The 129,327-nt window shown below is 52.1% G+C and overlaps 1 protein-coding gene across 5 annotated transcripts; it reads left to right on the top strand.

The window, feature by feature from the left end:
• Nucleotides 1-44,054: 44,054 nt before the first annotated feature.
• PAX2 (paired box 2) lies at nt 44,055-121,270 on the top strand. Of its 5 annotated transcripts, none has more exons than XM_007101555.3 (11): nt 44,090-44,132; nt 47,687-47,855; nt 48,603-48,800; nt 75,010-75,095; nt 76,618-76,737; nt 82,328-82,396; nt 101,575-101,750; nt 104,194-104,320; nt 118,188-118,289; nt 120,561-120,647; nt 121,149-121,270. In XM_007101555.3, exons 1-11 carry the CDS (start codon nt 44,090-44,092, stop codon nt 121,268-121,270), a joined length of 1,299 nt encoding a protein of 432 aa, XP_007101617.1. The 5 variants fall into 5 exon arrangements, with proteins under 5 accessions (XP_054937027.1, XP_007101621.1, XP_007101617.1 ...); XM_007101556.2 differs by having other exon boundaries at nt 121,130-121,236; XM_055081052.1 differs by lacking the exon at nt 82,328-82,396 and having other exon boundaries at nt 44,055-44,132; nt 47,690-47,855; nt 121,130-121,236.
• The last annotated feature ends 8,057 nt before the right edge of the window (nt 121,271-129,327 follow it).

Genomic DNA, 129,327 nt, shown 5'->3' on the forward strand with positions numbered 1-129,327 from the left:
AGAGGCCAGTGAAGGGAGGGAGGCCCTGCAGGATGAGAGGCCGCCTGGAGGAGAACTAAGGCTTTCCAGCCAATCTCCAGCATCAACCATCAGACATGTCAGTGAGGCCAACTTAGATGCTGTGATCCCAGCTGAGTTTCCAGATGAATGCAGCTGCAAGAGTGAACACAGCCAGCACCATGGAGAACCTCCCATCATGGAAAAAAATATTTTTTTAAATCATTGTTGTTTATAGCCACTAAGATCTGGAGTGGTTTGTCATATAGCAATAGATAGCTGAAACAAATAAGGTGTGTACTTCTGTTTCCTTATTTTACGAATGAGAAAAATGAGGCAGAGAGGGGTTAAATAAATCACCTAGGATTAAGCCACTAATGAGTGACAAAGCCAAGGCTTGAGATGAGGCACTCTGGCTCCAGAGACCACACGAATAACCACTAGGGTGTGATAAGCTGGAAAAGGGCCCCTCAAAGGAGTCCTCATCCTAATCCCTGGAACCTGTGAACATGTTACCTTACAGGGTAAAAGGGCCTTTACAGATGTGATTATGTTATTGGTTTTGCGATCAGGAGATTATCCTGGATTATCTGGGTGGGCCCAGTGTAATCACAAGGGCCCTCATAAGAGGGAGGCAACAGGGTCAAAGTCAGAGAGAAAGGTGAGGGGAGGCAAGCGCATGAACCAAGGAATGAGGACAGCCTTTAGAAGCTGGAAAAGGCAAGGAAGGAGACTCTCCCCTAGAGCATCCAGGAGGAACCAGCTCTGTCAACACCTTGACATTAGCCCAGTGAGACCCAATTTGGACTTCTGACCTCCAGAACTGTAAGATAATAAAATGTGTTGTTTTAAGCCACTAAGTAGCATAGGAAACTAGTACAGGGGGCCTCTCCTATTTTAAGGGAGCTGGAACCCTCCCATAGGCTCCAGCCAGACCAGTCTCCTTATGGTCCCCTGTCATGTTTCATGCTTCTGTTCTTCTCTGGTTCTTGACTATCTCTTTTCTCCCCATCTATTTAATTCATTTTTACCCACTTCTTCCAGGAAGTCTTCTCTGACCATCCTGGATCACACTGTTCTGTCCTAACTCTATAGCACTTGATGTTTTGCACTTCTCACTCAGCACTAATATCAGTGCTAGTGTGTTGGCGAGCAGCCCAGTGACATTTTTACGAGTGTGAGTCATTGAGTCTGAGGACATAAGGCTGGAGAGGCCTTTAGAGAGTCTATCCCTTCATTTTATGGATGATGAAACTGAGACCCGAGGAAGGGAAGAAAGTCACTTATCCAAAGTCACATAGCCAGGGTTTAAAGACAGTCTTCTGACTTCAAATTCATAAGCTCATTCATTCAGCAAGTACTTATCAAGCCCTCATTATGGGCCCAGCACTGAGCTAGGTGCTGGGAATCACTGACAGTCATAAGCAGATAAGGTCTCTGCTCTCACAGGGGCCTCCGATTTGTGAGAGAGATAAACATTTATGCAATAATCACACAGATATATAATCACTCACCACGATAAGTGCTAGGAAAGAAAGTTCCATAAAGTGAGCTGTGGAAGCGCAAAATACAGGGAACTATTTTAAACTGGAAAACCAGGGAAAGCTTCTCTGAAGAGGCAACCATCGAGCAGGGATGTGAATAATGGTGAGTAGAGTTAACTAAGGTCTTGCTAGGGGTAGAGGGAAGGAGAAAAGTGTTTTAGGCTGAAGAAATGGTGTGTGCAAAGGCCCTGGGTCAGGAGGGAGCAGAACAAGGGGGAAAAGAAGGCCAGGATGGCTGGAGAGTAAGAGTGACAGGGAGAGAGAGCTGAGGCTAGAGGAGTCCATAGGGTGAGACCATAAGGACCCAAGAGGCTACGGTGAGGTTTTGATCTTAATCCCAATGGCAATGGGAAGCCATAGGAAGATTTTAAGCAGAGCAGTGACATGATCAAATTCACATGATATTTGAATTTTATGGTGTTTTTCCCCTGCCAGGGCCTTCCCTTATCTTTATAGACATGTTAGAGATCATCATTACAAGGAGTTTTATGCCACTCTCTATTCCACTCCGTGCCTAACCTTGTACGAAGCAGGTGCTCCATAAATATGTGTTGATTAACGTCTCAGCAGCATGTGACACTGTGGATCATTCCCTCCCCCTTGAAGTGTTTGTTCTCAGGCTTCTGTGCTGCTGCATGCTCCGGCTTCTCTCAATCCTCTGACCACTCCACCTTCACACCATCCCATTTTAAGCATTTCTCACTGTTTCATCTTCATCCTCTTTCTTCTTTGTCCACACTCTCCCCCTTGGTCAGCCTGTGCCTCCCACAGTATCGATCTCTTCCTTTTGAGCAGAATTTAAGTTGCACGAGGGCTGGGACTTTGTCTGTCCTGTCACTGTTGCATCCTCAGGGCTTGGCACAGTGCCTGGCACCCAGAAAATTATTTGATGGGGGTATATACTGTACGATTCTCTTAATATGAAGCTCAAGAGCTGGCAGAATGAATCTATGGTGATTAACGTCAGAACAGTGGTTGCCTGTGGGGAGATAGTGACTGGGAAGGAGCACAAGGGAACTCATAGGGGCTAGAAATCTTGATCTGAGTGGTGGTAGCACATGTATCTGCATACGTAAAAGCTCACTGAGCTGTAAGCTTAGGATTAATGTTCTTTATTGTATGTGTGGTATAGCTCAATAAAAAGTGAAAAATTGTTAATACCACCACTCTCCTGAGAGGGAATTCCTAATTTCTAACTGCTTTGTGTGTCCACCTAGATGTCCACCTCATGATCTTCCCCAGCCCCCCAAATCAGCTCTCCTCCTGATTCCCATTCCTAGTGCTGTCAGCACTATGCTCCCAATTATTTAGTTTCCAAACCTCAGAGCCATCTTGTCCCCACACCACCCCTTCTTCTATTCTGCCTCACCCAGCTTTCCAAGACACATAAACACAAGTGGTCCCATGGTTATACAGAATTTTAAAATGCCCCCATGACTTTCACCCACTGGTGTTACTCCTGTGTTTACATTATAGAGCAAAAGGGAGATTAAGTGTGGGGGGGGATGCTAATCTAATCACAGAGCTCTTTAAACTCAGAGAACTTTCTCTGGCTACTGGCAGAAGAGGAAGTCAGAGCTATTCAAAGCACAAGAACGATGCACTATTGCTGCCTTTGAAGATGGAGGGGATACATGCTAGGACTGGTGAGTGTTTTAGGAACTAAGAGTGAGTCCCAGCTAACAGCCAGTAAGAAAATAGGAACCTAAGTCCTACAACCACAAGGAACTGAATTCTGCCAACATGAATGAGCATGGAAGCAGATTCTTTCCCAGAGCCTCCAGATAAGAACCCAGACTAGCTGACTAGCCTTGTCAGAGCCCAAAAAGGAAACCAATCCAGCCCACTCAGACTTTGACAAATAGAACTATGAGATCTTAAAATGGTTGTCTTTTTAAGCCACTAAGTTTGCAGTAAATTGCTACAGCAGCAATAGAGAACTAATACCTATCTTAAATCCCATCTATTCACAGCAGCATTTGTTGTCCGTCCCTTCCTTCCCATTACTTTGGTGCCACTATGGCTCAGACTCTCTGACCTCACTGCTGCCCGACTGAAATATTAATCTCTGGGCCTCTCTCCCCAACCCATCCATCCAACACACTGCCACCGGATTCCCAAGTCACAACCCTGATCACATCCTTCTTTTGCTCAAAAAGCTTCCACGACAGTGTAGCTTGTTGGTTACACTCTGAAAACCAGAATGCAGGGTATAAAGCCCAGCTCTGCCTCTAAGTAGCAGGTAATCCAGATCAAATTGCTTAACTTCATCCATAACTTGGGAGTGAGGGCACCATCCTCACAGGGTAGTTGAAAGGATTAAATGAGATATGCATGCGAAAAATAGTTATGCATGGCCCAGCAAAGGTAGGCACTCCACTCTATGAATCAAAGACTATCCAAGACTCCAGGTGGCCAACTGATTAAACTTTTCATCTTGGCCTTACATTCACACCCCATAGGTTACATACACACACATACACACAATCTCTCCAGCCTTTTCTCCCACTCCTCTTCCGTTAGTCTCATCCTTTCCCCTCCATCTTCATCACCACTCCCCTCCATCACATTATCACCTTCTATTCTGAGTGGTCTCCTCATATTCACAGACCTCCATTCTCTGCAGTCAGCAGGGACTGCTGAAAACACAAGCCTGACCATTTCACTTGTAGGTTTAAATCCTTCCATGGCTCCTCATTGCTCTCAATATAAAGTCTAAAATTCTTCCCACAACTGGGAAGGCCCTGGACAGCCTGGCCTGCCAACATCTCCAGGCCCCTTCCCTTGCTTTCTGTACCTGTCCCTCATACTCACCAGGCTCCTGCTAACCCTGGGCCACCCACCTCTTGCTGTTCCCTCTTTCTGGAACACTCTTCTCTTCCCTCTTTGCCTAGTTGGCACCTATTTGTCCTTCCAATCCACAATTCAGTGGGAACTTCCTCTACAAAGCCTTCCCTGACCTCTCTGGTGAGTCCAAACCTCTCTAGTAGAAGCTGCAAAGGTCTGCTCTTTTGCAGACCTTCTCGTTAAAAAAAAAAAAAAAAAAAAAAAAAAAAGAGGTAACATAGCCCTTCACTGTACTTATTTCCACGCCACAAGGACTCGGGCTATTTCTGTTTCTGATCACCATCATGTCCAAAGAGCAGAGCAGAGTGCCCAGTCCAGAATCTGGCCTCAGTAAATGCATGTTAAAGGAATGAATGAAAGAAACGAGTACAATCTGCTCAACTGGATTGCTTTTCCCACAGATGCTTTCTCGTCTCCACGCCTCTGCTCACTCATGTCACTACACTTGATATGCTTGCTTGCCAACTCTGTTTCCTATAAATCCAACCCACCCCTGGCAGACTCTGCCAAGTAATCTTGCCCAACATGTGAGCCTGCATTGGCTTCCACCTCCATTCCTCCCCCTGTCCCACCACAAGCATCTAAGTTTGTATGACTTCTTTCTAATTGTGAAAATAATGTGTGCACATTGTAGACCATTTAGATAATGTAGATAATGCAGAAAATATAAAAGAAAAAAACTAAAAACATTTCAAATACCACTCCCCATGATAATTGCTACTTTTATTATAGAGTATGTCCATTCTTTTCCCATACATAATCATGGAAAATGTTTAAACCTCACACAAATCAATCTCATTTTTTAAAAAAAGTTCAGACAAGTTCAAAAACTTGCTCAAGATCACACAGAAATGGTAAAAACAGAACCAAGATGAGGAGACCAGCCTCCAGCCTCCCCTTGCTCTCACCATCCCTTCCAGCCCGTCCCCCTCTCCATCTCCTCCTACTCCTCTTATATCAGAGCTTACTCCCTTGAAACCCAAAGCCAAACTCCCTCTGACACCGTCCCTTTAATCCAGCAATTCCACTTGAAGGATAGTCACTTTGTACAGTGGTAGAAGACCAGTGACAAACTAAATGTACATCAATACTGGTTTAACAAGTAACAGTACATCTTCACAATGGGACACTAGGCTGTTGTTCTAAAGAACAGGGGAGATCTTCATGTAGTACTCTGGAATAATCTCTAAAATAATTTGTTAAATTAAAAAACTAAGATGTGGAACAATGTGTATAGTTTGCTATCATTTGTGAATGTAGAAGATATTTCTACACTGTGTATGTACAACATTTCCACACACAAAAACGACACCAGTAGTTACTTCTGGAAAGGAGAATATAGGAATTGAAAGGTAAGCAGGGACATAATTTTTGCCTTATATCCATGTATAATGTTTATCTTTTTACCATACCCATGCCTTTAGTAAGTAAAAAAACAAAAACAAAAACAAAATTTTCCAGACTTTTTCTGATCTTCCCCCGAGCCCATCTTCACTCTATTATGTGAAGGTGCGTGTGTACCTCCTAGGGACACAGGTGTGCCCTGCTCCCCTCTTCTGATGGGGACCTCCCAAATGAGGCTCATGCATGGACCATTTTCAGAGATGGAAGACCTTTTCTCTTCCACCAGAAGAGCAGGAATCTGCAGTCACTTGAAGGCCAAGGACTTTCATTCTAGCCCTGGCTCTGCCATTCACTAGCTGTGTAACCTTGGACAAGCCATTGGACCTCTCCGAGAGTAAGTTCTGTCTCCTCTCCTCTATTAGCCAGGTGAAGAGTTCTCCATCAGCCCCCTAACTTCCAGATTTTCAAACCGTCTGTCCCTTCTGCCTATAGAATACTGCTCCCTTCCCTGTCTTGGTAGCTCCTACCCATCCTTCAAGACTCAGCTTTCATATCACCCCTAGAGGAAAACCTCCCTAATCTCTTAGTCAAGGAGATTAAACATTGTCACAAGCCCCATCACACTTGGTCAGCATGACTTGTTCAGTGTTTCCCTTCTCAGTGAGAGTACAAGCTCCCTGAGGACAGGAACCATGCTGTGCTTATCACACCTAGCACAGTGCCTGCCACGTGGTTTGGGCTCAGTAAATATTTGCTCTGAGAGTAAATGGACATTGCCCTTGTCCAGACCCTCCACCCCCACCGTCATCCTACGTCCTGATAAGACTTTAGCAGCCTTCCCAACCACTCCAGGAAGAGGGGTGTCAATGGGGAACAGGCCACCCCATTGCCATCCTTCCCCTAAAGCCTCTCCGCCCACCTAGGGCATCAGAGCCTGAGCTCTTCTCCACCAGCACATCCACAGCCTCCTGTAGGAACAAACTCCTGTAGGATCCAGCCTGTTTAGGCCTATCCTCCAGGGCAGGGCCCCATCTAGGCCAAGGCAAGGGCCCAGACCCATTCCCTGCCCCCAGCCCAGCCGGAGAACGCGGTGGCCCGGCCCAGCCGGGCGGGCCCAGCCCATCAATCGTGCTCCCAAGGGTACAAACCAATTTCTCTTGCTTTTCAGAGCCCGTCTCCCTGGCGGAGCCTGGAGGAGCCTTCAATCGCATTAATCCCAGCCTGGCTGCGGTGACGAAGACGGATTTCTCCACCAAACGATCCATTTGTATCTCTCGTGCACTCACTTGGTTTTTTTTCTGTGCGGATGTTCAAAATATCATGAAAAAGGCGTTAGTCGGCTAGCTGTGGCGTAGCGAAATAATAGAGTGATCTGGCAATGCGCTCCTGACCTTGCAGGACAGCTAATCCATCCGCACATCTATCTTAATTATTCCCGGTTACAAAAGAGAAACTCCACCATCCATTCATTCCAGGCTGGCAATTCCATTTTCCACCCCCACTCACGCCCCATCCTTTCTCCACCATTCCCCTAGCCATATAGGCCCACTCACCAGTGCTACAACAGACTCTCCCCATGGCAGCCCAGTCTAGCCAGACCTGAGCCCAGCCGGTGGCAGCCCAGCCCCTAGCCCGCTGCTCCATGAGATCAGAAGAGAGGCACTCTGGCTCCCTTCCCCAGAACTCTGACACCCCTCCATTGGAGGAAGGCTAGCTACCAACGGGATTAAGGCACAGCCAGGACACACACACACACACACACACACACACACACACACACACACAGATACCCTCACAAAGGCAGCCAAAGACTCAATCTCATCCAGACTCTGATATTCAGGCCACCTCTCACACAGACACCAGCAGACAAGCCCACCCCCTCCCCACCCCACCCCAGGCCATTTTAGCTCTCCTGCTACCCTGGCACAGACGCTGGGACAGATGCTAGGATGGGCATTTTGACTAAGGGCAAGCTCCATAGAGGATGTCTTGGTCTGTCTGTCTCCCACCCCCAAAGCCAAAGACCCCACCCACTATATCATCTCAGTCTACTCATTACAATGCAATACAACCTGGGCTGCTGGAGGAGCAAGGTGTAGTATGAGAGAGGAAGAAAGCAAAAGGGGAGGAGTGAGGAGAAAGAGTTTGAGCAGAGATCCTGCAAGTGGGACAGAAAGGAAGAAGGGAAGGGAGTTTGGGGTGGTGTCATGAGAAGGTCATTGAAATGGTATGTGGTTTGTGTAACACAATTTGAGCTAATGGTACCAGATTCACTTTGGGGATGCCTGCACCAGTCTCTAAAGCCCTTTCTAATTCTACTCCTTAATGTACAATTTTCAGATCCCTCATTCTGATGATTTTAATGCAATCAGCAAAACTAGGCATGTAATTGTCTTGGCTCTGTGTTTGGCTATGGTAGCTCCTGGGAACCCTGGCTCCCAGTTCCCAGGCCCTCCTCCGCCAGTCCTTCCCTCCCTTCCCTTTCACCCCTCCCTTCAGCTTCAGTCAACAAGTCCTACTGAGACTTCTTCAGCTCTCAGGGCTGTGAGAGAAACAGAAGGAGGAGTTTCAGTTCCTGGCCTCGTGAAGCCCAGATCAGACTGAGGGAAGGCCACAGGGCATCTAGGCCAGAACCGGGCAATGGGGACTGTCTGCTGGCCCAGCCTGGCTAGATTGGTGGGGTTAGAGGAGGAAGGCTTCCTGGAATAGCTCCGTGGGCTCTCCCTCCCCTTCCCAGAAGCAGCAGGCAGCCTGGGCTGGGCCTGGGGGGCGGTGTGCAGGGGAAGGACCATTTGTCCTGAGACAATGGCAGAGAAGGGGTCTCCAAGCGCTGGTGAGAGCCAATTTGTAGTGGTGACGGCCGAGGTTGCTCCAAAGGCTGGGAACAGCTGGAGCTCTGGGTGACTGATGGCTGGGCCCAGGAGAGGGGCCATTGGTCTGGCAGACACAAAGGGCCCGATGGTGCGCGGGTGGGGCCCGTCAAAATCATTAAGTGCCGAAGATGGGAGCCCCAGACTTCAGATGGGACCAGTGAGTCGGGGGAAAGAGGTCAGGAGCCTGCCCCTCCCTCCCTGCAGCCCCTCCTCCACCCTTCATCCCTGCTTTGGAAACTCAGCCACCCACACCTCCATTATCATCTTATTTGCATAGACACCCCACCCCCAGCCTTCCAGGTCCCTGGTCTTACTCCATTGAGAGTCCAGGTTCCAGTCCTATTTGAGCAGCTCTGGCTCTGGGGCCAACCTGGGCCTGGCTGAGCCTCCCCATCCTCTTTGGAGGACTCGCCCACCCTCAGGCACTGCATTCGCCAGCCAGTGGCCTCATCCCCTTCTCAGGGAACATGACATCCTTAATTCGACGCCAGGAAAGACCTCCCTCCATTCCAAAGGGAAGAAACCGAGGCCCTGGGTGGTGACTTCTCTCGCTTCTCCCTCCACGTGGGAAATGCTTCCCCCACTCGACCTTCCCCAAGGGGGAGGGAGGGGCAGTGACACTCGAGAAACCCGTCCCCTCCCCATCCTCCAGCCCCGTCCCCGCTCTGCGGCGCTCCCGGCAGGGGAGGGAAGCAGTGACCCGGCCAGGTGGTGATGATGCGGCCGGCCGCGCTGGTCACTCTTGGCCGCTCCCCGCGCGCAGCCCGACCCCCCTCGCATGGGTCACGGCGCCGGCAAAACTCCCTGACACAGAAACGCCTCGGGGCCTGCGCGTGTCGGGAACAATCCTCCGCCTGATGGGAAGCGACAGCCCGGCTCCGCCTCCCTCCGCTCCCTTCCCTCCCGCGGCTCCTCCCCTGCGCCTCGCTCACCCGCCCGCTGCGGGCCCAGCAGGTGCCCCCGGCCCCCTCACCCCAGCCAGACAAGTTGTCACCCAGCCCTCCCGTGCGTCCTGGGGTGGGGAAAAGGGAGGAGGAGCAGCGTCTCCCTCGCTGCGGCCTCAGACCCGGGGTGAGGGGAATGGGGACCAGAGGGGCCCGGAAGAGGCACATGGCAGGGGCCAAGCAGGCAGTCGAACAGTTTGCATTTGCACGCCCCCGCTTCTGCTTTCACCGTGTTCACATAAAGACTGGAAAGAAATATACCAACTTGTAGAGGGGGTCTCCCTGGGTGTAAATTGACAGGTGGGTTTTCCTTTCTTTTTCCTTATCTATGTCTCCTGAGTTTCCTTTGTCTTTGTCTTTGTCTGTGTGTGTTTGCAATAAATATATCATGTGTGTGTGACACTCTCCCCCCAGGGGTATAACAGCCACACCAGGGCAGAGGGGTTTTTGGAGCGAAGCTCTGTCCCAGACCCCAGGCCCTGGCACTGATTCAGCCACAGGGAGGGAGGCTAGTGCACTCTGGAAGGGCTGTGGGTGAATGACCCCTCACTGGGGGATCCTGCCCCTCCTCCCACTTTCCCTGCAGAGGCTGAGGGTATGTGGGGAGGGGGGCTGGCTGCGGGAGACAGGCCCAGATCTACAAAAGGAGTCTCTCAGCATTTCCTCACACGTGGACACTCAGGGACACTCAGGGGTACGCTGACATGCTGGCACACACCCACACACACTCACACATGCATTCACACACGTATAAACGTATCCTTGCAGTCATGGCCACACACCCAAGAATGCACTCACGCACAGGTAGGCGCTCACAGGAGCACTTGTGGACCTGCTGTACTCACACACTCAGCCTGCCCCCGCAGTCCCTGCCGAACACCACCCAGTCCTGGCCTCCTGCTCACATCCTTCCTCCAGCTCAGACCCTTCAGGGACTGAAGGCCTCGTTCACTTCAAACGCCCTCATTCATCCTTCTCCAGCTGTTTTGCTGCTTACCTCAGCCCAACCTTCTCCCCACCATCGGGCTCTCCTCTCCCTCTCCCCACCATCGGGCTCTCCTCTCCCTCTCCCCACCATCGGGCTCTCCTCTCCCTCTCCCCACCATCGGGCTCTCCTCTCCCTCTCCCCTAAGCTCTTACTTCTTGGCGCTGAGTTGCAAGGCCCCTCCTGCCTTCCACCTATGCAATGATGACCTGCCCAGCCCCACCACAGAGCCTTCCTCCTCCTCCACTCCTACTCCTCCCACCTCACTCCTACCCATCCTTTGTGGCCTAGCCTGGGGTCCAGATTCCCCGGAAGCCTCCCCTCCTGAAGACTGGCTCCACCTGGGACTCCTATCCCCTGACTTTACCCCTCACTCAGGTGACATTCCTTTTGCGCCTTCACCTTTGATTCTCTCTTCATGGTTGTGAATCCTGTGAGCTCCTACAAAACAGGGGCAGATCCTGACTTCATCTTGCATTCCCCTTACCCCACACACCTGCCTAGCAGTCCCTCAGCCGTATTCCTTGATGAACGAATGAATGAGTTAAAGGATGTGTGTGAACATGGCTTGTCTTGGTGTTGAGTGTGACCGTGTGTGAATGAAGAGGAGGTGGGAGCCGAGGCGGCTACATGGGGTAAGTGCCACTGCCTGGTCCCTCTGCTTAAGTACGAACAACCACTGCACTCCTCCCAACTACCCTACCTGGGAAGTGTCCATTTTATAAAGAATCAGAGGCTCAGAGGGGTTACATTATTTCTAAAGGTCACAAGGCTGGGAGTGGCAGACTCTAAGGCCAAGGATACTAGCTGCGCCTACCTCCTTCCTCATGGCCCAGGCTAGTGCAGTGGCAGGGGGTGAAGCTGCTTTCTGATAACCATGATGCCCCCCCCAACCTCTCCAGAATGAGGGGGCCTCTGGTCCCCTCTCCACCATGGGCCCTAAGTCTACCTCCTTCTTCCCAAGCCCTTTCTTCGGTCCTAATTCCCCTTTCTGCCCTCTCTGTTATATAATCTCTGCCCAAGATAACCATCTCCTCAGTGTTCCCTGAACACACTTCCAGGAGCAAGAAAACAAGGACTACAGTCTTGGTTCCATCCCTGACTAGCTTGTGGCCTTGAGCAAATCACTAGTCACAAATTTACTCTGGCTTGGGTCTCCCCGATTGTGTGGAGTGGGATGGGGCTTGTGTAGGTGCTGTCTCAGGTTCCCTGCAGTGTCCGCAATCTGGGCTCCAGTCCCTGGGGACAGGAGGGCAAGAACCAGCCAGCATCTTACCCACCCTGGTCCACCCCCAGGCCCCCAGAGGGGTTTGGGCTGAAAGAAGGCTGGAAAATGCTGTGAATTAATTACCATCAGACCTCCGGCCGCTGTTCATCTCTGTAAACAAATATTTTAATATGCAGTAATTAATTACATCTGCCACACCGACACTCCTCTCATTCATCCTTCTTCAGCTTTTCTTCTGCTCACCCTGAACCAACCTCCTCCTCCCAGCTGGGGCCTGAGAACCCAGGCAGGGCCCCTCCCACCATCTCCCCAGCCTCCTCCCCCCACCACCGGATGCAGGTGCTCACATCTGCCCTCCTACTCTGCAGCTTTTGTTCCTTTTTCTATTTCTCTAACACCTGTCTGTCTTTCTGACAGCCCTTTGTCTCTAGCTCTCTCTGCCTGGATTTCCCTCCACAACAAAGTTTAATGCCAGGGACACATTCTGGGAGAGAGAGGGAAATGAGGAAGCCAGAGAGAGGAAAATGAGGAAGTCAGTGGATCCGCCCTAGGTGCCTCTGCACATGAGCACACATTTCAAATCCCTGGGGGTCCAGGACCAGGCTGATTTACAGGGATTATCCAAAAGCCAAAACAGACCCTGTTCCAGAGGTAGCCCTACCGGCCCTAAGAGCTCCTAAGGGTCTTCCTGTCCCTGTCTCTTCTGTCTCACTCCCAGCCTCCATAGCAGCTCAGTGTGAAAAACAGAGAGGACACATCCACCCAGCTGAGCAATTACTCTTCATAATTACTTTTCACCGTCTCCAAGGGCCAGGAGTACCACCACTGGATCCACCTTCGGCGCCCCAGCCCTCCTCGGCCTGCCTACCTCCCAGGGGTAGACAGCCAGGTACGGTGGGAGTGTGGGCGGTGCCCCCAACCCGTGGTAGGGAGCGTACCCCATTTCAGGGAGGTTCATTCTGCCCTGCCTGGAGTCTGGGTGGGAGCCCGGGAACCAACACTGGATCAGAGGCGAGAACCCCAGATGAGAATGAGACGAGGCGGGCCAGCTGCCCAGGGCTCGGAGCGACAGGAAGGGTGGGAAGAGGACCGAAGGTCCGAGAGGTTCGGCCCAGGCGGCCCGCCCCTGGGGACCCGGGAGCGGAGTGGGCGGGGTAGGGCGGGCGCCAGCAGGCGTGGCGCGGGGAACCGAGCAGAATGAAATGCAGATGCAAAACGTGCTCGTCAGAGTTTCCTCTCTCTCCCCATCTGCCAAAGCCGAGATTTTAATCTTTAATCCATGAGCAATCAGCGAGCAGCGGCGAATGGCACATTACAGATGTTTTACTGTCGCCGGCGCTCTCAGCTTCCGCGCTCCGCACAGGCGCGCGGGGCGCCCCCGCCCCTCTTCGCCTTGCCAGCTCACACCCCTCCCCCTCCCCCTCCGGCCCCTCTTCCCCTCCCCCTCCCCCCCAGGTCGTGGTTTAAAGATATTCCCTCACCTGCCTGCTCCTGGTCCGAGGTGGAGCTGGGAACGGGATGCAAGGCCGTTAACCCTTGCTAGCGGAGCTGGGGCTCCGCTGGTGACGCAGGGGCACTGGCGGGGAGGGGGCAGCCTTCAGTATTGCGTTGAGACGAAATCCCCGCCAGGTCCAAACTGGGGGCGCGAGGAGCGGGGCATCGAGTGCCCTGCTCGCTGAGCTGTCCCACCTCCAGTCCCATTCCCCGACCCCACCTCCGGGGCCGCTCGCGGCTTCTGCGATTAGCGCTCCAGATGTTCGGCTGCGCTGGGGCTATTTCCAGATGTAGGGCATCTCTGTTTTCACGTGTGGGACCATGCTCCCCTCTGCATGATGAGGAAGGAGAGTACCTCGTGGTCCGATCTGGGAGTCCCTAGGGAAATCTGACGGGGTGGCTTCTTGAAGACCAGCTGAAAAAACCTCATATCGGTTGGGGGAGCAGTGCCCTCTGTCAAATGGGAGTAGGAGTCTCTCCCGCTTCTTGGGAGCTTGAGCTGGAGGAGGAAGATGAGAAGCTCTGGAGTCCTTATCCAGCCCCGAGGCCAATTTGCTCCCGCCAGCTTCTAAAGGATCACCGAAAGCCACAGGAATGTGACTCTGCCTCCAGCTCAGAAATCCTTAGCAGTGATCCCAGTTTGCAAGTTGTGCGATTATTTGATTAATATCTGTGACTTCCAGTAGCCATAGGTTCCATGAGGCCGAGGACTGTGTTTTTGCTTATTGTGTTCCCTCAGTCTAGCACTGGGCCTCAGTAGGTGCTCACAGTGGATGCACAATACATATTTGCTGACTGAACGAAGGCATTCATGTGGTCTGCTGTAGTCTTGGATAATATTTTCTTGTGCCATTATCATTGAAGACAGGGCCTTCACCCCATGCTCCTAAGCATGCACACACAATCCCCCTCTGTGGAGACTCTTCCCAAACTGCAGGCCCTGTCTTTCTAGAAAACAGCCCATTTTTTCCCCTACCTCCATGGCGGGTCTTTCCCATTAGATAGAAGAGGACCCCAGGGCAAGATATGTCTGACACTAAGCTAGGGCTTCTTTGGCCAGCTGCCTTCTCTCCCCAGGCCCCAGAAGCTAGGACCCTCTGACTTAGCCTTCCCGTGACTCTTGGACATCCTCTCCCTGCCCCCAGCTGACCCCTTCTGCCTGCATGACCAGAGACACCGTAACCCTCTCTGATATTCCTGTTCCCTAGTGGTTCCAAACATACCCCCAATCCCAACACACCCCCAACCTAGTCCAAAGCCCTGTTTCACTAAGCACGGTCCATCCCATCACCGAATCTCCCCACTCTCCATCCCAAATGGCTTCTGGTCTCCTGAGAAGAAAAAAGGGAAGGATGTGGAGACTGGAAATGCAGAGGATAAAGAGGTGGAAAAGAGAAAAGCCTGCGAGGAAACCTAGACGACTGGAAGAAGAGGGGCAGAGAAGGAAGGGCACAGAGAATGGAAGAAGAGCGCCTTAGAAATAGAGGACAGAGGCAGACGTAAAGGCAGAAGAGGCAGAAACAGTGATTGGCAGAAGCAGCCGAAGAGGCCCAGACGGACAGACAGAATGAGGGATAGAAAAGAGCGAGGGTGCGCTGGGGCCTGAAGAGTGGAGACTCGCACTCCGGAGCCGGAGCAGCAGCGTCGGGGAGGGAGATACCAAGGGGCGAGGGTCTGGGATGGGGCGAACCGCCGCGAGCCCCGTCCTGCCCTAGCCGGGCGCCGCCTATCGGAGCCGCCCCGGGCCTAGGCCGCAGGGCCCACAGGCGGGCAGCCCTGAGAGGCGGCGGCGAGGGAAGCCGGAGTGAGAGGCAGCCGAGCCGCATGTGTGTTTTTATTATTATTATTTCTGATTAAAGAGGAATTCATCTCGTATCTGCCTCCTGCCAGGGGCCGAGGCGCCGCCATTGGGGTTAACGGTGCGGAAGAATACAAAAAAATTTCATTGAGGAGGATTATAAAAGTTACTAGCTGGAACATTAACAGAAGAGTAACTTGTAAAAAATGCAATATTACAATATTCACAAGGACGGCAGAGCGTGGTAAAGCTATAAAATTCAACATTAAAATCTTCCACAGCCTAGATAACCTAGTTAACAAACATGGTATTGGAACTACTTTTCTGTTGGGGCTGAGGCTAGGAGCCGGGGGCTGAGGCATAGGAGCCGGGGGCTGATCACACCTCGGCAGCCGCGGGAGGGGGCGGGGCGGCCTTGGGATAGCCCCGCCCTTTCCCAGCCTCAGCCTCCTCCCCAGGAAAATGGGAATAACAGCCCCCATCAAGTGCTGGGGAGTGCCTAAGGAAGCACCTCAAAACGTCTGATGGGGCTGTACACTTGTGAGGTTATTTTTGTGTGTGAAGTGCTAATTAAAGCAGACAATTCACCATGGATTTAGTCATGCTGAATACGACATACATTTCTGTAACTGCAAGATGTGCATATAAAATATATTAAATAAAATATATTAAGAAAGGATTGTACGTGTGCGTGAATGTATTCCAGGTGGGCTATGTGTGCACGTGCAGGATGTGTGTACCCAGGGCCTCTGTAGATAATGTATGCATGGTGTGTAAATGTGTATGTAGGTAGGGTATGCAGAACATAGAGCTTTGGGGTTCAGAGTGTGTGTGTTCATAATACATGTATATGCCTAGTGAGACTCTATGTACCTGCATAGAATCTATGTGCAGGTAAGATATGTGTCTAGACAGGATAGGTATTTGCTGAGTATACGTGAGTGCATGGTGTATTCATGTATGGGATATGTATGCTATCACAGGCACATAAAGTGTCTTTTTGCAAGACGTGTTTTAAAGAAGATATATGTTTGATTGGTTCGGTGGGCATGCATATGCAAGGTATATATATCACAGGGCATTATGTGGTTGTGAACACAGGGTGTTTGTGTGTGCAAATAGCATAGAAAGTAGGCTCTGTATGGGATAGTATGCATAAATGCATACTATATATGTGTATGTGTATATGTGTGCAGTATGAGTGCATGTGAGCAGAGGGGATGTCTGTGAATGTGTGTGTCCAGGTATTTTTTGTATATTCAAGTATCTATAGAGTGTATGTAGGTGAGCAGAGTATGTATATGTGAAGGACATGTGCATGTGTATGTTACATGTGTGTGAAAAATACATAGACATTATGTGAGATGTCTGAGTATGTGAAGTGTCTGTGGATGTCACAGAGCATCTGCTTCTATTAGGCCCCCAAATACTTGTAGTGTGGTGGTTAAGAACACAGGCTTTGGAGACAGTCTCTTTGGGATTGAATTATGGCTTTGTCATGTACTAAGTATACGACCTTGGGCAAACTTAACTTCCAGTTGCCTTAGCTTCCCCATCTGCAGAATGGTAATAGTGATATCACCTACTTCACAGAGTTGCTATTGGGATTAGATGAGTTAATACTCGCTGTGGTAGGAAGAATAATGGCTGCCCCCTCCCAATTCTAATCCCCCAAACTTATGATTATGTTACCTTACATGGCAAAAGAGATTTTGAAGATGTGATCATGTTAAGGATCTTGACATGAGAAGATTATCCTGGATGATTGGAGTATGCCCAATGTCATCACAAGGGTCCTTATAAGAGGGAAGCAGGAGTATCAGTCAAAGAAGATGTGAGGACAGAAGGAGAGATCAGAGTGATGTGGCCATGAGCTAAGGAATGTGGGTGACTTCTAGAAACTGGAAAAGGTAGGGAAACTATTTCTCCCCTAGAGCCTCCAGAAGGAACACAGCCTGCTGATCCATTTTAGACTTTGAACTCAAGAAATGTAAGCTAATAAATGTGTTGTGTTAAGCCACTAAATCTGTGGTAATTTGTTCCAGCAGCAATAGGAAACTAACACGCTTGTAAAAGTATGTACAGAAGTGCCAAGTACATAGCATGTATATTATAAGTATTTGTTAAATAAATTCCTTGGAGGCAATGCTTGAGGCCCTAGGCAAGGCCTAGTTTCTCAGTTGCCAGATTTGCCATCCACATCTAAGGCTGCCTCTGGCTACCCTGGATCCTCCAAGATTCTGGATCCTGCCAGAGCCTGTGTTTTGCCATCATAACCATGGACACAACTTGGGGGGTGGAGGGAACGCTCCTTCAATACCTGCCTGCTTCTTCTTCCTTTATCATGCACTGTGGGTGGAGCTAGCTAGCACATGCATTTAGGCCTGTGGCTGAGGGGATTCAGGGGACAGGTTGAGAATCTTCAGACCTTCCCATTCACTTGCTCTCTGGACCAATCTCGGTAGGACAGGGTTGTTGTGGGGGAAGGGAAATTGGGGTGGGAAGCCGGTGCCTGAAGAGCCAGTGGAGTAAATACATGATCTTGTGCACAGAGAGCTACACTAGATCTCTGGTCACACTTGGCCACAATTTTAGCCATACAACTCAAGCCACCAATGGGGGGAGTTCTTGCTCAAAGGACATGGCTCTTCCCTTAGCTCTCTGCTTCTTTTGCTGTCTTCCTCCAGCTTGGGGCCCCTGGGGAATGATCCTCCCATGGTTCCCAGATGGGCACAGGAACTCTCGAGACATTGCCACGAGATGATGGAATAAGTGGATTAATTTGTACCACAATATACTTTTCATTCTTACAAGTATGTGCATGTGTGTGTGTGTGTGTGATGTGTGACCCTCAGTTTCCTCATCCACACAAAGGGAATAGTAATCCTTTCCTGCCTTCCTCACTGGATGTTAAGAGACTTGAAAGAGAACGTGCTCTACAATCACTTGGTATTGTCAGCGCCTGGGCCCTGGAGCCAGACACACATTTACCTGGAGAGAAGAGGCAACTCTAGCCACTCTTGGGCACGGGGCAGTGCCAAGGTATAAGTGGGAAGGGCAAGTCACAAGGAACCTGAAGGACCATTGCTAGCAGTTAGATATCCATTTCTTCTCACCACAGAAGATAACAGAGGAAGTCTGTCCCCCGAGGACACCTGCTTCAGGGCTGTGCAGATGTGTTTAAGCAAACAAATGTGTCCATAGCTCCACACTGTAGGGGTCAGTGTACACTCATGGCAGGCCCCAGGGAGATGTGACAGAGCTTTCTGGGGATGAGCCCACCCAGGGTACAAAAATAGGATGGGGAGTTCTCTTTGTGCACTGAGATAGTTAAGCACCGAACTCTGGAGTTAGAATACCCAGGCAGGGAGCTCAGCTCCACCACTTCTGGCCAGTGTAACTCTGGGAGCTTAGTTAACCTCACTGCCTCAGCTTCCTCATCTACAAAATGGAATAATAATGATGTCTAATTCATAAGGTTGTTGTGACGATTAAATGAGACATGAAATATTTATCACAGTGCCTGGCATCTAACAAGTTCCCAATAAACACTGTTGTTGACAGCGATGATGTTATTGGCGTCGTCATTCCTCCCCTCTTCTTGGAGGAGGTGGTGTGGTGTTGTGGCCTGTGAGCCAGAGGGACCTGGTTAGAATCGAAACTCCACTGCTAACCAGTTATATAAACTTCACCAGCTGTGCAACTTTAAGCCTCAGCTTCTTCATCTGTATAATAGGGTTAGTAATATCTACCTCAAAGGGACACCCCATGAGGATCAGAGTTTATAAATAAGTGGCCCAAAAGCCATAGCTGGCCTTTAGCTAGGTTTGCTCAGCCTACACTGTAAATACATAGCTCATGCAGTTAATGAAAAAGTGAAAACATGCCAAAGGGTACACAGGGAAATATAAGTCTTCCTTCCACCCCTGCCCTCTTCCTTGAGGCAACTACTATTTCCAGTTTTTGCATATCTTTCCAGAGCTAGTCTGTACAGGAACAATGTGTGCATGTATATATGTGTGCCTCTTTTTCTTTCAATAAATGGTAACTTATACATTGTTCCATGCCTTATTTTTTTACTTGGTTCACATTGGAGATCTCTCCTTATCTATATATGAAGACTCACTTCATTCTTGGTTAAGGCTGTGTAGTATTCCATTGAACAGATGTACCATATGTCATTTAACCAGGTTCCTAATAGTGGACATTTAGATTACTTCTAATCTGCAAACAAAACTGCAATGACTATCCTTACACATTCATCATTTGGTCATTTTCCTGGTCATGTGCTTTTTTTTAAAAATTTTAGATAGTTTCCAATGAATTTCAAAGAAAAAACAAGATTCCTCATTACTCTTAAAAACTCAGACAACTAGCCATCACTGGCCCCCACTTTTGCATGACAATCCTATCCTTTAGAGAGAACTTTGCCCTCTCCAGTTGCCCCAGAACCCCCCTCCCTGCTGTCTTCCCAGCCATTTCTGCCCCACAGGCATCTGTGTTTAGGAACCCCTGGTAAGACTCATGATACGGCGTATGGAAATAGTGTCTGGTAGCCGAGAAATGCTATTGTTACTCTTTCATGGGGAATTACTCCTCTATAGTGTTTTTGAATGGGCCTGTCTTAGGAGCACAGGTTCTTACATTCACACATGTGTGGGTGGGTGGCCTTCTTGTTGCATGTGTGGAACTGGTGGTTCATACAGGAAGAGGAGCCATGCTCAGAGGCTCCTTGCTCACACTCGCCGGCCTTCCACAGCTCCAGAAGGAGGGAGGAAGTTCCTTCACATAGATCCTGTTTCATTTAACGAAATGAAGACTAACGTGCCTGTGAGACCTGTGCTGGCCAGTACAGTAGCCATTCGCCACATTTAAATTAAATAATTAAATAAAATGAAAGTTAATTTTTTTTTTTTTTTTGGCTGCACCTTGTGGCTTGTGGGATCTTAGTTCCCCAACCAGGGATCGAACCGGGGCCCTCTGCCGTGAAAGTGCGGAGTCCTAACTACTGGACCACCAGGGAATTTCCTGAATAAATAAATGAAATTTAAAATCAGCTCCTCAGTCACATTTGCCACACTTCAAATGTTCAACTGCCACATCTGGCTAGTGGCCACCATATGGAACATTTGCACTATCACAGAAAGTTCTGTTGGACAGCACTGCTCTAGACTGTAATCTCCATGGAGGCAGGGGCTGAGTATCTCTTGTCCACAATTGTGATCCCATGCCAAGCTCAGAGCTGACACAGAGAAGGCACTCAGTAATGGTTGTTGAATTAATGACTGAGGAATGAATGAATCAACCAACCAATGACCCACAGGGGATACAGCCACAGGCTTCTCCACAGCACCCCACTGAGGCAGGTTTTTGAGAGGAAACTGAGGATGCTCTAGGTCACAGGGGGCTCAATGTAATGCTGGAGCCTGGCTGTTTCCAGGTAGGCCAGCAGGGTCACCCCCAGGACTGAGGCCTAGAAAGGAAGCAGTCACCCATGGATGGTTATTTGAGTCAGAAACCTGTGTTCTAAACATTCCTGCTGTCACTTTTGTTGAGGTCTCCGTCCTTAGAATCTAAATAAAAGCCCCTTCTGAAATGCCCCAGTGTCTGTGGGCCTGAACTGGGGAGATCTCATTAACGCCTTGGGGTCGGGGCAGAGCACTTCCAGTAGCTAGATGGGGCAGCTGAGTCCTCCCCCACCCAAGCCAGAAGGTATTCCAGAGGCTGTGGTGCCTGATCTGTTCCTGCCTAAACCTCCAGTGTACATATGTGCTGAGAGAGAGGAGGGAGAACACAGGAGCTGAGAACCTGGGTAAGAGGACAGGAGAGGACAATGTGTACACCTGTGTGTTTAGAATGTGTGTGAATTCCTGCACTTATGTGTGTCTGTATGTATTGGGAGCCATGAGTGTGGTAGGGAGCTGTGTATGTATTGGGGGGCTGTGTGTAGAATGAGGGGGGCTTTATGTACAGAGAGATCAGCTACATGAGTATGGTTAGGAGGCTGTGTGTGGAGTGTGTATTGAGGGCTATGTGTTGGGGGCTGTTTGTGGTGTGTGGTAGGGGCCTTGCGTGTATTAGGGGGTGTATGTGTGGTGTGTATGTGGTGGGGGGATGAGTGTATTGGGGGCCGTGTGTGTGGTGTGAGGGGGCTGTGTGTATTGGGAGGGCTGTGTGTGTGCATGTGTGCGGTGTGTGTAGTGTGTGTGGCTGTGTATGGGTTGTGGGTTGTGCGGGTATTTGTACTGTGTGATGGGCATGGGCATGTCTCTCCTGTAGCCCTGCTTCGCTTCCTCACGCTCCTGGATGTGGGCCCGAGTTGACCCCTGGAATCAACCTGGGGAGCCCCACTGTGAAACACCTCCTCCATCCATGAGGGGAGGCTTCAGCTGTTGTCACAAACAGCCTTTCCTGCCTCTTGGTTCTGGCAGGGCAATGGGGATGCTGGGTGGGGAGAAAGCAAAGACCCAGAGAGACAGACAGAAGTGGAGACAGAGAGAAAGATAGGAAGAGAAGGAAGACCTGACCAGGTCCCGGAGACCCGGTGGGAGACACGGGGTGGATGGGGGGGGCGGGGAGAGCCTAAGTGAGCTGGGGGGAGGGGAAAAGCAGAGAGACAGTGGTCAAAGGCCAGAGCGAGAGATGAGAGGGAGAAGAGAGAGAGAGAGGGATGAGAGAGAGATTGATGCGGAGTGGGGAGAAAAGAGCGGTGGGGGAAAGCAGAGACACTGGATCAAAGGCCAGAGACGGGGCCCGCGTTGTGCGGGAAGAGAGAGAGAGAGGGATGAGAGAGAGATTGATGCGGAGTGGGGAGAAAAGAGCGGTGGGGGAAAGCAGAGACACTGGATCAAAGGCCAGAGACGGGGCCCGCTTTGTGCGGGGGAGGGGGAAGAAGGGGCGAGGGGAGGGGGCCCGGCGGGGGAATTGCCAGGCGGGCGCTCGGGCGCTGTGAGCCGCATGGCTCCCCGGGGAGACGGCAGACACTTGGCGGAGATGTTACTCCGGAGTTGGAGACGATGATAAATATGATAATTTGTATAAAATCTGAATGGGTCTTGTTTTCAGGGAGAATGCCTCGGATGATGAATGGGTCCGGCTCTCGGATAGATGGCTGATAAAAAGTGTATTGGATTGTTGAGAGCGATTTTAATTCTCATTCTCTACCTGCAGATGCCGCGGCCGCCGCGCTCGGCCTCCTCCTCCCTCCTGCTCAGGCACGGGGCGGCCGGCGGCCCGGCCGGCCTCGGCGGCTCAGGAGGCTTCTGAAATGACTCTAATTACAGAGTTATTAATTTTAAGAGGAGGGTGAGCAGGGGGTTTATGATTATTAATCGAGTGCCGGCTCTCGGCGGGCGGGGCGGGGCGGGGCGGGCCGCGGGCAAGCGCGCTCTGAGAGCGGAGGACGGGCAGGTCCCGGGGCAGCTCCAAGCCCGGAGGGCTACGCGGCGGCGGCGGCGGCCAGGCCCACCTCGCACACCGGCTGGGGCTTCAGAGGATTCTGAGCGCAGTCCGCACCGCTCATCTCCACCCCCAATCCGACCAGCGGTCCAACCTCTAGCCCTGGCCCGTGCGCCTGCGCAGCCGAGCGCCCGGCTCTCCGCCGGGGAGACAAGTGGGTCCGCCGCCCCAGGCCCACGAGGCACGGCTCTGCCGCAGGAAGCGCACCCTCCCGGCTCCCAGCTCCCACAGGTGTCGAGGAGTGCCCGTGAACCCCAAGCCTGTGACTGACGCAGTGAGGGCTCCTTTAAAGACATATGATAACAATAGCATTTATGGGAGACCCTACGTGTGCCAGGAGCTGTGCTGGGTGCTTTAATGCTTTAATTTCCCCGTGCAGAATGGATGAGTCTCCCCACTTCTCAGAGGAGGAAACTAAGACTTAGAGAGTAATTTGTCCATGCACCCCTCCCCTCCCCAGACAACTTCCCTAGACCAAGGGTGGGGAAGGAGGAAGGGGGCAGCAAGAGAGAAAGTTCCTCTCTCTAATTCATATCCGTCCAGTCACCTTCATCCCTAGTGTCTGCTCTAAGTGATTTGGCATATTGCCTAATACATTGTCCATCTTGGAGGAAGATGTTCAAAAGACTAGGCTGCAAACTGGGAAGGCAGACACCTAAAAGAAGTCTATAAATGGTTGTGCTCCACGGGTGCTGGCACTTTGGGAATAATATCTGCCTGACCACCGAGACTATTTTAAAGAACTCACAGGTCATTTAGAAGAGGCCATTTGGTGTATTAGGTGGGGAATTGGTTAAATTCCAGTAAAAAATGAGACCCCTCCAAACAAAAGGCCCAGACCCCTCCTCCCCATACACACAACATTCATTTCTGCCTCACTCTTCCTAGATGGGTTAAAGATAGTTTCCACATACCTGAATCATTCCAGAGCTTCTTCAACTTTCATCTTTTGGCAAAGATAACTCCTGCCCTAAGAGGGAAAAGACAGACCTCTGTGGGCCTAGGGAAAGGAGAGACTGTAGGGTGGTTCCAGCATATAGGAGAGGGCGGTTCTCTGGCCACAGTGAGGTCATTTCTGAGGTGCCTGTCACAGGGCCTGTTGTGTGGACCCAGAGGAGCCAGTAGAGAGGATGGGCTCATGAGTAGGACCCTCCATACTCCTCTGTAGTTCTCAGGGCACCTTGATGGGGAGCCATATGGGACAACCCAAGTCAGGCCTGTGACGGGAGGGCATCAGGTTCAGTCCAGGGAATTCTTGTCTGTGGCTGGTGTTGAGGATCAGGATCCACAGCGGCCCAATCAGAGGCTGAGCCCAGCTGGGGTGAAGCATGGAGGAGAGCCCCGCACCCCATATTGAGGCTGAAGGCCTGAAAGCTGGAAAAGACTGAGGGCCCATGGGAAGGGACAAGGCCTGGTTGGAAAACTCTTAAGGTGGGGCTCCCAGCTTTCTGCAAGGCTGGTTGAGGGTTGGTGAACTTGCAGCCTCACAGAATTGGCTGGCCTGGTCACAGAAGCCAACTGTGAGTTTCCAGATTCAGAGGCCCTGAGCAGAGAAGAAGGAAGAGCATAGAGATGGTGAAAGGGGACTGGTGTGAGGATCTGGAAGAGAAAGGGGAGAAAGCCTTCTGGGTTTCACCAGCTGGATGCCCTGAAGGAATCCTCTCAGACCCATTCAACCTCTGAGCCACAACTAGTGTCTCTTTTCCCTCTGACTCCCCTCTGGGCACCAGGAATATTTAGCATAGCATGTGCTTAGGAGTGTAGGTTATGGAGGCAGTATCTGGGTACAGATACTACATTTGCCACCTACTCGCTGTGTGATTGTGGACACGTGACTAAAACTCTCTGTGCCTCAGTTTCCTCATCTTTAAAATGAGGTTAGTAATAAATAGTAGTCAGAATGAATGAAATTAATATATGTGAAGCATGTAAAACAATGCCTGACATGCAGTAAGCCCTCAGACATGTTAGTTGTTTTTATTATTAACCTTGCTCCAATGGGGCACCTGGCCTTCCCTCTGGATCAACAACTTCCCCGGAGTTATCTTTATATTACTGCTCTTTCTACCCCTGACACCCTCTGACTCTACAGGAGACAATGCTCAATGAGTGCATGCAGAGACATCTGGGCCTAGGGTGGGCATCTATGTATCAGTGGTTACTATACCCCATATTTAATACCACCCAATAATTCCATAAGGCAAAATTCTTATCCTTGTTTTATACATGTGGACACTTAGGCACAGGGAGTTCAAGGGATGTGCCCAAGATCACAAAACTGGTATGTTTCGGAACTGAGAAAGGGGGGTGGGTCTACCTCAGGACCACCTGGCTCCATTTTTCACTCTTGGGTGCTGCCTTCTTTGTCTTGGGGTTAGTGAGAAATTTTCCTCTTCTGTAGTGTGCATGAGGCTGCGGTAAGGGTACATGAGATGAGGAGAAAAGAGTTGCCTCCAGACATGATACATGGGGTTTCCACTTCTGTAATTGCTAATGAGGAAGAGTTTGCAAGGGGAGGGGAGGGGTCAGAGTTGAGACTGAAGTTACCCAGAGATCTAAACAGACCTTAATTTATCATCTCACCCCACAGCACACACACACACACACACACCCGCACGCACACGCACACACACACGCGCGCACACGCACACACACACACACACACAAACACACCTCCAATCTGTGCCTGAATCCTGACCATCCTGCCTCCATCTCTCACATCTACCCTCTCTTCTCTACCTCTCCTAGACGTTTTTCTTCCGAGACCTCTTCTCTTCTATGGCTGAGACTGTTTTCCCAGTTTCTGCTGCTCTCTCTACCTCCAGCTCACTGTCTACACTTGCAGAGTGGTCTTTCCCCTCCAAATCAGATCTTTTCTCTTCCTTGCTTAAAATCCTCCAATGACATCCCATGGCCTAAAGGAGAAAATCAAAACTCCTTAGCAAAAGTGCTCCTTGATCTAGGCCCTGCCTACCTCCCAGCATTATTCCCCTTGCCTCAACTCTCACATCCATGTTGGCCTCACAGAATCCTTTGCAGTTTCCCAACTAGGTGGGTTGCTGCCCCCTCCCCATGCCCTTGCTCCTCATCTCCTTCTGCCTGGGAATATTTCGCCCAGTTATCCCTGCATCTAGTGTACATTTCATCATCTTTCAAGACCTCATCCTCTTTATGAAGCATTCTCTGACACTCCCTGGGTCTCAATCACCCTTCCAGTCCATATCTTGACACTTTCTGGAGTTTCTTGGCAAAGCTTTCTCTTTGCCACCAGGTAATATCCTCCTTAAAAGCGGGGCCAGTGTCAGATATACCTCTATAACTGTAATAGGGAAGAACAAATCTGACTCCATATTAAATCTGTTTCTTTTACTTCAACCTTTGTATTCTACTGCTTTTGCTTTGAGTTAAGAATGTTGCCTATAGCCTGAAATATACAGGATAGTGCATTCTCAAGGCTCTGCTCTTTAAGAGTATAACACTTTTCCATTAATATGGAGATTGTTAAAGTTGCAGAACAGAGAATAACGCCTTTCTTGTTGGAGGCTTACAGGGAACTGAGGTACATGGAGAGCTGCAAGAAGAAAGGATTCCAACACCAAGAAATTTGCAACAACCAGCCACGCCTCTCCCTCACCTGGCCTTTAAAAATGCTTTGCTGAAACCCTTTGGGGAGTTCAGGGTTTAGGGGGTGGGGTATGAGTCACCCTTTCTCCTTGCATGGCCCTGCAATAAACCTTTCTCTGCTCCAAACTCCAACGTTTCGGTGTTGTTTGGCCTCGCTGTGTGTTGGGCCCATGAACTTTGGTTAGGTAACATAACCCCAGTGTCCATCACAGAGCAGGCCCAGGCGTACTGACTGACTGACCAGTGCCCTCTCACCTGAGCCAGCTTGGTCACTGCCTCCCTGCCTTCTGCAGCCCAAAGGATTCTGGTCTAGGTATCAGTTTCTCCTGTCTCTGTGCAAAAGTAGGAATTGCCTGAGTTGCCCCTTTTCTTCCTGTAGGTATTTTACCCCCCACTCCTCTAGTCCAGCTCTGTGGCTCACCAGGCCAGACAAGGCAGGAGGGAGGGGTAGAAGCCGGGAGGAAGAGCAAAGTGGGTTGGGCCACATTGACCCAGAAGTCCCAAAAGTTGGAAATTTTCCAGGCTCTTGTCATCCCAGGGTCTGCCTGGTGGGCAGGAAAGCCTTCCTCTCCTCAACCTTGGTCCCACAGGCACAGAGGCCTTTTGGGGTCTCAGTCTCCAGCCCAGCATCCTGGGTACGCCAGAGCACGGGGGCTTGAAATGAGTGAGACCTGGGAGGGAGAGCTCCCACCTTTGTACACGCACAGACCTCGTCAGACCCAAGGGGTGATGCCCCTTAACACCCTTGCTCTGCCTTTCCCTCCAGTCCGCATTTCCACTTTTCATTTCTCTCTGCTTCTCTTCTGCACGGCTCCTGTCCCCTCCCCCGCTTCTTTATCTTCTTCCTCTCCTCCTCCCCACCCTCTGGCCTGCGCAGTCCAGTGCCGCGCCTGGCCCCTAGAGCGAGCCGAACCTGCGCCGCGCCTCTCGGTCACCGCGGGGAGGCGGTTCAGGAAATGCGCCCTCCGCTGGCGTCGGGTCGCGGTTCTTGCTGAGTTACTTTTTTCTCGCAGCTGTGCCCCAGTGCGCCCGCCTGGGCGCTAGGAATCTGTAAGCGAGGGATGTTCTCCGAGACCCTGCTGAAGGGGGGGCGGGGGATGTGGTTCTAGCTACCGGAAAGCTGGGGGCTCTGCGCTAATCAGCCAAAGCCTGTCCTCCCCGGGTTCTTGCTTCCCTTCGCGCTGGGGCAGGAAGTTCCAGGGGACCAGTGCGCGCCCAAGAAAGAGCCGTGCGCCTTTTATTTACCCATCCCCTCCCCGCCATGGATCCAGGATGACATCCCACACAAAAAGTCCATTGCTCCCAGGGGCAGATACTCCTGTGCGCTTCGCGCCCTGGAACTTCCACTTGGGAGTCTGGTTCTGCGCCGACACGGCCTAGAGCGCGGAGTGCGCAGACTGCGCTCCTCGCCCGGGCCTCCCGGGCCTTCCGCCCTTGAGCTTGAGCCCTGGCCGCCGCGGGGCGCGCTTCCACTGCTGAGCCTCGCAGGGGAGTTTTTGTAGATCAACAAAAGAGTTTGCTCTTTTGAGTTTCTTTTATTTTCTTTATTCTTTTGCCCCCTCCTTCTTAGTCTCCCTCCTTGCTCTTCTTTCTTCCCTAACTTCCCTTTTCCCTTTCTTTTCGTTCGCTTTTCTTTCTCACTGTCTCTGACCCGCTTCTCTCCGTCTTTTTCTGTATCTCCCGCTTCTATTCTGGCCCCCTCTCCGCCTCTGAGTCCCTGTCTTTCTTTGGGCCTCCCTTCCCGGACCCTTCGCTGCCCCTGCGCTAGGGTTGCGCCATCTTCCTGCATCATTTTTCCTGACTCGGCCGCCTCTTTCTCACTTTTTCTTTCTCCCGGCGGCCCCAGTCTGGCGGGCTCGGGTCCGGCTCCCCCGCTGCCGCCGTAGTGATTTATTCGCCTCACCCGGCGGAATCAGGTGCTGAACTGCGCCCCGGAACGAGGGAACAGATTTCTCCCAGGAAGGGTTTTGTGAACTAAACGATGCTAATTACGGGGTGGGGGACGCGCCGCCCGAGGAGAGGAGGCGCTCAGGGCCCAGCGCGCCGGGCGAGGGGAGAGGCCGGGGCCCGGCCGCAGCCCTCCCAGGCCGCCTCCCCTGAGCTTCTTGTCCCAGCATTCGCCTTTCCCTGGGAACTTTCCCGTCTGAGTTAACTATTAACCGCCGGCGAGAGGCAATTTTCTTCGGAATTTCAGCGATTTCCTTTTCGCGGTGGAGGCAGATTAACATGCAAATGGTGAGATGCTCGGCTTGAGTCTGCGCGCGGGTGAGGATGCCTCTGCCCCTCCAAGCAGTGTCCTTCGCGACGGCGGAAAACTACAGCGGAGCCACCCCACTCCCCCGCCTGTGCCCGGGCACGAAGCCGTGACCGAGCCACTGCCCGGCCGGTGCCCGGGGTGAAGGTGGAAAAAGCCGAGCGGCTTGTGCTTGGGGGCGGGGTTGAGGGGGGAGCTTAACCGGGCACGGCCACCCGAGGATCCCGCGACCAACACAGCCTGGTCCCTACTCGGAGCCCAGCACGCGGGGACGCACTTGGAGGGGTTGGCAAACTCGGGGGAAAGCCCTTTCCCGCCTGCAGAACTTCCAGACTGTCCCTCCGTGCCTCCCCCTTTGCCACTGCCGAGCACCCCCAACACACACACCCCCTGCTCTGGCTTGTGATCGCTGCAAACTTTGTCAAACTTCAGCCGCTGGGCACAGACTCCTCGTCTTTTCCTCCTTTCCTCTTGCCCGTCCGGCTCTTCTTGAAGCAGGACAGGAGGGATTTCTGGGCTTCCGGACTTGGGCGAGGACAGTTTGGGAAAGTCCAGGCCTCGCCTGGATGGGACGTTAGCCCCTGACCGCCCGCCAGGCCGCCGGACACCCAACGCGCTCGACGGCGGAAGGCTGGTGATCGCCGCGGCCAGGCTTCGCGAGGCTTGGCAGGGCCCTGGCGGATAGCCCCGCCGCTACCCGGGCCGGGCCTTCCGGGGCGCCGGGCCCGGCCCCTCACTACTGCGGGCCGCGCTGGGCTTGGAGGCCCCAGTTCAGGGCTGCCTGCCGCTCGCCGAGCCGTCCTCTGCACTCTCAGCCTTTCTAGCTTACTTCCCTCCAGCCCTCGCCCCGGGTTAGCTCCCCGCCCCCCTCCGCCCCGCCTCGCCGGCTCCATCTCTGGCCAGGCTGCCTCTGTCTCTCCCTATCTCTCTGTCTCTGTCTCTCTTGTTTGTTTCATCGCGGGGACACTGATTGCGCCTTATGAAGTTCTAACTGGTTTTGTGTCAGGAAGATCTTTCTCGCTGCTACCCAGCCTGGCGTGACGGATTAAACATCAACTAGTTAAATAAAAATTAATATCAACTGCCTCCTAACTTCTAATGTCATGTTGTTTATAACTAATGAACTGATTAGGGGATAAACACATCACGGAGACATTCAGCTCTCCTGCCTGGGCTCCGCAGCTGCCCTGTGCCCACTCCCCAGCACTGCCCGCCAGCTGCCAGGCCAGGATGAGGGCGGGGGCTGGAGGGGCTGCCAGCTCCCGGGGCCTTGCTCCTCTGCCTACCTTGCACTCTTTCTCTCTTTCTTTCTCTTTCCCTTCCTCTGTACATTTCTTTTTCTCAGTCCCTCTTCTTTTTCCCCTTCTTTCTTTCTTCTTCCTTCTTTCTTTCTCCCTTGCATTCTTCTCTGTCCTCTGCTTCTATGCAAAGAACAGCCCATCAGACTGACTCCGTGTTGTGTGTGTGTGTCCGTCTGTCTGTCTCTCTCTCTCTCTGATAGTCTGGCCCCCCCAACCCCCCTTTCTCTATGGGAGTCCCTACCTCTCTCTTCCCACTTCTCCACCCTCATTTGCATTCATTCCTCCCCATAGCACAAAGTGTAATGACTAAAAGCATCCTTGTGACTGGGCTTCTGACCTGCTACAAAGCAGGAGGCTACAACCTCTCCCTCAGCACTTTGTGAAAGACTGACACCCCTTCCCCAGTTATTTAGGGGAAAGGGGAGGGAGCTAGAATAAGTGAGGTTGTGTTCTCTATTTCTCCTCTATTCAATCTGGAAGGGGATGGAGAAAATAAAAGTGATTTTTAAAACTTTCACCTCTCCTCTTGTCCCAGGAGCAATTAATACAGGTTCGAGTGCTAAATTTAATTTTCAAGGAAAGAAAAACTACTCTGGTGTCCTTCCTCCAGGGGCTTCAGAGCCCTCTTCACACACATCCACCTTGCCAGCCAGCCCCAGCCTGACCTGAGTGGCCTCCTGCAGGGCCCTTTTCCTAAAGATACTTAAACCAAATCACAATTGTCATCATGACAACAATAAGGCAGGAAAGCGAGTAATCACAGACCTGGCCCCGGTGATTTTTTTTTCCCCTAGGAAGCCACAACATTTTAACTTGGTTTGCCCTGGACCGCAGGGTCTGACAAGACAATAACAACAGAAAAACCTTTTAAAACCAATTTAGCACACGTGAAAATGTAATTCTAATGAAGAATCAATAGGCTGGCGGATCATTTTTCCTGGGACTCCTTGGAGAACCTGAGAGAGACTTTCAATCAATGGGGCGGGCAATAAGCAGAAGGGCTCTGAGAGGCAGTGTGGGACAAGGGTGAGGTCTGGGAGACAAAGAGAAGCCCGGACTAAGGGAGGAGGCTGGAGGGAGGCTGAGGTGCAGGGCCTGCCCTTTGACTGGCATCACTTTGCAGGTTTCCAGAGTCCCCAAGGCTCCGAAAGTATCAGAGCCAAGAGCTAAGAAAGCTCCTTCCTCCTCTTGGTCCCACTGGTATTCGACAGGCTGCTTAGCACAATGGCCTCAGCTGCCTTCCCCTGGGCCTAGGCCCCAGCCCTGGCACTGCCCCAACCCTGGGCCCTGTGTTCAGGTAACTGTGACAAGCTGGCTCAGGAGCAGCAGGGACACTGAGCTGAGTCTGTGAGTGTCCCCAGTTCAAAACACCTGGTTCCCCAGTGCATGCCTCCCTGCTATGTGTGTGTGTGGAATGCTGGGTCTCAACTCCTGTTTCTGAAAACACAGGAACAAGAGCAATGAATATGTCTGTGGTCGCACTTCACATTTTATCAATCACTTCCACCCAAGTTTCTCAAGAGAAACCTGTGAGAAGGGCAAGGATTATAACCACTATTTTAAAGCAGTGGTAACAAAGGCACAAAGAGCCCTGAAGTGGAGGTGTGACTCAGCAGGTCATGGCCCATGCGTGTGGTTCTGAGTAGGTGACAGAGAGGCTAACTATGTGTGTGAACGTCTCACGTGGTGTGTGTAATGGAATAACCACATGAGAATGTGGTGTGTGTATGTGTGTGTGTGTGTGTGACTAGAGTTTCATTTATGCACATTGCTCTCCCATCCTTGTCCTTCGGAATGGTATTCTGTGTATAACAAAAAGCAAAAACTTCTCTTTTTACTTTTAAGTTTCTGTACTCTTACATTGGAAAATATTGTTTGATTTTTAAAAAGAAGTAAAAAAAGCAAAGAAACACGAGCAAAGTCTGATGTTTTAAATCACATATTGGTAAGACAATAATTTGGCCATGATTTCCCTGAAAGAGTAGAGACTCATGTTCCTGTGGGAAGATTGTTAAAATTTAAGTTGGGGAAGGGAATTTCCTGGCAGTCCAGTGGTTAGGACTCCAAGCTTTCACTGCCGAGGGCTCTGGTTCACTCCCTGGTCGGGGAACTAAGATCCTGCAAGATGCACGTTGCCAAAAAGAAATAATTTAAGCTGAGGAACCATGATAAGGGTTTTACCTCTGGGCGCCTGTGCCTCTCCAGTCCTGAGGCGCACAATTTATCTGAAGGAACTTCAGCTGAAGTGTCTGAGACTCCCAGTGAAGAGCTTCCATTCCTAACCTAAGCTGGCTCAGTAGGTCCTGTGGACCTGGGCGTTGACCCTTGCTTTGGTGCCTTTCTGCCTGAGGCCTGGAGGTGTATGTGCAGGAGATGGGGCCAGCCACAGACCCCTGCCTGCACACGGGCTTACCCAGTACTTTCCTTGACAGCCTCTCAGTGTTACTCAGCATGTGGGAGCAAGGGTGCATGAGAGTGGGAGGCCCAAAGCAAGTGAGTGCGAGTGTAAAGTGGGGCAGCTGAGAAAGGGGAACGTGGGGGGTAGAAGTGGGAGCAGTTGTGCTTGAGAGGTGTGTGAGTGTGTAAGAAGGAGGAGTACAAGAAGGTGTGTATGAGCAAAGGGGTGTATGAGAGGTTTGAGGGAGAACTTGTGACAAAGGTGTGAGAGGTGTAAATTCCAGATTGGGAGAGCACGACGTGGGACAAAGCTCAAGTGAGCCTTTGATCAGCGATGAAAGCGTGAGTGTGCTTGGAGGAGGTGTGAATCTAAGGGTCCAAGAGACTTGGACTGAGAGGACCAGAATATTGTGGAATGGTGTGGTTCAAATGGGTGGGCCTCTCAGCATGGCCAGAGCCGGTGAGGGGTCTGGTAATTCTCCCTTTCCTCAGGGCCTGTGTCATCTCCTTAAGGCAAGGAAGCCAGGACTTTTTCCTTTTATTCTGAATTTTTAGAAAAGGAAAGAAGGAAGGAAGGAAGGGAGGAAGGGAGGGAGGGAGGGAAAGAAAAGAAAAGGAGAGAATTTGGAGCAGGAAAGGCTTGTGAGGGATTTAGTAAGCAGTTCCACAATGTATCGGCAACAGGGAATGACTATGTTGCCCAGGAAAGTTGGGGTGCGTCTGTAGGAATCTTGGAAACATGGGCTGAGATCCGGGCGTGTATGTCAGGCTGTGGAGCAAGTGCTGGTGGAGAAAGTAGCAGGGGGCGAGCGCTGAGAGTCGTGGGGAAGGGGAACGCACAAAGTTGGGGAGAGCATGAGAGTGAAGACGCCCCTGCTTGTGAAGCTGTCGACTGACGGGGGCGAGTGACAGCGAGGAAGAGGGGGTGGGGTGAGAGGGTGCGCCGGCGTCTAAGCTGGGGATTCGGTCTCTGGGTGCCTGCGGCAGCGCGGCGGCAACGCGGCGGCGGCTTGCCTGCGGCGGGCTCGGGGCCAGGGTGCGTGTGCGCGCGTGTGCGCGGGGCGGAGAGCCCGGTGCTCCTGGACGCGTGGCTGTGCCTCAGCGCTGCCGGCTCGGTGAGCGCGGGCGCGAGCGGAACGCACAGCCGAGGCGGCGGGCAGCCCGGGTTATCTGAGCCGCTCGGTCTTGGGTGACTGCGCCCAGATCTCGAGGCGGCGGCGGCAAAGGCGAGACGCGCTGTCGGGCCGCGGAGGAGCCGAGAAGCGAAACCCAGGCCCAGACTGCAGCGGCGGGGAGTAAAGCATGGAACAGCTCTCGGGCCGGGCAGGTAAGAGCGAGGAGGACCCTTCGGCGCCACAGGCAAGGGGGGTGCGGGTGACCGAGAGGCATGGGAGCGGCCAAGTCGAGGGACCCCATTCCTCTTTCTTTCTGTGCTTGCCTGGCGGCGGGGCTGGGGACTGGGGCTCTATGGCCTCTTCCCACCGCTGAGGCCTCCGGGCCTTCCGTCCCAGTGTCCTCTGAATCAACTAAAAACTTTCCACCCAGAAAACGTGAGTTTTACAACTTCTCTTGGTCACTTTGCAGAACCTGGGCTTTGCTCTCTGTTGTGCGTTTAGGACTTTATCTTTCCACTTTCCTTCAGTGTAAAAATATTTTGCCTGAATTCCTCCAAGTTGGGAGCACTGGGAAGGCCTTAGTTTCTAGTGGGGATGGAGTGTGGATGCGTGTGCATGTGTGCTAGTGGGTGGGGACAGGCTGTGTGCACAAGTCTGTGTGCACATGTGTGAGGGCCTTGTGTATTTGAGTATGAACCAAAGTGTAAGCACTGGTGTAGATAATGCAAGTGGAGAGAAGGCTGCTCCCCAAATAAACGACTCAAGGGAGGCCTAGGGCAAGAGGAGGGATGGCAGGCCCCAGGGGACCCGAGTGGGGAGGAGAATCTGAAGCTGCTAAGGGAGTGGAGGGCTCCTCTCTCTCTTTTTTTCCCCTCCACCCCTTCCTCAGGCCTGACAACTCCACTCCATCTGCCCACTAGGTGTCCTGGTGTAGCACAGGGGTGGGAAGCCAGGACCCAAGTTTAGTTTTGGATTGCTGGGGAGGGAGAGAGTTGGATCAGGTTTCCAAGAGTTTTTCAAATAATACCACAGAGGTCAAGGACTAACTCCAGGCCCCTTTTGCCTCACTCCTTCTCCAAATAGCCTTCCTCCTCTCCCTCCTCCCCACATCCCCTACCAGCTCAGGCTCTAGTTCTTTCAACTGATAATCCAGTTTCCACCCTCAGCACTGCCCTTCCTGTAGCTTCTTGGCCTAGTCCCTCGGCTGCCTCCATTCCGCCTTGGGGGCCTTGTCCTCACTGGGGAATCTGGGCCTCCAGGAGTGTCAACTGTCACCTCCTGGGCTTTTAGGGAACTGGGCCACCCCTCCGCATCAGAGGTTTAAGTAGGGAGATCAATAGCAAACAGTTGTAATGATCTAATTAATTATGGCAAAATTAAAAGCGAGTACAAAATCAATCTCTGATGGTGTTGAAGATGGAATTCAATTGAGAGCCCATCTGTGCACCCCCTCGACCGTATAAATATGCAGCCCAAGGACAGACCTAATGGCTGGGCCTTCCTGGGAACCTCTTTCTCCCTTTCTTCCTCTCCTGCACAGGGCTTCTCTCTCCCTCACTCTGCCTGAATCTATTTATTTTGACTCCGGCCGCCTCCTGACCCCACCCCTCCTTCCTTCCCTGTCCTGTCTGCTCAGGCTCCCGACACTCCCACTTTGCCATTTTTCCTCTTGGAAGGCGGCTCTCACTGCTTCGCAGGCCTGAGGTGTGTGAACCCTGTTCCCAGTCCCTGCAAATCTCCCGGAAGACGCAGCCAGGCCCTCTCCCCAGCGCCTCGGGAAAGAGAAGGAAGAGCGGTGGGGGCATCCTTGAGCACCTGTCCGGGCTCTCATCCCAAGTTTCCTGGCGCTCGGGATACTCCACAAGAGACGAGGGCGCTTACCCAGGGGCGCCTGCGCCTACCTGCGTCTGCCCGGGAAGCTGCTCTCCCGGCGCGCTTGGCCGGGCGGCCGGGAAGAGCAGCTGCGCACTGCACTCCGTTTCCCTTCCCTCCTTTCCCCGCTTTTGCGGGGCTCAAACTCCCGCCAGCCCAGTCGGGGCTTGGGGAAGTGTGGGGAGGAGCTGTGGAACTGGGCAGGGCTGGGTCTGAGAGAAGGAAACCTCCGTTCCCTTCCAAGCCGCCTTCTATCTTTTTTCACGGCCCCCCTCCGGCGCCTCGGCCCTCACCTCTTTCTTATACACTTCTGGCCGGGGCACAGCTCCCCCGGGGACCCTGCGTGCCCCAGAGGGCCCCTGCGCCCCTTTTATACCCATCCAGCTGGTTCAAAATGACAATGACACGCAGGCGCGAGCGACCGTGCGTGCCTCGCGGACGCCCTGGTGCAACCTCCGCAGCCGGGTTTGCGAAGGATGCGGGTTTTATTTAGTCTCGCTGAGCCCGTTCGGGAACAGCGAAGACCAGGAAAAAGCGAGGGAAAGGGTAAGAGAAGAGAATCGGCTACCAGGTCAGTTTTGGTCTTTGGCCATCGACGCCTCTACTCCCAGCACCATAAAAATAAGCCCTTTATTTGATGACCTTCCTTTTACTCCACTGGCCTATCCCAGCTGGCTCTCTGCTTCCCTGTCGCTGGTCCCCTGCCTCTCCCTCCTGGGGCCCTGGGCCCACACTGAGTTCCCAGGGATCTTTATGCCTTCGGAGACCCTCCCTATTCCCTTGTCCTGCCGCCGGGTCCTCAGGGCCTGGGGGAGACACAGCCCTACGCCTCCCCGCCCTCTTATGCCAGGCCTCCTCACCCCGTTATTAATTGCTGTGTTGACCTGCAGGATTGATTGGCGGCCCCGCTGGAAGAGGCTGCGGAGGCCTTGGCCTCGGTGCAGCCTCGGCAGAGGGGAGGGGGAGGTGCGGATATGGGTCCTGAACTCCTGTCTCAGCCCCGCCTGGGACACAGCTGTTTGCCTAGACACTCACTTCACCCCGCTCACACACACCTTTACACACCCTCACAAGACTCACACACACGATCCCTTCACCAAGAGGCGTTCAGCCCCCAAGGAGACACATCAGAAATTCTCCTTAATCCATTTAGAAATTGAAAGAGACTTCCTCCCTCCATCATTCATTCTCTTCACTATATTCGTTATCCGCGGGTCTAGACCTCACGACCGGCCTGTTCAGAGAGAGCAGAGCGAACTACTGGGAACTGAGCTTTTTTTCTGTCCGAGATTTACTTTGCATCTCCCCCCCACCCCCAGGAACAGTTGCAGAAAGTTAAGAAATAATCCTGGATGCGGGTAACCCTTAAAGTCTCAAACCAAAGCACTTTTTCCAGAAAGAGCCCGTGCCCTGCCTCCTGAGAGATTCGGTTAAGCCCTTTTGTTTCAAGTTCGGGGGATGGACGGCTCTGGACCGCGGAAAGTGGAGGGCGGAGGCTTGCAGCAGCGTGGGGCAGGGGTCTAACCCAAAAGCGAAGGTCCTCCCCTCCCCTCCACTCCCCCTCTTCCCTAAACCTTGTCGCGTGCGCGCACACACAGACACAGACACGGCCCCAGAGCCACAGCAACACCCCTCTGCCCGGCTCTCAGGCCACAGGCCCTCCGGCCAGCAACCCAAGCGATAGTGAGCCCCCGGGACGTCCCGGCTCCAGGCCGAGGTGGGCGGAGGCGGCAGGAGTAGACGAACCTCGGCCGCTCCCCAGAGAGACCCCTTTTCCTTGGTTCTTTCCCTGTCTCATCAGCCCCTCTCGACAACCCCCCCGTATCCTCTCTCCCCTCCCCCCCCCCCGTGATCCCCTCTCCCCTCCGCTCCGGTCCTTTGTCTCCGGCCAATTCGCGGCGCCGAACAGCCTGGCCCCCGCCTGGGCGGCCCTGCCCCTCGCTTCCCTGTTTGGCTGGCGGGGCTCCCTCTGCCTTCCTTACCCGCTCCCGGCTCTGGCGCGTTCTCCGCCTGCTCCTCACGTCCGCACAGCAGCTGGGAGAGGAGGCAGGGAGGGCGGGCGCGCCGCGGACGGATCCGAGAGAGCAGATTTGGTGCTTGCTCGCAACTCCGGGAAAACTCAGCCCGCCCCCTACAACTATTCCTCAGCGACGCAGAGCCGCTCGCCCTCTACCGCGTTTGGCCCTTTCCTTTCCTTGTACAGTGGCGGTGGCTATTTCGCTTCCCCTGGTCTGCCCAGCATCTGAAGTTGCGCTCCCCCTGCCCTGCACTCCGTTCCGTTTGGGCTGCCCCATGCTACCGTCTGCCCCCTTCCTCCGCAGCCCCCTTCTTCGCCGTGGCGGTGGAGGGTAGCGCTGGGGACGTTGGAGGCCCGCCGGCACTGTCTCCCTTCACCGGCCAGGTCAGGCTCAGGGCTCAGGGCCTCGCCAAGAGAGTTAATCATTACTCGCATGGACCCTCAGCCTCACTGGGACTCTCTCACCCTTGGGGAGGAAGGGAGGGGGCAGTTAGCCAGGTGGGGACCTCGGCTTGTCCTAAACCAGCCTCTTCGGTCCTTCCAGAGACAAGTGCCTTCTCCGGTCCCACAGCGCCTTTCGCATCCCTTTCTTTTCCTCCTCTCTCCCCTCTTCCACACCTCCCCTTGGTCAGGCCTCTCCCCACCATCTCATCTGCTCTCTGGCTTTGGCAGGTTGACTGCAGGTCCTGGGAGGACCGACTGCAGGTCCTGGGAGGACCAACTTTCTTTGTTTGGAACCAAACTGGACGGGATTTCCTTCCCCAAGTCTCCACCAACGGGCCAGCTCCTCCCAACGGTTTTGGCCTACTGGCCCAAAGGCGACCCGCCTGAGGCCACAATTAACCCGGGTGTCGCAGGGGGCGTGGTGGTATTTAACCGATTCTCTAGCAGTTGAGGTGGTGCAGCGGGACGAGGGGTGCAAGAAGTGGGAGTGGAAGAGTGGCAGGAAAGAGACAGAGAGCAGAGTGATGAACATGGACAGGGTGTGGTATCGACGACGGAAAGAAAAGAAGTCTGAAAGGGAGGAACACAGAAAGGAAGGCAGTGAGGAATCCTCTGGTTACCTTTATAGGGTAGAAGTTGGATGGAAAAAACCACCCCCTGCCCCTCCTAAGTGCCCAAATCCCTCCCTTCCCTCTTTGTGGACGGTTAGGGTTCAGAAAGCTAGGCACTTATTCCTTTACCTACTATAGAAATGTTTGGTTTAAAATGCTTTCCTATTGGCTAGCTCCATAGAGAGGCAAGACAGGTGTAATTATCACTATTTTACAGGTAAGAAAATTGAAGCTCAAAGAGGCAAAGGGACTGTGCATGTGGAGGCTATTTCTCCTTCCCTGGGCTTTGGAGTGAGTAGCCCCTTTAGCTGTTCAGAGGTCCATAAGTGTGCGTGGGTGGAGGCTGTGTCCAGGAGTACCAGAGCCTCACCGGGCCTCTTGCGCCCCCCTCACCTCCTTCTAGCTTTTTCTCTGTTGGACAGAGCCCTCCACTCCTACCCTATAGATTGCTGGCCCAGTTTCTCCTGGCTTGACCATTTTTTTCTGCTCCCCCAGTCGGGTGGCCCACCGGTGGCAGCCACCTGGCAGGCCCGTGCGGCTAAGAGGCCGCTTTGGTGGCCAAGTGGCTTGCATTGTCGTTTCCCCTCAAAGGAGCTGTGAAGGGCCGGCAGGTCGCTAGGACCTCATGTGAGGAGAAGCCGGTTAAAGGAGGAGGGGCCGGGGAAGATGAAGGCGCAGCACGTGCGCCCAGCCTCCTCAGGACCAACAGACAGAGCGGGCGGGGCCAGCCGGGAGTTAGGCCCCCCGGGCTTCACGCAGGGAGCCCAAATATTGGGAACAAAAGCGGGAAAAGAAGAGTGAGAGCGGGAGGGAGCGAGGGAGGGAGCGAGGGAGGGAGCGAGGAAGCAGAAATTAGGGGGTCTTAGATGAAAAAAAAGAAAGTAGCTTTAGGGGGAATGTGCCGTGGAGTGTGAAATTGCAGCCCATGGTGCTCCATATTGTACCAGAAGCTCTTCCAAAAAAAAAAAAAAAAAAAACCATCCTCCAACGTGACCAGAGGGCTAGGAAGGGGGAGGGGCGGGGAGAGAATGGGGAGGAGGAGGGGAAAGGGCCGGCCGGGCTGGAGCCGGCCAGGGCGAGCTGGAGAGGGGCCAGCGTGCGTGAGCCGGCTGCTTGGGCCCTGATCGCCGAGAGAATGCGCCCCGGGGTGCACGCCGGGACCCTGGGGCGAGTGGGCCGCAGCTGTCCCGGACTTGGATTGTCAGACAAACTTTTTTTTCTTTTTTTTTTTTTTCTGGTGGTGGTGACTTCCAAAACTGGGAATAATTCTGAAAAAAAGCTTGGCCGTGGAGCTGCTGCTCTGCTCTATCCTCCGCTCCTCCTTTCTCCGTTTCTGCTTTTCTTCCCTTTGGACTTGTTTTTCCCCCCTTGGTTCTAAACAGCTTTCCCCGCCCCGAACTTTAATGCGTTTAATTTGGTCCGCGCTGTGGGGAGCGTTTCCTAGGGAGATACATTTAATTTCGGAATTTCTAATCCCCTCCCTCAGAGCCCCGGCCCTGGCTCCCCTTGCGGCGCCCCGGGAGGTGGAAGGAGTGGAAGGAGGAAGGCTGGCCCAGGCCACCAGGGAGGAGCTTGGCTGGGATGCTCCCTGGGCCCCCACCAGGCGCCCCCCCTCCCCCGCCCCCTCTCGGCCCAGCCGCCTTCCTCAACTGCTCCAGGTCAGGCGCCTGGGGCCCCAGGTCAGGGCCCTGCCTGCAGAGGGTAGGCAGCCAAGCCTCAGCTTTTCCTCGCCAGGGTAGAAAGCACTGGGCCAGGGAATGGGAAAACGGAAAAGGAGCAGAAGGGTCGGGCAGGGAGAGGGTGCGATTGGGGGCACCGGTAAGGGTTTACAGAAGCACTTCATGCACAGTCTGCCCAGAAATGCACTTGGGAGCTCAGGGTGCTAGTCGCTCTTGGCTTGGCTTGGGGTGCCTTTGCGTGTGTATACTGTGGGGGAGGAGAGAGAAGCTCAATGGCGACCAAGGCCTCCAGGACACCTACACCCGACAAAGCAGACGGGGAGACAACTGGAGAGCCTGGCGGCCGGAGCTCATCAGAGAGGAAGGAGGCAAGGGCGGGGGTGCCCGGCGCCAGGCAAGCCTGGCAGGGAAGGGAGCGGAGAAGGTGAAGGAGCGGAGATCCACAGGAAGATTTATTGGGCAGATCAGATGCACAGAGGCGGCTAATGAAGCAAATCCCGAGATGGGTATCAGAGCAACTCCCCAAAAGTTTATTTGCCTTTAAATTTCCGCAGCGAGGCGGGCGCCTTGTTTGAAGTGTAAATGCCGCTAGGTTGGGGGGTGGAAGGGCTGCTTTGAAAACACCAGAGAGAAAAGGTTCATTTAGAGGCAGACGGGAAAAGCAACCAACCCTGACAGGTCGGAGCCCGGGTTGTGTTTGGGGTTGGGTTGTTTTCTTTCTTTCTCTTTCTTTTCCTCTTTCCTCTTCTTTCTTCTTTCCTTTTTTCCTTTCTGGCTTTTTTCTCCTCTACTGAGACTATAGGAGAAAAAAGGGAAGAACAGGAAAGGGAGCATCAGAGGGAGAGGCCAGCACCTCTGGAGAGAAATCTATAGGCCAGCCCTTCAGCCTGGAGCCCTGGGAGAAGGCCGAGTCTTGGCTAAAAGGGTTTCTAATCATCGGGGAGTATTGCTCTTTAATTTTCTAGACACTTGAACAGGCTGGAGCCAAGGAGGAAGCTGCCAGGGGCTGGCTTTGTGGGAGGGTGGATGTCCAGCTAATGCAGTGCTGAGGAAAGTGTCCCAGGAGCAGGGGGAGTGGGGTTCTGGAATCTCAGGGGCTACCTGGGAATTGGACTATCATAGAAGTGTCTTCACTCCTCAGGGGGTACATGTGTAGTATAGGTGTGTGAGTGCAACTTCCAGCACACTTTGTGCACTAAGTCCTCTTCTTTACAAAACATGAAAATCCCTCTTGCTTAGTATGTAAAAAATGCCTGTTGTCTGCACCCACACTTCTTCGTAGTATGTGTAACCTAGGGACATGTCTAGCTGATTCTAGAAAAATCTGAGTCTGTGTGTGGAGAGGGGTCCTGCCCACAGTCCAGTTTTTCCAAGAGTTCAGACTCCCTAAGACAACTTCCTAGACCAACATAGGGAGACCTGGGGCAAAGGGATCCTTCGGTTCTGAGCTCCTCTCAGTAAGGACCCTTCCTCGATGTGGCCCGTTCATCCCAATTCTGGGTTAATTACCTCCCTGAAAGAAGCCCAAGGCTGTACCAGCTAATAACACCTGAGAGCCCTTTGCTCCCAGGCCCGGGAGCCTTTTCCTTTAGGCTGCCCGGAACTGTTTTCCTTTTTCGCTCCCCACACCAAGTTAGTGCGTGTTCGTGGGGTTGTGAGGCCAAAGCAAACCCGGGAGCGCCATCTGCAGGTCTCGAGAGGAAGAGACTGACCTTTGGGGCTGGACCCTGCGCCTTCCACCTCCAGCCCGGGGGAACCAGCTTGGCCGCCCAAAGGAAGTGGGGGTGAGGGCTGGGAGGGAGGGGGCAGGGGGGGAGGGGATTTTCCTCCCAGAAGTTACTTCGCAGGTGGATTAAGCGGATTGGGCTCCGGAGGATCCAGGAAGGAGAGCAAATGACAGGATCCCAGCGGATCCGGCCTCCTAAAAAGTGGGAAGCTCAGAACCCTGTCGGGCTGAACCTGGCCCGAACCCCGCCCGAGGATGAAGGGCGCTCTGAAAACCCAGGGGCAAGAGGCCCTGTAGGAGTTTCCTCCTGCCTGAGTTGGGCGGGTTCAGCCCCCAACCTAGCTGCCGCCTGGGCGCCGGCCAGAGGGACAGCGGCGCGAGTCCGCGGCGCTTCTGCGGGCGCCAGGGTCGGCATGCAGGGGCTAGAGTCGCCTCGAGTACCGGCTGCAAGAGCGCAGCGCCGGCTTCCCTGAGCCGCCCTTTCGCAGACCCAGAAAGGGGAGGGGGGGAGAGCGAAGGAGGGAGAGTTAAAACATCAGCTGAAGTGCCAAGATGATTTATGAGACGAGGGAAAATATTTCATAAAGATCTCCCGGATATTCTGTACTTAACCAGTTAGGAGACAAAGGGCTTCTCCTGCCTGGTGCGTGCGAGCGGACCTGAGCGAGCGAGGGAGCGAGTGCGGAGGAGGGCTGCGGAGGCTGGACCAGCTGCTCCGGCAGGAGCGGGTCCGGGCCGAGCGCGCTGCGCCTCCTGCGCTTGCTCTGGATCCGCCGAGCTGGCAGCGGGCGGCGCTCAGCCTCGTTCGCAGCCTCTTCTCCCCAGCCGGGGAGAGCGAGCCGAGCCTCGGTCTCCCGCGTCCTCAGCCGTCAGCGACCAGTCGTTCTGCACTGTCTCCCCAAGCCCCCTCCCCGGCCACCCGAGGGTCCAGGAGCCAAGTCCCCGGGCTCTCGCACCGTCCGTTGGGTCCCACTGAGGCAGGTGGGTCCCCGCCGGAGGTCTCCAGCTCGATTCTAAACCGAGCGTTCTGGGCTGTCCAGACCCCGTTAGGCAAGGGGACGAGGGAAGCCCTGCGCGCAGCCGTGCGTGGGACGAGAGAGGAAAAACTGCTGGACACTTTGCCCCGGAATGAGAATTGGGGGTATGTGGGTGGGGAGTTACCTCAGGAGGGACAGGCGAAAGGGAAGGACCAGAGAGAGGAAGGAAGAACCAGGAGGAACGGAAGGGACTGGGAGCTGAGAGTAGGGGAGATAGAAGTAGGGTTGCGGACCGAGCTCGGGGCCCCGTGGCTCATGCGGGCACTGGCCAGTGGATGGCAGGGCTGGGTGAGTTGGGACTTCGAGCCGGCTTCCGAGCGTGGCGCGTTCTGCGACCCTCTGTCGTTGCCTGAATATTCATTAGACTGGCCGCTCTTTATCCTTATCTAACGTTTATCTTATCGGCGAGTTTCGTTTCTCAATGTAGTTTTAATCCCAGGCTCCCCTCCCCCCTCCCCCTGGCCTCCTGCCCTCCCCTGCCCTCCCCTGCCCTCCCCTCCCCTCCCTCCCCCTTCCCCTCCCCCTCCCTCTCCCTCCCCCTCCCTCCCTCCTCCCCCTTCACCCGCTCCTCCCTCCCTCCCTCTCTCCCTCCCTCCCGTTTCCCCCTCCCCTGCCCTCCCCTCGCCGGCACCGGAGTGACAGGCGCGGGGCCCTCCTCGCCGAAGCTCGGGGCTCCGGCGCTGGCGAATCACAGAGTGGTGGAATCTATTGCCTTTGTCTGACAAGTCATCCATCTCCCAGCGCGGGGAGAGGGAGGGGGTCTGGAGGGGGCTTTGCAGCTTTTAGAGAGACACACACCGGGAGCCGAGACTCCAGTCTCCGGCCGAGTCTTCTCGCAAACGCAACCCACCTGGGGCCAGTCCAGTGCTGTCGGCGTCCCTCGGCTCCCTCCATTCTTCCCTCCCTCCCGGCCCTTCGGCCGCGGCGGAGCGCGCCAGCCTTTTCCGGGGGCGGGGGCCCGGCTCGCGCTCTCCCCTCCCGAAGGCGCCCGCTCGGACATCCCGAGGATTGCTACTTCTTTGCCAACTTCGCCAACTCACCGGCACTTGGAGCGGCCCGGCTCCCCGCCCGGCGCCCTCGGGCCGCCCCTGCTCCTCGGCTACTCCGACTGCCGCCTCTGGATGAACGGGTTCCCGGGGAGCTGAGCGAGCCGTCTCCGCCGCCCAGCCTCAGCCCTGGCCGCAGCTGCCGCGCGCGCCATGCGCCCCCAGGTCCCCCCGGCCCGGCCTACCGCCCCGAGGCCGTTCTGCTGACCGCCCAGCCCCGCGCCCCGACGGTGGGAAGTTCCGGGCGCTGCGGTTGCAAGCTCCGGCAGGCCCGGGAGGAGTCCCCGCGGGGAGCGCAGCGCGGCGCCCCCCGCCCCCGAGCGCTCCGCCGCAGCCGGGAGCCCGCTCACCCGCCCCCCCCACCGTCCCTCCCTTTTTTCCTCAAGTCCTGAAGTTGAGTTTGAGAGGCGACACGGCGGCGGCGGCCGCGCTGCTCCCGCTCCTCTGTCTCCCCATGGATATGCACTGCAAAGCAGACCCCTTCTCCGCGATGCACCGTGAGTACCGGCGCCCGGCTCCTGCCCCAGCTCGGGGCTCCCCGTCCCACCCTGTCCCGTCCTGGCACGGCCCTGGCTCCCCACGCGCTCAGGTCCCATCTTGGAGGCCACCCTGGCTTCTCCTGGTCACCCCTTTCGTTCTTCCTCATTTCCCGGTGTTTCTAAATCCCCAGTTTCTCTCCCTTCTGCCTTGTCACTCATACTTCTTCTACCTGCCTTCCTACCTCCCTGATGCCCATCACCCTCCTTCCTTCCACCTGCTTTTTCTTAGGTAGTGGATCCACAGCCCCTGACCCTGGCTCCAACCACTCTACTCCCTAGCCACCCTCTTGACTGGAGCTGGGGGACTAATGGACAGGCAGTTTTCAGGGTTTTGTGTTGTGTTGTGTTTTCTTTATCTTCTCTCTTTCTCTCTCTCTGCCTCCCCCTCCTCCCTTCCCTCATCTCTACCTTTCTGGAACTTAGAGTGTGGTGGTCCAGGAGGAGACTGCCAGCAAGGGCAGCCTCAGTGTCAGGACAATCAGGCTGAAGAGTGTGGGGGTGGGGTGCCCCCTTCTGACCCTCAGCTCCCAGCACCTCCTGGCCCTGCCAGCCCAGCCAAGGCTTCTTGTGGGCTGGTTTGAAGTACTTCCTTCCTCTTCTTTTTTTCCCTACCTTCCATCTTACTCCTTCCCCTCTTGTCCCGGAGTTGGGAGTCTGAGATTGGCAGGACATGGTGGTCATCTTTCTCTGCCTCTCCCTGGGAGATGCTCTAAAAACAAAGAGGGATTCCAAGGAGAAATCGAAGTCTGTGAGAGATCACGTAGAAGAGCCTTCCAGGCGATCCCTGGGTAGAGCAAAGCTCATCTTCTAGTTCTGGAGGCTCCTTGCTGGGCTCCCACTCCCTGGTAAGGATGGGCCAACCAGTAACCTGGCCAGGGGATAGGAAAAGAGGGAGAAAAGGAGGGGGGAAGAACAAAAGGAAGGCAAATGCCAAAGCTGGGGAGAAAGGAGAGAGAAATCAAAACAAGGGGGAGGAAAGAAGAGCAAGAAAACAGAAAAAAATGTTACAGGAAAAAGGAGAAGGGGAGAAAAGAAATTTAAAACTAGGAAAAGAGAATTATTTTAATGAAATTTGAATTTATCTAATTCTTGTCATATGTCTTTAGCTTGAAAACAATTCAGAGGTATTTTTTGTTTGTTTGTTTTGTTTTGTTTTGTTTTGCCGCCTTCGTTTTTTTAAGATAAATAGATTCTAAATAGAAAACTTTCCCTCCTCTGTAGGTTAATAATCAAGGATGATTTGTAACTTTTCACAGGGAAACTTTTTAGACCTGGCTTGGATCTGTGCTTCGGACAAGAGAGCCTAGGAGGGAGAGCTGTATTTTTCTCTAAGCATATAATTAGCGCATATATATATATATATATATATATATATATATATATACACACACACACATATATAGGGGAGCTTTAAAAAAAATACTCCTGTGACAAAATATATTTCCCTAAATAATTTCCAAGCACAGGAAATCCGAGCCAGGGGCCTCCGGCTGCCGCGGGTTTCTGGGAAAGCCTGAAATCCTGAGTCCTTTTCGGAGGGAGTGGAACGGGGTACCACGGCGTCTTCGCCCAGCCCCCCGGCCTCCTGGCCCCGCTGCCTCTCCTCTCTTGCTGATTCCGCGGGGGATCTGCCGAGTCCTGGCCGCCCACTGGGTGCCACTTTGAAACCGAAAGGGTAGCTAGGCGAGCCGAAGGTGGTCGGAGGAAGGGAGAGACCGCGGCGCGGGCGGGCTGGCCGGCCAGCAGCGGCAGCCCGAGAAGGCGCCGGCGGCAGTGGCGCACTCCAGGCCCGACTCAGCGCAGGTTCTCGGCCCCAGCCCTGGACTCCCGCCGTGCCCCCTTCCCTTACCCACCCCTTAGATTGGGGTCGAGGGGCCGGGCCCGGAGCCCGGGGAGGCTGAATTATTCATCTTTAATCTGCCCGCAGCTGCCGCCTTTTCATACCGGTAACGCGAGTTCTCCCGGGGCCTAAATTATTGATGGTCGGATTTGGAGGGAGGGGAGGGGTGAGGAGCGGGGCTAGAGGTAGGGAGCCTAGCATGGATGAGGGGTAGAATAAGAGGCTCCGGCCTCCCCCGGCCTCTAGATCAGAGGCCTCTGCCCAGGGGTTTCGCCGGCCCCTATTCTCGGTCCCCCAGAAGGAAACGGGAGAGAAGCGAATCGGGTGCAGATGTCCCCGCTTTCTCCGAAAGTCGCCTGAGGCTAGCAGGACGGGGACTGCAGGTTGCTGGCCCGGTCAGGTCGGACTCTGCCGCTAGAACTCTCTGCGGTTGGATTGCGCTCAGTAACTGTGGCTGCGGGTTGATGGCTTTGGGTGCAGGATTTCTAGACTGCTGTCAGCCAGGGAGAATGGGGCGCCAGGCAGCGTCCTCAGGCCTGGCATCCGGCGACCACCTCGGGTCCGAGGTTGGGAGCCTGCGCTGGAGTCAGGTTGGAGACCCAGCACCCTCCTCTTGCCCCGGAGAGCAAACGCCCTTGCTGCCCGGTTTCCTGAGTGGCTGCGGAGGTCTAAAAGGTCAGATGGACACGAGCTGGCTCGGGCTGGCTGCACAGGGTGCCCCGTGCGCCTTCAGCCCGCCTGGGCGACCTGTACCGTGCGTCCTGAGCGAGGCCGTGGGCCCCAAGCCTAGCACAGCGCGGCAGACGGACGAACCCAAGCAGTCTGCGTTCTGTGGCTGCTACCCCGGCACCTTGCCGCTCTCCACTGCCTCCCCATCTCCGAGCGCAGCAGATTCTGGGCCCCTGCCTCTTCAGCCTTCCCTCCTCCACTTGGCTTTCTTTGAACTTTAAACACTACAGAGGCGAAGGGAAAATATGGCTCCCCAAATATCTAAAGATAGAAAACATAAAGGAAAGAAAAGCTCCCCATCAGAAAACAAAACAAAACAAAAACACAGGGAAAGAGGCAGGAAAACTCTAACTGCAATTAAAAATAAATACAAGGAAAGAGGTAGGGAGCAAAAGGGGCGATGTCAGGGACTTAGGCCCTCTCTGTGCTTGGAGTCCTTATGTACAGAGTCTACCGGACCCAAACACCCCAGAATCATCCGCCTTCAAGCAGGCTCCTACAACTCCCTCTTGCCTGCGGCTCAGGCGGGATCACCGCTCGGGTTCCGTCCTCCGTCGGCCCTTCCTGTCCTCTCTTCCCTACATTCTTTCCTGCTGGCATTAATTCCCACTGTGCTGTTTTTCTCCTCCTCTTCCCTTTTTTCCCCCTCTCGTCCCGCTTCCCCATTCCTTCCCTCACTTTCTCCCTGGCGTCGCACCGGTCTTAGAGCCGCATTCTTTCCCAGCCCTCCGCCCAGCATCTGCGCTTCCGCGTTTCTGTACCTCCGCAGATTCCAGTCCCTAATCCTCTGCATTGTGGTCGGCGGCCTTCGTTCTCCCGCAAGTCCGGGAACATGCCCTTCCGCCCTGCCTGCTCCCTTTGCACGTCCTGGGTCGCGGACCCTGACTAATGGCCGGTCCCTGCTGTGTGTGGGGTGTTGTTTTTTTTTCTTGTCTCTCCCCAGCAGGGCACGGGGGTGTGAACCAGCTTGGGGGGGTGTTTGTGAATGGCAGGCCCCTGCCCGACGTGGTGAGGCAGCGCATCGTGGAGCTGGCCCACCAGGGTGTGCGGCCCTGCGACATCTCCCGGCAGCTGCGGGTCAGCCACGGCTGTGTCAGCAAAATCCTGGGCAGGTGAGGGCCTCGGAGCTGCCCCTGGGAGATGCCCTGTCTCCTTTCCTGTTTGGATAGCCCTGGGTCTCCAGCCGAGGGCTTGGCTAAAAGTCGAGGTCGCCAGTGGGAGAGGGAGGTCCCTGACTGGGGCTATCTGGAGAGCTGCTCCTTTTGGAGAGGGCACTCAGGTGGTGACTGTGGCCCCAGAAGCGAGGGTGGAGCAGGGTCATCCAGCACCTGCCCCACTCCAGGGTCCTCACTGGGAGATAGCCTGATTCCAGTCTTCAGAAACGGAAGGACGGCTAATCCCTTTGGAAGGGAGGGTTGGAGGAATAGGGTGGAAGGTAAAAATGGGTTCCTGAGAAGAGAAAAATTAACTTGGGGGCGGGTAGAAGGTTGGTCCTGGTTCCCATAGGATCCCTGTGCTCTGTGGGAAAGGTCTGGAGGCCTCCAAGTGCTGTTCCTCCCGCTCTTCCCAAATGAGGGGCCGGGCTTCCACTCCCAGGGGCATCGATTCCAGCTGCTGTGCGTGCAGCCTTTGGTATGGCCACCTCCAGGGAGGGAGCGTCCCTGGTGTCCCTCCCCTCATCCTCCACTGCGTCCCTGCCCTAGCCAAGTGGACTCTGGAAGCCGGTTCAGACACTCTGGGCCTTTTCCCTCCATGCCACTGCCTCAGGCAGGAGAGTGGCTCAGCGGCTCCGGCGCCTGCAGCCCCCTGTCCCTGCCACCACCCGCTTCTCGCTGACCCCGCCGGTCTTCCCGGCGCAGGTACTACGAGACCGGCAGCATCAAGCCCGGAGTGATCGGCGGCTCCAAGCCCAAAGTGGCAACACCCAAAGTTGTGGACAAGATTGCTGAATACAAGCGACAGAACCCGACTATGTTCGCCTGGGAGATCCGGGACCGGCTCCTGGCAGAGGGCATCTGTGACAACGACACAGTGCCCAGCGTCTCTTCCATCAACAGGTGAGCAATCCACGCCGGGCTGCAGGGTGGGGCTCCTGCTCCCAGCTCCCAGGTCCTTTGGGCAGGGAGAGGGGACCTGGGAGGCAGAGAGATAGACAGACAGACAAGGCTGTCTCCAGCTCAGGGCTGGGTATTCCCTGCCAGGCTTCTCCCGCTGGCGTCCTGGAAATGAATCCAAGTGTTTGTGGTAATTAAGACTCCAAGATTACTCGCCTCGGTATCTAGAGACAATCACAGCCCACAGCCGAAGCCTTTAAAATGACCAGTGTCTATTCATCGCCTCCAAACAGACTTCCCTTTCTAAAGGCATGCTCCCTTCCGCAGGGGCAGCCGCCTGTCCTGGCTCCCCGGCCATCCCTGCTGACTCCCACAAAGCTGGCCTCCCGGGAGCCCAGGCCTTGCTAGCCAGCTCCTCACAAATTTCCGGCCTATTGCCACCGGTATCCAGGCCTGCAGAGCAAACGCCAACCACCAGCCAGCCATTGGCAGGGAGTAGAGGAGCTAGACCAGGAGTGGGATGCCAGGTCAGGAGGGAGAACTCTGGACCCTGAGACTGAACCTTAGGAGATGCCTCCAACCACCTAGAGTACCTATGTCCAGGCCTAAGCCTGCGCTGATGACAGGCTCAGGCACAGGGAGACAACTCAGGCTGGATTCAGCTCGACATACAGTAGCACAAGATAGTCTCCCAATCTCCGAGCCACTCCAGTGTGCTCTCTGGGACCCCTGCACACTCCATGTATGTACCCTCCGCCCCCGGCCAGTGTACACCTGTGGCAGGTACGGCACATAACAAGAGCACTTGGACATGGGAACCCAAGATGGCTTTCCCATCACAGAACTGTACAACCTGATGTCAGCGGAGACCCTGTGCAAATTCCAGACAGCCTTGGCCAGCTTTTCTACCCCCGCCCCGCGCATTGTAGGGCAACACCCCAAATGAGAAGAAGGCTGAGGGTTTCATACCCTTGTTTTTCTTTACACTCTTCATAGGCTCATTATCAGGACAACTAATAATTCAGCTGGTGCCTTTTTCTGAAACTGGCATCACGTATCAAGGGTTGTTTTTTTTTAATATTTTGCAAATGAAATGGAATTATCCCAAATCATCCTGAAAACAGCAGGTAAAATTAGCTGGTAGAATGTACCTTGGCTAAAGAAGATTCCCTCTGCCACACTCGTGCTGTAACGTACTGCGAGGTGACCCCAGAAATTATCCCAGTGTGTGCCATCTGTATTAAAATGGTTATTCAGTTACGAACAGGGTAACATAATACTGATCAGCTAATTATACACCCTCCGAAAATTCTCCAACTCCCTGGGCCTGGCTCAGCTAGGTATTGAGAGCATAGCGGTTTGACATTCAGATACCTTCCAAAGGAGCTGGAGAAATTCTCCTGGTGGTTTGGGAGAGGAATGAGTCTTTTGCATTTAAAACCAGAGGAGGAAGCTGGGGAAGCTTTGGGGCTGGGGCAGGAGTGGCGGTGTGGGATGGGAAGGGGACAAAGCATTGTCTCCTCTCAGCCTCTAGGCTGGCTACTGGTCTTGGGAGTGAGTTGGAACCGAGGTATTGGGAGGAGAGCAGCCCTGCTGAGGAGCAATGTTGCTGCGACTGGGTGCTGGTGTTCTGGAGAACATTTGGTAGAAATCTTGTTGTTGTGATAGGATTGGCAAGCCGGTGGAGGAACCCAAGATATGTTCAGACAAGGCAATGTGCTTCTCTTGATGTGTGGAGGATTGGAGCAATCAAGGCAGGTGTGGTGGCAGCACCCCTTGCCTGGCACCCTGTCTAGCACCCCTTCTGCCCCCCTCTCCCCAACATATACCCCTCACTGGCCGAGATGTTTTGGGAACCTGGCTTATACAAAAGTTTGGGAATACTCTCATCCTGAAAAGCCACGGAGAGCAGGGGACATGTGACCCCAGGATCAAGCTCCAGAGGCCTTGAGGTGCACTCACCAGAGCTGGGAGAAAGTAGAAGAGTGAGCTGCTAGTCGGATGAGAGTGGGAGAAAGAACGGCTTCAGCTTGACAGCTCTGACAGCAGCAGAATTTGCTCAACACGGAGCCCTATCACCTGAGGGGCACAGAGGCTACCTTTGGGTGTGGGAAAATAGCCATCTGTGGACAGGTGTTGCTGGAGATGGCAAGGGAGTGGGAGGAGAAGAACGGGGAAGCCACCGGCAGCATGGGCAGCCAGCCTTGGGTCTGCAGCTAGGCTTCCTGGCTTGCTTTGTCAACAAGGCACAGTCAGGGTATTCTTGATTTTGCTTTGGGACAGAATCCTACCGTGACTCATACTTTGGAAAGAATTCTGGGGGCTTCCCAGTGTGCTGCCGAGTCAGGACTGGAGGGATGCATCTGGGCCCATGCCCTTATGTCATCCCTCTAGGTGCTTTGCTCTGAAAGGGAGGGTTTATCTGAGATGCGTTGCTTCAACCCTAAAACCTGCTAAAAGCGGGATTTCTGCTGGCGCTGCTGATGCCGGGAACTTTGTGAAATCTCACTTGCTGTAGAAAGAGTCTACAGATTTTCCTCTGTGTAGAAAGTGTGATGCATTGGGGACCGGGTGGTTCTTGAGTTTAGCGCTTTACTGTTGGTGGGGTGCCCACTTGTGTTGGGTACTTTATAACCCTCACGGTAAGAATGTGCCCGTGCTGGCCGTTGGCAAGAAAGGAAATCCACACATGCTTATCCACCTGAGCCAAATCATGAGGGTTTTCATCTTCTCCTCCCCATAAAATATGCTGTTGCCACACTTGAATTACACTGTTATGGTTATAAACTAAATTGCTTTTCATGCTTTAAAAATGGTTTGGGCTTTTTCTGATCCTGTCGCGATAAAGGCTTGGACATCCAGCTCCCATTCTCCATTGGCAAATCCTTATAGAAATACCTCTCTGAGCCAATGGAGTAGGTCAGAGAGGCCTCCCAACCTCACCCTCACCCCCAGAGACCACCGTCAAAAATCCGGAGGGTTGCCTAGATTGCTTAGCATGTGGAATTTATTTGAATGACTCTCAATATTGGGTTACTGATTGCTGAGTGTGGAGTTGCCAGCTCTTCAGCTTGTACACCACTGCTGTAGAGGGCGGGTGTTTATAAACAGGTGACTTGAGATTGAAACCTGGTGTGGGAAATGGCCCGGTGGGGGAAGGAGATGGAGGGAGATCCAAGCTGCCGAAAGGGAAACAGCCACCTAGTTACGTTGCTGAGCAATTGTCTGGGCAGGAAGGATTTTCCTGATTATATGCCAGAGTCTTCAGGTTTGGCTGTTGCTCTGGGTAGGGAATATAGCTCCTTTGAAGGCACAGGCGCAAACTCCAGATACAGTCTAGGGTTACTGAAGATCCCCTGAGGGCACTGTCTTGGACTGAGCTGACAAGGAGGCCCTCGCTCTCTTAACTGTTTCAGCCTGCCCTATACTCTGTGGGATCAAGGCACTCTCAGCTCCTAGATCCTTGGAGTGGACCCTCCCAGAGTCAATTTCCCCCCGATCACCTGCTACCCACACTCTCTCTTAGCCTGTTGGGCTCTAAGTGAGCATATTTACTCTCCTAGCAGTGGCAGCACTGGCTGCAAGAAGGCGCCAGCTCCAAGGCTGTTAAACAGTTCCGTCTCGTGTCATCTGCAGGTCTTCATTGGAAATCTGGCACTGGGGTGACAGTGGCCTAGCTGTTCATTCAAAGGCCTTTCCAAGTAAGCTGGGAGCCACTCATCCCAGCCAAGGGAATGCTGCAGACATGTTCACGGCGGGGGTCTGTGTCTCTTTTTCAGACACAGGTTCTAGAACATTGCACATTTGACTCTTGGACCTGGCTTGGCACAAAGCTGGGCCAGAGAGGCAGCATTGCCTGCCCATCTCCATACCCTTGCAGTTGTTTGGTGGTCAGGGCTGTTGGTCTAGTGGCAAAGAGCCAAGGCAAGTTGGTAGGTTAAGAAGAAGACTTCTCCCCACAGAGGAAAGGGAAAAGTAAGGATAGAGAACTTGCTTTCTGTGGCCCTGGGCCTACTGGATCAGGCCACCTATAGTGGACAGACATGCCAGTTTCTGTCTGAAAAGCCTTGCTCACCTGTCCTTCCCAACAGAGCATCTCCTGCTGCTGAGGCCGCCCGTCGTTAGAATAATGTGTGAAATAGTCATGACTGTTGGCCTTCTTATTTCTTAAAATGAGCTGGAGTTATCCCCCTGAAAAGCCATTTTTGTCCCCTTAGTTATTTTAGACTTCTTGGCCAGCAATTGTATCGATCTGTTTCCCTGCGGGCAGGCTCCGAGTGGGCGGGCAGGCCACAAAATGGCTTTCAGGTGAGAGCAATGGCTGGTTGCCCTGAGTTCTTACCTCCACTGGCAACTCTAGGAAAGAGGAAGAGAGGAGGGGTTGTCCCTAACGAAAGCTCCAGGTGGGTTTTGGAAGGTGATGCAAAGAGGAAACGAGAGGGGAAAACCCTAAATAAATAAATAAAGCGTGTCCAACTATTCTGAGAACTCAATAAAAGAATCACATCAAATAGGAAGAGGCATAAATCTTGTATCTGCACAGGTAACCTACTCAATTGCTTTTATTATCGCTCAGGCTGCCTCCATTTATTACCGTCCACAGTCTGGGCAAAGGAGGTTGCGTGGAGGGTGGTCTCCAGTGCAATCCTACACCCCGAGAGGCAACAATCAGCCCATACAGCCAGGGATTTCGATGGGAGCTCGGGAAGGGCCCATTTGTCTGCATGAAAACCAATCAATAACTCTGTAACCAGAGCCCTTGTCACAGGGAAATGGACAACACAACAGTTCAATACAGGGGCCACGGGGGGAATTAACCAAGTGGAGATGGGGCCAGGCAGGAGCAGCCCCTAGAGAAGGGAAACGGGGTGCCTGGAGAAGAGAATATTGGGGAGGGGGGGAGATGGCAATGGCTTTGTGTGCATATTGGCACAAGGTGGGAATTATTGTGCAAAGTAGATCCAGGGGACCAGAGGCACCGTTGGAAGTTGGGGTGGTAGGGAGCAGTTGGGAAGTGGGCTTGTTCCAGTACCCATGGGACAGTGTGGTTGTCTATATGATGGTGCGTGTTGTGGACAAGAATATTATGCTTCCATAGAAAGAATAGCGATAGTAGTAACTGGTGCAGAAGATGAACCAAACCCCCCTACACCAGAGCCTGCACGCTGAAAAGGGGGGGGTCCCTCTGAGCCCACAAAGGAGCGCCTTAAACCAGGGGCTCCATTGTCTGCCCCCAGCTCCCTAGATCTTCAGCTCCAGCTACTCTGCAACTTTGCCTCTTAAAGTTCAGGTCCGTCCTTGGCCCTTCCTTGTTGCTGCCTGGAGTTGGAATTCTTATACTAAGAGGAAACTGTATGCTGGAAAGAATTCCTTTCTCACTTCCTGTTCTTTAAAAGAATGCAGTAAAGGGTGTGAACGTGGCCTGCCACTTCTCTGAATCCCTGCTGTTTCATCTCAGCCCCCCCACCCCACCCCCAGGTCAGATTCTCGCAGGGCAAGTTTCTTGCATTCAGAGTTCAGATTCATGCAGGGGAAGCTATGCCCAGTGCTGCTCACCCAGCCACGTGGGTGAGCCTAGAGAAGAGAGAAGGGCCCCTGATAAATCTGAGGAGTGGGAAACAGTGTCTCACAACCAATGCCCTAATAACAAGTAAAATATTAAACGGGTGGAAAATTAAATCGCTGTGGGTTTATCTGTCTACCACTGAACTACTGGGTTGAAATGTTTTTCTCCTGTTGAGCAAGTTATTTGTTTTGGTACTCTGAAGGTGCAGCTTGAATGTGTTCATGATGGTTTGTGGGCACAGAGATTGATATCTCCAGGGTGTGTGGATTTGTGTGTGTTTGTGCCTACCTGTGTCTGCTCTTAGGTAAATGGGCTCTGAGGCCAAGAGGAGGAAAAAGAGGGAGACCTGCAGTCACAGACAAAGGCTGGACACCTTGTCCTTGGGACCATCAGGTCAATCCGTGAGGCAGTCATTGGGCCCTTGGGCAGCAATAATAGGGCTGGGTTGAAGATTTCTCATTTCATAATTTGGGAAAATTGGGGCCAAATTTTTCTTCAATTTTTCTTTGCACTGTAACACTCCATAGTCTAGTTAGGCCCCAGTTAGAGGGGATTTGCTGCAGCGATGCTGCCTTTGTGATAGAGAGCTGTGGGATCCACTGTCCATCTTCAGTTCAACCCTTGAGTCCCAGCCCCGTTGGCAGAACTAGTTAGGGACCAACTGCATAAGCAGCCAAGAAGATGCCCTTCCTGGTGCACCCCCTTCCTGCAGAGTTACGGTGCAGTGGCCCACCAAGGGACCTGCGGGTCCCCCAGCAGGAGGCATGTCAGCAGCACTGGGACACGGTCACTGTCAGAGCTCTCCCAATGGCCAGGCCCCAGGCTCAGCCTCCAAATCCTTCCCCAGTAATCCAGGTGCCAGGGAAATAAGGAAGAAGCTGGGTGCAAGGAACACATAACTGGGAACTAGAGAAGGCTTGGACACCAGATCAAGTAGAGCATGATGGCAGAGGCAGAGGCCTGCGGTCTCCTGGGGAGGGCTGGGCATAGGGGAGCTGTTGAGGGTGTAGGAAACCAGAAGAGGATGACCTGGGACTGGAAAAGAAGAAGCAAGGCCCTGTGTAGGCCTGGGAACTCTCAGGTAGGAGGGGAAGTCATGTAGGAGGGAGACGGGAGAGGCCATGGAGCCAGGCTCCTCTTGTAGCTCATCCTCACCAACCACAAAAATAACTGGACTCTTTCTTTCAGTTTTTGAGAGGTAATATGATAAGAAGATATTTTGTGTTTTTCACGTGAGAGAGAGAGAGAGGCAGAGTCGTTGGCATTCTAGAGAGGTTCGGGTTTGTTGTAGGCTGTAGGGGGAGGAAAGTAGTACCCCAAAGTCCAGACTGGCGAGAATGTGTTAGTGGAGCTGCCGTGTGGCTGCAGGGGGTCGTGAGCACAGAGGCCTCCAGGACCCCAGCGGGGAAGGTTAGCAGGAGAACCTACGATGCTGAGACAGAGGTGGTGAGAACTGAACAAACAGGAGCTGGAGTGCGCAGGCCCAGCCTAGAGGCACTGAGAGTTCGTTTTTTAAAACTCTGTGCTGGTTAAATAAAACACATCTACAGGCCTGATTCAGTTCATGGACCAGCGGTCTGCAGCCCCTGGTCTGTGTAACTGCCCGTAACTTATCTCTCTGCTTCAGACCAGAGCAGTAAACTCAGTGCAGGTACAGGGGATGTGACATTTCCGGAGCCCCTGAGTCCAGAAGCCCCCGAGGAAGGGAAGTGGGGGTGAGGTGTAACTCCCCACAGCTAGAGGAGGGGAGGGGGAGATGCACATGGAAAGGGAAGGACAGAAGTAAGGATGAGGAGGAAGAGTGAGGGAGGAGGTGATGAGGCTGAGCGGTGAAAGGCAGAGTCCTGGGAGCTGGGACGGGCTTGCCTGGGAACGGAGCATGTGAAAAGGTTGCAGGGAGCCAGAGCTCTGGGCGGCTGGTACAGCAGGCTGGTGGGGCTGCCTCTCGGAAGGTTATTAAGGAGAAAAGGGGAGGCCAGCCAGGGAGGAGAAAGGTGGCAGAGCAAAGGAAGTGGCATGGGAGGTCAAGTCGCAAGACCTGGAGCCCACGGTCACCCGTACCAGGCAGAGCACCGCAAGGCAGGCCGGCAGTGGATGTGGCGCTGCTGCAGTGCAGTCGCTCGAGCCTGGTGCCTGGCAGAAGGGAGAGTGGGAGAGAGGCCAAGAGGAAGGGAGGAAGGGCCCCGCTTCCTGGGTGTTCCAGGTTAGAGTCCCCTGCACCCAGGAGCCTCTGGCCACTTTGCTCTGGACTTCCTCCTCTGCCTGCCTTCAGCCTGCCGTGCACTCCTCTGCGGCGAGCCCCCTCTACAGCCATCCAGCAACAGAGGAAGCCAGAGGACGTGCCGGGTGGCTCCTGGCAGCTCCTGGCAGGAGGAGGAGAAAGGGCTGTGAGACAGGGCAGCAGGCTGCAAGAGGAACTGTACCCACTTTGTAGGCACAGTCAGGTCAGGAAATAGAAGGACTCAGAGGACTTGGAGAGGGCAGGAGGGCGAGAAGGGAGAGCGGCAGGGGCCCTGGAGCTTGAACAGATGGGAGTGAGCACTGGGGCAGCTCCCCCTGGTCCACATGCTCCCTTGTGGCCCCAGGGTATTTGCTGGGCTGGTGAAGGAAGCCAAAGGCGACCAGGAGCCTCGTGGACAGCATCTAGCCTGACAGGCCACAGAGATGGTCAGGGAGGAGGCCCTCATTCTGCCCTTTATCCTGTGACCTTTTGTTCTAATTCTAGAGGACAAGATGGTGCCCGCCCCTTATGTGTGGTACCGAGACGGGTTGGTGCCTCTGTGTTGGCAGCCTCGGTGTGGCTCTGTTTGGGGAAGAGTGTGTGGGCTCATGGTATGTGGCTGAGCCTGGCATTCAGGCCCTAGGAAGCTGTCTAAATGGCCCTGGCATTACAGGGAACATTTGAAAGTCGGCCGTCTTGTCCAGCGAACAACGGCAAACTGGTAGTTTGCCATTCAGAGGGCTGAAGGCATCTTTTGGTCCCAGGATGAAAGCCTCTGCCGTCACTGGGATGGCCCGCCTGTCTGGGGTGCTAGCAAATGTTATCTGGAAAGCCTGGGGTTGAATGGATGGTCAGTGTCCCGATGGGTGGATGAGTGGGGGTCCTGTCAGGTGCACAGAGGGTCCCAATTCGTTTAGTCTGTGTGCAGGCACGTGTGCACTTGCTCTGCTAGAGGTGAGGGTGTAGAGCTGTGTGCGATGCCGGGGTGGTGCATGTGTGTGACATGCTGCTAGGAAAACTGGCAGCAGCTGCTTGGCTTTTGTCTGCTGAGGTCCTCATAGGGAGTGTGCATTTAGGTAGGGACAAATGTCAAGCTATGTATCTCCTCTTAGCATCTGCAGAGTGCATACCTCCCCTCCCTCCCCACATCCCTTATCCTTTCTTTTCTCTCTCTCCTCCTCATCATTACTCAGGATAGCTGGTTTGGGTTAGGAGGCCAATTAAGGAAGAGTGAAGAGAATTTAAGATAAGGAAGGCCATCCTTCCTCTAGGGACCAAAAGAGGTATTGTGTTCCCCCCACTCCGCTCTGCTTCCCCGAGGAGCTGACACCAGGACAGGCTGCCTTCCCACGGGCTGGGACTGGGAGAGCCAGAGAAAAGGAGGTGTCTCCAAACTTGTGACTTGGGCTCCTTTGCCTGGTCACCACGGGCCTGGGAAGGAAAGTCTAAGAGAGCGCAGGATGAGGGAGAAAAAAGGGTAGAAAAGAGATGACCAAAGACAGAAGGTGAGAAGCAAGAGCCAGCTATGGCTGACACCGACCAGCCCCAGCTAAAGCCTGGTTTTGGCCACAGAAATGGACTGGCTGTGTGTGTTGGGAAGGTGGGGGGAGGGGTGTCTTTTTTTCTTTTCTTTAGGGAAGAGGCTCTGAAGTCTTTTAGCCAGTCTGCTGGGCTGACCACTCAGCTCTTTGCAGAGGGTACAGCCCTCCTAGAAATCGTGTTCGCCCTCACTCTCACACCCTCTGACCTCCCATCCCAGCACACATATGTCTCTTCAAAGCCAAGTTAAAGGGAAGTGAGGGTGGGGGAAGAGGCCCCAGGAAGACAGCTTGGAGGGTAGTGCAGACTCCTCAGGAGATGACCTCCCAGGTTGGGTACAAAAAAAGTTGAGAGAAATTCATTTCATGGCCAGTGGCTGCTTTAAAAAGGCGATTCCAGCATACGAATGTGATAAATGTTAACTGAGCATTAATCGCATTAAAGAGGGCCCTATAAACTTTTCATTTCTAATTAAATTCGTCCACTGATGCTGCCCAAGCGAGTACTCTGGGCCTTTGTTTATGTGGAAAATTAAAATGCAAATACAATGGGGTTTATTTCCAGGAGTGGAGTGATGGGCTGGCCCCCTGGCTACTGGTCTCCAGGCCTGTCAGGCCAGGTAACTGCTTCTTTGGAGGTTCTGTCCCCCTTGGGACACATTCTGGTGTGAAAGGAGAGGCCAGAGTTCAAGGTCAAATAGAGTTAGAAATAGAAGAGAAGGTGTGGAAAGAATGGAAGAGAAGTAGGAAAAGACAATAGATGGCCCAGAAATAGAGAGAGAGGCATTGTCCTGGCTTCCTACCCTCCTCCTCCAACTCCCTCCTCTAGGAGAAGGGACCCCAGACCTTGCTTGTGAGTAATGTCATCACAAGCCTCCCCTGCAGTTCAGGGAAGAAGGGTGGATGTGGGAGGGAGAGTTTGGAGAAGCAGCCCTGCCAGGCATATGTGGGCTTGCTCCTCAAAGAACTGAGTGGTCATCAGCACAGAGGACCCAGGGCCTGGATTTATCTCCAGCAGTTTGAGGGTCGGCTGCTGTCCACATAATGGCTTCACCGGGCTCTTCCTGCCAGTGCCAAGCAGCATTGACACAGGGCAGTGGAGCATAGATGCTCAAACTGAGGACGCCGTGCATGCACGCCCGCACGCACGCAGCCTTCTCGAACGTAGAGAGCGCTGATCGCTCATGAGAATGAACAAATGTCCCTTGCAGGGAGTCCTTTAGTGCCGTGATCCCTCTGATAAAAGTGGTAACTCTAAATGCTATTGAATGGAACAATCTAAAGTTCCTATTTACCAAAACGTAAATTAAGCTGAGTGGAGAGAAAACCTGGGCCAGAAAAATCATTTGGGTTTTTCAGTAGAGGAACTGAAAGATCGCTGTGCTGCACGATGGCTAGGGAAGTTGTAAATAGCATTAAAAAGTAGAGAGGGAAAGAAAATGGAGGTAGGAGAGATGATAAAAGGCAGAGCACTAAATCACAAACGGGGGTACATGGACAAAGGCACAAACCACATTTATGCCAAGCTTTGCAAAATCTACGGCTTGGACTGACAATGCGTAGACATACGACGCACACAGGCATGAGGCATCTGGAGAGTGGATAAGGCCATGTGGGTATGAAGGTGGATTGACCACAATGTGAGCTGTCTGTGCCGGGTGCTGGGACTGATCCGTCAACTCCTCCACACTGCGATCTGATGGGGTAGGGTTCTGGAGACAGTCAAGGATACAGCCTTATGTGGTTTTTAAAGGTCTTTGAGCACATGAGTCTCTTGTGAGCTGGATCCACGTTCTAATGAATCTCCAAGGCAGCAACCCATTCCCAGAACGGAGTCTGCTTGACTAGTTTTGTCGAATAGCTGCTACCCCTGTCCTCTTTAGTCTGTTTTATTCTGGGTTATTCTTTTCCTCTTTAGTGTTCACTTAGGTCTCTTGGAAATGCATGAGCACTTGCTGACAAACAGGTTAATGACTGTGGCAACTCCCAAACATCTGGATGAAAACCCAAACCTTCAGTCAATCATCTCTAAAGATTATCAATATGATGCCAAATATCTGGAGATTTAGAGATGTCCACATTAGTGATTGAATTTCTTAGTTTTTATCCAGGCACAAAACCAACTCCTGTTTTCATTTCATTGGGAGACACCCGTTTTCAATATTCTAGGAAACAAAATGTTGTGGTTAGAAAGCATCTTTGATGTATTTGGGTCTCATTTCTGGTTTAAAGGGAGGCTGGGCTTGGCCTGAAAGTCAAGTGGAGAGCTGGTGGTCGGGAGCGCTTAGTATCTGAGCAAGCGTGGCTGATAGACTCTTTCCCCGGAAAGTTGGTTGGGAGGCCAAATCACTTTGTCCAAAGAAAGCTTAAGCTATCCGATAGGCCTGGCTTCATAAGGGAACCCACTTTGCTATCTTAAGGAAGTATCAGTGTTCTTAATAGATATGGTCTGTCCTTCATTTATTCTTTCATTCATCCATTCAGAAAACCTTTGCTGAGCACCTACTATGTGCCAGACATAAACCTGTGTGGCATAGAAAACATAAGAAAGTGGGCTGTGGGAAGTGATTGCCAGAGTTTGAATCTGGCTTCCCCACTCACTGGCTATGTGGTTGTGGGTAAATCTCATATCTTCTCTGGACCTCAGTTTCCTTACTCTGATCTAATCTGGGGATAATCATGTAGCTAGAGCTCTGTCACAGGTTCTCATGAAGGTTGAATGGGTTATTCCGCATAAACCTGGCAGATATCAAGTGCTCAATAAATGTTAGTTATTATTATGGCAGTAGTAATAATCAAGTTATGTGTCTGCCAGTGTACGTGAGTTCTGGCTTGTGCTTGCATAAACACTGAAATCTTTTAAATAAGAAAGCTCGAGGAGCCAAAATGATACTCTGTGAACAGAACTGTGTATCATGAATGCCAGTGAGAATTATGGTCCACTGTGAGCCCAGCTGGATTTAGGAAGGGGGCCTGCTCTTTGTACTTCCAGAAAAAAAAAAAGGAACCTTTATGACTCAGTTATATGACCATTGAACAGAATTAGATAATTGCCCCCTTTGTCCACTTTTTTTGAGAGCCCAGCCTGTGAGTGTGTGTGTGTGTGTGTGTGTGTGTGTGTGTGCGCGTGTGCGTGTGTGCATGTATACTTCTTGTGACCGCACACTCCTTCTCTGGCATAAGGCTATGATTGCTTGAGGAGTTGAAGGTTGGCATTTTCTGGGCTTCATGGCATTTTCATGCATGTGGTGCTTTGCATTTTGTAGTTTTTTAAAAGATAAAATGAAATGGTAATGGGAAAAAAATCCTTATTTGATGGGATTGAAGGGTTCCTCTGATGCTTCAATGTCATAGAGGGGAGAGGACAGGGAGGTAAACAGAAAGAGGAGGGGAAAAGAGGAGAGAAAATTGAGATAGGGTAAAGGATGAAGAAAGAGGAGAGGAGGAAGTGAGCAAATATTTGACAGATTCAAACCAAATCTGTCTACTGTGGCCCCGCATATCTGGATATTCCAGGGAAGCATGGGAGATTGATCGTCATTGCAGTTATTCCATTGCTAAAGGGTAAAAGATTTTTTTAAAATTCAGGAGAAAAATTCACTTCTACAGTGTAATGGCTCAAAGTAACTGGGCTCTGTGAATTCTCCTATTTAATCTGTGCCCATGAGCACAGATGAAAATGGACGTTTCCTAAACTGACAATATATTCTGGTTCACCATCTTTATGGGAAAGCCTGTGGAATAAGGCTGAGGCCCCAAGTTCTCCCTGTCCCTTGGGCCTAGTTAGGTAACCAAGTCCAGCCCAATGGACTTCTGTAAGGTCCACACCAAATGCCTTAACATTCACTCCTATTCCTTTCTTATCTCTTCCTTAGTTCTCAATTTAATGCCTAGATTCTGTTACTCCTCATTGACACCTATTAGCTGGTAAAGGTCCTGATTTTTAAAATTAGAAAGTAAATGTTTTTAATGAGTTAAATTTGAATACTGACAGCTCAATCATCCTTAAATATTTTTTTTTATAATTGCAAATGTATAAGGGCCACCATCTTTCTTTCTGCCTATTCATTACCACAGTGCTGGGTATAGCCCTCTGTATGGAGATGGGTAGTGGTGGATTCTTATCAACCCCCAACCCCCCCGCACTGTTCACATGGACAGAAGCCCAAGGAGAAAACTACCCCCTGCCTTCATGCTACCTGACTGCAATTTTTGCACTTCTCTGCTTAAATCACACACATGCACACACACAACTTGATTTATCTTAGATTTTATTCACATTAACACATGTGGTTATACACACACATAGGCCAATCTTATGGCCACTTTACTTGGTAAGTCCTTATGTTCATAACAATAATAGCTAACAAGTGCTTACTGCAGTAGGAACTGTTATAAGCATGTTAAGTATATTAATTGATTTAAGCCTCATAAACAACCCCATAGGGCTTTATAGGATTGTTTATAGATAAGGCAGCTGGAGTACAGAGAAGTTGAATGACTCATTCAGGTCACAGGCTTAGTAGCACAACTAGGATTTGAACTCCTGCGGTACTGGCTCTAAAACCCATGTGCTTTTCCACTACTCCATACTTCATATCAACTTTGGATCAAAGGAAGTGCAGGCATGTGTGATCTCTTGAGCAGCTTTGTATATTTTGAAGTCTCATGCCAGGGAGTACATGTATTTATACGTGTACTTACGAGCTCAGAACAGAGACACTGCACCTAGTAGAAAGTCATGCCTAGTACGAGTTTCTGTACTCTTCCTGGTGCGTGTGTGTGGCCCTGTGAGTACAAGCCACAGCTGAGCCACATCATCTGAGGATGCTGGGAAGGAAGAAGATGCTGATGACCAGAGTCACAGAGTAGAGTGAACTGGGAATTCTCAGAACTAGAGTTCATGTTATTCCCATCGGGATTGGGGAGTTTAGTCCCATCCATCCTCCCGTAGTCCCACCAGTGAGCTTGACTTTTGACAGGCATTGGGTTTGGCCCTGGGGCTTAACTCTCCAAATTAGGCAGATATAGGGAGGGTAGCACCAGAACCTGTGTCACTGTGGTAAGGTCAGATCTGTTCCGTAGAGCAGGGGCAGCTTGCTTCCAAGAACAACAGAACTGTGCGAATGGTCATCAAGAAGAGATAAGTCCTCCATCTCTAGAATCCTCCTTCTGGAAAGAAGCAGTGCAAACGACCAAGCCAGAGCAAGCTAAAAAACTAAAGGATGGGTCTTCTCACACACAGCCACATCGAGAAAGCAATTACGGAATCACACACCACCAGCCAGATCCAACATCATTACTCAACCCACATCACCAAGGAGACACCCATTAACCTAATCTCTGAGACATACATTACGAAAAAGAAAGATGCTGATATGATCAACGAACACAATAATTCAAAGCAGAAACACAGACATTGCCACCAAACAATACTCAAATTCCTCCAACTCAGTGTTACACAAAGTGCAGTCACCTTGATACAATACCACAAAACATCAGGTAACACCTTAAGCCAGCTGCCGGAATGTGTCAGCAATACGTGGTACCACACAACACAATTCAAGTGCTCCATCCCACAGGCACACCCATGCCCAAAGGCTGAAATCATGTGGCCACCTGAGCGATAGTAAACACTGGTCAGACATCCACAGAGATGGAGCCAGCAGTACAACACCCAGCCCTCCTGCATACCCAGCAGAAAAGGATCACTGCCACAGCCTCCCCAAACCCAGTGCTCTCCTGGTCCCCAGCACAGTGCAGCCTGCCAGAAAGCAGCAGCGCCATCCCATCTCTCCAGCAGGTGGATGTGTCCAGACCATCACCTCCAATAAAGCCTCTGGGCTCTCGTTGCTAGTAAGAGAGTAAACTGTCCCCTGAGCCTGCTTCCTGAGACAGGACAAATCAGCCCTTTCCTGCTTGGGGTTTAGTAAGACTTCGCCGTTACTGAAAATGACAGCGCTCCAGGGATGGAGGGCAAGGGGCGGTGGCCTGGGAGGGGGCTCACCAAGCTGGGTGCAGGAATTCCCCTTCCTCCACCAAGCACTGCCTTCTGTGGCCATTCCAGAGCTGAAGCCCTCTTGCTGGGTGTTCACTGAGTATCGATTCAGTCTGCAAGCAATTTTAATATTTCTTCAGGGACTTTCCAGCAACAGCACAAGTCATTAATTCACCCTCCCAAATTGCTTATTCAATAGCAGGAACATGGCTCCTGAATAAAGTCCCAGAATTTATGTGACTCGCACGAGTCAGGAGGTCAAACAACTGTTATGGAGCGAAGTTAAAAATCCAAATAAAATATTGACACTTTTTTGGGGAGGGGGAGTAAAGGTATTTAAAATAGGTTTTTGTTGCAATGCCCCCAGGATAAAGAATGGAAGGAGACTGAAGACAAGTTGGAGTTTATAAAATCAATGGAATTTATCGCACATCTACTTGGCATTTAATAATTCTCTCATTTCCACAGTCCCCCACCCCCACCCCATCCTGGCCACAGACAGAAAGATACACAGGTATACAAATGCACATTTATGTACATCAATATTGGTGCACGGACCAGTATAGAAATGCAGTTGTGATGTAAGCGTCTGAAACACCTTGGGAAGGGAACAGTGATGAGAGTGGAGTCATGTATGACTGTGGCTTACAGATTTGAAAGGCATAACTGGGCAGAAATTCATGAGGGGACTTTTGATAAATATATCCAGTATTATAAATCTTGAATCAATGCGTTAGAGCAGACATGAATATAAAGATACACTAGTCATAGAAATAGTTTCTAGAAACTGAGAAACACGTCTGTATCCATTATTGCCACACAATCATGTACACGATTTGGAAAGTAGATAGTTAGATAGATATAGAGAATTTAGAAAATCTATCCCCCAAACCTACCAATGTATATAAAATACAGTGAAACCATAGCCACTTAACCTAAAATTGAAGTTAACACAGACATGATGCTTATCAAATACAGCTAACGGCACGTGCACAGGAGAGGGTAGGCATGTTTAGAATCACAGTTACATGCAATCTCTGTTCATTGTCTACATATACATTTGCACGGTTGTCCAGATCATGGATGTGAAAAGACTGAAAGAAAAAAATTGTTTATGCCCAAATAGTTAATAAACACAAAGAAATATTAATATAGAAATTTCCAGAAGAGGTAACATGGTTCAGCCTACAGACATTGGAGTCACAGACCCAAAGTCTGGCTCCACTGCTATTAAGCACATGACCTTGGACAAGTTGCTTAGCCTCTCTGTTGTCTCCTTAGTAAAATAGAGAACACCCCTATTTGATAGAGTTGTAGTTAGGATTTGGATGAGAAAATGCATTTGTTATAACGCCTGTCATAGAATGAATATGAAATAAATGATAGTTATTACTTTTACTATTTTTACATGCAACTCTTCTATTCAGACCCAGTTTCTCATGGATTCTACCATCTGTTCTTGCTACGACTGACTTATTCTACCCAGTGGTTAGCAACATGGGTTCTGAAGTCGGGCTCCTAGGTTTAAATCCTGGTTCTGATACTTAACAGCTGTGTGACCTTGGGCAAGTTACTCAACTTCTCTGAGCCTCAGCTTCCACTTCTGTAGAACAGGGATAATAGTCTTCATAAGAAGTTGTGAAAAATAAATAATCCATGTAAAGTACTTTGCAGAGTGCCTTGGCACATAGTAAACATATGTTAATTCACTATGTCCCTTAAGATTGTAATTGTTATTATTAATAGTAATAACATTGATTTGCTATTCAACAAATAGTTTTTAAGTACTTATATTATGCCAGGCACTGTTGCTAGGTGCAAGAAATACAATGGTGAGAAAAATAACCATGACATGTGCACTTGCAGAGCTCAGAGTCCAGGGGAGGACTCACTGTGAGTTGAGTAAGCAAGAAAACCGGTTTCAGCTCTGTGCTGGACCATAAGTGGAAGAGGGGAACAGAGAGAAATAGATTGGAAAACCAGGGCGGAGCCAGATTGGGAAAGATTCTGAAGGCCAGGCTGAGGAATTTTGAATTTATCCTGTAGGTAATAGGAAGCAATTGTAGGCTTTAGCCTCATCGCATTCTTTCAGGAACAGACACAGAGAGCCGGATGGATTGTTTTTGAATACTGGAGCAAGAAGGTAGGAGGTGGGAGGGGCCAGAGGCAGGGAGGCCAGGCAGCCGCTAGCAGGCCCCAGCGTGGCTGCTGCTGAGGACCCCTTCCCTCCAGGCTCCCTCCTGCTTGCAGAGGGAGATGTGCCTGTGGAGGGAAGGGGAGAATGGACAGGGAGGACTTGTCCCAGCAATGAGTCTATAGCAGCACCCCTTTCTCCATCATATTAGGCAGTCTTCTAGCCTCTGGACCATGGGGTGGACAGCTGGTAGACCCCAGCTCTAGCCCAGAAGCCCTGACAGATGAGGGCAGGGCTGGTGGCGAGAGGAGCTAGTCCGGTCACGCTCTGGGCTTGGCATGCACCGCAGACTGGTTTCCAAATGGTTAGTTAAACACATTGCCCCTTAATTTTTAAACCTATGCATATCTTGAAGTTAAATCAATCCATATGCTTACCATTCATCATATAAACCGTCGCTATTGCCCCCTTGGGCCAGCCCCATGGCCCATCTAGCCTGGTAAATTGTATCTGGCCTGGGCTCCCAGGGACACGTGGTAGAAGGATTATCATCCTCAGTGCCAGTCTTCGAAGGCTAAATTGATGCAGAAAGTATTCCTAGTATCTAAGGAACCCACTGCAAATCTGTCAGCCTGGAAGGTACCAAAAACTATTTTGAAATTATTTTTATTTGTGGCTTATAGTTTAGTTTCCACAGAGGAACTGAGAGCCTCTTGAATTTTGGTAACTGTGTCAGGTGGAGTCAGGATTAGCAGACGGGGGATGTGGGTTGATAGAATATGAGGAAGGAACCTTCTGTAACTCACTAAGACATTCTCCCAACTCTCTCAAGGATGGTTTTCTTACCCCCTGGCTTAAGTTAGTTTTCTCAAATATTAGAGAGTTTAAGAGTAATCTGTAGAGTTTGCTTAACTACAGATTCCTGGGCCCCACCACCATTAAAAATTCTAATGCAGAAGGTCTGAAGGGGGCTCCAGGGCTTTGCATGTTAGCATGCACCCCAGGGGATTCTAATGCAAGTTGCTCAAGGACAGTAGTTTGAGGACACCTTTCAGTAAGCTTTTAGGTAGGACTGTCATCTCTTAGAGCTCAGTTATGACCTCTGAGAAGCAACAAAAGAGACAGAAACTCTTGACATGTTTGGGGGGAACCCTGGTAACTCGGAACCTGTGTATTCCAGTTATATCCTGCTACAGCCAGAATGGAAGGTCCTGCCCATAGCCTCCCCTCATCGGCAGGCATTCTCTCGCACAGAACCCTGCCTGCCATATGGTCAGTTGTCCAAACTGAAACCCGTGAGTGGGCGTGGGCAGACAACTCTAAACTCTGCACAAAATGTAGAGCCAGGGCCTAGGAAAACAGAGTGCATATGAATCACTTCCGGGCTGCTAGGGGGAAGGCTGGGTGGCTGCTGCTTCCTTTTGGTTCCTGTGAGGAAGAGGTGGTAAATTTCTGTTCTTCAGTCCTTGGGATGTACAGAGGGGAGATTTCAGTTCCTTAGAGTTCTCAGGAGTTGGGAGAGGTAGGAACCATTTTGGGAAGAAGGAAAATTTTCCTGAATAATCTATGAGATCTCACTTGAGGTTCTGCCATGAAAAGTCTCCAGCTGTTTTTGTAGCTCTGATTTGCCTCAGGGCAGAGCCAGGGACACGTGCCTGACTAGGCAGCTCTCAAAGGCCTGAGTTAAAGCAATTACCTGCATTCTTGTGTAAAATATCCTTTGCTGAGGCAAATATCATTTTGTCCTCTTGAATGATCCAGCCTATCATACCCAGGCAGCCTGAAGGCACTGGCAGAGGCCCCTCCCAACATCATCTTGTTTAATGGGCAGTGGGGCCAGCTAGTCTGAAACATTCTCCACCTTGGAGTTCCTTTGATTTACTCAGTCAAGAAAGACTTTCCTGGACTTCCCCAGTGGCGCAGTGGTTAAGAATCCGCCTGCCAATGCAGGGGACACGGGTTTGAGCCCTGGCCCGGGAAGATCCCACATGCCATGGAGCAACTAAGCCTGTGCACCATGACTACTGAAGGCCGTGTCCCTAGAACCCGTGCTCCATCCGCAACAAGAAGCCACCGCAACGCCAAGCCCAAGCACCGCAATGAAGAGTAGCCCCCCGCTCGCCTCAACTAGAGAAAGCCCTTGCACAGCAATGAAGACCCAATGCAGCCAAAAGTAAATAAGTTAAGATTAAAAAATGACTTTCCCCATACCAGAGATTAAGTATTTTCTCCAAAGACTCTAGAAGTAGGCAATTTAAACTGATTTATACATGTATACAACACATGTATGTTAATACTTGACTTCTTGCCCCAAACACTCTTTGAGCAAACCAGTGATATGACTGGGCCTGAGGCCAGCCTGCTAGGAAGTAATTCCAAAGTGGAGAAGGCAGTCTGTTCTAGGCAGCTGGACAGGATTTCATGGGGACATGCTTGGAGATCCCATGTGGATATCACGCTGTCAGCAGCTGGTTCCAGCAGGTGGTATCCTCCCATTTTATAGAAGGGAATGCTGAAGCTCAGGGAGCCCCTTATCCTTTGTTTCTCAGAACACAATAGAGCAAGAGAGTAGAACCATAGACTCCTGGAGTTTGGGTTCTGGGCTTTTGGGTATCTCTCTCCTGGAGGCAGTGTGGTTTCCTGGTTAAGGGTATGGGCCCTAGGATCAGTCTGCCTGAATTCAAACCCCAGATTGTCCGTTTCTTAAATGGGTGGCTTTCGGCAATTTATCATATGCTTTATCTGCAAAATGTGTCGTTGGGAGGATTAAATGAACTATTTGTTTGAAGCGCTTAGGACATTGCCTAGCTCATAGTAAGTACTCAGTAGACAATAGTTTTTTATTACTGGAGCCTCCGCTAAGGAAGCACTGCTTCTAGAAATCCTGACCAGCCTAGGCCTGGAAATGCTGCCACCTGACTCCCTCCAAGGTGAGCTGTCTGAGGTCACCTCAATGCTCAGAGGACCTCCTCTTGTCTCCACCTCAGGGGGAGTTTTTGCACACCATTTGTTATCATATAATATAATGCAATATAATATCATACATAACATAACATAATATGATGGGTAGGTTAACCTGGAAACCCTGAGGCGGACGGTGGATGGATGGATAGATGAATAGATACATTTGTACTAAGTATACATACATTATATCATTCTATTGATTTGTAAAAAGTTCCCGGTCTGCCTGGCTGTAATGAGATTTTTGAACTTTGCGTGGCGATCAATGAGAGGAATATTATTGGCCTGGAGAATTGATATACCTGCTCTCAGTGGCTTGTTCTGCTCCCAGGCTGCCCCGGCCCCCCAGGTGTACGATTCCAGCAGACACTTAACCTTTTTTACAGTGTCATCAGGCTAAAAGGAATCTAATAGTGACACAGGACTTGTGCTCAGCACTCTGCCTCTATTGCTTTCCTGTCACAAATAATTTATAACCTTCTATTTCCATCCCCGAGCCTGCACCCCAGCCCTGCCTCCCACTTTCCCCCAGCTCCCAGGAATCAATAAGCTCACACAGCCACAGTGGGACTTCAGGGTGCAAAGAGACAGACAGACAGACAAAGGGAAGGGAGACAGAGAGAGGGGCAGAGACAGACAGGAAGGGGAGAGAGAGAGAATGAAACACAGAGGAAGGATGAGAGGAGGAGGAGGAGGAAGGAGAGGAGGGGCGGGAGGGAGGGGGGCAAAACCAGAAGAAGAGTGAAGACTCAACCCCAGCGCTTTCTTAGAATTGAGAGTGTCTCAGTTTCTTCATGAGTTTAACAAATTGTTAATAGGAGACTCATTACATGCTTTCATGCTATCTCACAGAGCTGATGAGACTGTTTTGATCTCCAGCATGGTGGGGAGTGGAGACCTCCGGGGAATTTAACCAAAGAGGGAGTGACTTCACCTGCCCTGTCACCCTTTACTCTAAAGCTCTGCCACAGCCCCCTGGCATCTCTTGGGTCCTGAGGGAGCTGCTGCTCATACTGTCTATGGATCCTTCCCAGTGCCGCCAGGCAGGGGTCCCCAGTCTGTCTTCCCCAGAGTCTCTGGTGCATCTCTTTTGGGGTCAGGTTATGACACCTGCTGCTGCTGTCTCCTGTCTTCTCAGTGCTCTTCCCGGGGTTCCTGAAGCAGCTGCATTGACCAGGCTGGGGCATATTGGCCTGAGAGGCCTCCTTGTCTGCACCTGGCTCAGCCCCTCCACAGAATGCAGCCAGTCCTGGGGATCACCCATAGGAATAATAATACTAGTAGTTATTATTATAGCTAGCATTTATTGAGCCAAGCATCATACTAATCATTTTACATGAATTATCCTATTTAATCCTCACAACAGTCCTACAAAAAAAAAAAAATTGGTCATGAAGAACCTCGGGGCAAGACGGGAATAAAGACGCACACCTACTAGAGCATGGACTTGAGGCTAGGGGGAGGGGGAAGGGTAAGCTGTGACGAAGTGAGAGAGTGGCATGGACATATATACACTACCAAACGTAAAGTAGATAGCTAGTGGGAAGCAGCCGCAGAGCGCAGGGAGATCAGCTCTGTGCTTTGTGACCGCCTAGAGGGGTGGGATAGGGAGCGTGGGAGGGAGATGCAAGAGGGAGGGGATATGGAGATATAGGTATATGTACAACTGATTCACTCTGTTATAAAGCAGAAACTAACACACCATTGTAAAGCAATTATACTCCAATAAAGATGTTAAAAAAAAAAAAAGTATCAGAGCTGGGACTCAGACTCAGGCAGACTGAGCCCAGAGCCCATCCCCATCTTCCCTTTGCTCTTCTCATACTCCTGTGCGTGTGAGATGCTAAGTGCCTGCAAGGCAAAGCTTAGAAGGTTCTCTGGAAAGGTGGGGGGGAGAAAGAGCATCCCTGTCAAGGAAAGCATGCTGGAAGGAGAAGTGGGGAGCAGGCACCCTCGCAGGGCAGTCTTTCTGTGGAAGTGGGAAATGGCACCTCCCAACCCCCGGTAAATGGGCCCAGGGCTCCTGACTGTAGCCCCGCAAGGATGCATGTGCGGGAACTTGACTCTCCAGGCCAAACCTGTTGGGGGTCATGGTGGCCACAGATGTGTCTGGCTGTCTTTTGGGGCCAAGAATGAAAAAGAATTAGAGAAGGAGGCGGAGGAGGAACAGGGGGCAATAGGATCAGGCAGTCACACAAAGCAACCTCTTTATCCTTTTAACCCTTAGTGATATTCCTATTAGTCATTGGGTTTGTGTATGGGATGCAGGTTTCCACAATCCCGGTTCTTAAATTCCCTGAGGTCACCGTTGGGGACTGGTGAGTGTCCACCTCCTGGGGGGCATGGATGGACACCAAGAGCATTAGTAACTCACAGCAGGCACCCTGCCCAGCTCCTCTCCCATGCACCACCAAGCCGCTGTCAGGGAGTAGTGATTTTCCATCACTTGCTGCCTCAGCTAAAACTGCACCAGCGCCCCAGGGGTCAGAGGCTGTGGGTAACAAAGACAGCAGCTCCACAAGGCCATCCAGTTGTCTGTCTCACCCAGCCTCAGTCTTGGGGTTCCCTCAGTCCAGAGCCCAGAGTCCACCAGCCCTCAAGTCAGAGCCACCCACAGGCCCACTGAGATCCCAGAAACCTTTTGCTGCAATGAATTAGGAGCAGCTGCTCTGAGCTGCTCAGCCTCTTTCTAGACTTTTCGTGTAGACCAGTCTACACTGCCCTTAGCGACTGTCAGGTCTTTCCCAATGTGATCATGCTCCAGACCCAGAAGCTTTGGGCCACCTCACCACGTGCCACCTCTTGCTGCGTCGTCCCCGTGGCCGCCATTCCGTTCTCCCCTTGTTCTGCCTTGTCTGGCTATCATCCGCATTCTCTCAGGCAACTCCAGCCTCTCCCTCTTCACCAGTTCTTTCTCCTCAGCCTACAGACTTATCCAGGTCCTTCCTCCCCTAAACAGCTTTCCCTCCACTTAGCTGCCACTTCCATCCTCAGCTTCCACACTTTTCTCTCCTTTTCTACACACTTCTGAAGCAACAGTCTACGTTCACTGCCTCCCTCTCCTGCTGTCCACTCCCTAACCTCTTTTTGTCTGGCTCCGGCCTCAGTTGCTTTGTTGAGGCCGCTCTCCCAAGGTCACTAGTGGTCACCAAAATTCCCCAATCTGTGCCTCTTCTTATTCCCAAATTCCCTTCAATCTTTATGTCACCATGGATGCCGTGGATTACGTTCTCCTTCTGGAAATGTTCTTCTCTGTTGACCGAGCTAAAACTGCCTGATCCTGGTTCTTCCATTTCCTGTGTGACCAGCTCTGACCCTTGTGTAAGGTCAGGTTCTTTTCCTCAGCCTCTGATAGTGGATGTTCTCCAGCGTCTGCTCTTTAGTCCTCTCATCCCATCCAACACTTCCTTTCTTGATAATCTCCTAAATCCATATCTGCTCTGCTGGCTGGTGCACGGCCATCCACCTGGACACTCACCTACCTCCTCAAATGCTCATGTCGAGGACCAACCAGTCACCTCCCTGCATCCCTCTTCCTGACAGTGGGACAAACCACCAGCCTTCCAGTTACACAGAACTGGGGTTTTAGAGCCATGGTTGACTCCATTTAGTTGCCAAATCCATCTTAAAAATTCTTCCTTCTCTTTTTTTTTTTTTTCTTTTGGCCACGACGCAAGGCTTGTTGGATATTAGTTCCCCGAGCAGGGATCGAACCTGGGCCCTTGGCAGTGAAAGCATGGAGTCCTAACCACTGGACTGTCAGGGATTTCCCTTTTTTTTTTTTTTTTTTTTTTTTTTTTCTTCCTTCTCTTTTCTGAGGCCAGCTACCTATGGCCTTGTGCCTGTCTATTGCTTTACCTGCATCGGTTTGCACATGTCTCCTTTAGTTTAAAAATCATTCATGGCTTGAGATTCTGTAAACCTTGTTCCTATATACTGGGGGAAGTCTGACAAAGTAACAAAAAGCACACATTTTAAATACTGAATTCCAACTCTGCCCTAGCTGGCAATGTGATCTTGAGTAAGCTCTTTAACCTCTGTCAGCTTTGGTTTTCAGTCTGCAAAACAAGGATAATAGTATTGCTTTGGAGGTGGTTGTTGTGAGAATTAACAGTAGTATATATACAGTAATATAAATTGCATATAATGTTGGCATATAATAGATGCTCGATAAGTGGAAAATCGCTAGTATCATCATTACTTCCGAGTTTTCAGCCTTATTTCCTCTTACTCCCTTACATCCCTCCACCGTTCCTGGCCTAGGCATTAGCCCCTAACCCAGCGTGACCACTCGGCTCCTGTGCTTTGCTTCTACCCTCCTCCAGCATCTGCTTCTAATGCCCTCCTCTCCACTTGTTTGTTCATCTTAGAATCATATTGTGTTTTTTTTACTGGGGAAAGAGACCTTAGAGATTCTGTAGTCTAACCTCTTTACTTTATAGCTGAAGAAACTGAGGCCCAGAAAAGGAGAACGATGAGGCCACTTAATGGAAGACTCGGGGCCTCAGCCATGAAACTCAGCGACTTTTCCACTATCCTCTGTGCCTCTGGCTCCTATACATGTGTGTGTATATATATTCAGCCTTACTCTGCTTTGAGGATCTACATCAAGTTCCACCTCCTCAGTGACTTCTTTCCCATTTCCCCCACCTGCAAGGGAGATGACTTCTCCCCCACATCCTCCTGGCACTTACTGCCTGGCCCCCTCGGGGTTACTTAGCTTTCTCGGGGTGTGTGTCCTCCCTGCCCAACTTCATTCCTGGCCCCGGGAGGCAGGGGCCTTGTATCGGTTGCCTGCAAGTAAGTGTTCCAGTCCACGCACGGCTTGTGGCTCACCTGGCTGGTTGAGATGAACTTGAACTCCTCTCTGCAGGGAGAGCAGCGCCTTCAGAAAAGTGGCTTCCAAGGGCACCTGACTGACCAGTGGGTGGAGGAGAGTGTTCCTTGGTCCTGGCCGTAGGGTTGGTCTTTTGTGTCGCTGAGCCCTGCGTCCTTGGATCACTAACAATGCCCAGCCCTGGGATGTTTGATCTGGATTCCCCCCACTCCGCCCCAACGGAGTGCATAGGGAAGGTACTAGGCTTTTCACCTAGTCTGGTAAAGAAGGTGTGATCCAAGTAAGGCCTCTGAGAAGGAGGCCAGCGGGCCAGCGAGCCGGGCAGGGACAGGGCTTTGGCAGGTTTGAGAGCCCTAAGCGGGCTCAAGGAGCTGCTCAGGGCCTGACACCTGGCAGAGGGACAGGTACTGTGTTGGAATCCTGGAGATGAAAGGATTACCTGTGACCCAGCCCTTTCCCTGGCTACTTCTCTTTAGCTCAGGAAATGGGGAAATCTCACCCCCTCCCTCGACTCTGGAGGACTGTGATACAGTCCCAATAGGAAAGCCAGCTCCAAAATGATCTCCAGACTCCTCTCGGGAGGAGATGTGTGTGGTTGAGGAGGGAAGGATGAACAGCAAGTCACCAGGGCAGCCCCCACTCCCAGAAACTGGAAGGATACTGTGCTCCACTGGCTCTGCTGCCCGATCCTTGCTACCAAACATCAAGCTGCAATTCACGAATCACACAGCAGGACAGAATGCAGACTGTCTCTGCCCAGGGCTGTGCTAGGCTGGATGGCAGAGCCAACAGGAGGGCAAGCTCCTGCCTTGCAGCAGTCAGAGAGGGCAGGGGAGCAGGGAGCAGATGGGTGAGGAGGGAGCTGAGCTCAGGGGAGCGCCTCTGCAGGACTGGGCTGCAGGTGACCAGGGCAGGAGAGGGCATGTGATGTGTGATGCTGTTGTCATGCTGTTGCAGGATCATCCGGACCAAAGTTCAGCAGCCTTTCCACCCAACGCCGGATGGAGCCGGGACCGGAGTGACTGCCCCTGGCCACACCATTGGTAAGAGGACTCAGGGAAGGGAGGAAGCTGAGCCCCCTGAGAGCTGGGAAAAGCAGCTCTGCCCGTGGGAAATGCCCACCTGTCTGAGGTCCAAGGCCCGTGCTCTCCCTGGGCTCCTAGAGGCTTGGGATCTTCCTGGGAGACTAGCTCACGAGGACTGCTCTCTGCCTCCTGTGAGCATCTCCTCAGAGCTGCCTTCCCTTTATCAGTCTGTGTGTCTGTCTCTCTCCCTCTATTCCCTCTAACTTTCCTTCTCTTTCCCATCCTCCTTCTTCTCCATCTTTTGTTCCCTGTCCCTCTGTCATATCTACTTGCTTACTCCATTTTTTTTTTTTTTAATTTTTAAGATTCTCTTCCTCTCTTCTCCCCTCCTCTGCCTTCTTCTCTCCTCTTCCTTCCTCTCCTCTCTGTCCATAGGGCCCTGGACCTGTTCCTCTGTCTCTCTCCCTCCCTCCTCATGGTTTGTCTCTACTTGACCTGTCTCTCTTGATCTGTTTGTCTCTCTCATCCGCTCAGTAACTGTCTGCCGCTCTCCAACCTCCTCGTTTATTGACCCTCGCTCGCAGTCTCACAGAGACATGACCCAGGTCCACCAGAACACCTGCTAACAGCCCCCATCCCCCCAACACACTATCTTCCCTTTGGCCCAAGGGCACTTGGTGCTGCTGAAGCCATAGATGAGGTCTGGGGCTTTAGGGGCTGGGATGTGGTTAAACTTCTCCTGCTGCCCCTCTTGGCAGCTGTCCCCTCTCTCTTGACCAGCAGGAAGTAGAAAGCGCTGGTCCCAGCCCCCCTGGAGTTGGCAGGAGTGGTGTTTACTAGGCCTGTGTTACAGCATGTGCTGGGAGGGAGGGTTGGGCCAGGCTGTACCTGAGCTGATCACCGCGGAGTGAATGTGTTCACTACTCTGTGCCCTGAAGGGAAAATTAGGAACTTCTCAAGTGATTTCAAGACCAGAAGCAACTGGGGGAGAGGAGCTTCACACTGCCGGGGAATATCAGGACCATTCTTGTGTCTCTAAGAGACTCAGATAGACCTTAGAAAGCCACACTCTAAATCAGGACTGGGAAAGACTCCGCCCAGGAGACTAGAAACCATGGCCTGGGGTTTGTTTAGAAGGATTTGTCGGGCAGCGGATCAGATAGGATGAGCTGTGCGAGGAGGCATCCTAGGAGCTGTGCTCTCTGCACGACCGCTGAGTCGCTTTCTAGGTTGAGTCAGCTTTTGCTGTTTGCTGAACCCACACACTCAGGGAGTGGGTTCAATCTATAGTGAGTGAAGTCTCTAGGTCTGCAGAGAAGGCCTGGGGTTGACTGGTCCCCACTCAACCCAGGGTGGACAGCAGTGAGTAGCCTAAATTGTATGTAGCAATGTGTTCCCCCTGAAACCTCAGAGGAAGGAGGGGACTATGGGCTCCCCATGCTTCCTCATTTCCTCTGCTTCTCTCTGCCCCCAGCCTTGGGGCTTTGGCCTGTGATCACAGCGGCTATCCTGATGGCATTTCCTCCTTACTCTCGTCCAGTTCCCAGTACGGCCTCCCCTCCTGTTTCCAGCACCTCCAATGATCCAGTGGGATCCTACTCCATCAATGGGATCCTGGGGATCCCTCGCTCCAATGGCGAGAAGAGGAAACGTGATGAAGGTAGGGAGGAGGGAAGAGGCTTGGCTTCCCCTGTGCATGCTTTGTCCTTGGACTCAGAGCTCCGGTTTCGGCCTAGCCTCGCAGCTGCTCTGCTGTGAGATCAGTTTTAGTAGCAAAGCCCGGGTCCCCCCACTACCCTGCTGGCTCCTGGAGAGAGGGAGGCAGGCTGCTGGTGGGGCCATCAGTTTCACCATCTGCTCAGCAGCCCCGACTGCCTCGCCTTCCGCTGGGATTCATCCCGAACATCCCGGTGGGATGCCAGGAGGGAAAGCATGAGCCATGGACCATGGGAAGGTTTTGGAGGTTGGGGGACAGCTGGTCTCTGACCTGGGGATGAAAAGCCAACCTGACTTGTCCTCCTCTGATCTCAACCCATCAGGAGATGGGGGAGTGTTGTCATGCGCAGCTGACCCTGGTGTCCTTTCTCGGTAACACGTGGACCCTGTGCCCATTCAGACCACTTGGGGAGCTGGGCATGGGCCCTCTCTGCTCTTCTCTATGGGAGGAGACACCCCCCAGGCTCCTCTCTGGCCCTTCCCCTCATTCCCTGTAATTCCTCGGGTGCAGCTAGCTATTAGGCAGGGAGTTAAAGGGTGAGGAGATGAAGAGGAGGAGCGGAGAAAGGAAATCAGAGGAGAGAGTGCTGGAGATGAACTTGGAAGAAGGTGTTTTTCAAATATTATGACATTAAGGGTCCCTTGGTGACCATCTGGTTCTCTTTTGATGCATGAGGCCAGGGCGCAGGTCTGGCAGGCCCAGACAAAGGGAGACACCAGTGTCTGGAGCCTGCTTCCTGCCCTGATCTTATGGTCCCTGCTGGGGAGGCAGTAACTTCCTGGTCTAGGAAGGGCATATGATTTTAAGGGTATCTCCCATGAAATAGACAGAACCCTCTAAATATGAACATAGGGGGGTGACCAAATATCCCATTAGTCCAGACAGTCCCAATTTATGCCTTTGTCTCTGCGTCTTGGCCAGTCAGCATCTCCTTTTTCTCTCAAAAATGTCCTGTTTGGACAGTAAATCATGTGGTCATCCCAAGCGCAGACAAGCCCTTGATTGGGGCAGCTCTAGAGGGTAAGGAACAGAAAAAAGAGACAAAGCTGAGATTCCCTAGACCCAGGCTGAGGGCAAAGAGAATGTGAGAGCCCCGGCCTCCAGCAGAAAGGACAGCATGTAGGAGAGGCCTGGGCCTGGCAAGACAGTGATGACCTGGGGCTGGCCTCCTTCCAGAAGCCCTAATGGCCTCGTTTCACAGGAAAACAGCTTGTCTGGCTCTATTTCTCCTTCTCCCAAAACATCCAAACCCATTTGGCTGCCATGGCCTTTGCCACTTCCTAAATTTCATTGTGGTTGTTTTGGCGGCAGCCACTGATGGGCAGGGGGGTGGCTGCACGAAAGGGCCTAAGTCTCAGTTCTCTCTGGGGGTTTCCCACACTCAGGCCTTCGCCAAGCTCCCTGGCACTCTGAGTGATCTGGAAGATTCTGCCTCAGAACCTGAGGATTTCTCCTTTAACCACCAGCACCTGTGAGATGACCAGGGGGCCGGGAGAGGCCACAGGACCCCCTTTGTCCTCTCCCCTATTGGTCTGCGGTTGGGGCCAAGCATGTTCTCTGCCTCCTGGGCTCCTATGGGCCGTGAAAGGAGCTGGGGTTAGAGAGTCACTGGCCTGAGGCTGCGGCCACTGCAGGTCGGGCCGGGCTGGCCCAGAACAGAGTGCTCTCCTCTCTGAGCAATTGATCACATTCATTGTTTCAAGTCAATTCAATTCAGTCAACCTTTCCTGGGCATCAGTCACAAGAAAGGCTTGGTGCTGTAGGATCCCAGAGCAGAACAAGATATGATTCTTGTCCTTAAGGAGCTTACAGTCTAGTGAGGCATGTAAAACACGTGAGTCCAGAGAGCAGAAAGGCCCATCAGAGATCTAGATATCTGTGTTGTGATGGAGGTCTGGGCTGCAGGCCATGTGAACTCAAAGTGGGGAGGGAGTGAACCTCCAGGAAGGGCTGCTCTTTGAGGAGGGGCCTGAGGGATGGACAAGGGGCACGGTTCAAAGACAACGGTAGTTGAAATTCTATCGGACAGACTGAGCCTTGTGACCAGAAGACACTGTGCTGAAAACACAGGGGTGCTTTGGCTGGGATGAAAGGGCCTGAGGGGAAGTCATGGCAGTAAGGCTGAGCGGAGGGGTTAGGGTCACAGGAGAGCAGGCCAAGACGGGACCCTATAAGGAGTTTGGACTTTTTCCTACAGACATGAGAAGCCACTGCAAGTGTCTGGGCAGGAAGGGACAAAAGCAGGGCTGGGCTGGGGAAGACCCTCCTCCAGGAGGGTGGCAGTGATGTCAGTGGGGAGACATCTCAGGAAGCAGTTGAATTCTGGGTGAGGGATAATGGCAGCCTCTAAGTTTACTCTTGCTGCTTAAATACTTACCCACATGCCTAGCCAGTTGGCAAGAAGGATCAGAGACCCTGCTTCTTTTTTGGGGGAGAGGGTTCTTTTGCCTTGACTCACCCCTTCTGACCAACCCCAGGCCAGATGGAGCTGTCCTTCCCCTGGTGGAGGCCAGAGCCTATTAGGGAGGCCAGTATTCCCTGACCACCCCCCTGCCCCAAACACACACCACCACACACACACTTGATCCATCGGACCCGGGTGGAAAGGGAGGGGAAAGGAAAGACTAGAGCAAAGGCAGACCTTTCACAGCCCATTCCCCGCTTCCCCCATTCTGGGTGCCTCCAAGCAGCCAGGCCCAGTTTGCATTAGGGAGCAGCTCAGATGATTAAGAACAGGGGAGATAATTATGTGTCAAGATGATGTAGCCCAACTCTGCAGTCAGGCCAAGGTAGCACAGCAGCTGGCAGGCCGGTCGCAGGAGGCAGCCTCGGGCATGGGCTGCACAGACACCCAGGTGTATCCTTCAGCTACTAGGCCAGCACCACAGGCAAAATAGAGAGCTGTCTCGGCGATGAGGGACGCTGAGATGGGAATGGGGATACATGTCAAGGGACTAAACCTCGAGGGGGTGGAGGGGCAGGTCTCTTTCCAGGTGGACCCTGTACCCCTGCCAGGTTGGCTCGATTTTGGCCCCACCCACTGGGGCATCTCCCTAGAAGTGTCATAGCCCAGGGGTGAGCTGTGAGCCTCTCTGTCCTCAAGGAAGCCACTCCCGCTCCTGCCTGTGGGTACAGTTCGGCCTATTCTTCAGCACTAACAATGTAACGGTGGTGGGCATTAGCGAGGACAATCACTGCAGCGTGTGCTGGCATTATTGGAGACAATCTCAGCAGTAGTTATTGGTGTTCACAGTGATAATACCCAGAGCATTATTGGCATTGGTACTCAGAATATGGACAGCACAGTTATTAGTATCTGCAGCAATCAGATCTGTGGGGACATTAGTGAAGGGCCAATCAGCTGTGACTCTGGGGAAAAAGGAAACTGACAGTGACTGTGAGCCTGCTTGAGACGCCCTCTCATGCTTTGGCCTTTGGAAGAATGGAAAAATCCCCAGACTTGCCTTTAAGAAATATGCTAGTCAAGAAGCTTTGACCTCCCCTCCCCGCAAGGGTCCAGGAGGTCCCAGAATGAGACAGGTAGACAGACCAGGGATAGATGAGGAAGTTATGTCACAAAGCACCCGGCAGACAGGCTGTCCATCCATCTGAGAAGGTAGATCCCGGTTCAGTACCCTGCTAAAATCTTTCCCTCTTCTTGGCTACAATTATGGGTGGGTATATTAGGGTCCTTTGAAGGAACACTGCTTCCCCGAATGTTGCATGCCCTGGCTTATGTGGCTGCAGGATAGGGACTCTTGTATTTTTTTAGGCTGAAAGACCTAAGTCCTTTACCTTCACCCAGTTGCTTTTGACTGTGGCCTAAAGCGTTGTCGTCCATCAGTGTTGTTGAAGGCCAGAGCAATTACATAACTTGTCCAAAAATCTGAATGAAGTCATATGTATGAGTCTTTTGATCTGTGTGAGGGGAGGTGTGTTGGTATCATCCTTTGATGTGTGGGATTGCAGGGGGCCGTGATTCTGCCTTCCATTAATTAGGTGCACAATGAATTGTGCAGTCGAGTGGTGCCAGGCCGGTGCAGTTGTACGTTTGCAGGCAGGGCAGGCTGCGTGGCTACAAACAGCCGAGACCTGTCACTGCCTTTAATAGCTCCCTTCTGCTTTGGATGAAGCCGTAACTTCAAGAAGTGGTTTATTTCCTTAGTTAGTTTCCCCCCAGAAGTCCCCCAGTGTGTTGCTCAGATTTGACTTGGAGCAGATGAGGGGACTAGGCTGTGGGAAGGAGCAGCATCTGCTCTGTCTAGGAGCCTGGGCTTCAGGCGAGAGAAGGCTGCAAAGAGCCCCACGCAGAAGAAGGATTCGGGGTGGAGGCCAGCAGGCAGTCCCGGGAGCACAGCAGGGATGGGCCGGGAGCACAGCAGGGATGGGCCGTGTGGCTCAGTGGGGAAGGGGTCTGGAGGGAGGTGCGGCCGGGTTTGGGTCCTAGTGCCTTGGGCAAGTCACTTAACCTTCATCAGCTCAGTCTTCTCCTCTGCGAAATGGAGACGGTGACGGTACTTACTTCACAGGGTCTGTGGGGAGCACTACATGAGATCATGGAGATGGAGTTGAGCCGACTCCGTCTCGGAAGATGGCTCGCTGTGCGCCTGGGGAGGAAGGCATAATTGGCAGGCTTATGTTTCAAGGGGAAATGAAGTTGTGTCAGAAAGAAACTTTTGGGGGTACAGCCTCTCTCATCTTGGTGCAGCTCCTTTTAAGTAGGGCAGCCTAGGGAAGCTGATGCTGGGATGAACCGACCTAGATGGGACCAGGGCAATGGGGGAAAGATATGAGCCTCCCCTGTGTGACTGGGAGGACCTCTGTCCATCTCTGCTCGCTCATCTGCTCTGCGGTTATCCACTTGGGCCGCATGTCATCTCTTATTAGCCTCCACAGGCATTTTAGATGTGGGTAAATAAATACGGGACCCCTTCTTCTCTAACATGGAGGCATCCCTCCCTCTATCCATTACTGTGTATTTCTGCTCCCACATACAAATTTATTTATTTATCTTGGGAAATGTATGTTTGTTTTGTGGACACATGTGCTTTTTTACCTGGGTTATGCAAATGTGGGTATTGTGTGTTCTCTACCTTTCTGAGATCGTTGGGTGAAAGGGGATGCAGAACTGCATTGGGCAGGCATGCAGTTTTCTGGGTAGTGTATGCACTCGAAGAGATGTTCACATGTGAGCAGATGCATGTCCATGTCCCCGTCAGCAGCTCCAAGGAGCTGGGAGAGCTCTAAGCCAGACCTGGGTGTGCTAAGGCTGCATGGTCTTGAGGCATAGGTTCGCGTATGGAATTTTGCCCAAAGGGCCCTGTAGGCATCACCCTGCATTCTGTTGGCAAAAAGGATGGGCTGTCCTGATCCTGCCTCCAGGGGTGGACTGGCCCCCAAGGCAAGGGAGACTGAGACTGAGAACACTTACAGAGGAACCTGGTCTCCCAACCTCAGGGTTTGCCCCCCCTCCCCGGTCTTCGACCTGCCTGTCTTTCGCGATCTTTCAGTGTCTGTCTCTTATTTGCTCTAGTCGAGGTATACACTGATCCTGCCCACATTAGAGGAGGTGGAGGTTTGCATCTGGTCTGGACTTTAAGAGGTATGGGGGCCAGAGGGAACATGGTGCGGGGACCAGGGGAAAGAGCCGGGGTGGGGCCGTTAGAGAGTCTTCAGAGAGTGGGCTCCTAAGGGCCAGAGAGCAGAATAGGAGGAGGTGGCCCAGGATTCCACTGGGAAACCAAGAGGCTAACAGAGTCTCAAGGCCTGGCTCACTTCCGCCTTGGGCTACTGCTGGGTTTGGGGGCTGAGGCCCCGTTGCCTGGAGGGTCAGGCCCTCAGTGGATGGGGGACACTTTTTTCCAGCCCTTGGAAAAACAAAGAGCAGATCGGGTAGTAAAACAAAAGCAAAGGAGACCTGGAAACACCTGACAGCCCTAATTCATCACGGCCCAAGTTTTTTCCTGTGTTCCCATTATATTTGTTTGTAAAAGTGGAAATCAATTTTGAAGGTAATTTTCTGGAAAGAATGGAAGGGAGGTGGGAGGGCCGGATAAGGCAGAGATGGTAAAAGGAAAAATTTAGGCCAGGCACAGCCCAGGGGCAGCTCTTGGCAAGGTGAAAGAAAATTGCATATTCAATCTCCATCCATGAATCTCCCTCACTGCTGCCCGCCTCCTGCTTGAAAACAATGAAGGCTTTTTCCCAACGCTGGGCAGGGCCTCGGTATCAGCCTCACTTTAACTTCAGGGTCATTAATTCCCTGATTATTGAAGGAGAAGAGAGGGTTGCAGCATCAATTCCAAAGGCACCCCCCCACCATGTGATCGGGCCCTGGTTGGGGTGGGGTGGGGGGCAGCCAGGGTGAGGTGAGGTGTTGCTTCAGAAGAGCAGAGGGGTGGGAGGGAGGAAGTGGGGAGCCAACTGGACTGGGGGGAAGGAAGCCAGGAGGAGGGGAGAAGAAGGCAGTCATTACTGCATACCTCTGTTGTGTTGTTATTGCAAATTAAAAGTAGCATGTTCCACTCCGCAGCTATCTTTGGGGAGGGAGGGGCGCCGAGGGAGGTGGGGGATCTTATCATTGCTTCTTCAGCAGACCAGCCATGGTGTCACCGTGTGAGGTGACATTTGAATTTACAATTCCGCTGAGAAAAGCCATTAATTCACAAATTAACATTTCTCCCTCTCCCTCTCTCTTTAACACTCTCTCCCTCTCTCACATGGATGTGCAAGCAATTGAAAAGACAAAGGAAATAGCCTTGAGGAAGAGACTTTACTGCTAGTCTGTCTGTGCTGAGATTGCTCCCCCTGCTTCCAGATAGATAAACCAATTACCTGAGCAGCTCTGCTCCTGGCCGCCCGAGATCACCTCCTTTTGTAGGCTGCCTCCATGGCTGGATTACACTCGGTGTATCTCATTAATGTAAACCAGGCATGCCCTGGTCACCGGGCTCTCTTTCCTGCTCTCTTTCTGGTGGGGCAGCAGGAGGAGTGCTGGTGTCAGAAAAGGCAGGCAAGGAGGACCCTGGGAAAGAGGAGAGGCCGCCGCTGGCCAGCTGCCAGGCCCTGGGACTCTGGGTGCTCAAGGCCCGGGCCTTCGGTCCTGGAGGAGGCTGCTGGGGGGAGTCTGCAGGTGAGCGCTCCTTGGCAGGTTTGCATGGGTGGACATTTAGAGGCAGAGGCAGGAGCCAGAGCCCGACTCTCTGGGGTCCACAGCGCCTGTTCTCTGTGGCCTTTTGGTCCAGGGGCCGGGGGCTGGCAGAAGCAGAGAGGGGTCTGAATGCTCCCTGCATGGGAAGAGCTTAGGGAAGTTTCGCTGAGTCCACATCATTTTAGTGGGACAGGATGCAGCCTGAAGGAGCTGGGAGGGGTGCAGAGGAGGGCCCAGAAGGCAAGGTGAGGTTGCACTATGTTGGGTAAACAAAAGGAGGTTGCACTGATTCCTTAACCTAAACCCAGCACTTGGGCGCAGTTATGTCTGTTTGCCACTCAGTCGCTCCACACACACTCCCAGCCATCCAACTCCTTTCTTAGAGAAGACCCATCCAGGAGCGTGGACCCGGGGTGCTGTGCTCTCAGACCTCTGGAGTGAGCTTACGTCGTGGGCAGGATGTCGCAGAGCCTTTTTTGCTTTTACTCTCCTCCAGGTCCCGGCCAAGCACTGCATGAAGACAGTGTATTGGCAGAGGGAAGCCAAGTGGAGTTTGAGTTTCTGTAAGGAAAGTACCTCTGTGGGTTATTGATAGAATTATGTGATTTCACACACACTACATACTACCAAGCACAGGTCACAGACTCTGAACCTAAGGAGGCAGGTTCTATGAAAGTCCAGAAACAAAATCTGCATGGAGGTAGTCATCTGTCTAGACAAGCACCCAACCTTAACTGTATTAACAAAGCTCAACCTGTGTTCATTTTCCAACAAATATTCAAACCCTGGCTACTGTCCACTCCAGCCCAAGAGCGAACTAAGGTTCAAAGGTCAGCATTTGCTAAGACACACACACCCCCCAAATCCACTGCTGAACACACATTCATTGTTATGAGTATATCTTCCTAGTAACATGGGAAATTAGACCGTTCATACCTGAGGGGGGAGTTTTTCTATCTTAGTTGGATCGCATATTTTAGCCTAACTCTCAGGGTAATGTTGGCTACGAGCCTGTTGAACACCAACCATGTCATTATACGGAGTTAGGTTTAAAAGTTTTATTGAGACCTTTACCTTGTGCCCTGTGTACACTCGGACTTACTTTTTTCTGTAGAGAGATAGCAGGGTTTAGCCATGGCTGTGTGTAGCTGACACAGGTGTGTGAATTTGTACCTAAATCCCTGCGTTTATATCAGAGACTGCAGCCACGTCATTAAACATCTTAGTTTCCCAGCCAGTTCATGCTGTTGTGGGTAAAGAGTTATATTTGGTTGTCTGAGGAAGGATGTTGAGATTTAGCACAAAAGAGTACATTTTTTTCGTAAAGTGCCCAAAAGTCAGAATGGATGGGTTGACCCCGTTCCCCAGGAGAGGAGGTACAGACTTGCAGTGGAGGGGCTGTGTGTGACCCTCCACCACTGGAAATCGGGGTGGGAATAGCAATAACTTTCTCAGCAGAGGCCTCGGGTCCTCCCCACCCCCGCATCTGTGCGCTCCTGTGCACGTGTATGCACACCTACCGTGTCAGAACACATCTTCAACCCCTTGTCTTCCACTTGGCAACTACCTTCCAGCCCTGCAGGTAGGTATCGTCCTCCTTCCCCGACAGGCAAGGGCACCAAGAGAGAAATCCGGGCAGGGGCCTGGAGGACCCCTCAGAAAAAGGGTTGGGGAGAAGGTAAGCTGGGGAGACCCAGGAGTGCCGCCTGCCAGAGGAATGGGTCCCAGCAGCCTCCCGACCATTGCTGGCTGCGCAAGAGGGACCCCGGAGCACAGGGAAGGGCCCCTCCCTTGCTTGCCTTCCTCAGGGCCCCGGTGGCCGGGAGGGGGGACCCTCCCCATTCTCCCCCGTGGGGGTGGAAAGGCCAGGAGGGTTGGGGGAGGGCTGGGAGACGGATCACGAGCCTCAGAGCCGAGTAGTTGCAGCACAGCCAGTAATTCAAACCATCCTGACCCTTCGGTGAACTCAAACCTGCTGACCTTGACAGCACCAGACAAGGGAGGCCTCACAGACCTCAACCTGCATGGAGGCCTCGCCTTCTCTCCCTCCCTTCCTTGGAGCCCGTATCCCAGCCTCCAGGTGGCTCCTCATTTGGCCATCGGAGCGAAATGTCAGCATCCCTCCCTCCCTGAGGTGCCCGGCGGCCTGCCTCAAAGCACCCTTTGTGCTCATCTCCGCTGGAGACAAGCGTGTGGACATCTCACGGGGGTCTTTCCAGGGCTGGGCTGAGGCTTCCTCCTTCAGACAGAGCTTTTACACCTTGCCCACCCGTCCTCCTCCTGCCCAGGCTTCATCTTTTTCAAGAGCTATAGTGTGTGTGTGTGTGTGTGTGTGTGTGTGTGTGTGTGTGTCCGGGTGCACACAAGGGCAGGGATAAAATGTGATCGAGACAGAGCAGACAAGGGGAGGGAAGAAAAGCAGGAGGAAAGCAGCCCCAGGAACCTGCATTAAAGTAAATGCAGTTTATGAAGTTTATGCTCTCCTCCTGGGGAGAGCTGGAGTCCATCCAACAGCCTCTTGGAGCCTGCCAGACAGCTCCCGAAGCAGAAAGTGCAGGCAGGAGTGCGAGCAAGCCGGTGGCAGAGGGAGAGATGCACGGACACACACACGCACACGCACACGCACACACGCACTGTCTCTTTGTCTCTGTCACTGGCTCACACAGATCTCCCTAGGCCCCAACAGACTGCAAAGCCTGGGATGGAGGGATGCAGATGGGTGTTTGGTAGAAGGGACCCTGGGAGCTTCCCTTACAGATCTCCCTAGGCCCCAACAGACTGCAAAGCCTGGGATGGAGGGATGCAGATGGGTGTTTGGTAGAAGGGACCCTGGGAGCTTCCCTTCCCTCTTAGCTCCCCACCCCCATCTCCATCTCCTTTGCAGTGTGGACCACTGGGGCAACCAGCTTGAGGAAGCTGCTCTGGGAAAAGGGCAGTGCAGGTGGTCTTGAGGTCTAGGAAGGAAAAGGACCAGAATGTGGTCTCCCAAGAACCTGCCTTTTTTCTGATGCTGGGGATCCATTTTTCTCTGGCACCTTGGTCTAGACCAATCAGGTACCCCACAGCTACTGAAGACAGTCCTCAAGAAGAAATTTAAGGAGTCCTTAAGGAAAAACAATCAGAGACAGTATTTTTTCTGGGAATTCAGAGGAACTAAATAGTTGACCAGGTTAGGATATGGGAGCTCTCAGACGGACTTATAAGCAAGGCAGAGTAACTGCCTTTCTAGACTCTTCTGCATGTGCACAAGTACATGGGTTCATGTGCGTGTTCACTAATAATATGTAAGTGGGCCAGAATCCTTGACTTCAGACAAAAGGAGAGTGTGAAGAAAGATGACTGGAAAGGGAAATATGTCGCAAAACCTCCTCTCTGCCCAGGCAAGGTGGCAACATCCAGTCTCCTGCCCCGGTGCTTCCATGACACGCCTGAGCTGGGGACGGGCAGTGGGGAGAAGCCTACTTCCCACCTTTTCCTGAGAACTCCGTGTCCCTATTCAGGCTCTTCCAGGAGCTGGGACAGAGGAGGGAAACAGAGGTAGAGTCATCTGAAGGCAGAGAGTCAAGCAGGAGAGGGTACAAGGGAAGGGGAAGGATGGCTGGAAATTGATTGTGGAGGATGCTCTGGGAAGCCAGGAGACACAAGGCATGGAGGGAGGCAGAAACTGCCCAGGGATGGCTTTTGCCCTTTCTCTCCTCTTTTCTCTCTTCCTCCCTCCCTCCTTCCCTCCCTCCCCCTCCTCATCCCTCCGCTCATCTTTATTGGTTCCAGTAATAGCGTTGATCTGCATGTCAGGCAAAGCTTTGCTACACACACAAAAAGAAAACCCCAGCCGTGGCGGTGTGGCAGTGTCAGCTCTCGCTGTTGTTCGACAGTGTAAAATTAAATTAATAAAGCCCCCAACACAGGAAAACATAACAGGAAATTAATGGCCTTTACTGTCGCTCTGATGCAGTCATTTGCAACCCTGCTTTCCGCACCAAAGACTTCATAAATGCAAGCAGTTTCTCTAAACAAGCATACTTAGAGCGGCCTGGTATGTAATTTTTCGCCTTGCTTGTGTCCTTTGAGCTAACAAAGGCCCCTTCCCTTCTGGCTCCGGAGAGCTCTCTAACGCGTTCTGGCCCCAGCTGGAGCCCGGCCCCAGGCAGAAGGCCCCAGCCCCTCCCGAGAGCCCAGACAGGGCTGAAGGAGGACTCAGGTCCCACTCAGACAGACCCTCAGCCAGCCCTCCTTCCCCGCCAGCGGCCAGTGCGCCCAGAGCCCCAGCCTCTGCTTGCAGGCCAGCAGGAAGGCTCAGCGTATGCTCTCAGCCAGCAAGGTTGATCACCCCGGGGAATTCACCCAGACCCACCCAATGCCCACCCCTCCCCTTCCTCTGTGCAGCGGTCCTCTCTCCCACTGCCTGTTTGCTCCCCTTGCCCCATCTGTCCCTGCTCACCATCCTTCTACTTCTTCACATAGGGGTCACAACCACCACGCTGGCAGCATGTTGGCAGTGGGTGCCCATGACCCACTTTTCTACAGGTAACTGGGGGCTAACTTATTCAAAACGGGTGTAGTGACAGTATGGATATAATTCTCCGGGGTTCTAGGTCTCCCCCGTATATCCCTCTTCTCCCCTGGTTGGTTAGAAAATATGAGGGCCCTAAATGATCATTCAGGCCATCTCTCTGTCCTTGGGCTGATTTCCCATAAACCATTTCAGAGAGCTGAGAGACTGTGGTTTTGCTTCAGTGTGTAAACAGGTGGGATATTGAGAAAACTTACACTGACGTCTCTCTGGGGATCTTTGTGGACCCAAGTTCCCACTGTGTTAGGACGTGTAAGAGGAGCAAATAACCAGGTTGTGGATCTCACGGAACTTACAGTCTATGGAGAGGCAAGGCTCTCCCAAATCAGACAATAAGCTGTTAATTGAACGCTGAACCATGTGGCTGAGTGTTCAGTAGGAATCCAGGGAAGTGGCTAGAAGAGCAGGCAGGAAATGGGACTTGAAGCTGGAAATGGCTGAGATTTGGAGAGGCTGTCTCCAGGGCTATCTCCCCTATGGAGGGAGGGCAGTGGCTGGGCTAAGAGTGGTGACAAGACAGAGTCAGATTCTTAAAGGTCATCTGGTTTTATCTGCCACTCACATGGAACTCTCCCCTCTAGCAGTTCTGTTTGACAGGTCACAGCCCCTGCCTGGACATAGGACATAGATGGACCGTTGTCATTGTTAGCAGTACTGCCTTTATACTGAGTCAGTGTGGTGTTGAGGGAAGAGGATGGGACTTGGAATCCCAATGTCTGGATTGGGCTCCATCTCCTCTCCTTGCTTGCTCTGGGACCTTTGGCTGATTACGTAATCTCTCCGAATCTGTTTCCTCATCTTTAAAATAAGATAACGACATTTGCCACATAGAGTGGTGGTAAAGATCTCCACGCAACAGCCCCTCTTTTCTCCCTCCCTCCTTCCCTCCCTCCCTTCCATTCATTCCACCTGATTTACTGAGCACCTAACACCGGGCTGAGCCCTGGGTGGATTTCAGTTTCTCACATGGTGTGGTCCCTATGCTTGTGGAAGGCCCTTCACCATCATGGTTACCCGTCTCTGAATTCATTCTTGACAGTTAAAGTCCTTCTTAAATGAACACTAAACTCTAGAGACAGTCTAGCCAAAGCCAAGTACAGTAGAACGCTTGCCATTCTCCACCTGGAGATTCTACATCCATAATGTAGCCTAAGATTACATTCGATTTTTTAGCAGCCGTGTCAGACTCAAACTCATATTGAGTTCGTGGTCAACTAAAACCTTGAGATCTTTTTCACATCAATTGCTATCAAGCCAGGTCTACCCCATTCTACACTTGTGTAATTGATTTTTTTTAAACCTAAACATAGGGCATTCCATTTATCCCTGTTGAATTTCATCTTGTTGGTTTGGGCTCTTAATTCCTCCCAATTAAGATCATAAGGATGTCTTCTATGTCATCATCCAAGTAGTTTTTTTTTTTTTCTTGTTTGTCTGACATCTCCTACTCGTTTTTTAAATTTATTTTTATTTATTTTACTTTATTTTTTATTTTTAATATTTGGCTGCATCGGGTCTTAGTTGCAGCACGCAGGATCTTCTTTGTTGCATGGGGGATCTTTCATTTCCATGTGCGGGATCTTCGTTGCGGTGCGTGGGCTTCTCTCTAGTTGTGGCACACAGTCTCCAGAGCACGTGGGCTCTGTAGTTGAGGCACATGGGCTCGGTAGTTGGGACCCGCGGGCTTAGTTGCCCTGCGGCATGAGGGATCTTAGTTCCCTGACTAGGGATCAAACCCATGTCCCCTGCATTGGAAGGCGGATTCTTTACCACCAGACCACCAGGGAAGTCCCCCAAGTAGTTTTTTTAAAGAGTTATTTTCCTTTAAAATAAAGGAAAGCCACATGGCCCACCAGTGGAGACGTCCCTCCTGGGTGCTTTAGGGACCATCGAGCCCAACAGCCATCAGCCATTTCACTGTTCTTCGTCTTGTCCATAAAGTTAGGAAGACTCTCTGTGAAATTCTCTGTTACCATTCACTATACCCACAGTGTTTCCTTAATCAATCAATTTTAAAAATCCAATATAAGTTGATGAGAAAATTAAATGTCTGCTATGGATAAAGCATAGCAGGACTGATTTACAAAGGTAAATAGGAAGGACACAGTCCTTGACCTCAAGAAGCGTCTAATCTAGTAGGGAGATAGATGTGCACACCATTACCCGAGCAGAATGTGATAGATCTATGATCAAGGTATAAAGTGCTACGATAAATGTAAAGAAGGGGGGAGAAGTTGCTTCCCATCAGGGCAATTGAGGAAGTCTTTGTAGGGATGGCATTTGATCTAAGCACTGATAACTAGTTAATGTGCTACCACTTATTCTTGGGGAGTGCATGCAGACTCCACAGTATTACCATTTTCTTTTCTAATGCCCACAAATTAACTGCATGATAATTTCTTCTAAAAGATTTCCAGACCCTAATATTAAATGTATTAGACTGTTGTTTGCATAAGCTTACCTTTCTCCCCTTTTTACGATGGCATTGGTTTTGTCACTGTGTTGCCCTTTCATTGTGACCACTCAAGGATTATGAACAAAAACTTTAGGATGCTATCTACCTCCCCGCAACCACCACCCCACCTCACCTGAGTTCTGATATACAAATTATCTGGGCCTGGGAGAGGTAACTCAATTGAAATGGTTAAGAGTTACCTGCCTGCCTGGCCTCCTCCTGACCTGGGCAACTCCTCCTGGTCCCATTTTGAAGATTCTTTTCTTTGATGGAGAAGACCAAGTCAAGCCAGGGGTTGAGAAATTCTGCCTTCTCTCTCAGTATTGCATCCTTTCCTGAGCACTGAGCTTAAGCTTGCCTTCCTTTTTGTTCTTTCTCCAGACGTAGCTACCAAGGCCCTTTTTTGTTGTTTCAGCTTGTTCTGAGCTTTTGTCTTCCTGACAGGCTCCTGCTACTCTCATATCATCCCTGGTTATGGCCCCCTCCTTCCATCTGTTGTGTGTGTCCTTTATAAGAGGAAAAAAAATAACTTTTGTCTGATAATAAGTGTCATGTATGCTCATTGTAAAAATATTTGGAAGATACAGTAAATTTTTAAAAAAATCACCCATAATCTCATCAGCAAGAGAATTTTGGTGATGAGATTTAGAATTTTGGCATATTCTTTACGGTCTTTTTTTCCCTGTGTATACATAATTATATATATATATATATAATTTTTATCAAAATTGGAATGATACTGTATATACAGCTTGTGTCTCGCTTTTTTCACTTAACATTATATGGGACCATTTTCACATATCATTAAATATTCTTTGAAAACATGATTTTTTAATGGCTGCATAATCTTCCACTGTTCCATGTACATGTCCTTTTAAAATCTAGGCTCATCATATTTTGAAGCTTATTCATGTGCAACAACAATGATTTCCCTTAAATGCCCTCTCTTTCCACCCTTCCCCCACTCCCACTCCCTTTACTTTGTCAGGTTGATTATTTGAGCTTGTGGCAGCAGAATTTCATTTTTAGAGCATCCTGTCCTCATGGAATTATATTCCCTTCTAGAATCTCTTGCCATGGGATCACACAACCGTTCTTTCCCTCAACACATAGCAGTTTGCTTTTCTCAAGTCAGATTCTGTGCAATGCCCCCTCCTTTTGCTACTGTCACCTCTAGACATGGGTGCTTTCTCCCCAGATCCCCAACACTTCCCTTTTATCAGTTTTTTCTTTCTTGGTCAGAATTAAGCAGCCTGGAGTAGCGGAAAAGGGCACGAGTCTGAGAAACCTCTGTTTGTATCCTAACGATGACTAGCTGTGTGACATGGGGAAATTACTCAACCTTTCTGAGCCTCATTTTTCTTTTTAAATCTCTAAGAGGGAACGGATTAAATTATCTCCATGATACTTTCTAGCTATAAAATGTGATAACCCTGAATCCAGAGTGGCAATGTCCTACACTGCTTCTTTTTCCTTCTAAAAGGTAAACTGCAAGGCAAGTAAAGAATGGATCAATCTTTGCTTTTGGAATTCTGTGCAACAAATCAGCCAACATTTTTACCACCTACTATGTGTCAGGCCCTGGGCTAAGATTACATAAATGAAAAAGATGGGTCCCTGCCTTTAAAATAGTCACAGTTTAGTGAAGAAAACAAACATTTAAAAATAACGACATGGGAATTCCCTGGCAGTCCAGTGGTTAGGACCCTGTGCTCTCACAAGCCGCGCCATGTGGCCAAAAAAATAATGATAATAATAACTACGATCCATATAGATTCTAAACTTGGCTTTGCCACTTCCTGGCTGGAATAAGTACTTCGGGGCGAGTTACATAGCCTGTCTAGCCCTTGGTTTCTCCAGATTATGAGCTCAACTGCCCGAGGCATATTGCCTGGGTTTGCTTCTGACTGCTGCATCACATGCCAGCTCTGTAACCTCAGGAAAGTTCCTGAACCTCTTCACTTCCATTTCCTCGCCTACAAAATAAATGGGGATAATAATAGGAGCTTCCTGCTTAAGTTCTGGTGAAAATTAAACGAGTTAATATATGTAAAATTCTTAGATGAGTGCCCAATATAGTAAGCACTTAACGTTAGCTGCTGTTATTGTAAGGATTGAATCTGTGGATTATGTTAGGCATAGTGTCTGGTACCATAATAGGAGCTAGATTGATTTTCGTTATTATTATTATTTCTACAATAGCGGTTTGGATAGATGTCTGCTGGAACACAGAGAAAAGAGAAGTGAATACTGCTGAGGTAGGAGCTAGCAACCCTCTGGTGTTCATCTGAGGAAACTCAATCCAGAAAAGTTCGAGGGACTTGGCCAAGGTCACATAGCAAGTGAGGGACAAAACTAGGATTTCAGCCCAGGAGGTGATACTCCTAGTTCAGTATTACATTAGGGCCACTAATGTAGTTAGTGTCCCCAGAGGCACATGGGTGTAAATGGGCCCAGTAAGACTGAGGTCAGGCAGGCAGATAGCCACGCCCCTGCCTTCCACCCTATCCTGAACTCATGGAGTGTTTAGAAGCAGGGCTTGGTCAAGGTTAGCAGGTTCTCCAGGGCTGGAAGCCTGGGCAGAAGCTGGTCTTGCTCAAAGCCGAAGCTTTGGGCCAGGTTTCCAAGGACTTCTTTATGCCCTCCTCTTGAGCGTGGCTTGGGGTGACTGGCCAGGGCAGTCCCACGGATCGTCCGGTATAAGGACAGGAGGCCATGGGGGATGGTCATCCCACCTCCTCGGACAGACAGTGTTTACATCAGCTTCTTCCCAGCTCATGGCTCCCCCGTTTCCTCCTCTCTTCTCCTTCTCCTGTCTCCTGCCCTTCTCTCCTCACCCCCTCATGCTCCATCCTTTTCCTTTCTCCTTCCCGCTCCCCTCTGCCCCCTCCCCTCCCCGTTTTGTTAATCCTCTCTCTTCTCCCAGTCTGGAAAGCAGCCCCATTGCTCAGCATCCCCGACCTCTCTCCCCGTTCTCAATCAGATGGGAGGCCAGGGTGGCAGCCCAGACCTCGCGGTCCTGCGCCACCGTGGGGGTGGGGCCGGAGCGGCACAGGCGGGCTGCCCTGAATGACAAGCGGGGATATTGATCGCATTCTGAACTCAGCCCAGCCAATAGAAGGTAATTAATGACTCCATTTGCCTCAGCACGGAGGAGAACAATTGAGTTTGAAACTGCAACAACTGGCAGCTGGGGAGACTGGGGGCGGCCTGGGAGTGAACCCCTCAGAGGAGGGAGGTGGCGTTAGAGGAGCTAAGACAGGGAGAGGGGGTAGAGGCCACTGGTCAGACTGGGATGCAGCAAAGAGCTCCCACCCGGCCGGATCAGCGCCCCGACCCCTCCTGCTCCCCGAAGCCCCCTAGAGGCTGAGGTCCATCACCTACTGTCCCCACTTCCTCCACACATTTCTCTTTTCTTCCTATACCACTTTTTCAGGTCATTTTTGGTCTACAGGTGAAGTGAGACTGACTTTCCCTGGGATTGTGCCTTGTTAGCTGTGTGAAGCACGCACATGTTTTTCACTCTCCCTCAGCTTGTTTCTTCTTTTGTAACATTGGATTAATGGTAGCTCTTCTGCAAGTGTTATGTGGGAATTAGAGATAATGTGTAATAAAGCTCCTGGAGCCTGCCTAGTACATAGTTAGTGCTCAGTACATGACAGTGATGATGGTCTTTGCCAGGGAAGGCAAATTTGATAGAGCGGAGAGGGCTTTGGAGTCAGACATTCCTGAGTTCACATCCAGCCTTTGGCTACTTTCTAGTTGGATGATGTTCAAAAAATAATTTTGCCTCTCATCTGAAAGATGAGAATGATAGTAAATACCTCGTAAAAGTGAATGGATTGGGCTTCCCTGGTGGCGCAGTGGTTGCACGTCCGCCTGCCGATGCAGGGGAACCGGGTTCGCGCCCCGGTCTGGGAGGATCCCACGTGCCGCAGGGCGGCTGGGCCCGTGAGCCATGGCCGCTGAGCCTGCGCGTCCGGAGCCTGTGCTCCGCAACGGGAGAGGCCGCAGCAGAGGGAGGCCCTGGGCCCGTGAGCCACGGCCTCTGAGCCTGCGCGTCCGGAGCCTGTGCTCCGCAACGGGAGAGGCCACAACAGAGGGAGGCCCGCATACCACAAAAAAAAAAAAAAAAAAGTGAATGGATTTAATGAGTGTATGTGGAAGCCCTAAGATTGTCAGTTTCCCCATAGATGGGTAGATGTGTGTATTTGGGCTTGGAAACCTGAAGTTAATATAGTTCTTTGCTATACTTTAAAAGAATTCCTCTCAAATGCCTAATTCCTACTTCTTGGGGTTTGGTGGGCAGCCCCTATTCATTCCACTTTGATTTTGATGAGCCTTGGTGCTTTCTGACCAAGGAAATGGCATTATTTCATTCTCTCTATTACCATCACCCCCACCTACCTTTTGGTCAGCACACAAGAATTTCTCTTGTCCCTTGCAGGGACTGCTTTGGAGATTCAGGTACAGTGTCAACACACAAGGAAGACAGAACACCTCTGTTTTGTCCCTTGTCTCTAGCCCTCATCCCTAATACGTGGTGTTCAGTGCCTGTCCCCCTCCCCAAGCTGCTGAGACCTCACCCGCCAGCCCTATTCATGATTGGCCGGCAAGAGGGTTCTGGCCTGGGGTCAGAGGGGTGGGAGGTAGGGCTCTGCTCCAGGGTGGCCCAGGAATGGATGGGGAGTGACAAGGTTAAGTGAATGAGGAAATCACATCTTTTGGTTGAGGAGTAAAAGCCATTTTTATTGATGATTCTAGAAGTGGTATGTGCTTCTTGTACAAAGCCTGGATCATATAGAAGAACTTAGATGAGAAGAAAAGAATTTGCTCATGATCAGGGAGTAATCACTGTTACGCCGTGGGTGGCTCTCCTTCCAGTCAAGGTGATCTTTGGTTGTACAATTCTCTTCTTTTGCACGGAGATCAGGGCCCCACTGCTGGATCCCAGGCTCTGCACATGGGCTGGGCAGGCAGCTGCTGTTCCTCATTGCTGCTCAGGCCGCAACTGTCCAAGGGCATCTTCCCTGTGCCAGGCTCCCTGGTAGATATGCCCTTGACCTAGCCACTTACCCTCATTTATGCTGCACTTCATTTACTCTGAGCCTGAGTTTCCTCACCAGTAAAAAGGGGATTATAATCCCTAGCTACCTTGGAGAGTAGTTAGGAAGCCCAAATAACATAAGGTCTATGAAAGCTTTTGTTAACTGTAAGCAAATATGAAGTCGTCAGAGGAGAAGACAATATGAACCTTTGTTCCCTTTGAAAGAATAATCTACGTCAACGTTTTAACTCAGCAGTTTGTTTAATTTAATTAATGTATTTATATCCTGCTTCATTCCGAAAAGGACTTATGGTAGCTCACTCTCCTTCAGAGACGCTACGGCTCATGCCATAGTGGACAAAGCACCTGGAATGGGCTCCAGTTCTGAGGGTCCTACTACTCAGTTGTGTGACCTTGGACTGGTCACCTCCCCTCCCCCACCTCACCACCCACCCTGCTAGTTTTCATTACCTTAAAATGAGGAGTTTGGACCAGGTGTCCCTTCAGCATTCTGGGCAGTCTGGGCTCAGCCAGCTCAGGGGCCATAGGCGGTAGCCTCAGTGTAGGGAGGGTGCAAAGCAGAAAAGGGGGGATGCTGGGAGGGATGCAGTGTCCTGGATGGGGCCAAGTGGCCCTCAACTGGGTCCCCTGGGTTTGGCACCCGGGCAGCAGAGTGAAATGATGTGGAGAGCAGGCTCTGGAGTCAAACAGACCTGAATTCAAATCCCAACTGTCATTTACCAGCTGCATGGCCTTGGATAAGCTACTTAACCTCTCTTTGCCTCAGTTTCCTTATCTTTAAAATAGGTATCACAGCACCTACCTCGCAGGGTTGCTGGGAGGATTAAATGGCATGTACCAAGCTCACAGTACTGTGAGCTGCTAATGGATGGTGGCCGGGCAGGGGACAGCAGAACAGGACTGAATCCTCCATATATGGGACCAACGAGCACAGGGTATCTTCCTTGCTCTGGGAGGTCTTACTAAACTTTCGCAGCCACGTTTTCCAACCTCAGTCGGAAAATGTGGCCTGAGAGTGGGAAAGAATATTGGAAATCAGAACTGCTCCAGAAAGTCCAGGACATGTGGCATCATACTCCAGCCCTCCTCTTGGAGCCCTGACAAGGGAGGGGCTGGTTTTCCCGTCAAGGTGAAGGCTGAGGGCCTGCTCTGTCATTTAGGAAAGGCCTTCCCTGGAACCACAAATGAGCAGATAGACCCACTTCATCCTACTCTTTGCGACCAGGGCCATGGTGTGGTGAGTCCAACATAGGGGCCATCTCTGGGCCCAGTTCTCAAGCAGCCTCTGCCAGCTGCCTTGGATGGCAGTTCTGCAGCTCCAAGGTTAAGTTTCACTCTTAACTGGGAACACGGTGTGCTCTGTCCTTGGGTAGAAGTACCATAGGTGGGCAGGAAGGTGTTGGTGAGAGTGGGAAGGGCCTCTGTGGACCAGAGTCAATGCTGTTGGAAGCTAACAAGCAGTGGGCCAGGTGAAGAAGGGGCATGAGTCTACCCAGGGGCCTGTCGTGGGTCTTCACATATCTTCTGACAGCTAAGGATGTGTGGGACTTGGCTGACAGGTAACTGGGTGTCCTGGGATGCTAAGCCAGCCAGGTGGCTGGTCCAGAGGCCTTCTGCCAGGGGTCTGGCTTTGAATGCTACCCGGGAGAACCTCGTTCGTTCATTCATTCATTCATTCACTCATTCATCCATTGAGTATCAAGTCTGTGCCCAGCTCCATGCCTGGCACTGGATCTACAGAGATGCACCAGTCATGGTTCCTGCCCACAGGGAACTCCCAGCCTGGCTCTTTGGCACAAGGGGGTGGGTGCTATCTAATTACTTTCCTTGGTGCTCACTCTGCAGCCCAGATCAGGAGTTGCTTCTGCCTCTTCCTCCATGTTAGCCCAGCTCTGCCAGAGAGCCCTTCAGTGCCTGGGCCTGGCAGTGTCTCATAGCCCAGCTCCATCCGTCTCCCTTGCTGCCACCTCTGAGACTCTACCTTGGGAAGCCCCACCCGAGCCCTCTCTCTCCATATCCTGAGGAGGTCCCTGCAAGTGGGTGGTACCGACAACAGCTTTGTTTTCTCTTCCTTTTCAATTCTCTTCTTCCATGTTCTTTTTTCTTTTTTGCTGTTCCTCTACTCTCTTCTTTCCTCCTCCACCCGCTACCCTCCAGCCCCACCCCCTACCCTCCAGCCCCACCCCCATCCAGGCCCCGGGCTACCCTCCTCACTGGATATCCAGGCTTCCGGAAAGGCAGAACCAGCTGGGTTATTCCTGTAGCAAGGGCCCTCAGCCCAGCCTGTGCTTCCTGAGGCGTCTGGTGTAGGAAGCTTCTTCCCTTTCTTCCTCTCTCTCTTTCTGCCCTGCCTCTGCCTCTGGGCTTCCTTCTTCCCTGAGCTTCTCCTCCTTGGACCTCTGAGCCCAGGTTTCTCCCGGCCTCCTGCCCTCGCTCCCTCTTCCCGCCCTTCCTCCTTGCCTTCACTCCTTCCTTCCTTCTCTAGCTGAGGGAAGGGCACCACCCTGGCCTCTGGTGAGAGCCTGGGAGAGCCTGTGGGCCCTCTGGCTGATTTGGGGGACACTGCCTCCCTGTCCCCCACCAGTAATGCCACTGCCCTCTCCTTGCCCCTGTGGCTGTCCTCCCTGTTCCCCAGAACTTTCTTTGTGCTCCTTCGCCATTCATCATGACTGCTGCCTTTCCCACCTCCCTATCACCTTCCTTCTCCTTTGAGGAGTTTCCTCAAGCCTCCTGCCGCCTCCCTTGGCTGTTCTCTCCTGCTTGCATCAGACTAGTTTGCTTTTCTGCTCCTCTAGCACCTTCTGTCTCTTCCTTGCCCCACCCCGCTTCCCTCTGCTCTTCCTCCCTTTCCCCGGACCCTCGGCCACCTCTTCCAGTAGCAGCCATCCTTTTGCCTTTCCTTCCTCCCTCCCCCTTTCCATCCTGCCTCTGTAACCTGTTTTATCACCAGGGCCTGAGTATACAAAAAATAAATAAATAAATAAAAAGGTCAGTGAGTGGAGGGAGCAGCAATAACCCCTAAAACAGTACTATCAGTGGAACATGATTGATCAATTGAATTCCATAGCGACTGAAAAATGTGGGATTAAGTAGTGTATTATACGCACAATGAGTTGAGGCATGATGTTCATTTCAAGTTCATTTCTCCGGCCTCTGCCACCAGATCAGGCAATCAATAGGGGCAGCAGATATCATATATCACCTCTCTGCGGGCTGGGGAGAGAGCACCATAATCTCTCGCAAATTTAGAGTGACAGATTTGTCAAGATCTGAAGGGCCCCTGAATAAATGAAGGAAAAGAGACTCCTCCAGCCAGTGACCTGAGGACAAAGCTTCAGTTCAGCCCCTACACACACACACACACACACACACACACACACACACACACACACACACACACACACACACACACACGGTCTGGGCCAAGCCACACACAGGCATATACACAAATTTACACAGACGCATAGTATGAGTCTCACCACACATATGCACACACCCATGCACATAACATGTGAGCCCATGTTCACAGACAAATGCACTTTACTTCCCAGGACTCATTGGTGACACTGCAGTAACCACACACAAAGACACTTGCTGTTTCCCTCTGCTCTGACAGAAGTGCTTCCCAAAAAGGTAGGAGGACTCCAGCAAGAGAGAATTAGACACAATAAAACATGCAAATAGCTCCAAGGGGTAGCATTCAGATGATGGCACATCCTTGAGAGAGAAGCAGGCACAGAAGAAACATGGGGGGACGTGGGCTCACACCCCCCGTGCAGTCACACACGTACACATGCACCTTTTCAGAAAGATTCTTGGACTGTCACTTACACATACCCAGACACTTATTTATCTGGATGTTTATTCATGTAGAAATGCATATATACAGAAAATACACGAGAGGGAAAAATAAATATGTCACACCCTAACTCATATAGAGAGATGCATACACTGCCTCTAAGACAGAAAATCATTCCAGAAGCTTACACAGAAAAAAACACAACAACCAAGTTTTGTGGCCTTAGGAACATAGGGAACATAGAAATATCATCAAGGCTGTCGCTGTGTCTGTCTGTCCACCTCAGACATGATCCTGGTCTCCATTCTCTCTCTCTGTCTCTGTCTCTGTCTCTGTCTCTCTCTCTCTCTCACACACACACACACACACACACACACACACACACACACCCTTTCTTTGCTCTCCCACCCCCTCCAGGATCGAGTGAAGACAGGAAGTCCCATTAGGAAAGCAGACCCCCTTGCTCCATCTGGGAGGCCAGCAAGAGAGGATGACTGCAGGTTGAGGTTAATCAATACGTAATATTTTCTATGCTCTCCTGAATGATACTGTACGGTGTTACTGTATATAATGCAATATTGATTATATCATATCATATAATTACCTATAAACTGATATATATAACAGTCCCAGAGGAACACCCTGGGGCCTACAGCATGGGCGGGCCCCAGGCCCAAGGCTCCCCAGCTGGTCCTGGGCTAGGGAAGCCAAGGAGTGGCCAAGCTGCAGCTGGGAGAACCCAGCTTTGGGCCCGGGAAGTTGCAGGGTGGGGGGTCAGGGAGCGTGGGCACAGCAGGTACTCGGCCTGCTGTGAACTCTGAAAACTCCAGTGGACCGGGATAGAGGGCAGGTCCAGGGAGGGAGGGGTAGCAGAGTGGTGGGAGGCCTGGGGAGAGCAGCACACAGACAGGACTGGCCTGCAGCCCCAGGGAGCGGGCACTTTGTGGCACCACCGTGGCTATTCATACATGGGGCGAGTCTCAGCTTCCTGCAGAGACTGCAGGAGGAACCAGGCGGCCAAGGAGCTGGCCTCTGGAGGAGCCTAGCCAGAGTCCAGGTCAGGGACGAGCTGAGGAGGGTGGCCCGGGCACAGCAGCATCTACAGGGACCCAGTCTTCAGTCTCTGCCCAAGTTGCATTTCATGACTCACGTGCCACCTGCTGTCCTCCTGCTCCAGTCTCAGGCCTGGCCCAGCGCAAGCAGAGTGCCTCAGCTGGGCCCTGAGTCCCTCCTCTCTCAGTGGTGAAGTTAATTACTTCACCCAGTCTCCATGTTACACTCAGCCTCGGAGATTTGATGACTTTCCACCCTTGGAGTCAGTGGAACTGAAATTCATCTCAGAGCCGAGTTCAATTCTCCACAGGCTCGGTAATGCTGGCCCAAGACACCCAGCTCCTCCCCCAGGCCGATCCAGGCCAGGGGACAGAAGGGGCTCAGGGGAGATGGCCCCTGGGAATCCCTCTGGCTCCACTGCCTCTGCCTAGTCCTTCCCACGCCCCCAAGTTGTGACAGCTTCCCTTTCTCTTCCCAGGACATTCAGGGGCTCCGGCTCTCTCAGCCAGGTCTCTGAGGCATGGCCTGCCCCTGGGCCAGCCCCTCCAGGCTGAAAACTGGGAGTAAGGGGTCCCAGCAGGGGTGCAAAGCCCTGGGGGCCGAGCCAGGTGCCCGTCACCTTTGCCCACTGTGTGCCTCTGCTGACCTGCGCTCATGCCCCGAGTGTCCCTGTGTCCTCCAGATGTGTCTGAGGGCTCAGTCCCCAATGGAGATTCCCAGAGCGGCGTGGACAGTTTGCGGAAGCACTTGCGAGCTGACACCTTCACCCAGCAGCAACTGGAAGCTTTGGATCGGGTCTTTGAGCGTCCTTCCTACCCTGACGTCTTCCAGGCATCAGAGCACATCAAATCAGAGCAGGTGAGGAAGGAGCTTTCTGCTTGCAGAAGTGGAAAGGGGGGCTTCCCTGGTGGCGCAGTGGTTGAGAATCTGCCTGCCGATGCAGGGGACACGGGTTCGTGTCCCAGTCCGGGAGGATCCCACATGCCTCGGAGCAGCTGGGCCCGTGAGCCATGGCCACTGAGCCTGCGCGTCCGGAACCTGTGCTCCACAACGGGAGAGGCCGCAGCAGTGAGAGGCCCGCATACCGCCAAAAAAAAAAAAAAAAAAAAAAAGAAGTGGAAAGGGACTGGGCAGAGCAAGGCCTCTGGAGGACGTGCACACGTGGGTCAGCCACACGCACGCCCAGCATCGTGTGTGCTGCCTTTGGGTGCGCCGTGTGAACACAGTCACGCAGGGACATTATAGCAGAGCTAAGAAAATCGTCATAGTATATGGTAGTTAGAAAGGGTGAGTTCTGGGCGCGAGTATGGCCGGCCGTAGGTAAATCTTATCCCCTTTCAGTTTCAGTTCTATCCTGTTTCCCCGTCTGTAGAATGAAGAGCTTGGACAGATGATCTGACAGGGCGTTTCCAGCCCTGCCATTCTGTGCTTCTGGCATAGAGTACTCAGGAACGTCCCTTGCCTAAATGTCCCTAGGGTCCTACAGAAAGTCTGAGTAAGCCTGGGGTGTCAGGAGGTGAGCCCGCCCTGCCTGCCTCCTGACAGCCTACCCCTCAGACCCAATACTTCCCACAGATGAGGAGCAACCCAGAACACACAGCATGGGATGCAGCCCACAACACACCAGCACATTACACAGCGTAGAAACACATCCACTAACTGCTCCCATTCACCTGTGTGCACGTGTTCACAGACCACCGCCACCCACCTGCTAGCTGCCCACCCGCCGCCCAGCCCACAGGACTCATAGCACAGCCCATCAGCCAGTAGGTGTGCACGCCCCACAGACCACCAGCTCGGCGCACTTCCACGCCCGCCTCCACGCACACACCAGGACAGCCCCCTGTGCACACACTCCGACGCGTGAGCACACACCCATCGGCCCCCCCCCCACTACAGCCCAGGCCAGGCCCACGGCCTCAGCACAGCACAGCCTGCCATGTGTGCACACTCGGGCACACACCCGCACGCACACGCACCAGCGCAGCCGCACAGACTGCACAGCGCAGTTCCACTCTAGGACTCCAACAGCTCCCAGCCATTCGCCTTTCTCCCCGCCCGTCCTTTTATCCCGTAAGCTGTTTGTCTTCATAAAACAAAAATCAAAAGTCTTTTTAAGGTGCCCTGAGCCATAAACCAACAAAGGAGGAGCCGGCGGAGGCAGGCGGCTTGGTGCACCCTCCCCGAGTCCCCGGCTGTATTACAATGAATAACCTTTATTTACTTTCATTAGACTATTAAACACCAGCACAGTCATTTTTCCCCCTGAAACTCGGAGCAGGGCCCATAAAGCAAATCCGAAGCCTAATTGAGTTCATTTTAATTTCTCTCCGATCACAGCGAATTACTCTGGTGATAAATCAGGGGGCAGCTTCACCCCCAGTAGAAGGCCTAATTTGCAGCTAATTACAAAACTGATTTCTACAGGAAGATCAATACGAGAAGGAATTGGAAATGACGAGGCAATCCTGTCCAGCCAGGGAGGGGAGGGGGCCCTCTGGGGGGGCCAGGAAGCGGAAGGGAAAAAAAACGGACCCGAAAGAGCAGAAAATCAGTTTTAATTTAACGTAATATTAATCAGAGCAACTTTTCCTGCTTCGTGCGGGCTCCTGGTCAGCCCAGCTCTGGGGTCTGGCTTGGCGGTGGCTGCAATAAAAAGGCAATTACCCGAGTGTTTCAGGAGGACACCCTTTCAGAGTCAATGACTGGCCCCCTCCCACCCTTCTGTTAGCCATGTGGACTCTCCCCCTCCCCAATTTCATACCCCAGTGCACAGGCAGAGAGCGAGGGGCCCGTGAGGCAGTCTTTGTTTGTTTTTTAAAAAGGGGCTCCAGCACCCGGTCAGCCAGCCCAGCAGTGCCAGGCTCGAGGCCCCACTAGGCCCTTCCCCCAGCTACTGCCTCTGCCATCATGTCAGGGTTCGCCCCTCCTCCCCAAGATTCCCTACCCCTGGGGGACCTTAAAACACCACTTGCCTCTCAGCAGGGGGATTCCCACTGCTAAACCCCGCCTTTGGGGCTTCTTAGACAAGAGATGCTACAGAGATGTAAAGGGTGCTGGGATACCCGCCGAGAATGTACAGGCTGCACCTCAGCTTCCCAGAGTCAGGCCTGCCCCCACCCACACACAACTCTCCATCATCCGTCGAGCCCGCCCCTCCCACACTCCCCGCCCTCTGCCTGGCCGTCTCCTTCCACCCCATCTGGGAGGGCTCCCCGTTCCTCCTCCCCATCTGCACACCAAGCCCTCTCTCCGCGTGTGTACGTCAATAGTGAGTTGTCTCTTTTCTCTCTCCTCCCAGGGGAACGAGTACTCCCTCCCAGCCCTGACCCCTGGGCTTGATGAAGTCAAGTCAAGTCTATCTGCATCCACCAACCCCGAGCTGGGCAGCAACGTGTCGGGAACGCAGACATACCCCGTTGTGACCGGTAAGGGGGCTTCCAGGAGGGTGGGAAACTGCTTTCAGTGGGGGGCGCCTCAGCCCATGCCATCTGGGGCCCAGCGTGACAAGTGGGCTCCCTGCCATGATCTCTGTAGAGAGAGTGAGTCTCCAAAACCCAGGGTGCTTCCTGAACAGATGTGTGCAGATGTGGGAGAAAAAACCGCGGTCAGGGTCTCTGTACGCTTCAGCCTGGAAAGGTCAAAGCCAGGGGGGGCTAGGGCTGGTTCTTTCTGCCCATCCTGCTGCCTCTTTCTTTGCCTTTTCTCTTGCCTCCACCAAGGTGGCTGGAATTATGAGCCTCTTGTTAGGATGTGTGCAGGAGAATGAGGGCAAATAGGCCGGGCTGGCAAGAGTGGAGCTTGAGTGCCCAGTGTCGAGTCTCCACTCTCCTGTGTCCCCAAGGCTCCTGGGGGACCTGCTTTCCTCTCCTCTGGGCAGCCTGGTGTGCCAAAGCTGTGGCTTTGGGCTTCAGAGCGTGGCATCTGGCTATGTGGTTATAGGTAAGCTCAATTATTTCAGCCCTTCTCCAGCTTCCCAGAGAAATCACTAAGACCAAGGCTTGATTTCAAGGCCAGGCAGGGTCCGGCCCATCCCTCAGTCAAAATGCACGGGGAGGGGGCACCCAATCCAGGCGCTGGCATGGATGAGGGAGGAACAGCGGAGGCAGCTAGAGGGGAGGAAGGCTGAGGTGCAGCACAGTGTAGAGCCCAGCTGATGAAGCTCCAGGCCACAGAGCTGAGGGCTGTGGAAGGCGGCTGGCACTGCAGAAGGGTTTCCGGGCCAGGAAAGTGCCCAAGTGGGAGAGACACACATTGAGGTGTTATTAAAATTCACCTAATTATTCTGGAGACGCTAAAGCCAATGTGCCGTTTGTTCCTTGGGAGACAGAATGATTGAGAAGGGTCTTGGTGGCGATTGGGAGACACTGAGGCGTTACCTGCCGACAAGGCGAGTGGAGGCGGCCTAGGGACCTGGCAGCAGCCAGCGTCACCAAAGGCAGGGAGCGGGCATGGCCCCACTGGAGGACAGCGCACTGGTTCTGACTTGGAGCTGTTCTGAGCACGGCTCAGGTCTGAGATGGGCTGCGAGTGGCCACCTGGCCTCCACCTGGGGGGCTTGGGAGAGCCTTGTTGTTAGCTCTCCCAGATTCTCCCTAAGGGGTGTCCTGGTACAGATGTTTCCAGCCTGGACAGAGTTGAGCTCTTCGGCTAGGCAATCAGAGGTTGAGTCCTGGGAGTGTCGGAGACCTAGATGGGCTTTTGGGAGTGACAACATAAGCTGGGTCAGGATACAGCCTATGGTCAACCGGTCCTCGGCAAGAACCCTCCACAGCCCAGTTCGGAAGCTCTCTGAGCTGTGGGTATTCTGACCCAAGAAAGAGTGATGGTCCAGGCCAGGCCGTGTTTCTCCTGATCTGCTGAGAGTTACAGTGGTCGCTTCCCAAAAGTGGCCCACCCCAGGCAGCAGCAAAACAGAGCCCAGGAGACTTTTCTCTAACCCCAGCCGTGCTTCCTTGGGCCCAGGGCCACAGTCTAGAAGGCAGAGGCTTCCTGGGGTGGAGAGAAGGATCTTTGGGGTAGGGTTCCTGCAGCAGGAGAACTCAGGCTGGTGCAGAAAAGTGCCTCCACCTTGAGCATCCCCCGCCCGCCTCCCCCCCGTGGCCCTGGAACGGTCCCAGCTCAGCCTGGGAACATCTCCGGCTGATCCATCTGGATCCAAGTGTGAGAAAAGTTCATTTCAGACCCAGCTTGACATTCCCAGGTGGCAAGTTAGCACTAACATCTCAATCTGTATGCGACATTTCAATCAAGCCAGGAGTAACAAAAGCAGAACCATTAACATTCGGAGCTGTTCACCAGTGGTAATGACAGGGAAACTCGCTCAGAAACTGGAAATTACCAAAAAGAGAGAAGTGTGTGGAGAAGTAGAGGAGGGGTGGTGGGAGGGGGGAGGGGGCAGGGAATGATTTTTCTACACTTAGGCCAAGATCCAATGTTTGGATTAATGGTGCCATTACCCGAGAAAGGGCTACAGATTATGCTCATTCTTAAAATGTTTTTGCTGGCAATTAAATGGCTGCAGTTATTGATCTTTGTTGATTTTACGTCCTCCTAATTTGCATATCTATTAAAGATGAATGATTCATGATGTGTTTATTATGGGGATGAACAAAATTTGCTGGAGGTACTGTCAAGGTGAGAAACAGGGCGGTGCCCAGAGGCTTCATGGATCATCTCAGGAATGGGTCCAGCACATTAGCCTTCAGGCCAGGACTTTGCGGGTAGGGGTGAGCAGTGATGTAGAGAGCAGACCAGAGAGGTGGATTTCGGGTGAGATTTTCTAGAAAGATGTTGGCATCTAGAACTGGGCTCCAAGAATAGCTGGGATATGGGAGGGGCTTTTGGTGTATTTGTAAAAATCGCCCTCCAAGATTCTTTAAGAGTTTATTTGGTTGGAGAGTATGAAGGGCTTTGGTGGAGGAGGAAGAGGGGAGGCACTTTCCGGCAGGTGATTCTGGCGAGGGATGTGCTACAGGTGAGAGAGCAGGAGGGCATCCTGTGACCACAGCCTGGCTTGAGTGTGCCAAGATGTTCAAGGAGCCCTCTTCATCCCCCACATCCTAAACCCCCAGCTCATCTTCTTCCCCAGGGACAGGCAGCTGAGGCTGCAAACCTTTGGGAATGAGTCCTGAGGAAACCAGCCCAGGAAGCCCTAGCCCAACCTGAAGAGCCGACCTTATTGATATTCCTGCCACCTCCTGGCACTGGAGGCTGATTTCAAACTTCACCAGCCACTTGATGCAGCTGTTCCACAAGGTCAGGACTGAGAGGAGAGAGGAGCCTGGACTATTGTGTAGAGGGGAGAGTGGGGCCCAGTGGGCCGGGACACAGCTAATCACTTTGCAGGCAAGTGTGGCTGCCAGAGGCCGGGGCTCGGCCCAAAAGATTTTTCTGAGTAGTGTTTGCAAGTTCTGCCGAGATTTTAATTTCACCGCATCACAACTCAGCAAGCTGCCGAGTCAAGCTGGTTATTTAAATTTATCACCCACTTTCCCTTCCCGCCGCTGGGCTGCTCTAGCTCAGCAGCATCTCTTCTCTCCAGCCCACTGCTCTAGGCTGCTGGTCTGGAACGGAGCTGAGTCTCTCCTAAGTGATAAGGAAAAAGGGACCAACTAGATGAGGGAGTGGGTGGGGGGCACTCTGGCCCCAGGCTTCCTCAGGTTGTCTGGCTGTGGCTGGTACCTTCTACCTCCTTCTTACCCTTCCAAAGGACCCCACAGTGGGCTGCCATCAACCCCTCAGTGGTCCCACAGGCCTCTGGGTCAGGGCCTCTTCAGTGAGGACTCTGACTCCAACTGTGTGCTGGTGCCTTCACGTCGCCTGTCGCTGGTAGAAAAGAGCCCGCCTTCCTCATAGCCTCCTCACCTTGACTCCTCCCTTCCTGTGCCTGGCCAGCTCTGCAGCCATAGAGGGGATCTTGGCAGTGATGTTGATCTAGGAGAATAAGATGAATACTAGTTTCAGGAGTCCCAAAGTCACTTGGAGATGCTTCTGAGAATTCTGAGAGTCCCTTCACCTGGCGAAAATCCACCCTGATAACGAGAGCGAGTTCCCTGCCCTGGAGCCCAAATGGAACGAGACAGTGCTGGAGGAAGTCGGGGATGGTACCGCGGTTCTCCATGCTCACTCTAGAAGCCGAGGGATGCACCAGGCCCCAGAGCTGCTACACCAAGTGAGCAGGCTTCACTGGCCTCTGGTGAGGCTCACTGCCGAGCACTGGGAGAGCTTTGTGCAAGTGTAGTCCTCGCCATCCTCATTTCAGTCCCAGAGGGGTTATAGAGGAATGAGATTGATATCTAGAAACAAGGCAGGCTAAACTCACTGAAACACAGCTGGATAAATATAACAATGAGAATTGCTACCACACAACCAAACCTCACCCTCTGGTGCAAGAAATAGAGGGAGACCCAAAGCCAGAGCAGCGTGAGAGGCTGCTGGCATCACACTGGAGGCAGACCCTAATTGGGGGAGGCTGGGGTTGTAAGAGACCAGACAGAAAAGATGACCTTGGGCCCCAAAGAAGCAGGAAAGGAGAAGTCAGCATTCCCCTGAGTAAAGCCAGGGATGGAGCAGGACAATGCTATCTATGCACGGGAAACACACAAACTCATCCCAGGGGCTCAGGAAAGCAAGGGAGGGAAAATAACGTCTCCATGAGAAATGGAGACCCCCAAGCCTGACCCTGAGTCCAAATTTATACCATGAGGATGTGGCGGGAACCCCCAGCTAAGAACTTTCATAAAAATTTGTCTAGGATAGTAACCCACTCGGAAACCCCAGCAGGAACAAGGGCAAACCTTCCTTGCAGAGACATTCTACAATCCAGGGCACATGGGACTCCCACAGAAAAAAAAAAAATCCATCACTAAAGATGAGCTCACTATAAAAAATTACACACCTCATATGAATACAAACTATCATGAGGGAGAGTTAGCAGAAGCAATATACAGGACAGTTAATACCCCTGAGAACTAGAGATAATAGAACAATCCAAAAACAACTATAATGTAAGCATTTTTAGCATTCTAAAAAAGATAAAAAAGAAGTATGTTTTGTGTTGATCACAGATCTTGATCCCACATCCCCTTCCCCACCACTGCTCAGCAAATTGTCAGATAATGGAGATCTTAAAGGGCAAAGAAGGCACCTACAGCACATTGTTTTGGGACTTGGAGGCATGGAAAGAGAGGAGCCCCAGGCAGCCCTGAAAGTAGAGCCTCTCCCCTGCTTATCCAAGTTCCCAGACTGCTAAGTCTCAGCAGAGAGTCTTCCCTTTTCTTTGGAAAAATGTCTGAACATTAGAGCACTGTAACAGGGACAGTCCATTCCTCCCTCATGGGGGAAAAAAAAAAGCCCTGTCAGCTTCCCCATACTGGTGGGGAGAAGGTGGTTTTATTCAAGAGCTTGGGAGAAACTTCTCTTGATGCCCGGAGACTGCAGCTCTGCCGGAATCTGTAGCTAAGATCCGGGAGGAGATGTGGATGCGTCCCAAGAGGGGAGCGCCCACGGTGGGGAGAGGGAACAGAAGATGGGGGTCTCCTGGAAGCTGGCCAATTTGAGCAGAGGTGGAGGAGGCCAGTAAGGCAAAGTTCAAAGAAAAGCAGGGGCTGGCCCCCGGGGCCTAGAGAGAGTAGTATGGGCTCGGCTTCTGAGAAAGGGTTGCAGACTCTTAGAAGTTCAGACTCCTTACCCACATCTAGGATGGTTAGTGAAGTGGCCTTTTAGCAGATAGAGGTGTGGACCCTGGGAAACCCTCCTCCTCCTGCTCCAGGAGTCCTGAGGACCTCTAGGAAGTGCCTCTTTCCTGTAGTTAACAACCCCCTTCCAATGCGACTGCATTTCCCTCCATAAAACAAACAGCTTAGCCCTTGGCCAGCCCCTTGGGGGAGGAGAGGGCAATAAAGGCTGAGAAATGTTTCTGAAGGAGGCTGGGAGTCTCCTAGCCTTGTCTGTCAGCTCAAAGCCCGTGATTAGCTGAGGAATTTAGGGCACAGACATCAGAGTTCCTCGCCAACCTTGAAAGGAGAGGGCTAGGGCAACTTCAGACACACGGCAAGTCGGAGAGCCTGTTGCTGTGGAGGCCAAACCAAGCCAGAGGGCTTCTCCTCAGCTGAGAAGGCCCACTGGGAAGAGGCTAGCCTCTCCAAACATCCCTGAGGCCTCCAGCCACATCCCCAAGGACCTCCAGCCCCCAGACCTCAGCTCTGATTTAATTACAGGGGCATTTCCATAGCAATGAGACATTGACAGATAATGTGGATGCCCTGGGTCTGCAGCCTAGGGAGTCACTGGATCAGGGCTCTTTCCCTTCCTTCTTTATCCAGTCCACCCCTAGAGGGAAAAGATATTGCAAAGAGAAGACATTAATTTACTCTAGGACTGGGAGAGTCAGGTCAAATTTGAATAGAACAAAAGCTGTGCCACCACAATCTCCAGCCCCAGTTCCACACCCATGTCTGTGCCCACCAGCCATCCCAGCAGTGACGGGCTTCCCTCCCCAGCAGGGTGCCTTGGGCAGAAGCACGTGAGGCTGCTATTGGAGCTACAGAGGGAAGGAGAGGCATGAGGAGCAGGAGGAAGGTATGAAGGGTACCCGGGCATCTTAGCAAAGATGTAGTTCTATGGTCTTCTAAGCTGAGCTCAGCTTTGGCCCATTACCTTGGGCCTTACCTCTTGACTCCTTCCTTCATCTCCTCCCTCTGTCCATGAGACCCAAAGGCTGAGCACACCAAATGGACTGTGCTTGGCCCCCCACGGCATGGTCTCACTAATTCATTTAGAGATCAAGGAGAGAGGACAGTTTGAATTTGAATCAAAATATTTTTGAGAAATCAACGAGCTTTATTTCAAATGCATGTAGTAGCCAACTACAAAAAAGTGTTGCCTAGTAGAAAACACTGGGCACTGTTTTCATGGATAGCTGGGTTATAGGGAATCTTTCTGCTGCTGTAGATATTTAGAGATGCTTGGGGTGTCCCAAAGGAGAGCTCTCCAAAGGGTGGGATCCCCCAGTACTAAGCCTGTTTACTCCATTATTCGGCACTTTCTAAGAAGAAAAGTTTGGCTAAGTAAAAGTGAAGTCAGCCAACCCAACCTTTTCTGGATGACCAGAAACCCTAAAGAGGGGTGTCCCAGTGAATGTTACAGGTATGTATGGGGACCAAGGGCTCAGAAATGTCCTGGTGGCCTCAGAGTCACCTAGGTAAGACCTAAAAGCCTTTTTCCCCCAGAGAGCCAGCCATCCACAAGGTGACAGGAAGACCTCCCACCCTCGTCAGGGTGATCAGAATCCTTCCTTCCCCTGCTCAGGACAAACAAGCCAGCACTTTTTCAACCCTGAGCTTTGGGAGGCAAGCCCTGCCACTATTGTTACTTCAGAGAGGGCTTTGCACACCTTCAGCCTGAAATGCTCCCCTCTCCTTCTCGGGGGCCGCTGAGCTGGCGGGCAGGGCGGAGGAAATCCTGTGGCAGGCTCGGAGAGCAGCCTGATGCTCCGGCAGCTTAAGTGGCCGTTTTCCTTGGGATTAGGGTTTCACTTACACAGAGCGCCTGAAAAACGCTGCGCTTTCGGAAGGATTAGAGCTGACAATTCAGTGCTCTCAGAGAACAAAATAAAGCCGGAGAGGAACTGGGAGACCTGGAGTATCGGGAGACTGTGCAAACAGGCTTAACCTCTGCCCACCCAGCACGAGGGGCTCTGAGCCCATCAGTGAGCTTGGGCCCAGCCTCCAGAGTGCCAGCACCTGCCCAACTCCAGTCTTCCTCTGCCACTTTCTAGCGGAGCCAGAGAGGGTAGCCTGGGGAAGTGAACCATGGAGAGGGCTGGGATGTCTTCCTCTCTCTCCGAGCCTGTCTCCTCCTCTGTAAAATGAGGGAGTAGACTAGAGGATAGTCAAATTCCCTTTCAGCCCTGAGAATGTGATTCTCCCCAACACTCCCTATCCTTATTCCACGATCCTGAGGCTGCAGCTCCATTCATGGTCCAGCTGAGTTAGAAGGAGCACCTCTTGTGGGGCCCTAGGCCAGCAGGCTACCATGGCCCATGAAGGGCTGCATGCTGGGAGAAGGGGTCGGAACAGCATGACTGGTTGTGTCCAGTTGGTTGGCTGTCGAGGTGTAGACCTTACTGAGCCCACATAGATCTGGGCAGCATCCCTGCCTAGGACACACCGGGGACTAAAGGTCCAGCTGTGGGTGGGAAGTGAGATCGGCTGGGAGTGCAGCCGCCCTGAGCTGCAAGCACAGCCCCGTCTGCCGGAGCCCAGGGCAGGCCAGCCTCGGGATGCAGAGCTATGGGGCCAAGACAGAGCCTGGGGCTGGGGACCTTCATACAGGCACCTCTGCCCCCCAGGAGAAAACTTCCAGAGAATTTGGAAACCCCGGGAAATAAGGAATAAAATGAAGTATGTAGAAAGCTCTTCCCTTCTCCTTTTAAAGCATCTTTTACAGATTTAAAGTTTGTTACTTTGGTGTATTCTGTATAACTTGGATTGGTCATAAAGTGATCATAATTGGTGTAGTAAATGCAAGTGTACAGTATATTTAGGCAGTAATTACAAATTTAATAACTGTATTCTTGGAAGTATTATAAATGCTTGTGTCAAATTCACGCACAGACTGTCAACCTTGAAGCAATCTAATGTCTTCATTTTCACGACCTTATGAGACGCAGACACAACTTGAGGTTAGGGTAGTAAAACAAGAGTTATGTTTTTTGGCCTTAGGGTCCTCCATAGTGTCAAGTGGATAGCAAAAGTGCTCATTTTCAGAGAAAGATACTGAGGGAATGCATCTCTAAACTGATTGACTATAACTTTTACTGTATAAATCTGTGTCTAATAAGTCTGTTGTCTTGCCATCACTGAACTAAAGCATCTCTGCTGCTTTGGCAGCTTCCTTTTTATTATTTCCTTGGTCTTCTGGATGCTGACATTTGCCTTACTTGAGATAAGCCTCCCTACTCCTTCACATGTTATTTTACTATTCTTTGTATGATCTGGTTTATTGGTCCAATTCAAATAGTTTCAAACAAATCAGTGTCTTTCTTACACCAAAAAACAAAGGTTCTTTGGTCTTTTATAAACACTGCTTATTAATCTTTGAGTCATGAATACTTTTGAGAACATGATAAAAGCCATCTAGATATTACATATATGTATCTGTAACATCATATGTATAGCTTTAGATGGACTCCCTGAAGCACATCCATGACATCCTACAAGATTGGTGAACCCCAGTTTAAAACACTTGCTGTAGAAAATGGAAGAACCTGAAACATGCAAGAAACAAGAAGCGACAAGATGTTCTGTTATAGGAAGGATTCGCTTAGCATAATCCCAGGTTACTTTCCTGGGCCAAATACCTATTTTCTGGATCTACATTATTTGAGAATGTCATTCCAGAATCCATTCCCAAGTATAAGGCTTGTTCTGTAGTCCAGGTCCTGTCATCTACTGGCTGTGAAATCTTGGATATAATACTTAACCCCTCTGAGTTTCAGTTTCTCATCTATAAAATGGAGATTAAAAACAGATCAACATCATAGGTTGATATGGGAATTAAGTGAGATAATACATAGAAAATATTTAGGACAGTGCCTAGCATGATAGTAGGTGCTCAGTGAATGCTAGCTAGTCTAGGTGCAAGCAGAAACACAACTCTGCCCTTGCATCTTAAGACCTGACAAAATAGCATAAATTATCCGGTGACTGACATTTTCGTAATAAAGTCTTTCACTTTGCTTTTCTCTGTACTTGTAAGAGGAACTGCACTTAGATTCTCCAAAACAGTTGATTTGATCTGGCCCATTTGGTAAGGAATGTCTGACAAAAGTGCACTGTCTGATTCAGATGTAGTGATTGCTATAGAAATTGGCTTTAGAATCTTCAGGGACTTCTGCAGTTGAACTGAGAAGACATCCTCATCAAATACAGTGCTTCTAACACTTCTGGGTACTTTAGATTCTCAACTACTCCTGTTTCTTGAAGAGCCTCTTTGTTTTTCAGAAAACTCTCCAAAGAGATTGATACTCCACCCCATGGGGTTTTACTACAGACTTTCAGTGTCAATATTTCATTCTTTGTGTCCTGTTTTTCTTGCCTCATCCTAATGACAGCAGTGACAATATGAGATTTTGCTTGTCAGATGACTTCTTTTTCCTTTTCTTTGGCTCTTTTGGGGAGTATCTGACTTCATGTTATCATTAAAAGGCAGTGTGGTACAGACCTAGCTTCACACTTTGGCTCTGTCAGTTACTAGCTCTGTAGCCATAGGAAAGTCACGATGCCTCTCTGTGCCCCCATTTTCTCAACTTTAAAACAGGATGTGAGACTGATCATCTTGAAGGCTCTTCCATCTTTAAAACTTTGTAATCTTAGGAAGCAGTTATCGAACATGAAATGCCCATCCTCTTGTAGCATGTGGGTTCTTATCCATGTGTAATTCTTGGTGCTGCTTTCATGTTCCTGGCATTGTCAGTGAGCAAAGCAAATGCTTTACTGCTTCCTATCGTCTGTCGGATGACACATATTTTATAACTGATGTATTCTGCTCTGAAGCTATTTTTCTCCTCTTTCTGCACTTTTGCCTGTTTGCTTGAAGGAAGTGGCTGTGCTGTCATACAGTTTTAGAGTCTGTCTCTGCTCCCCTTTGTCCACCCATCGGTAGTAATGCAAGGCCCAGTACTCTGTGGATTCTTCCTTGCACAGATTCCATTACCCATTCATATTCACTCACTGAAAGAAGTTTGCTCGCAGAATGCTGCTGGGCAAATGGTATGACAGTCTTAGTAATTTGAAAACTTCCTGCAGTGTGTGTTTTCCGTTATTGACAATGGTGTTCCAGAAGAATATATGGCTCTGGCAAGAGTTTGGTCAATTTGTTCCTGTTCTTCAGGTGTCACCTGTGTGCTAATGAAGCCATTGAGGGTGCTTTGTATGCAGTGGCTTATACCTTTGTTGGCTCAGGGGTCCTGAATGGGCACCTCTTGGTAGTGATGCTGTACTGATGTTACAGAATCCAGTGATACTGTAATGATGTTACAGAATCCGAAGCAGCAGAATCACAGCCGTATGCTTGCATGCTTTTTCCTCATCATGGGTCTCTTCTCTCACACTTAAAAAAAATGCTTGAATAGCACTTCCCAGATTTAGTTTTTAAAATAGAATTTGGAAATGTGTCTCTCAATCAACAGTTCTGTGGCTGACTTTCAGCAGGCCAAAGTTTCTATATGCTGGAAGTTGGACCATTTGCAAGAGAAAGATCCAGTGGAAATAAACACTGCAGTGGGGTGCCTCCAGGTAGCTGGAAACACCTTTCTAGTCATCCCACATTTCCTCTTCTCTCCTGAAGCTAAGTAAGGGATTGTGTGACACAACCTTAGAGTACAAGGAATTTGTGTGTGAAAAGCTGAGCGAGCTATGCAGCTGAAAATCAGAATTCAGATGCATCTAAATTCCTATTTATTGAGAAAGAAGCATCCTTCTCTTCCTGACTGCTTTGTGGACATTAGGATCACAAGACCAAGAATTGGATTTCTGTATTTTTCTATTCAAAACCTCTACATCCTCACTAACTCTCCTCTGTCTTAGGCCTTTTTTGACAACGAAATGCCATATTATTAATCTCTCTAGGAATTGATAGATGTTGCTGACTTGTCCACTTGAAGTCCTCTCCACTGAGAGATGGTCAGGAGGAGTGTACATTTAGTTGACAATAGAAGTCAATGAAAGAAAACCCACACAGAGCAAACACAGATTCTCTCTGCTATCTCTCTGGGAGTTCAAAATGATCTCTTGTTTGACAGTTCTACTCTGTTGTTTGTTCTTGAGTTTTAAAATGTAAGGTATTAGCTATATTAATAAGTAGAGAGAAAATCATTCCATTGCATGATAAAGCTGAGTCACATCATATGAGCCCCTCACTTTCATCATCCTGTATAAATCTTTCATCATCTTATAAAAATTCATGATCCATTGTTCAAATTATTTGTAGAAAAAAAGCAGATTCAGACATTTACATTTTGCCCAGCTTTTACCTCTTCAAAGGACACCAACATATATGAAACAGAAAACAATATAACCCACCTGGAATTGGCTATTAAGTCCAATAGAGTGATAGAGAATTAATCAGTACGTTTTTATTGAGCATCTACCATATTCTCAACTGTATGGCAGAGCAGAAGACAGGGCCTGCCCTCCGTTTGATTATGATCTGTTTGAGGAGGAAAACAACAGGGCTGATGTTTCATGGACTGTAGTGACGTGGTAAACCATGGAGCACAGACACTATAGAAGTTTAGAAGAGAGAAACTTCTCCGATGGGTAGAATAGTAGGGGTTTTAAGCCTTGAGCTTATAAGGGAAGGAAAGGGAAACTATAGCAAGAAGAAGAAAATGAGGTGGCAAAAGCAGAGATTTCACAGCATCCAAGCCAGTGAAAACAGTCACACCAAACCAGAAGGGGTGAGAATCAGAGCTGAGAAAACTGGGTGGGGAAGAGTACCTGGGAGGCTTTGAATGCCTGGCAGAGTGTAGACTGCCAGAGAGACACCCAAACTGTAGACTACAGAGAATCCATGATAGCCCTTACAAGGGAAGTGATGTGATGAAAGCAGCGTTTCATGAGGGCTAGCCAAGCAGCCATGTGAGGGATAGACTGAAGGAGAAGAATGTGGAGGCAGGAAATACAAGCAAAAAAACTGTTGTGGCAGACCAAGGGCAGGTGCTCAGGCGCTGAGCTGTGGAGGTGGTGGAGGAAATGAAGGTGGGACAGATATAACAGATATTGCTAAGGAGAATTGACAACACCCAGCGACTGACTTCAAAGCTGGGCGTGCTATGTCAAGAACGACTCCAGAGGTTTTGGTCTGATGGTCTTCAAGTAGGTCAGTAGAACTGACTGGGGGGAAGGTGATCTCTTTTATTCCTGTCAGGGTTGAGGTGACAGTGGGACAGCTAATGAAAAGGTTCACAGGCAGCTGGGAATGCAAAAGCCTGAGCTGCATCTCTGTCTACTTAAGGAAGGATGAATCATTCAGATGTGCTAAGGTAGCGGTGAGGAAACTCACACGTTTCAGGAAAGTTGGAGGTGAGGTCGACTTTAAGGGGAGAGTGGCAAGGAGAGAGAGAAACGCTTTGGAATAGCCATCGGGAGGATGAGGTCTAGGGCAACTGGTGAAAAGAAAGTGGGCCAGAGATGCCTAGTTCTGTGCCTTCCTCCAGCCACACCTCTTCCCAGGGTTGGACAGAGGCACTAGAGTGGGAGAGTGGCACTGGCTGAAGAGGAGTGTAAGGGAAATATGGAGAGGAGAAAGGGGACCCAGGACCCAGGAGAGGATGAAGTAGTCTCTAGGGCATGGAAGTATGGGAGAGGACAAATTTATTGTCATTAGAGATTGGAGCATGCTAAATTGCAAAGAAGGCGGTGACCGCTTCATGGCGATGGAGGGGGCAGGCAAGGAAGGGGGGCCGTTCAGGTACAGCTGTGTTCCAGAGATATCTGTGGACCATGGGTATCTCCCTAAGATTGGCTCGCTTTGCCTTCACTCCAGGATACTAGGAAAGCCCTTCCTCCCACTCTCCACACTCTAGCTAATAGACACCTCCAGAGACAGAAGTCTAGCAGCTAGTGGGGAGAGCAGACTTTGCTCATTGGAACTTGATCTGATCCATTTGCACTGTTAGCTCAAAGCTCCTGATTTGCTTCAGGGATGGTTTTCTATCATTTAAATGCCATGAACACTGACAGCAAAATAGCCCACTGGCTGGCCCCCCACTCTTCACACCTGCCAGGCCCAGCACCTGCAGCTTCACTTGGAGAGGAGGAGGAATACCCATCAGCTCCTGTACAGGTGCTGGTGGGGTGTCCTCCAAGCCTGAAGGAAAGATGGGGTGTTAAAGAGGGGAGAGGTGAGCGAGATGATAGAGGTCCATTTGGCTACTGGATAGACCACAGCTGAATATCTCACTGGAAAGGAGGAGTAAAACCAGGTCATCTCCCTCCCTTCTCCATCTGGGTTTGGGCTACAAAGAGACACAAGCAAAGGCAAACACACATACACACACGCACACAGAGACACACAAAGAGCTACACAGAGCAGAGGTGCATACACGCAGCTGATCATAGGACATTTAGGTAAGCTTAGATACATGTAAGGGCACACCTGGACCTTCTCATTCAGGTGTGCCCCTACATGTCTGCGCTCAGCGCTTTCTCTTCCATGGAGTACCCTTGTGTGATCAGAGGCAGGCCCCTCTCTTCCAGGCCTCACCCCTTCCCCTTTGTGTTTTTCCAGGTCGTGACATGGCGAGCACCACTCTGCCTGGTTACCCCCCTCACGTGCCCCCCACTGGCCAGGGAAGCTACCCCACCTCCACCCTGGCAGGAATGGTGCCTGGTAGGTGACAATGCTGCAGCTGCCTAATTTAGGTGGGAGTAGCTAAACTGTGGGTGAGCTGCTGAGTGGTCTGTAGTCTGAGGCTGGGGCTGGGGGAGACCCAACATCTCCTCCCCTGCAAACCACTGCTGTTCTTTCCCTCTCTCTCCCTAGAGGCTGCAGCCGGGGTCCCTCATCCTCCCTCATGAGTAATCCAGGGAGGGGACTTGCAGAAGTGCTTGCAGTAGTGTGTGCACCCTTCTGTACGTCCTGGCCCCTCCGCAGTGCCCACCCACCCCAGCCTGTGCCCGGGAGCATGCAGCCTCAGCTCCACACACAGTGCCCCAGCCCACCCCCAGCCAGCTGACACTGCTTGGAAGAGTCTACCCTGGTTTCCATGGAAACTTGGAGCCAAGAACCATTTCCAGGGGCATGTCTGTCACTCAGACAAAGCCACCCTGGTCCACACCAACCCACAGGGAAGACCAGTGTCGAGAGCCGACCCCACCCCAGGGAGAGAAGGGAGTTATTCCCTAAGGAAAGAGGAACAGAAGACAGACTGTGGCAGGAACCAGAGAGACTGGCTTCAGAGAGAGACAAGCTGGAGCTCCTCCACATCTCCTGAGAGGAGCCCTGGGCCCTCATTGCTCCTGGGAGCTCTGACCCATCCCCATCTGAGAGGAGCTGGGTTTGGGCTGTGTGGATCAGAGAGACAAGAGGCCATATTTGGGGTCTGGTGACTGCAGCTGGAGGTTGCTCTCCCCAACCCCTCACCCCAGATTGGGAGCTGGGCTTGAAGCCAAAGAGAGTTGAAGTTCCTATTCACACAAGCACCAAAAAACTCTTGTCTTAAAGAGGATGAGACTCATTGGGCCTGCTTCCTGTCCTGCTGGCTGCCCTCTGTGTGCCCCTTCCCTGAAGCTCAGCTCTCATGGGGGGGAGGATAGAGTAGGGTGACTGGCCCCATTCCTGGACCGTTCATTCAGGGACAGCCCTGGGTAAGCAGAGGTGGATGTAGGGGGCTGGCCAAGAGGGAGATTGCTGCTGGGTGTTGTAGAATAGGGGCTGAAGGGAGTTGGAGGAACTGGGTAAGGAGAGCTGCTGGTGTGGGTGAAGGTATCCCTGCCCAGATTTGGGGTAGGGCGAATGGAAGTGTTGGGTGCCAGGAGATTCTTCAGGGAAGGTTCCAGCAGTGAGCAGGTGGAGGCTGGAGGAGGTCTTAGAGAGGCGGGGGGGTGAGGGAGGGGGGAGTCTGCAAGGGGATGGGGATGAGGGGAGCCTCAGAGAGCTCATGGTGGCAAGGGGGGAGTCGTTAAACAGAATCTAGTGCTGATGAGGAAATTACACTTGTTTCATTAGCGATGGGGAAGGAGATAGCTCAGTTCCTCTTGGTCACAGTTGAGCTCAGAAGCTCATTATCCTGCTGCACGCATGCTTTCCCTCCTCGTCAATAAACAGGCTTTCCAGTGGCTGCATCCCCCACCCCCACCCCAGCTCCCTCTCCGAGAGGGGCCCCTTCTCCTCTACTTAACCCGCGGTTAGGGATCACTGTAAACAGTCTGGGGTCATCACACAGGAGAAAGGGCGAGGGGGAAACCCGGAGGCCTGGCCTTTCTCCCGCGAAGGAAGGGAAGCAGCTTCCGACGGCTCCCAGCCCACGGGGCCCTCCGCTCACCGCTTGAGAACCGGCGGGCAGTCCACCTGCCTCCCGCCGCCTCCTTCCCCTGCTGCGTGGCCCACCTATCAAATCTCTAGAGGGAAAGGAGGGAGGGGGGTGTTTCCCAGCAGAGCCCCCACCCCTTGTACTGGCACCATGCTGAGATGCCATTCTCAGGACTTTCTGGGACAAAGTGTCCCGAGGGCCTGTCTTCGCCACCCTCCCCCGCTTCCACCCTGTGGGGCTGTGGCTCCTAGAACCAGGGTTTCCACTAAAGAGGCCCTGGCCCGCAACTCAGCGGCGTAGGCGCTCCTGGACCCGGGACAAACCCTTCCTGGGTGGCCCGGAGCGCCTCCGCGGGGGGAGCCCCAGGCGGGCACCGCCCCGCAGTTACCTCCACGCCGGTGTGCGAGGCGGGTCGGTGCTTTTGCGCGCACACGCACACACACACCCCATGGGCTCCCCCCATTTGGACCAGGTGGATTGTTCCGCCTCCACCCTGCCGTCCGCCCGCAGTGGGCATTACCCTGCCCGCTGCACCTGAACCTCGGAGACGGGGGAGGCCGCTGGCCGGGCACGTCGGGTCCGCTCTGGCGTTGCGCGTGTCTGATCCCCACTCCCTCGCCCTCCCGCAGGGAGCGAGTTCTCCGGCAACCCGTACAGCCATCCCCAGTACACGGCCTACAACGAGGCTTGGAGATTCAGCAACCCCGCCTTACTAAGTGAGTACGCCACCTGGCTGGCCGGCGGCTCAGCGCTTCCGTCCGCCCGCCGGCCAGCTCGGCAGTGCTGCTTCCGGACGCGGGTCCGACTCCCCGCGACCCGCCTTTTGGGTGCCCAGCCGGGCAGGCTCGTTAGCGCAGCACTGAGGCCCCGGGATCCCTAGAGGACGCCCGCGCCTCCCGCCCCTTCCTAACTCTCCCCTCCGCTCCCCTCCCCGTCGCTGGAAGGCTCTGCGCCGCCCCCACCCTCGGGCCCCCTGAAGGTCCGCAGTCGGGCGGCGGCCGTCACCGATCGGGTCCCTCTCCCACCCGGTGAATGCAGCTCTCCTGGGGGCAACCAGCCCCGCAGCCCAGCCAGTGCCTCCCTGCCCGGACCCTGCTAGACCCCAGCCCGGGGAGGTCTTTGCTTTGCTTTTCTTTCCTTTTTTGTTCTCCTGTTTGTCCTCTCACCCAGCCCATTCTTCTCCTGTGTTAACTTCCAGGTTCCCCTTATTATTATAGTGCCGCCCCCCGGGGCTCCGCCCCTGCCGCTGCTGCCGCTGCCTATGACCGCCACTAGTTACCGCGGGGACCACATCAAGCTTCAGGCCGACAGCTTTGGCCTCCACATCGTCCCCGTCTGACCGCCCACCCCGGAGGGAGGGAGGATCGACGCGACAAGAAGCCTCCCGGCCACCGCCCCAGACCCACCCCATCCCAGGACCCCTACAAGCCCTTCACTTCACCCCGTCGAAGGCCGGACAGGACGGGTGGAGCCGCGGGCGGGACCCTCAGGCCCGGGCCCGCCGCCCCCAATCCCGCCCGCCGCCCCTCCCCGCCTGCCTGGACTGCGCGGCGTCGCGAGGAGGGCCCGATCCAGCTCATCCCCGCCTCGCCCGAGCCGACCCGGGAGCCGACCAGCCACACCGCCGGACTCTGGCCGGGCCGCCGCTGCGCGGGGGACACGTTTCTGTGACACACAATCAGCGCGGACTGCAGCGCGGCCCAGCCCCGGAGCAGCCCGCCTCGGACGCTCCGGCGCCGGGAGGCTTCGCTGGGCAAAGGAAATTAGGAACAAAACGATGTTCTGCAGAAGGGGGAAAAGCCTCCTGCCAAGCCCTCGGGAAAAAGTCCTCACCCCGGCGCCAACCGGACTGCCCCCACCTGTGCCCTGCCCAGAAGGTGGAATGGAATGGGGGCGTGAGGGCCGGGCTCTAGGGACGGGGACGGGGGCGGGGTGGGAGGGGCTGGGTTGTCAGGTGTTTCCAAGGTTTGTGACCCAAGGCACGCAGGCCCCAGCAGCCCGCGCCCAGGGAGCCCGACTCTTGGCTCTTCCCTACTCCACCTGAACTGCCCAGTTCCCCAGGGCCCAGGCATCTCCTACTTGTGACCAGACTCTCAGCCCCGCCTTGCCCCTACCTCAGCGTCTCTTCCATCTGCCGACCTCGCACTTCCCTCTCCTGCCCGTCTTTTTCCCAGCCCACGACGCTCTGCATCTCTCCTCCCTAACTCGCTGCCCCGCCGGAGGCTCTTCCGTGCCTGCCTCAGGACCAGTTTCCGCAGGCCGCGGCACTGGTCTTCCCCGAGCTTGATGCCCCCCCACTCCCCCAACACAGACTCAATCTGCGGGTGGTGGGAGCAGGGTCTGAGCTGGCGTGTGAGCTGCGCGGGGTGGAAGGTGGGGGGCTGCCCACTCCACCCCCTCCCACCCACCTCCAGCTTCCTCCTCTGGCAGGAAATGAACAGGGCCGCAAAAAGTCTACATTTATTTAATATGATGGTCTTTGCAAAAGAGGAAAACAAAAACAAAAACCCAACAGGCTGCTGCTTCGTAGAAAGACGGTGTGTGTCGTGTGAAGGCGAACCCCTGTGTATATAACCCCGCCCCGTCCGCCCCGCCCCGCCCCGCCGGGTAGAGTCCCAGTTGCCCGCCCGTCCTGCCTGTAGATACGCCCCGCTGTCTGTGCTGTGAGAGTCGCCGCTCGCTGGGGGGGAGGGGGGGACACAGCTACACGCCCACTAAAGCACAGCACGTCCTGGGGGAGGGGGGCTTTTTTTTTCTGTTGCAAAAAATTACGAAAGAAAAGAAATCTCTATGCAAAATGACGAACATGGTCCTGTGGACTCCTCTCGCCTCTGTTTTGTTGGCTATTTCTCTGTAATTCCCTGTTTTCGCTCTCTCCTCATCTCTCTCCTCTGCATCTCTCCCCTCTCCATCTTTTTTCTCTGCTTCTCTCCCCCTGACTCTGTCTCTCTCAGTCTTCGTCTCTCTTGTCTCTCTCCCTCCCTCGGCCTCTCTCCCCAGCCCTGCCCTGGCTGCCTTGCCCCCTGAGACTAGATCAGAGGTGGCAGCTCCAGCCCCCAGGCTCGCCCCTCGAGGCCGTGCCCCGCGCGCCCTGGGGCGCCGGCGGCCGGGCCGCCCTGCCCCGTAGTTGCTCTCTCGGTAGCGGCGATGCGCCCTGCATGTCTCCTCACCCGTGGATCGTGACGACTCGAAATAACAGAAACAAAGTCAATAAAAGTGAATAAATATAAATAAATAAATAAAAATCCTTGAACAAATCCGAAAAGGCTTGGAGTCCTCGCCCAGATCTCTCTCCCCTTCGAGCCTTTTTATTTGAAAAGGAAAACGAGAGAAGAGAATAGTTAAGGGAACTGCCGGTGCCCAGCCAGGCTCCAGTGGCCCGAGCCGGGCAGCGAGGGAGCCGAGGTTCAAACTCCGAGGCCCGTCCCATTCCAGTCCCTGTGGGGCTGGCGCGACGGGGGACCCAGACCCAGGACCCAGCCGAACCCTCGAAAGATCCCCCGATGGCTCTGGTCTCCTTGGCCACTTTCAGCGCGTCGGTTCGTTTTCTTTTCTTTTCCTTTTTTTTTTTTTTTTTTTTTGCACATGACAAATAAATAATAATAAATAATAATAATAATAATAAAATTTTGTATGTCACTCCCCATGGCTCCAGGTTTGTCTCTACCTGTCTCTGGGACAGGCCTTCCCTCACACTGGTCAATCTCAAATAAACCCTCAATAATCCTCCCAAGGGCACTTCCATTGCGAACCCCCTGCCACCCCTTTGCTGAGACCCTCCTCCCACCCTTTTGCTGAGACCCTCCTCCCACCCCTTTGCGGACCCTCTCATCAGCAGCCGAAAGCCGGCAATGGCCCAGACGAGTCTGCCTGCCCCCCCACCCCAACCACGGGGCGAGGAGTTTTCGCTTTGCAAAACTTGAAACTACCTTCGAGTCAGTGATTTGGTCTCCCTACCTCTCCACCCGCACCCAAACTTAGGGTGCAGGCTCTCAGAACGCGACGTCGGAGGCCCTCTCCGCATGGGTGGGGGGTTTTCTGCTGTTCCGTCTCCTTCCTCCGCGCCTCAATTTTTATCCCCCAGGTCGCACAGATACCACAGACGCTTGCCACCAGCTTCCTCGCTGCTCATTTATTTCCGGGCTGGGACAGCGTCCAGCCCCGCAGAGACCGGGCAAGAACCAGAGGGCTCAAGCGACCTCGCGCACCCCCTGATTCTGGCGGAGTCCCGGCCTGGGCGAGCAGCCGCTAGGATTGGTGCGGTCCGGGTGTATCTTGAGGGCGTACAGGCGCCTATATTGTGGGTCGGTTGGTCGGTCACCGGCTCCCATTTCTGTTGGTCTGCGTGGGTCTGTCTACATGTCCCTGTGTGAGTCTGAGGGTGGGGAAGTGGGAGAACTGTTGGTTTTCTCAGACACCCTTACTGTTCTTGTGCCCAGGTGTCCAGTGAAGGATGAGTGTCTGTCCCTGGGTCTCTCTGTTCCTGTTTGGGGGAGAAATGGAGTGATTGTCCAGGATTGTCCAGGCTGCTTCTGAGATACTTGGAAGGGGTTTGCTCTCCATCCCTTCAGCAACCTCCCAGTTCCAGTCCTCCCACAAAGGCCACACGGCCTCCACCTGTTCTCCGCCCTTGGATACTTTCCTTCTCTGCCCCTGGGAAACCTTCCCAGCTCAGCTTCCATCTCTGTCTCCTCCCACTTGAAAGCCTCTTGAAGCTCTGAGCTGCCAGGGGTGGCGGGGCAGCTGCAAGCAGAGCCTAGAGGCAGACCTAGGAATGACCTTTCCCATTGGCTGTGGCAGTGTCTCCCAGGCACCTCCTTTCCATCATGATTCCAACAGGCCTGTCTTTCCCCAAGCCTATTTGCCCAGCCTACTCACATCATGACACTGCGGGACCCCCAACAAATCAGCAAGCCCTTAATCAAGTCCATCCCCTTCCTTCTCCCTCCCCACTTGTGTCTCCTCCCTATTCCCATCTTAGCAAATGACAGTCCCACCTTCCATCCTGCCCAGTGCTGCTCCTTTTAATCACCAGTCTCTTAGAAGAGTGGTCTTCGGGGCTTCCCTGGTGGCGCAGTGGCTGAGAGTCCGCCTGCCGATGCAGGGGACACGGGTTCGTGACCCGGTCCGGGAAGATCCCACATGCCGCGGAGCGGCTGGGCCCGTGAGCCATGGCCGCTGAGCCTGCGCGTCCGGAGCCTGTGCTCCGCAACGGGAGAGGCCACACAGTGAGAGGCCCGCGTACCGGGAAAAAAAAAAAAAAAAAAAAAAAAAAAAGAAGAGTGGTCTTCAAACTTCTTTGATCATACATCCTACCAGTAAAAAGCAGTTAATGTGCACTTGCAATATAAGTATATTTACTTGTTTACAAATTCCATAAATGTACTACTAGACTAACATATTATGAATCTTATAAGACATAAAATAGAAAAAGGATGAGATTGGAATACATAGAAATTCCAGTGTTCTCTTCTCATGCATAAATAATCTTGCTCCCCCTGGAAGATGTGCACCCCCCTTCAGAGAGCCTGCTCAGAACCCATGGAAATCCAGCATGGCAGAACTCCTGATTATTGCCTGGTGCGCAGCGAGTGAATTCCTGGAGGTCGTCAGGGCACTGGGTTGGCCCAGTCAATGCTGCGCTCACCACGTGGAGCAGGCTATCTGGCCCCCACTGCCTGGCTTTGCCTCCAGGTGCCCCCAGAATGGGAGCCCTGGCCTGCTCAATTCATCAGATTGGGAGCCAGGGCCTCTTACATGGGTCCCACCAGAACGTCTTACCTTCTGTTCTATTTCTGGTCTCCTTCATACCAAATTGGACAGCGAGGATCCGCTGTCAACAGTAAACACCACTGCCTGGCTTTCATGCTGTGTCGCTCCTGGGGTGCTGATTTCTGCTTGGAATCAGCCTGAGGGCCCCCAAAACATGTTCTACAATCTTTGACCAGTTGCCTATTCTAACTGCAGTCCCATTTACCCACCCCAAACACAAACAGGGCCTATTCTCCAGCTTCGTTGTTCCTCAGAACTCACCTAATTCTGACTCTCTAGCCCTGTCCCCCCACTCTACTCCCATAGAGTTCCCAGCTGAGATTCACCAAGTACGACAGTTAGAAACTGTCCTGGGTTGAGGGAACAGCAGGAGCAAAGACATGGAGGCATGGAAATATACCAGATAAAATGGGGCTGGAGTATCAGCTGCCTGGGGAAAGACAGAGGGGGTTGGGAGAGGTGACAGGAGATGAAGCTTAAAGGTAGTTGAGAGCCAGGACACTAGAAATGTCCAAATAGTATCCATCACTTGACAGCTACTTTAAGGAAGCTGCCCCACTCACATCCCTCCCTGCCCACGTATCCACCAATAACTCTGTTACTAGAATTGGACTCATGCACAGATCCAAGCTAAGCCAATTAGTCCCCCTCTCTCAGGACACAGAGCTAGGAAGTACAGAGAGAAAGAGGCCATTTACCATGAAAGTCAAAGCCCAATGGAGGCCCTGAGGGGATTCCCCAGTCTTCTTCATCGCAGTCAAGGACAACTCCATTCTACCAGCCACTCAAGCCAAAACCGCAAATCTTCCCTGACTCCTCCTGTCTCTCCCATCACATATCTGATCCACCAGCAAAACCGGACAGTTCTACCTTTAAAAGATCCAGAATTTGACCACTTCTGATGATCTGCACTCTACCATCCCAGTTCAAGCCAGTATAATCCTTCACCTCGATTTGCAAAAAAAGTTCTAATTGGCCTTCCTGTTTCCATCTTTGCCCCACCTACCCCAGCCTACTCTCTCCCCATCAGCAGAGTGATCCTCCAAAATGTAAAGCAGAGCATTCTCCTCCTCTGCTCAGAGCCCCCCAGAGGCTCCCCTTCTCCGTCAAAGTCAGAATCCTAAAACTGATCTATAACGTCCTGCGTGTTCTGAGTGTCCCCTGTCGCCCCACCTCCACCCCTACAACCACCCTCAGCTCACCGTGCTCTGAGCCTCTTGCCCTCTGTGCCGTGCTTCGCCTACACCAAGCATGAGCCTTCTCAAGACATCAAGACATTTGCTTTTTTTTTTTTGGCCATGCCATGTGGCATGCGGGATCTTATTTCCCTGACCAGGGATCAAACCCGTGCCCCCTGCAGTGGAAGCTCGGAGTCCCAACCACTGGACCGCCAGGGAATTCTCAAGACATTTGCTCTTTTTTTAAAAAATTTATTTGGTTGCTCTGGCTCCTTAGTTGTGGCATGCGAACTCTTAGGTGCAGCATGCATATGGGATGTAGTTCCCTGACCAGGGACTGAACCAGGGCCCCCTGCATTGGGAGCCTGGAGTCTTAACCACTGCACCACCAGGGAAGTCCCAAGACATTTACTCTTTTTTTTTTTCAGAAAGAGCATCCAATATTTTTATTTTTTTAATAAATTTATTTATTTTATGTATTTATTTTTGGCTGCGTTGGGTCTTCGTTGCTATGCGCGGGCTTTCTCTACTTGGGGCGAGCAGGGGCTTCTCTTCATCGTGGTGCGCGGGCTTCTCATTGCAGTGGCTTCTCTTCTTGCTCAGCATGGGCTCTAGGCGCGTGGGCTTCAGTAGCTGTGGTGCGTGGGCTCAGTAGTTGTGGTGCACGGGCTTGGTTGCTCTGCGGTATGTGGGATCTTCCCGGACCAGGGCTCGAACACATGTCCCCTGCATTGGCAGGTGGATTCTTAACAACTGCACCACCAGGGATGCCCAAGATATTTGCTCTTGATGTGCCTTTTCCCCCTAGCAGCCCCATGACTGGCTCCCCCCTTCCTTAAGATCTCCACAACCCCCTTCCACTTGAAACTGTCCCTCCCCCATCCTGTGTAGTTCTTGCGGGACTGTCAATCAGAACGCCCCATCAGCTCCTGACCATAGATGTGGTCCTGAGACCTATGTCTGGCCAATGGGGACCCCATATCCCGGTTCAAAGCACATAGATTTCAAGTTATGAAGAGTCTTCTTTGAAGGTTTTTTACTGGGGACTGGAAGAGAGAGGGTCTCTTCTTCCTTTGGACTGTGAGCTGCAATGATGAGGGCTTTGGACCCCTAGGGACAGCTCCCCACCATGTGGAGAGTCCCTGCCTGAGAGCTCAGTGCAGTCACATTCAGAGTCAAGCAGGGACACGCAGAGCTGAGAGGGAGACAGAAGGAGAGCTCTGGCGGTATCATTCGAGCCTCTGGAGCCAGCTAGGCCGAAAGCAAGTCCACTTTGGGACTTCCAGGGTCGTAAAGCAGTACCTTCTCCTTTTTTTCCACTTAAGCAAATGTGTTGGGTGTCTACCAATTGTAACCCAAAAGTTCTGACTTAAACAGTTCTGGGGGGCATGGATGCCCTGTTAAGAACTTTGAATTTTTTTCTATAGGCAAGGAGAGTCATGGAAAGTTTTTGAGCAAGAGAGAGTGGCGTAACAGACCAGCATTTCTGGAGGAGCTCTCTGTCCGCAATGTGAGGAGTGGGATACGAGGAGAGACAGTGGGTATGGGGAGACCTGTATGAGCCCACTACAATGGTCCACGCAAGAGATGATGGGGTCCATGGTAAGGATTAGCTCAGGGAGGACTCTGACTTGGAGACACAACAAGGTTAGAATTTTAAGTAAAAGAAGAAAAGTACAGAACAGTGGACACATTGTGTGAGAAAGAGGGAAAATAAGGATTTTAACACATTTGCTTTTATATACATAAACATTGAAAAGATTAATAATCTAATAAAAGTGGTTATCTCTGAACAGGGAACAGTGTGGATGGAGACTAGGTAAGGGTGAGATTTCTGTGAGTACACTTTCTTAATGTAGTTTTGAGTTTAAAAAAGTTTAAATTAAAAAAAAAGTAAAGAGACAACCAACTCCTTGACACATATAAGCATAATTGATGAATAAGCTAGATTTTGCTTTTTTTGTTGCATGACTGAGGGAAAGACCATTGGATTTGGTGAATAGGGGCCACCTGGTGACCAGAAAGCTAGTGCTTTCTGAAGGTGGAGGGAGAGCTTCCGGGGGAGGGGTGGCTGAGAACTGGGGAAGTAGATGGAGGCAGAGTGTAAACAATTCTTTAGAAAAGTTTGGAAGGGAAGGGAACACAAGAAGGGTCAGGAGATGCTGCAGTCAGTGAGCTCAAGGGAGGGTCCTTTCAGGCTAAGGGCTATGTGCGCAGGCCTGCGGGCTGAGCAGAGGGTGGAGACTGGGCGGGGGAAGAGGGGTTGTTCAGAGATGGACTGAGGGGCTTATGGAAAGAGGCCTGAAAGAATGGGGTGGAGGAGGGCTTCCCTGGTGGCGCAGTGGTTGTGCGTCCGCCTGCCGATGCAGGGGAACCGGGTTCGCGCCCCGGTCTGGGAGGATCCCACATGCCGCGGAGCGGCTGGGCCCGTGAGCCATGGCCGCTG

Source organism: Physeter macrocephalus, chromosome 20, assembly GCF_002837175.3.
Source record: "Physeter macrocephalus isolate SW-GA chromosome 20, ASM283717v5, whole genome shotgun sequence".
Taxonomy (NCBI): domain Eukaryota; kingdom Metazoa; phylum Chordata; class Mammalia; order Artiodactyla; family Physeteridae; genus Physeter; species Physeter macrocephalus.

Bases quoted from the DNA above. Each gene is read 5' to 3' on its own strand.
- PAX2 (XM_007101555.3), top strand. From the start codon at position 44,090: ATGGATATGCACTGCAAAGCAGACCCCTTCTCCGCGATGCACC. The intron at 44,133-47,686 runs GTGAGTACCGGC...GTCTCTCCCCAG, and splicing joins CCCCTTCTCCGCGATGCACC to CAGGGCACGGGGGTGTGAAC. The intron at 118,290-120,560 runs GTAGGTGACAAT...GCCCTCCCGCAG, and splicing joins CCTGGCAGGAATGGTGCCTG to GGAGCGAGTTCTCCGGCAAC.